Source organism: Lagenorhynchus albirostris, chromosome 2 (genome assembly GCF_949774975.1).
Source record: "Lagenorhynchus albirostris chromosome 2, mLagAlb1.1, whole genome shotgun sequence".
NCBI lineage: Eukaryota > Metazoa > Chordata > Mammalia > Artiodactyla > Delphinidae > Lagenorhynchus > Lagenorhynchus albirostris.
The window spans coordinates 77,408,319-77,529,431 of NC_083096.1; the positions used below are offsets into that span (position 1 = coordinate 77,408,319).

General features: G+C 42.9%; 4 protein-coding genes and 1 pseudogene across 15 annotated transcripts; 3 read left to right on the forward strand and 2 right to left on the reverse strand.

Annotated features, from left to right (window-relative positions):
• The first annotated feature begins 325 nt into the window (after positions 1-325).
• On the forward strand, positions 326-46,298 carry POGZ (pogo transposable element derived with ZNF domain). 6 transcript variants are annotated; one of them, XM_060138711.1, is made up of 19 exons: positions 326-563; positions 17,524-17,648; positions 18,633-18,791; positions 26,879-27,054; positions 28,215-28,323; positions 29,554-29,844; positions 29,925-30,143; positions 32,641-32,747; positions 33,442-33,779; positions 34,174-34,328; positions 38,775-38,875; positions 39,413-39,559; positions 42,604-42,738; positions 42,854-43,026; positions 43,185-43,325; positions 43,824-43,880; positions 44,085-44,197; positions 44,451-44,475; positions 44,611-46,298. In XM_060138711.1, exons 2-19 carry the CDS (start codon positions 17,525-17,527, stop codon positions 46,280-46,282), a joined length of 4,242 nt encoding a protein of 1,413 aa, XP_059994694.1. In that variant the 5' UTR covers positions 326-563; position 17,524; the 3' UTR covers positions 46,283-46,298. The 6 variants fall into 6 exon arrangements, with proteins under 6 accessions (XP_059994694.1, XP_059994700.1, XP_059994710.1 ...); XM_060138717.1 differs by having other exon boundaries at positions 29,952-30,143; XM_060138727.1 differs by lacking the exon at positions 43,824-43,880.
• A 3,379-nt stretch (positions 46,299-49,677) lies between these two features.
• On the reverse strand, positions 49,678-52,053 carry PSMB4 (proteasome 20S subunit beta 4). The gene is made up of 7 exons (XM_060142358.1): positions 51,901-52,053; positions 51,447-51,653; positions 51,040-51,186; positions 50,794-50,875; positions 50,276-50,392; positions 49,990-50,078; positions 49,678-49,796 (listed from the first exon to the last, which is right to left on the reverse strand). The coding sequence occupies exons 1-7, from the start codon at positions 52,023-52,025 to the stop codon at positions 49,784-49,786; spliced, it is 780 nt and encodes a 259-aa protein (XP_059998341.1). The 5' UTR covers positions 52,026-52,053; the 3' UTR covers positions 49,678-49,783.
• Positions 52,054-71,210: 19,157 nt separating this feature from the next.
• LOC132515980 (asparagine synthetase [glutamine-hydrolyzing]-like) lies at positions 71,211-72,993 on the reverse strand (annotated as a pseudogene).
• A 21,255-nt stretch (positions 72,994-94,248) lies between these two features.
• On the forward strand, positions 94,249-102,285 carry SELENBP1 (selenium binding protein 1). Its single transcript, XM_060138895.1, has 12 exons — positions 94,249-94,344; positions 96,863-96,919; positions 97,065-97,177; positions 97,466-97,651; positions 98,319-98,439; positions 99,670-99,852; positions 100,132-100,310; positions 100,770-100,848; positions 100,944-101,065; positions 101,319-101,411; positions 101,578-101,696; positions 101,896-102,285. The coding sequence occupies exons 1-12, from the start codon at positions 94,341-94,343 to the stop codon at positions 102,056-102,058; spliced, it is 1,419 nt and encodes a 472-aa protein (XP_059994878.1). The 5' UTR covers positions 94,249-94,340; the 3' UTR covers positions 102,059-102,285.
• Positions 102,286-106,943: 4,658 nt separating this feature from the next.
• RFX5 (regulatory factor X5) lies at positions 106,944-117,553 on the forward strand. Of its 7 annotated transcripts, none has more exons than XM_060138894.1 (11): positions 106,944-107,350; positions 108,215-108,343; positions 108,592-108,625; positions 109,045-109,127; positions 109,612-109,731; positions 109,918-110,037; positions 110,179-110,260; positions 110,565-110,766; positions 111,002-111,102; positions 111,256-111,360; positions 116,233-117,553. In XM_060138894.1, the coding sequence occupies exons 1-11, from the start codon at positions 107,217-107,219 to the stop codon at positions 116,233-116,235; spliced, it is 1,113 nt and encodes a 370-aa protein (XP_059994877.1). In that variant the 5' UTR covers positions 106,944-107,216; the 3' UTR covers positions 116,236-117,553. The 7 variants fall into 7 exon arrangements, with proteins under 7 accessions (XP_059994877.1, XP_059994876.1, XP_059994875.1 ...); XM_060138893.1 differs by lacking the exon at positions 116,233-117,553 and adding an exon at positions 115,775-116,226; XM_060138892.1 differs by lacking the exon at positions 116,233-117,553 and adding an exon at positions 112,706-113,391.
• Positions 117,554-121,113: the final 3,560 nt, after the last annotated feature.

Sequence of the window (121,113 nt, forward strand, 5' to 3'; positions counted from 1 at the left end):
CCATCTTTCTCACCAAAATTTAGATATTGCTTCTGGGCTAATTATTTTTCATTTCATTTTTTAAAATTTTTTATTTATTTATTTATTTATTTGCAGGCCCAGACAAACTTGACTAGAAAAGAAGCCCGGGCAGGGGTTAGGATGAGCACAGCACATGACGTGCCACGCGCTCCAACCAATTGAAAAACCACGAAAGGGGGAGGGCGGAAGTGACGAGCCGTATCCCTCCGCGGGGCGAGAGGGTCGGTGGGGGGAGTCGGCGTCTCTCTCCCCCGCGCCAGCTCCCGTACACGGAGCCGCATTCCTTGGCCCCCCCGCCCCCCTCCCTCGGGGCCCCCCCGCCCCCCTCGGGAAAAAAATCCACCCCAAATCACTCGAACCCGAGGGAGGTTTCCTTTCACCCTCGGGAGACGCGCTTTCAACGGTTCCCTCTTCTTCGTCTCCCCCCAAGCCCCCGTCCCCTCCCCTGCTCCCACCCCCTTCTCCCGGCGCCGGGTGCAAGGTCCCTTTAAGGCGACGGCGCCTTCCTCGGGTCAGACTACCGGCGGCGACGACCACGGGAGGTGAGTGAGCGAGCGAGCTTTCTCTCTCCCCACCCCCCTTCTCCCGGGGGTTCCGTTATCTTTTCGCTCGGCGAGGCGTTCCGAGGCGAGACAATGAGAGGGGGATGGGGCGGGAGCGCGAGGGGTGGGGGTGGGGGCCCGGTGGCGCGCGCCCCCGCCCCCCTCGAGTGGCGGCGCGGCCCGCGGCGGCGGGCGTGGGGTGCGGCGCGCGAGCGCGTGTGTGAGTGCGTGCGCCTTGGGAGCCGCGCGGCGGGCCGGGCAGGCCCTTGTCTGCCTGCCGGCCGCCCCCGGCGCCTGCAGCGGCGCGCGCGCGCGCACTCGCGGTCCACGGCCCCGCACACACCCGACGTCCACACGCACACCCGGCGCGAGGCGTCTCGGAGGAGTGGGCGGGCGCGGGCGCGGGCGGCGGCCCGCTGGGGAAGAGGCGGGGGCGCGGGCGGCGGCGAGACGGCGGGGCGCGGCGGGAGGGGAGGGCGAGGCCGCGCTGGGGAGGCGGGCGGGAGGGGCCGTGGGCCGACGTCCCCCGGGGGTGGGGATGGTGCTCGGCCGTCCCCGCGCCACCCCCGCCGGGGAACGAGTGGGGCGCTCTTTTTGAGCGCGAGGAGGAGAATGAGTGATTGCTTAGTCTCTCCCTTGTGTTATGTAATCCCCGCTCGGTCGTATAGTACACCCGAAGCCTTAGTGCACCGCGGTTTACAAAGTCTCCTCCCCCGGCTCTAAAATTTTGGGGTGGCGCCGTGATTTATAAAATGGGATGTGGCGGAAAAAGCTTTATTTTCGTATGGTTATATCCTGCCGCGGTGGGCGCCATGTTTATCCCAGGGACTATTTTCTCTAGATTCTTAGCACCTTCTGAAAAGGAGTGATGTTGATCCACCTGCTTTCTCTCCATTCTGCGAGTTTTCCTGATTTCCTCTTCTGTCAGACGCGGGATTCTCTCAAATTGTTAATAATACTGGATGTTTCTCTCATTGTCTTGGATATTTTCAGCTCAGAAAAAGGTAGAGCTGGAAAGAGTAAGTCGTTTAGCCCAGATCTCTTTTTCGAGATGGAAATTGAGATACAGGTGTCCTATCGGAACAGCCGTCGTTCTGTTGCAGACTGTGGCCCAGCCCTCTACACTCTTTTAGAGACCTCCCACCGCAGCTCAAAACGCCACAGAAGTACAATTTCACTTTCAAAGGAATTTTCCCATCTAGATGAAGGGAAACGGCGGGGCCGCGGGGGGGACTGCTTCTTGGCGAACGACATTGAATTTTGAGACCCCTTGCTTTTGGAACTGGGAATTGGACTTTGAACTACTTAGCACAATCGTTCTTAACTTCGGGGTGCATAAAAAGTACCTTGCAGATCGCTAAAAGCGCGGTTTGGGGGGGCCTCATCCCCAAGCTTTTTTGGATGGGATGGGGAGAGGGGTATCATCTCTACATTTTTAATCTGCAATCCTTCAGCTGAGACTGATTAGGGTAACCACCATATTGAGTTTTTGATCCAGCATAAAGGTGCGCAGACTATAATCTTCGAACAATTAAGTGGCAATCTATGCCCTTGATTTCCTTCCCCTTTCATATATTACGGTTATAACGTACCAGCTATGCTGATGTATCAAACTAAAGGAACTAACAGAATGAAGACTCTTGGGATGAACAGAATTTTGTTAGTTTCCACCCCCACCTTGAACCAGTGGCATAATCTAGAAAAGCAGTTCCCAGAATGTGGTCTGCTGACCCCTGGGAATCCCCTCAGGCCCATTCAGGAGAGCTTCGAGGTCATAACTTTTCAAAATAATACTGAGACACTGTTTATCTTTTTCACTGACATTTGCACTTATGATCCAAAAGCAACACTTGATAAAACTACTGCAGGAAACTCTATACTTACTTGAGAATGTCCTTGATGAAGCAGTAAAAATAATTAGTTTTATTAAATTTCAGCTCTTTAGTACATGTCTTTTTAATTTATAAGAGTCTATGACCAAATGGGAAGTGTGCTTGAAGCACTTAACACCGCCTGCTGAGGTAGATCTTTGTTATAAGGAAAGGCACTTGAGAGATTTAGTTGTGAGTTACTTGTTTCCTGGAACAGCATTTTTACTTGAACGACTGATAAACTACAGCTTTTGACACTTGAGTGTTTGTGGATGTTTTCTTGAAAAAAGTGTGAGCTTGTCACTTCAAGGAAAACGATAGTATTTGTTCCCAGTGATAAAAATTTGAGAGTGAAAATTAGAATTTTTAAAAAGTTGATACCTCAACCGTAACAACTTCCTAGTACTTGAAAGACTTTTCTTATAATGTCAGTTTTAATAACTATGTTTTTTTTTATATTGTATGATGAAATGTGTCAATAGTTGGAAGATAGGCATAATTCAGTAAGTCTGTATTTTCCAAATGACCATTGCATGAAGTCACCATGAGTAAGAAATCATTTCAAAATTTAAGGTACATCAATGGATTTTAACATAACATTGATAGGGTTTCAGGTTCCAAGATGCAGTTATCCTTTAAGAAACTATCATTTGTCTAGTTTTAGTACTATATCAATATAAAAACTATCTGAAAAGGTTTTTAGAATACTTTTCCCTTTTTCTATCTGTGTGACAGCAGATATTTGTTATATACTTAACCAGAACAACATAGAACCACAGACTGAATGCAGAAGCAGTTATGAGAATCAAACTCTTCTATTAACCTAGACATGAAAGATTTGCAAAAATGTAAAACAACGTTATTTCACTCTTTGGGGGAAAAATAGTAATTTTTAATTGAAAATGTTATTTAAGTTAACCTGTAATGGGTTTGTTTTTGAATATACTGATAAGTATTTACATTTTTTATGATTTAATTTCTAATGTAAATATCAAAAGGTAAAGTCCACATAAAAAAAAGCTCTTTGGGATCCTTAATAATTTTAAGAATGTAAAGGGGGTCCCAAGACCAAAAACTGGGTCTGTCCTGTCCTTCTCCTTAAATCATCCAAATCTGTCTCCCTATAGAAACTTCCGGAGAATTCAGAAATGTTGGAGTTAATAATGGAAGAGGCAATGACTTGGGGAAGAATTCCAGAACAAAAAAAGCTTAGTAAATATCCCAGCCAGGATTCAAACCAGCTGTAACCTAGGGCAAGTTACTTGAACTCTCTAAACTTCGTTTTGACCTTATCTGTAAAATGTATTACTTAGGGTATATAGTGAGAATTAATTGTGATAATGTAAAGTGCATAATGCCTGTTATTAGATCATAGTAAAATAAAATGTATTCCAGATAATGTTTCAGTCTTTATTCTCCATATATGTCTTTTTGTTGAAAGTGGAGATTTCTAATTTAAATTACAAACCCTAGAGCTGGTGGTGTCTTTGTCATAATATCAGTATGGTAAGACTTTGATAGATTCTTTGGCAATCTGGTTTGTGATAATAAGCCATATCCACAAAAACGTATTTTTACATGTAACTCCAGAGGAGAGGAGAAAGGACTAATGTTTTACTAGTATTTGGCAGAGTTAAATGAAATTGAGTAGAAATGGAATTTAGACAACATACAACTGTCAGTGAAGAAGAACTTTTCTTGGGAGAAGAACTGAATATTGTACCCTTTAAAAATAGGAAACTTAGGGCTTCCCTGGTGGCGCAGTGGTTGAGAGTCCGCCTGCCGATGCAGGGGACACGGGTTCGTGCCCCGGTCCAGGAGGATCCCACATGCCGCGGAGCGGCTGGGCCTGTGAGCCATGGCTGCTGAGCCTGTGCATCCGGAGCCTGTGCTCCGCAACCGGAGAGGCCACAACAGTGAGAGGCCCGCGTACCGCGGGAAAAAAAAAAAAAAGGAAACTTAACTGCTCACTTTAGTTGTTGTTTTAGTAAAGAACCCATAATGAATATAATTGGGTTCTTCTTGATAGGAGATTTGCTGCCAGATAAGTGGAAAGTATTTTATGTTTGAGAATATTAGACAGATTATTAAGACTATTTAAGAACCCATTGTGAATATTATATGTGAGGTTCTACAGCAGTTACTGTGAGGGACAAAATGGGCCATATGGAAGACTGGGTAAATAAATGCTTCTTATTACAAGTTTAACAATAATTAGTTTTATAGCCATACTAAGTATTCAGCCCTGTAGGTTTTCTGGAATTAATCCCTTTTAAAGTCAAAAATTGAAGTAACTTGAATACAGATTTTTTTGAGGATTATTATTGTTTATTTCTAACTCAGGAGCAAGAGAGTGGTATTCTTAAATTTGTTGTTTAAGACATTTTTTCTGTTCCAAATGTTCTTTTTATCTTGATTTATGTATGAGTGGGTATGCGCTAGCAGTGAATTGAAAATGTTAGATACTGAATTCTTCATTCCTGGAGTTTACTTTAGAGCTATAAAAGAACCAGACAAATTAAAGGAATTCAATGCTTCAAGAGCCAAATCTGTGTGGAGAGTTTTGGTAGAAAACATGTTTTCCTAATCTTATTTGAGGTGAAGATAGGTAGAGATTTCTGCCCATTAAATACTTCAGAGGTAGACTGACAGTTGCAACTGAGGGATTCTTTTTGCTGCTTTTAAATAAGATTGTATAAAGAGTCTCTTTGTATCTTGCTTTTCAGTTATGTAGGCTTTTACTGACTAGCTGATTTTATAGGACCTGAGTATAAGGTAGACTACCATATTTGCCAGCATTTAAGGTACAATTCAGTTCTCCCTAGAAAGGTATGTATCTGGTACACCCATATTATGGATGGAAAGATGAATGCCAAAGACTTAAAGACTGTGGGAATCACTAATAGTCCCGTGTGAGTTGCAGTGTTGAGTAAAACCTACTGAGTGCACGAAAATCACGTTACCAGTGTAATTACTGCTACAAAATACAGAAACCAGATAGGTTACCAAGATGTCAGATAATCATGATGCGTTGATTAATGGAAGACGGCAGTGTTCATCTCATCTTACAGTACCTCCTTGGTAACCTGTATAACTCAACTTCGATTTATTTTTTTCTAACATTTAATTGTGGTGCAACATCTTTAGAAATGTGTATATATAATCTATGTGAAAATTGCTCCTAGAAATGAGAACAAGTTAACAGAAAATTCAACCCATGAGGCTACCAGTTTGATTTAGTAAATGGCAAAAAGAAAATGGCAGAATATAGTAGAACAAAATATCACAACCAAGATATGAGTAGGTAGTTATTCCCCATTACTTTTTTTCTTTTCTTTTTTAAATTTCAGCTTTATTGAGGTGTAATTGACGTATAAAATTGTATGATGTTAAACTGTACATCATGGTGATTTCATATACATAAATATTGTGAAAGGATTCCCCCCCATTCAGTTAATTAACACATCCATCATCTCACATATTTATCTTGTGTGTATGTGAACATTCTACTCTTTTAGCAAATATCAATTATAGTGTTATCAACTATAGCCACCATATTTTATGTTAGATTCCCAGACCTTGTTCCTCTGATCCCCCCAACTTTTTATTTTAAGAAAATTTCATGCGTGTAAAAAAGGTGAAAGAATACTACAAGGAGTGTCTACAATGAACCCACCACCTAGACACAACGATTTTTTTTTCATAAATTTATCCATTTATTTATTTTTGGCTGCGTTGGGTCTTCATTGCTGCGTGCGGGCTTTCTCTAGTTGTGGTGAGCGGGGGCTACTCTTCACTGCGGAGCGGGGGAGTCTCTTGTTGCGGAGCACAGGCTCTAGGCGCACGGGCTTCAGTACTTAGGGCTCGTAGGCTCTAGAGCACAGGCTCAGTAGTTGTAGTACACAGGCTTAGTTGCTCCGCGGCATGTGGGATCTTTCCGGACCAGGGCTCGAGCCCACATCCCCTGGATTGGCAGGCGGATTCTTAACCACAGCGCCACCAGGGAAGTCCCGACACAACCATTTTTCATGTTGGCATATTTGATGTCTGTAAGAAAACGCCAAAATATATATTTGCTGAACCACCTGAAAGTCACAGTCATGATACTTCCACTGAACATTTCATGCATTTGCTAAGAATAAATACGTTCTCCTACATAACTCTAATACCACTATTATTTCTAAGAAAATTAAAAATAATTTCCAAATATTGTCTTGTATCTAGTCTATATTCAAATGTTCCGGTTCTCCCCAATATGTCATTTATAGCTTTTTTATGAACCAGAATCCAGTAAAGGTTTACATGTTGCATTTTGTTACATTGCTTTAGTTTCTTTCAGTCTGGTTTAGTCTTCTCACTCTGTGTGTGGGCATGCATGTATATATACATGTGTGTGTGAGATTGACATTTTTAAACTGTGTTAGTAGTTTTATAAAATATTCCATATTCTGCAGTTGTCTTATTTCCTTTTAAAATGTCCCACTTTTTGGATTTATCTCATTATTTCCTTGAGGTGCTACTTAACTTATTCCTCTACTGCTGTATTTCCTAAAAACTGGAAGTTAAATTTAAGTGCTTGGTTTGATTCAGGTTAAACATTATTGTCAATAGCTTTTGTTTGTTTACAAAAGAATAAGCCACAGACCAAACAGCTGATGACAGAGTTTGTATTATTGGCTAACATTTTTCTGTTTAAACTTATTACTGTCATAACTTTTGGCTTTGAGACATAGAGCTACTTCCATAATTTTAAGTTTAAGCATAACAATAGGACTTTGAGAAGGACCACAGAAATAAGTTTGCATCGTGTCATTTTGGTTCACTGCCCTCTGAGAAAATGATTGGAAAGTTGAAGAGGCAATAAGAGCTGATATATTTAGCAAAAGCAACCCACAGAGGAATAGTAAAGGGGTGAAAACCAGAAATTTTAGAAATGGAGATTTTGGGACTTTGGGAAATTATTTTCACCAAGATTATTTACCAGTTAATACTGATAGTAACCATAAATTTACAGAACTAACATCATAATGCTAAAGTTTTATAAGGAGAAATTACGTACCTAGGCAGGAACAAGTTTCACAGGTAGATCATTATAGGGTGAAACAAACTAGATGTATATGAGTTTTATAAAAATGTTTTTACTGTGTTAAGATGTAACCCTTTGAACAATTCATAGGGATCTTGTTCTCATCTTTTCTGTTGCAGAGAGGATAAATTATTTTAAAAAGAAATGAGAAAATTAACATAACATTGTAAGTCAACTATATTTCAATTTAAAAAAAAAGAAATGAGAGTTCTTTATGCATAGAACGTGGGATGATTTTTTTAAAAATTTTCCCCTTCAGAACATGGATTCAGTTTGATCAGGGTTTCTCAGTCTTGGCACTATTAACATTTTGTGCCAGATATGTCCCTGTCTGTCTCGTGCATTGTAGGATGTTTAGTAGCACCCCTGGCCACTTGCCACTAGATAGATGCCAGTAGCACCCTTCCCCAACCCCACCCCTAGTTATGACTACCAAAAATGTCTCTAGACATTGCCATATGTCTTCTGGGGGCAGATTATCCCTGTTTGAGTATTACTGAGTTGGATAAAAGCCACTGGCATATGTGGATTCCTTAATGATCTAGGTTTCCCTTTATATAACCTATGTACAGACTTTGAACACAGTTCCCTTCTGCAGATATGCTGCACAGCTTGGGTGCTTAGTATATGTTGGAGAACACTGGAATATGATGACATTTTTTAGCTCTATTGGAAATTTTATTGAAGCTAGAAATGAGCTCTTCATTTGTAAGGTATAGGTCTTTTGCTTTATCTCATCCCCCTCCCACCTCCCAGTTTGCTTGGAAAAGAACCTTATTAGCTGTGTGTTATGGGTAAAGTTTTTGTTAGGAGTAGTTGATAAATTTGATATTTTTGAGGTGATCTGTTTATATCTTGGCATTCAAGAAAAGACAGTCTTTAAAAAAATAGTTACTGGGGACTATATTCAATATTTTGTAATAACCTGTAAGGGAAAAGAATCTGAAAAAGAATATATATATATATTATACATATGTATATTACATCCATATATATTTTATATATATGTATGTATAACTGAATCACTTTACTGACACAACATTGTGAATCAGTTGTACTTCAGTTTAATAAATAAGAAAGACATGGTTCCTGCCCTCTCAAATATTTCAGTCTAGTAGTTAAGGGAAGAATGTTAAATTGAGTATCTTTTAGTTAAATATGAATGTTCCTGTTGTTTCAGAGTATCAGCTGAGGGCCCCAAACTAAGAGTCATAGGAGCTAAGCAACCCCACATTATAAAGTATGTTACGGTGACTTCCCTGCCAGTCCAGTGGTTAAGACTCCATGCTTCCAATGCAGGGGGCGTGGATTTGATCCCTGGTCAGGGAACTAAGATCTTGCATGCCCTGTGGCATGGCAATAAATAGATAGTAAGTTACAAGACCATCTCTGCAGGACTTGTAAATTGGGTAAGTCAGAAGCTACTTAGGCTAGTGTTTGGAAAATTCACCATTTCTTTGGAAGTTAAACATACACTTATCCTGTGGCCCAGAAATTCCTCTCCTAGTTATTTATCCAAAATAATGAAAACATATGCACATACAAAGACTTGTGCCCAAATGTTCATAGCAGGTTTATTCATAATAAATGAAAAATTGAAAACAACTGTCAACATGTGGATGGATAGTTTATCCATAAATGGAGCACTACTCAGTAATAAAAAATGAACAAACTACTGAAAAATGCAACAAAACATAGATGATTATGTTAAGGTAATGAAGGCAGCCTCAAAAAAAGTTACTTGCTAAAGGGCTTGGTTAAACTACATGCTGTGTCCTCTTTGTTAATCTTTGATCTTAAAAAAATTTTTTTTAACTATATGTAAATTCTGCATATAGAATTTATAGGGAAAGGTTGGAAAAAGAGTGGAAGTAATGAGAATTAGTTAGTAAAGTTTAAAAGATTGAAACATCTCCAGTAAGAATCTCAGGAGAAAATAGAAGTTTGTTTTAAGTTTCTAAGACAAGTCTTATTTGTAGATTTGGAATTTTTCTGCCAAATGACATAGAAGCGAAATTGAAGGTAGCTGACTAATAGTTGGGGGTTGATATGGAGATAATTTTATGTTTAAAATGAGCAGAGGGACATCCCTGTGGTCCAGTGGTTAAGAGTCCGCCTTCCAACGCATGGGACGTGGGTTCGATCCCTGGTCCGGGAACTAAGATCCCACATGCTGCAGAGCAGCTGAGCCTGTGTGCATCACAGCTAGAGAGTCCTTGTGCCTCAACTACTGAGCCCACACACTCTAGAGCCCTCACGCCGCAACTAGAGAGAAGCCCACGCGCTGCAACGAAAGATCCCGCGTGCTGCAACTAAGACCTGACGCAGCCAAATAATTTTTTTTTTTTTTTTAATGCGCAGAGAAGTCCCTAGCATCTAGACTGCGATCTTGGAATATCATTCCACACCAAAAGGAATCAGGGCTCCTTAGAGAAATGGCTGATTCTAGGTCTGGGGCAAGAATGTATGAGATGAGCCTGAAACTTACAGCCAGGATTTTATCAAACACAAGGGTTGTGTCAGAAGGACTCAGGAGCTAACTGAGAAGTTCCCAGTAGCCAAAATAGGACACTTTGAGTATCAATAAGGATAACTGCAGTGGATCAAAACATATCAAATATGTTTAAATTGATGTGTCATATGATGTGATATAATGATAGTTTAAGAACAAGCTTATTGGACTTCCCTGGTGGCGCAGTGGTTAAGAATCCGCCTGCCAATGCAGGGGACACGGGTTCGAGCCCTGGTCCAGGAGGATCCCACATGCCACGGAGCAACTAAGCCCGTCTGCCACAACTGCTGAGCCTGCGCTCTAGAGTCCACGAGCCACAACTACTGAGCCTGCGTGCCACAGCTACTGAAGCCTGTGCATCCAGAGCCTGTGCTCTGCAACAAGAGAAGCCACCGCAAGAAGTCCGTGCACCGCAACGAAGAGTAGCCCCGGCTCACCGCAACTAGAGAAAGCCTGCGTGCAGCAACAAAGACCCAACATAGCCAAAAATAAAATTAATTAATTAATTTTTTAAAAAAGAACAAGCTCATTGGTCACTTTGAGGAAGTGCTAGTAAAACAGATCATTATTTTGAAAACTGGTAAATAAAGGGAAAGAAGCAAGATGGAAAGAGTCGAGACTTTTACTGTATGAACTGCACCACTGGGTAACCAAATAGTAGATATGTTTTTTTTTTTTAAATCAAGGTGTTTCAGGTAATAAATGAAAAGGGAATGATAGATTTAGAATGACTAGATCAAGGCATTGAGCCTGGATAGAAGGATTCCTGTTGGAAGAAAATCCTGCTCTTGTGAGTAGTCTTGGGGGGAAAAAATGTTAAACCTGTATCTAATCATGTCTGTAGATCCAGCTATCAATTTCAGGATATACAGAGGCCAGAGGCATATATTAAATGCCATGTGTATGTAATCAACAATATCCAGACTGTAGAAATTGCAAGAGGTGACCTGGTTCTTCAACAGATAAATTACAAGGTGGGGGGAAAAAGATGAAGGAAGATCTATAAATTAAAAGAGACCTGGGTTTCCCTGGTGGTGCAGTGGTTGAGAGTCCACCTGCCGATGCAGGGAACACAGGTTCATGCCCCGGTCCGGGAAGATCCCACATGCCACGGAGCGGCTGGGCCCATGAGCCATGGCCACTGAGCCTGCGCATCTGGAGCCTGTGCTCCACAACGGGACAGGCCACAACAGTGAGAGGCCCGCGTACCGCAAAAAAAAAAAAAAAAAAGAGGCCTAAGAAACTTACCAAATAATCATAATATGTGGACCTTATTTGAATCTGAACCAAACAAACTTTAAGAAATATGGTATTTAGTTAAGACATCGAAGCAACCTAAATGTCTATCAACAGAGGAATGGGTAAAGAAGATGTGGTAAATATATACAATGGAATATTACTCAGCCATAAAAAAGAATGAAATAATGCCATTTGCAGCAACATGCATGGACCTAGAGATTATCATACTAAGTGAAGTAAGTCAGAGAAAGACAAATATGTGATATCACTTATTTGTGGAATCTAAAAAAGGATACAAATGAACTTACTTACAAAACAGAAGGGGACTCACAGACTTCAAGAACAAATTTATGGTTACCAAAGGGGAAAGGTAGGGGGAGGGATAAATTAGGAGTTTGGGATTAACATATACACACTACTATATATAAAACAGATAATCAACAAAGACCTACTATATAGCACAGGAAACTCTACTCAGTATTCTGTAATAACCTATATGGGAAAAGAATCTGAAAAAAAATGGATATATGAATATGTATAACTGAACCACTGCTGTACACCTGAAACTAACACAGTATTGTGTATTAGCTATATTCCAATATAAAATAAATTTTAAAAGAAATACGGCATTTGAGAGAATTTGAGATTTCAGTGTTGACTAGATATTTGATATTGAGACTATAAATCTTTTAGGCATATTAATGGTACTATGATTTATTTATTTATTTTAAAATTTGGCCATGCAGCTTGCGGGATCTCAGTTCCCCAACCAGGGATCAGACCCAGCCCCAGCAGTGAAAGCACTGCGTCCTAACCACTGGCTGACCAAGGAATTCTCTATGATTTTTCTTTTTTTTGGTACATGATCTTTTCAAGTCCTTATCTTTTAGAGCTACATAATAAAATATTTATAAATATGATATTAGAGATTAGTTTCAAAATAATATGAAGAAGAGAGGGCATAGATGAAACAAGATTGGTTGATAATTTTTGAAGCTGGGTGATGGATACATGTCTACTCTTTTTTTTTTTTTTTTTTTTGCGGTATGCGGGCCTCTCACTGTTGTGGCCTTTCCCGCGGCGGAGCACAGGTTCTGGACGCGCAGGCTCAGTGGCCATGGCTCACGGGCCCAGCCACTTCGCGGCATGCGGGATCTTCCCAGACCGGGGCACGAACCCGTGTCCCCTGCATCGGCAGGTGGACTCTCAACCACTGCGCCACCTGGGAATCCCCATGTCTGCTCTTGTATATAATTTTTTTTTTTTTGGCCCCAATCAAGGATCAAACCCAGGCCCCCTGAAGTGGAAGCATGGAGTCCTAACCACTGGACTGCCAGGGAATTCCCTACTCTTGTATATAATTAAAATTGATATCTCATTTTAGGAATAGCAGAAAAGGAATCACTACAGTCTTGATTTAGAGATTCATAGTTGTAATATGATGAAAGTTTGCCCCTTTACTTGGTTACAGTATATGATTCTCAAATTTACTACCTGTGCAAGTTTTCCTCTTGATGTAGCATGGTGTTCCCTATGTGCTGGCTTTTAATTTCTGGAATTCAGGTTTTTACCTGGCACTTTTTCAGAAGAAATGAAAATGTCCCAAAACTGAGTAAGGATTGAAGTTCAATGTAAGGTTTTTGGTTTTGTTATTTATTTATTTGGCTGCGTCTGGTCTTAGTTGCGGTTCATGGGATCTTTCCTTGTGGCCTGCAAGTTTCTCTCTAGTTGTGGTGTGCGGGCTCTGGAGTGTGCAGCCTCAGTAGTTGTGGTGCATGGGCTGTAGAGCATGAGGGCTTAGTAGTTGCAGCTGCGGGCTTAGTTGCCTTGTGGCATGTGGGATCTTAGTACCCTAACCAGGAATCGAGCCTGCGTCCCCTACATTGGAAGGTGGATTCTTTTTTTTTTTTAAATAAATTTATTTATTTTATTCATTTTATTTTTGGCTGTGTTGGGTCTTCGTTGCTGCGTGCAGGCTTTCTCTAGTTGCTGTGAGCAGGGGCTACTCTTCATTGCAGTGCATGGGCTCCTCATTGCGGTGGCTTCCTTGTTGCGGAGCACGGGCTTTAGGTACACGGACTTCAGTAGTTGTGGCACGTGGGCTCAGTAGTTGTGGCTCATGGGTTCTAGAGCGCAGGCTCAGTAGTTGAGGCGCACAGGCTTAGTTGATCCGCGGCATGTGGGATCTTCCTGGACCAGGACTCGAACCCGTGTCCCCTGCATTGGCAGGCGGATTCTTAACCACTGGACCACCAGGGAAGTCACTGTTTGTTTTTGCATGTGAGATGTATTCCAAGCCTATGAGTACATTTATCCTTTATAGCAAAATAATAGGGTAGAGAGGGGAAAATTCCAGATTTTTCTTCTTCTTGTGAGAAATTAAGTTGAAGGTTTGGTGTAGAAAGAAATTAAACATGAGTAGACTGATAGTTTGGGAAGATTTACCTATTTAGTAATTCCTGTCTTCTTTGATCAAATATAGTTGAAAGGTGGTTATAGGCCATGGATCACTTGGAATACCGCAGAGAAAGATGGTGTTCCTTGAGCATCTTGGTAGAGATATTAAATATAGCATTTCATTATATTAATGAAGATTCCTTTTTGATAGCTGGAAAACTACTGAAGGGTGCTAAATTTGCATTTTTTAATTTTAAAGTTTATAAGGAATTTAATTCAGGTTGATACCTCTATTGTGGTATGGCCCATCTTTTCAACAGAGTTAATTTTTTGACCCTGAGCTATAGGTGCTGAAATGAAAGGAATGATCACATTCTGAGATAGAAGAGGCTAGATCAGAAATAAGGACTGTTTGGAAAACTTGGTTTCAGTGTCTTTCAGAGATGTTTTGCTGTGAGTCATAAAATATGCTCAGTCAGCAGATTTATTATTTTCCGAGTTGTCAGACCTTGTTGGTTAACTGTCTTCTCCATTGTAAAAACCTTGAAAAAATATTTTCTAAGTGTAATTTTCTTTCCATTTTGAATCTTTTAATTTACATTGGTTGTCTTCGCAGAGCTTATATCTGAGGAGTTATTTTTCTTTCTCACTTGGTCAAAAGTAGTTAGGACATAAACATTCTTCTTTGCCATCGTTTCACATCTGCCTTTTCCACTCTGTTTCTTAGAATACCTTGTTCATGGTAGGAATAATATAATTTGACTACCGTCAGATGGAAGAATCTTTCATTATTTTTATTAGTCTTCATTGTTTGACGGGATAAAACGTGAACTCAGTCTTTTATGATACTATAAATAGTTGAGGTAAAAGACCAGCCTGTGGATGTGCTATTAAAATATCCATAAGCATGACATTGCAAACCACAATTTGCATTCAGATAGCTCTGCTTATTCCCAAGGAAAGTTTTCTACAGATTGCTCAGCGTATGTATGGAGAGTTTGCTTGCAGCTGGTCACAGCTAAAAGAAGGTCCTTGAAAACCGTCTGTAGAGGTTATCCACAGTTTATATTCATTTTGCTGGATGTTTGATAGTATGCATTAATTGTCTGTTGGCTGTGGGCTCTAAGAAAGTTACACAGCAAACAAAGAACAATAGTATAAAATTAAGCAGTTAGAAAAGAGTTGTTTAGAATGTTACCTCTTTCAGTGGAACTAGACTGGAAAATACAAAAGTGTGTTGTGTAGTCTTGACTCAAAGAATGCCTTTGATATGGATTTGGCTTCTTTTTAATTCGGTTTCTGGCTAGCATTGTCTTTTGTATATGTAAATTAAATACAAAACTAAGAAAATTTAAGTTGACACTTTAGAGCTTTTTCTTACCCTGCTCATACCTTCTTTCCTTTGTGGTTTTGGTTTGGGAACACAGAAATAATTAAAATAGAATATTAGAGACCAGTTAGAATCAAATGAAGCACTTTACCCATTAAAACTGTGGGCACATCTTCTTTATCCATTCATCCGATGATGGGCACTTAGGTTGTTTCCATCTCCGGGCTATTGTAAATAGAGCTGCAATGAACATTTTGGTACATGACTCTATTTGATTTATGGTTTTCTCAGGCTATATGCCCAGTAGTGGGATTGCTGGGTCATGTGGTAGTTCTTTTTGTAGTTTTTTAAGGAACCTCCATACTGTTCTCCATAGTGGCTGTACCAATTCACATTCCCACCAGCAGTACAGGAGTGTTCCCTTTTCTCCACACCCTCTCCAGCATTTATTGTTTCTGGATTTTTTGATGATGGCCATTCTGACTGATGTGAGATGATATCTCATTGTAGTTTTGATATACAATGGAATATTACTCAGCCATAAAAAGAAACGAAATTGAGCTATTTGTAATGAGGTGGATAGACCTAGAGTCTGTCATACAGAGTGAAGTAAGTCAGAAAGAGAAAGACAAATACCGTATGCTAACACATATATATGGAATTTAAGGGGAAAAAAATGTCATGAAGAACCTAGGGGTAAGACAGGAATAAAGACACAGACCTACTGGAGAACGGACTTGAGGATATGGGGAGGGGGAGGGGGAGCTGTGACAAAGCGAGAGAGAGGCATGGACATATATACACTACCAAACGTAAGGTAGATAGCTAGTGGGAAGCAGCCGCATAGCACAGGCATATCAGCTTGGTGCTTTGTGACCGCCTGGAGGAGTAGGATAGGGAGGGTGGGAGGGAGGGAGATGCAAGAGGGAAGAGATATGGGAACATATGTATATGTATAACTGATTCACTTTGTTATAAAGCAGAAACTAACACACCACTGTAAAGCAATTATACCCCAATAAAGATGTTAAAAAAAAACAAAAAAAAACTGGGCACTTGACTAGCCAACTTACTGCGGCATTGCTGGAATATTTTAAATTTTCAAGGGGACAACGCCATCTGTTGGGCATCTTGCAAAGTAATACTATCAAATTGTAGGGCCCTAACTATTTAAACACAAAGGTTAGGTTGGTTGTTTTGTTTTGGTTTTGCTTTCGGGGTGTGGTGAAAAAATTTCTGAGATACTAAGGGCACCGAGAGTCCTTGCCTTAAAAGTTTTGTTTGAACATTGAGCAGTAATGCTACTTCCATTCCAAGACAAAGAAATTGACTTTTAGTCAACTAATACTGGAGAGCAGCATAGTAATAATAACTCTTTATTTGTATTATAAAGATGAATGTAATTTAAGCAGTGTTTAAGCAGTGTTTTCAAATTAAAGCCTGACTCCCAAAATCATGGTGGAGTTTAAGGTAGTAGCAGGGTTGGAATTAGATTGTGACAAGTGAGGTTCTCACTTAAGTGCAAAAAAGCTCAGTAATCAAGATAAAATACTATTTTAATGTATCATTTTTATGCTATTATTTTTATTTTATTTACATTTAAATTTCACCAAACACAGAGCTCAAGTATATCCTGGCCCTTTGTTCAGATTCTTGAAATAAAGATAAATGGACAGACAGCTTTAAGGATGCAATGTATTTTACATTGCACAATATATTAAATGATTGGAGAAAATTTAGAGGGTGGTATAACTATATACCTTTATACATTTAGTAGCACAAATATAGGGACAAGCCATGCAATTGAGGAAAAACCCGTTAAGGACTGAACAGAGAGGTCTTGGTTGCTGACAGAATCTCCCCTTGACTTCAGAGACAAACTTGAGACAAACCAAGGAGTCTATCAGTATACAAAAACCACTGAGTTCAGAACAGTAACAACAGGATAGATATTAAGGAACTGGCTCTTGCCAATTAGGATTGTGGGGGCCAGTCTGAAGCAAGCAGGGTTGGCTGGAGGCTGGAAATGTTGCAGCTCAAGTCCAGAATCAGTAGAACAGCAGTCTAGAGACAGAATGGTTAGCGCTTTCTTCAAAAATTCCCGGTTTTCCAAACAAGTTCCTAGGGTACTTTCCTCAAACAGCAAATGTATCATTTTTGAAAGCTCAGTATTAATGCAAAAAATTTCATAATGAGCAAAATATCAATTTTAAATAAAGCAGGATCTGACCCTCCACTTGCATGATTCGCCTCACCCTAATCCCAGCCCTGGGTATTATAGATTAAATTTTCATAACCCTAATTATTAAATAATTTGCTGTGGACTCTTCCACATTAATTTTTTTTTTCAAGAATAAAAGTTATACTTCTGGAACCTTGGAAATGGGGGGAGGTTAGGGGAAATGGTAGAGGGAGCACAAGGGAATAGGTTACCAATAGATTCAGGAATCTGATTCCATATTTTATATAAAATTATTTCTCCCATTCTGAGGTCAATATCTTATTCAATCTTCTTTTTCTTGTAGCATGGCGGACACCGACCTCTTTATGGAATGTGAGGAGGAGGAGTTGGAGCCATGGCAGAAAATCAGTGATGTCATTGAGGATTCTGTAGTTGAGGATTATAATTCAGTGGATAAAACTACTACAGGTAACAAAAATTCTTTTGCTCTTAGATCATTGTTATATTGACTGAATTGAATGGCATTTTTGTTAAGAAAGTGCGAGGTGGAAGAAGACTTCAAGAATCCAGGGTTGCTTCACTGTGGCACTGGTGCTGCCTTTTTCCGCTGTGCTCTGGTCTGTAAGTGCTTTGATTTCCTTGTACATAAAGCTAAAAACACATTTAATAAATTGAAAACATTGAGAATTGGATTAACCAATGTTTATCAAACACATAAGCAATCCTCTGACCAAATGATGTATGAACAAGAATGCAAAGGTGTGTGTCAGTGCTCATTTATATACCCAGTCAAAAACAGGTTCCCATAGTCTTGGGGGATTTTTTGTTTGTTTTACTTGAACTTGGTTTCCTTTGTGAGCTGAGCAGAATTCGCTTCGTGTCTGCCTCCATGGACAGTTTACAAACTTAGGCTTGTTAGCTTCTCTTTCAAAAAGGTGATGTTGCAGGGTCAAATTCTAGATTGCCCTGAATTCAGAAACTGAGTGGTAGTTCTTTTCCCCTCTAAATTGTATCTGTTGCTCTTTTAATTTTTTTATCTTTCCTGCCTTGAGAACTGAAGATGGCATTGGTTTGGGCTGAAACAGGACAGTTCAGGGTCTTGTGGACGGCTTACTAATGCATGGTTATGAATACCAGTAGTGGAGATAATAAGCCTTTGAATTCTAGAGGTTTGCTTGTGCTATATAAGCAAAACAGTAAAATCCGGGTTCAGTGAGCTCATAATCTAACTTAATTTACCAGGAAATGTGAGGCTAAGAAGAAGGCATTGTGTCTAATTTGTGGTGTGAGGGACACATAGGAGAAATCAGATGAACAGTTGGATTTACGAATAAAGCAGGAAAGTTTTTGGCTATAGAGACCCACAGTAAGATGAAAAGGGAAGATTAGAACAGTATCCTTTAGTGTCATCTGTCCCTGTCTCCAAGTGACTGTGCCTCCCCTTCCCCACAGTTTCTGTGAGCCAGCAGCCTGTCTCGGCTCCAGTGCCCATCGCTGCCCATGCTTCTGTTGCTGGGCACCTCTCTACATCCACCACCGTTAGTAGCAGCGGGGCACAGAACAGCGACAGTACAAAGAAGACTCTTGTCACACTAATTGCCAACAACAATGGTAAGTGGGATTATTGGGAAATTCTTCCTGGGCTAGAGGGGTGAGAGACTAAAAAAGGTCTTAGGAACAGCTGTACCTGTTCAGTTTTAGGTACTGATGTGGTTCTGCTGGTGTTGGAGTGAGTTTAGTCCTGATTCTCTGTTACGGAAGTAAGTGGTGCTGTTCCTTCTGATTTAGTGCTGAATCGATGCTAGTGTTTCAAGTCAGAGGACAGCTGAGTCTTTTTGCTGATAATTTCTAGGAAAGAAAATGTAAACCCCAAATTCCTAACTATTAAAGAGATGTATGGGGGGCTTGTTTGATTGTTTATGTTTTTTAATTAGAAGAGCCCCACTAGTCTGCTAAGAATTCTCCGAGGGCAGCTTTGTTCCATATTTTCTTTGGCAGATTCATTTGGTTATTGGTTCCTGGGTATGAAAAATAGGATAGGGTTGTTGTCTACCTGAAGAAATGGTGAAAGAGAAGTGTTTTTTAGTGAGTTTATTGACTAGAGAAGTTATATAGTATTGGTTTCTGTTTCATTTCTGATGACTGTTTCTACATTCTGAAAGTGAGTTACTGGCAAGTTATGTCTCAAGATTCATGTGTAGAATAAGCACCTTCATAGAATCATTGCATTGCTATAAAGGACTTATTTAATTCCTTTAGCTTTATTAATACAAGAATAATATATGCATTGTAGAAAAAGTGGACAGTAAAAAAAAAACAAAACAATTTTTAACTGTAATCTCACTACCTGGAGATAACTGTTTGTAACTTACTCTGTACATATATGTACTTTTATGTACATTTATATGCTATGTGCAGTGATTCACTTTTTATAAAAATAGATCCATACAGATTGTACTTGCTTTTTTCCCTCAATATGTAGTGAATATCTTCTCATTTTAATAAATCTTTTTGTAACATTTTGATGACTATTTCCCGTTGTTTGGCTAACTGTTATTAGCAATAGGTTGTAAAGCTGTGTACTACTACTTTAAAGGGCTATTGTGAACATCTCTGTCTCTCTTGTCTCTCTTGTCTTTTCTCACATCCATAGTTCTGAGAATACATTTCTAAATGTCAAATTGTTGGATCAAAGGTTATCACAATTTTTAAGGATTTTGATCAATATTTTTCCTGGATTGGCCATCTAGAAATGTTGTATCCATTTACATTTCCATTAGAGGTGCACCTGGTGTTCTTAGTGTTGGATATAACCATTTACCTCCCTTATTGTTGGACATTTACTACAATCCCATTTTTTTGTGATTACAAACAGTGCTGCAGTGAACATTCTCAGACATTGTATCTGTGCCCACTGTGTAAGCATATCTGTAATGTAAAGTGAGATTGCTGGGTCAGGCATTTAAAATTTGTTAGCGTCAAATTGCCATAATAGATTGCTCTACATAAGTGGATACTGAAAAAATAAAAATTTTTAAATTTATTTATTTTGGCTGTGCTGGGTCTTTGTTGCAGCTCATAGGCTCTTCGGTGCAGTATGCGGGCTTAGTTGCAGTATGTGGGAAGTTGTGGTGCACGGGCTCCCTAGTTGCAACGCGCAGGCTCTAGAGCACGTGGGCTCAGTAGTTGCATTGTGCAGGCCTAGTTGCAGTATGTGGGATCTTAGTTCCCTGACCAGAGACTGAACCCAGGCCCCCTGCATTGGGAGCTCAGAGTCTTAACCACTGGACTACCAGGGAAGTCCCTGAAAAAATAATTTTTATCACATGAAAAATCCTTAGAATTTTTTTAAACCTATAGTGACCCTCATATATATAAAGATGAGGAACCTCTATCTAGAGATTTTCTCATTTTTACAGATGCAGAAACCAAGGCGTGGAGAGTCTAAATTATGTACTTAAGGTCAAATAGTAAGCGACTAAACTGGATTTGAATTATTTAGACTGCAAAACTTGTGGCCTTCCCACTGTATTATACTACTTTCCTATGTTTCTCTTAATATAAGCTGTCAAAGTGCTATTAGCCACCAGTTTAGCTGAATTTTTCTTTGATCCCAGCATTCCAAGGCCCATGATGAGCATCTCATGACACACTGATGTGACCTACTCTCTTTGAATGGACCCTTGATTCCTGTGGCCTGTGTACAAAAATTTTTTGAAATATGAAAATGGATTTTATTTACTTTAGAAAGCCCTAGTATTCAAATTAAAATGTTAACCTGTGTTCATGGTTTAAAAAAAAAGTGGGGGGCTTCCCTGGTGGCGCAGTGGTTGAGAGTCCGCCTGCCGATGCAGGGGACACGGGTTCGTGCCCCGGTCCGGGAAGATCCCACACGCCGCGAAGCAGCTAGGCTCGTGAGCCATGGCCGCTGAGCCTGCACGTCCAGAGCCTGTGCTCCACAATGGGAGAGGCCACAACAGTGAGAGACCCGCATACCGAAAAAAAAAAAAAAAAACTGGTAACCACAGTTACGTATGTCTTGTGTGTTCATCCAAAAATTCTTTCATGCTGGGAGTTCCCTGGTGGTCCAGTGGTTAGGACTCCGTGCTTTCACTGCCGAGGGCCTGGGTTCAATCCCTCGTTGGGGAACTAAGATCCTATAGGCCATGCAGTGTGGCCAAAAAAAAGGGGGGGCTCAAAACTTCTTTTATGCATAGATAAGCACACAATTGTGTGACTTTCTAAAATCAGATACTCTTGAAGTGCCAGCGTTATTCATTATAGCCCGGAATTGGAAACAACCTAAGATGTTGAATGAATAAGCAAAATGTGGGACTTCCCTGGTGGCGCAGTAGTTAAGAATCTGCCTGCCAATGCAGGGGACAAGGGTTTGATCCCTGGTCCGGGAAGATCCCACATGCCATGGAGCAACTAAGCCCGTACGCCACAACTACTGAGCCTGCGCTCTAGATCCCAAGAGCCACAACTGCTGAGCCTGAGTGCCAGAACTACTGAAGCCCGTGCACCCAGAGCCCGTGCTCTGCAACAAGAGAAGCCACCGCAATGAGAAACCCGCGCACTGCAACGAAGGGTAGCCCCCACTCGCCGCAACTAAAGAAAGCCCGCACGCAGCAATGAAGACCCAACACAGCCAAAAATAGATAGATAGATAGGTAGATAGATAGATATCAAAAAGGCCACATATATGACCCCATTGTTATGAAATGCCCATAATAGACAAATCTGTAGAGACAGAAAGTTAGATTGTTCGTTGCCAGGGCTGGGGGGAGGAGAATGGGGAATAACTGCTAATGGGTGTAAGGTTTCTTTTTGAGGTGCTGAAAATGTTCTGGAATTAAATAATGGTGATGATTGCACAAACCTTGTGAATACACTAAAAGCCTCTAAATTGTACACTTTAAATGGGTGATAAAATATGTATGGTATGTGAATTATATCTCAATAAGGCTTTTTTCTTTAACAGAGTGTTAGGAATAAAATTTTAGAACATTTTTACTATTTTTGCTGTTCTTTAGAATCCACCACTCAGCATTTAGAAATTATTCCTATAGTTCTGACTGATCATATGTTTGCATTGGAAAGGAACATTATGAAGTGAAATGAACCACTGCTTAATTCTGAGCTGTGAATGATATGAATTTAATGTTATACATTTTTTACTGTAATTATGATTTTCAATTCCTGTTTGGCCCATTTCAACTCCATTTAGCCCTCTTATCTCTGGGGTTTAAGGCTGTGTAAGTGAACTTAAAAGAATGAAGAAAAAAAATCAAGACCTTCAGATTTGTAAAACAAACAGAACATGTTGTGAGAGAAGCTGCTAAATCTTCTATTATTTAATCAGTTTATGGCTGAGGTACCTAGTTTATTGGAGAACAAACTTACAGGTAGGGGATTGGTCAGATAATTCTTTTAAAGGCTTTTTTTTTTTTTTTTTGTGGTACGCGGGCCTCTCACCGTTGTGGCCTCTCCCGTTGCGGAGCACAGGCTCCGGACGCGCAGGCTCAGCGGCCATGGCTCACATGCCCAGCCGCTCCGCATGTGGGATCTTCCCGGACTGGGGCACGAACCCGTGTCCCCTGCATCGGCAGGCGGACTCTCAACCACTGCGCCACCAGGGAAGCCCGTTTTTAAAGGCTTTTTTAAGTCTCAGGGTTCTAACTTCCTCTTTCATTCTCTGGAAATAGAACTTCATAAGACCTTTGAATTGTCAGAATTTCTTTTAGGAAAGACTTAATAAGAATGCAGAAATCATTAAAAACAACTCATTTGTTATAATTGGAATTATTATAATTCATTGGAATTATTATAATTCATTAGAATTATAAGAATGAATTTATAGAATACATTAAATAAATATTTACTGTGTGACTTTAATTTACCCAGTGTGACTTGCCGTATGCTGGTTTTTCCTTTCAATTGAATTGTAAACCTAGTCTAGGCTTAGAAACCTACTTTTTTGTTTGCACTTTATTTTTGGAAAGGTCCTAACAATCCACCAAAATTCAAACATGACCCTGAGGTCAGAGAGAATATTTGCAGAAAATGCTTGTGTTAGCATTCTTTATAGTAGTAGAGTATGTGTAGATTTCATGGGAACAAGGCCTGTCTTTTGAGACTTGCTAATGCTGGTTGATTTCACATAAATGCAAAAAATTTTCCATCCTTCCCTTCCTATATTTAGTTGAGATGTTGAGTCAGTGATTATCTTAAGAATTCTTAGGCTTAGATAAATAACAGATAATTTATTTTCTTTTACCCTAGCAGTTAAAATAGTGAATAGAAAATACATGTTTTTGCTTAGTCAATATTTTCAACCGTAAATTGCAGAGGAGTAAAAAAGAGATGGATGGGGAACCTATAGATTAAAAGAGATTGAAGAGGTATGTCATCAGTTATACTTTATGAACCCTTTTGTAACATAATTCAAACAAAAAAATGTAATTGTCAATTTGAATTCTAACTGGGTATTTGATATTAAAGAATTGTTCATTCATTCATTCATTGATTTATTGCCGCACAGTGCGGCATGTGGGATCTTAGTTCCCCCACCAGGGATGGAACCCGTGCCCCCTGCAGTGGAAGTGCAGAGTCCTAACCACTGGACTGCCAAGGAAGCTCCCAAGAATTGTTGTATATATTTAACTTTATTGAGGTATAATTGACAAATAAAATTGTAAGATATTTAATGTGTACATTGTGGTGATTTGGTATATGTATGCATTGTGCAAGGATTCCCACTATCTAGTTAATTAACACATCCATCACCACATATTTATCCTCTTTTGGGGGTAGGGATAGGGGGTAGTGAGAACATTTAAGTTCTGTTCTCTCAGCAAACTTCAATTATATCATACAGTATTATCCACTATAGTTACAGAATTATTATAATATTTTTTTAGGAGTGATAATGGTGTTGATATTTCCTCTTTTTTAAAGTCCTTTTAGAGATATATGCTGAAATATTTATAGATGAAGTGATATGATCTGAAGCTTGTATCAACATAATATGGGAGCTGGTAAGAGAATGGGAAGTATAGATGAAACAAGATTGACCTTAAGTTGATAATTATTGAAGCTGATATAGGTACATAGAGATTTATTATAGTGTTCTATTTTTATATGTATTTGAACATCTCCATAATAAAATACTTAAGTTAAAAATGTAGAGAGAGAGAGTCAATAAATTGCCAGTGTAATTAGCATAGCTAGAATTTGGAATTTTTTATCTGTCAGCATCTATAATTACTAGTCTGCTGGCCCAGTAACTATGAGGGTCTAGTCCACTGATGAACTCTCAGTTTCTGGGAGAACATGGGACAATTCAAGGTTGGCCCATTAATAGCCACCTGTATACCCACTTTGGTGGTCTAGCTCTGTAGCTAACTATAGTGACACCATTTGTCAAGTGGAACTTAAAGCTTCAGGGGAGTCCATCCCATTCTGGTGATTTGAGGTAAAAAAGTTGCAGTATTTTGCTTGAATCTTTGATTTAGGTATTGGGTTGGCCAAAAAGTTCCTTTGGTTTTAAAATAAAAATAAAAGACACATTTTTCATTTTCACCAAGAACATTATTGAACAACGTATTCACCATTTTGTTCCACTACCTTCTGCCATTTTTCAGGCAACTTCATAATTCCATCTTCCCAAAACTTTTTATCTTTTTGAGCAAAGAACTGTTCCAGGTACCTTTTACAGTCTTCCAGGGAATTGAAATTTTTTCCATTAAGAGAATTTTGTAAAGACTGAAATAAATGGAAATCCGAAGGTGCAATGTCTGGTGAATACAGTGGATGAATCACAACTCCCCAGCCAAGCTGTAACAGTTTTTGCCTGGTCATCAAAGAAACATGCAGTCTTGTGTTATCCTGATGGAAGACTATGCATTTTCTGTTGACTAATTCTGGACACTTTTTGTCGAGTGCTGCTTTCATTTGGTCTAATTGGGAGCAGTACTTGTTGGAATTAATCGTTTGGATTTCCAGAAGGAGCTCATAACAGAGGACTCCCTTCCAATCCCACCATATACACAACATCGCCTTCTTGGGATGAAGACCGGCCTTTGCTGTGGTTGGTGCTGGTTCATTTTGCTTGCCTCACGATCTCTTCCGTTCCACATTATTGTACACTATCCACTTTTCATCGCCCATCACAATTTTTCCGTTTTAAAAATGGAATATTTTTGTTGCATTTAAGTAGAGAATCGCATGCAGAAATAAGGTCAAGAATGTTTTTTTCACCTAACTTATGTGGAACCCAAACATCAAAGCGATTAACATAACCAAGCTGGTGCAAGTGATTTTCAGTGCTTGATTTAGATATTTGGAGTATGTCGGCTATCTCCCGCGTGATATAATGGTGATTGTTCTCAGCTAATGTCTGGATTTGATCGCCGTCAACTTCAACTGGGCTACCCAGCCGTGGAGCGTTGTCCAGCGAGAAATCTCCAGCACGAAACTTCACGAACCAATTTTGACAACGTTTGATCAGTCACGGCACCTTCTCCATACACTGCACAAATCTTTTTTTGCATATCAGCGTTTTTACCTTTCTTGAAATAATAAAGCATAATATTGCCAAAAATGTAAATTTTTTTCTTCCATCTTCAGTATTAAAATGGCTACACAAAAAGTCAACAATCTTGATAAGTTTTTTTTAAATGCACACTATGGCAGCTGTCCCAATACAATCTAACAAAATTGTTTTGAATGAAGTTAAAGACAACTAAGTGCTACTAGAGCCATCTTACAGAAAAAAAGAACGTGCTTTTTGGCAAAGCCAATGTTTTGGCTCTCTGAAATAGAATTTCTGTTTTGGAGTATTCTTTGTAAATCAGGAAACTTAGTGTAAATGATTTTTTAGCCAGTTGTAGCAAATACAGGACTTAAAAACATTACAAAATTACTTTTAACACACATGAAAAAGAATTTAAAATATTTCAAAAAAATTAGCCAGTTTTTTAATATTTATGATATTTGTTACTATTTATTAATGAATGAATCTTCTTAAGTCATATCAGTTTTACTTGGTGTTGATTAGTTTTGGCCAGGTCTTTTCTTTATCAGTTCTGATGACATAAAGAAGGTAGCCTGTCAGTCTCTGTGTTCCCATACCTATTAAAGACAATGGATGTTTAGAGAATCTGTTGCATTTCTGAGATTTGATGCGCTAGGAAGAGATCCCATTTTTTAGATTCTGTGTACTTGCTGAATTAATGTTTGTAGATGAATATTCCTCTTTTTAAAATATAAGGTGGATTAGCTAACAACAAATTACATTCTGATAAAATAGGTTTTTACCTAGTTAAAATGTGGGGAAGGAACTTATATCTTACTTTGTTTTGCTGATTTGGTATGGGGAGATTATTTGTGGTCACTTAAATCATCAGAGTCAAAGTGATAGCCATGTAGAAGTCTTACTGTGTGTGTTACGACATCCCTAGTTAAGATATATGGGGGAGATTTTAGTGAACTTTCCCTTTCTGTGTATTTTTCTGTTAGTTGTAGCTTTGGGTGAAGCTTAAATATTTGGTAAGTTTGCTGACATTAAACCTGAGGTGAGTGACAGTCTTGGATATCTTGATATATGGGAACACCATTTATCTAAGACCATTGTGTTGCTTATAATGGTGGGTTTATTTTCTCTTACATTGTTTTTTTTTTCCTCTTCCCTTTAGCTGGCAATTCTTTGGTCCAACAAGGTGGACAGCCGCTCATCCTAACCCAGAATCCAACCTCAGGTCTGGGTACAATGGTTACTCAACCAGTATTGAGGCCTGTCCAGGTCATGCAGAATGCCAATCATGTGACTAGTTCCCCTGTGGCCTCACAACCAATATTCATCACTACACAGGTAAATAGGACTCTGAATTCTACTGAATTCAGACATGGTAGAGGAGAGAAAGACTATGGGAACCTTTGAAGGCTATGACTTAAGTCTTTATCATCATTAGAAATGGTTCTAAGTCCTGTCTTTTGATTTGGCTTTCTCATTTGCTAGTTTTTAATTTGATACTGACTTTAGTAGAAAGCCCAACATAGTGTACAGCTGGGTAATCTCCTCTTTATACCCCTGGAGGGCTATTAAGTAATTTGATTGAGGTCTAGGCAGGAAAGAGTGGGAAGCTTGCATTAGGAAGCCTTAACACTTGGTCCTCAAGGGTTCTTACCCTTTGCTTGGGCTATTTTTCTTAAAATGGGGTGAGTTAGTTGACTTATGGAAATATACATGCAAGATTGGTGAAGTGCCGGCAGATCTTTGGAAGAGAAGGAAGATGACTTATTTGATATAAATGTGAATTGGAGTTGAAAGCCTAATGCTGGTATGGAATGTAAAGGCAAATGCTTTTTTCTGCCTTGTCTAACAAATTTCCCAGAGGTGTATGGCCTTTGAAGTGGACTTTGGGAACAGTTTCGTACAATTGTTTGTATGTTGAATCACTCCAGTGAATACTGTTAGTGTCATTTTTTTGCATTCTATGCCTTTAGCAATTGAGGGGCCAGTTTGTGGATGAGTTTTTTTTTGTTTTTTGTGGTTTTTTTGCGGTATGCGGGCCTCTCACTGTTGTGGCCTCTCCCGTTGAGGAGCACAGGCTCCGGATGCGCAGGCTCAGCGGCCATGGCTCACGGGCCTAGCTGCTCTGCGGCATGTGGGATCTTCCCGGACTGGGGCACGAACCCGTGTCCCCTGCATCGGCAGGCGGACTCTCAACCACTGCGCCACCAGGGAAGCCCCTGTGGATGAGCTTTTTAAGCTGAGGTTCTCTTAAGACAAGAAGTAGGTTTTCATTTTTGTTCATATGTACCAAAGCTCATTCTCCAGTTTTAATATTTGCCACTCACAAGTTTGCCAGAAGTCCAAAATTTCTCCATCTCAGTCATTTAAAAGCTCTAGTTCTAGAGAGAGAATCATTAGGTAAGGGTGTGGGCATTTTTTTGGATATAGGTCTTAATGCAGTCTCTGCTAGTGTTAGCTGATCTCCATGTTAAAGATCATTTTGCTTTTTAATGCAGGGATTTCCTGTAAGAAATGTCCGGCCTGTACAAAATGCAATGAATCAGGTTGGGATTGTGCTGAACGTACAGCAAGGCCAAACAGTTAGACCAATTACACTAGTCCCAGGTAAGGAAAAATGTCTACCCATTTGGAATAAACCAGCATCCAGAAGACTTGTTTTTGTTGTCTCAAAATATTCAAGGTCATTTAAAAAGTGTATTTAAGGGAAATCTAAAACTACAAAAATCATATTGGTTTAAGCCCCATTTTTAAAAAACTCTAACCTTTGGCCAGGGTGGTGGTTTTATTTTTTAACCTTTTACCACCCTTCATAAGGCAGTAAAACAGGGTTTATATAGTTATTTTTCTGTTTCTGCTGTTTTATTCAGCTATTAAGTTTGTTATCCTGAAGAACTATTATTAATGCAAACTCCCAAATTCTGTATTCCTTATAAGTCTACTCACTTACATGGTGGGATTATAAAATTATTTTGCTTTACTTTTATAGCATAGATTTGGAATATAAATTAAACAAATGGCATATCCTTTGAGGATAAATATTGACAATGGCTAGTTTTTTTTTTTTAAGAAACCAAATTGAAAGATAATTTTTAAAAATCTTGTAATTTTCCCCCAGTTCCATATTTAGTGTCTATAAGTTTACTACAATTCAGGCCAAAAAAGGGTATCTTAATTTAGTTGTAGTAAAGGTATCTCTGTAGCTTGTCTTCCTAAGTTTTTGTTGTTGTTCTCAGAGCCCATAGGGGTTTTTGGCCTTCAGTCTCATGAGCCTATCCTATCTAGTTCTGATATTTCTTAAATGTTTGTCAGTGAAATTGTCTATAGTTGAGCCAGGAGACTCACCTTTGGGACATCCTAGTAGAATGGCATAGTCTGTCTTCTATTTGAGTTTGTATAAGAGAATGAAAGACTCCTTTAGTATTCTGAGAAAGATCACTTTTTTCAGAGCCAGCTCTGCCCTTTGGCCTATATATACCCATACTGCTTCCCACTCTAGACCTATTATTCTCTTCCAATAACAGAGGTCAAGCTACTCATGATTGTATTCTTGGAATAGAAAAGGCAGTGTGGTAAGGTGTTCTGGGAGGAGTTGATGGGACTCTTCTTTCACTTTAATGTTTTCAGGGCTGATTACTAAGGCTAACTTGTTTTATCAGTTTGTGATACCTGTTGTCTTAGACATTAGAATCTATGCTTCCCTTGGGAACCTGACAGTCACCAATCAGTTTGGGGAGATAATCTTTTCCTATTCCAGTATTTCCAGTAAAGACATGGGGAATGTATTATAGGTGAGCTCGTTGACCAAGATTTGGTATTTTTGTCTCTCTTTTGAAGCCCCAGGTACCCAGTTTGTTAAGCCGACAGTTGGAGTCCCACAAGTGTTCTCTCAGATGACCCCTGTGAGGCCAGGCTCCACAATGCCTGTGCGGCCCACCACCAACACCTTCACCACCGTCATCCCAGCCACTCTCACCATTCGAAGCACCGTCCCACAGTCCCAGTCCCAGCAGACCAAGTCCACTCCCAGCACTTCTACCACTCCCACTGCCACACAGCCGACCTCATTGGGGCACCTTGCTGTTCAACCTCCAGGCCAGTCCAACCAGACTCAGAATCCCAAACTAGGTGAGGCTTGGGAAGAGGAGATGGCAGAGCTGGGATGGGTGGTGGGTGGAGAACAGATGATTATCACTTGGCCAACAAAGCTCCCTCCTTCCCCTCTCCACCTGCAGTGAGCATTGCCAGCTTTGTCACTGTGAAGCGACCTGGGGTTACAGGTGAAAATAGCAATGAAGTGGCCAAACTGGTGAATACCCTTAACACCATCCCTTCCCTGGGCCAGAGTCCTGGGCCAATGGTGGTATCCAACAACAGCTCTGCGCATGGCTCTCAGAGAACCAGCGGGCCTGAGTCTTCAATGAAAGGTACGATAACCAGAAAGACTCTGGGCAGCCAGTCATTCAAAAACATTAATAAAGTATTTGTTGTATCAGAACTCTATACTATGAAATAGAGAAATAAAATAAGGTATAGTTGCTATAGTGTGTTCTCACAGAAACTTTAATGCAGTAAAGAGGATCGCCACTTGTGAAAAGTGTAACTGAATCAGCCAGAAGGAGTTTTGTGTTAATTGTTCTTTGGAGATTAGTAAAATGGATTGGTTGATCAGAGATCAGTGGGATAATCAAAAGATAGTTCATGGAGGAGGTGGATTTCTGAACAAGATTTTATTTTAGTTTTTAATTTAATTTATTTATTTTTGGCCGCATTGGGTCTTCATTGCTGCACGCGGGCTTTCACTGGCTGCGGCGAGTGGGGGCTATCTTCATTGCGGTACACAGGCTTCTCACTGCAGTGGTTTCTCTTGTTGCGGAGCACGGGCTCTAGGCTCATGGGCTTCAGTAGTTGTGGCTTGCGGGCTCTAGAGCGCAGGCTCAGTAGTTGTGGCGCACAGGCTTAGTTGCTCTGCGGCATGTGGGATCTTCCCAGACCAGGGATCGAACCCATGTCCCCTGCATTGGCAGGCAGATTCTTAACCACTGCACCACCAGGGAAGTCCCTGAACAAGATTTTAAAGTTGATATTTAGTAGAGAGGTTTTCAGATGTAGAAGGATATGAGCATAAGGATTTTCAACGGTCTGGAGCAGGGCTTGACAGACTTTTTCTGTAAAGGACCAGATAGTAAATATTTTAGGTTTTATGTACAATATAGTCTCTGTCACAACTACTTAACTCTGCCATTGTGGTACAAAAGCAGCCACAGACAATATGTAAATAATTGAGCTTGACTCTACTCCACTAAAACTATTTATGAATTCTGAATTTTGAGTTTAATTTTCATGTGTCAGAAGATCATTTCTTTTGCTTTTATTTCAACCCTTTAAAAATACGAAAACCTTTAACAAATGGTGTTGAGAAAACTGGATATCCCCATGCAAAAAAAATGAAGTTGGGCCCTTTACCATACACCATATTACAAAAACTAACTCAGTGAACTAAAGACCTAAACAAAAGAACTAAAACCATAAAACTCTTAGAAGAAAGCATAGGGGAAAAGCTTTATGGCACTGGGTTTGGCAGTGCTTTCTTGCATATGATACCAAAAGCATAAGCAACAAAAGGAAAAATAAATAAATGGGACTACATCAAAATTTAAAACTTTACGACATCAAAGGGTTAGCGTTAGGGAGAATGAAAAGGCAACCCACTAAATGGGAGAAAATTTTTTAAGAGTACTTTAAATCATATATCTGATAAGGGCTTAATATCCAGAATATATAAAGAACTTCTACAGCTCAACCAACAACAAAAGAACAAACAATCCAATTAAAAAATGGGCCAAGGAGCTGAATAGAGATTTCTCGAGGTACACAGATGGCCATTAAACACCCAAAAAGATGCTAAACCTCACTCACTAATCATTACGGAAATGCACATCAAAATTACAATAAGATACCGCTTCACACCCATTAGGATAGCTCTTATCCAAAAAAACAGAAAATAATAAGTGTTGGTGAGGATGCAGAGAAATTGGAACCCTCGTACGTTGCGGGTGGGAATGTAAAATGGGGTGATGGTCCCTCAAAAAATGACACATGAAATTACCGTATGTTCCAGCATTCCACTTTGGAGTATATACCCAGAAGAATTGAAAACAGGGACCCAAACAGATATTTGTACCCCCATGTTCACAGCAACATTTCACAATAGCCTAAAGGTAGAAGCATCCCAGATGTCCATCAGCTGATGAATGGATAAACAAAATATGGTATATACATACAATGGTATATTGTTCAGCCTTAAAAAGGAAAGAAATTCTGACACATGCTGCAACACTGATTAACGACATTATGTTAAGTGAAATAAGCCAGATACAAGAGGACAAATACTCTATGAATCCACTTATATGAGGTACCTAGAGTAGTCAGACTCACAGAGACAAGAGAGAATGGCGATTGCTAGGGTCTAGGAGGAGGGGGCAATGGGGAATTATTTAATGGGTGTAGAGTTTCAAGTTTTGCAAGATGAAAAGAGTTTTGGAGATTGCACAAAAATGTGAATGTTCTTAACTGAACTGAACACTTAAAAATGGTTAAGAGGAAACGTTATGTTAAGTATCTGTTACCACAATTAAAGAAAATCTTATATAACCACCACCACAACAAAAAATGTAAAAGCTGTTCTTAGTTCATGAGGCAAACAGAAACTGGCAGCTGGCTGGATTTGGTCTACTAGCTGTGATTTGCTGACCCCTGGCCTACAGTTAGAAGAATGATAGAAGGAATGTGCCTCATAGCAGTTTCTCATGCTCGCTTACCAACCTTAATATACCCTTCAGGAAGTGTTTAACCTTTTTCCAAAAGGCCAGTAGTCTTTTTCCAGTATCATCTTATTAATCTTATTGATGTTCTCACTTCCAGTGACCTCTTCCATCCCAGTGTTTGACCTCCAGGATGGTGGACGGAAGATATGTCCACGGTGTAATGCTCAATTCCGTGTTACTGAAGCTTTGAGAGGTCACATGTGTGTAAGTGATCACCTGTGATGGAGATTCAGCTTAAATGGCTACCACTCACTGTATACCTCCTGTAGTGTAGTGTTGGGAGCTTGTGAAGCAAGGACTCTGAAATGGCTTGGAAGCTTTTTAAAGGGTTACTCTCTTTTGGCCTGTTTTAGAATGAACTCAGAAATGTGATAGGATATATTTAAAGACCCTCAAATAGGTCAGAACATATGCGACCTTAATTCCTTAGTTCATAGATTTTGAACTGCACAGGAAGACAGGCCAACTTGGCCTCAGTCCATTTTCTATTTATTGTGTCATTGGATGAATCAGGAGCTATTAACCAGTTTCTAATTCTAGTCTTTTCATTTTTTGGTATTAGTCCAGATGCAAAGGTTGAGACTTCTTCCTACCAGGGAGCTCAGAGCCAGGTTATGCTAGTGAGTGGTTAAAGGATCTAAGACAGGAAGAAGTACAAAGTATGGTGTTTGGAGTGGCATATGGCTGTAAATACACACACACACATACACACACACACACACACACACACACACGAAAAAGAGTGAAACCTGGAAGCATTTTAGAAAACTGCAGGGTGAAAGCTGGTTGAGAATACCTAGAACCAAACACTTACAGAGAAATGTTAGTGAAGTTGAGGAGTTAGCACATCTCAGCCCCCAGGAGAACCAGGATGATCAGATGTCTTCTTTCTTTATAGTACTGTTGCCCAGAAATGGTTGAATACCAGAAGAAAGGAAAGTCTCTGGATTCAGAACCCAGTGTCCCATCAGCAGCAAAGCCCCCATCCCCTGAGAAAACAACTCCTGTTGCTTCCACTCCCTCTTCTACACCTATTCCTGCTCTGTCACCACCTACCAAAGTACCAGAGCCAAATGAGAATGTGGGTGATGGCGTCCAGACCAAGCTCATTATGCTAGTAGATGACTTCTACTATGGACGGGATGGTGGCAAAGTAGCCCAGCTCACAAACTTCCCTAAGGTCGCCACATCTTTCCGATGCCCACATTGTACCAAAAGGCTAAAAAACAACATTCGGTGAGTGTTGAAGAGCCTTGGAGCTCACCTTGGACAAGTGAAGTCTGAAAGCTTCTTACATGTTTAAGTCTTTCTGTTTGGAGAATGGCCCTAATTATTATCCTTTCTTGCTAAGGATTATCATTAAATCAATAACTAGTACTATAGAAGGAGATATTGTGGTAATAAATAAAACATAACTTTGGGTAGAGTGAGACCAGTGCATCTCCTTCCCCAGAAAAGTTTCTAGATCTCTCTTAATTTCTGGGCTCAGAAGATGTCCCAAAAAGAGGAAGTTGGGTGGGAGGGTGGAGGGGGAAACATGTAATGTCTGTTCTGTGATTTCGCTGGTACATTTTTCCAAGGCTTCTGATTTTTTATGTTGTCTGTACTTTTCCTTTGTGCCGTGCTACAGATTTATGAACCATATGAAACATCATGTAGAACTTGATCAGCAGAACGGTGAGGTGGATGGTCATACTATCTGCCAGCACTGTTATCGTCAGTTTTCCACTCCCTTCCAGCTCCAGTGCCACTTGGAAAATGTTCATAGTCCCTATGAATCAACTAGTAAGTTTGGAAATTCTTAAACTCTAGGGGTATACTTCATTTTTCATTCAGTGAATGGCACTGGTGGGAGCCCATTATGTGTATTTATATGTGGATAACAGTGTCGAGGAAGTTCTTTGCATATTCGTAGTCAGTTTCTTACTTCACTTACCCTATTATCTTACAAGCCTGACTTCTATTCTGTTCAAGCATGAGTCGAGTTCAGTGCTTGATTCTAAATTAAGGGGCTTTCTTTCAGGACCACTGTAGAGAGGTATATGTAAAGAGTTTATTACCTAGATCCTTTTATAGAAGAAGCAGGCATCTGTATTTGGGTCTCCATTTTAGTTAGTACCCTCATAGGTTTTATGAAGGATAAAAGATAATGTTATAGAATACTTCACCATTAAGACAGTGCTTTCATGAGATATAAGATGAGTTGGAGTGTTAGCTACACTGTACATCTTACAGATGAGAAACACAGGCTGAATACAAGCCCAGAAACATTTAGTCATTTGCTTTAGAGCAAACACTTCTAATAAGGTGAAATTGTGAGGATTTGAGTCCAGTCTTCTAGAATATTTCTTTTGTCCTTTAAGGGATTTCTAGTTTGTTTTTTTTTTTTTTTTTTGGATTTCTAGTTTTGTTGAAGAGACAAAAATTATTTAACTATAGGAAAATGTGAGAACAAGACAATATATTTGCTGTAAACATATGCATTGTATGATACCAGTGATAGGTGAAATAGTTCAGAGAAGGGAAAAGATCCTTGTGGATTTCACAGAAAGTAATGCGTAAACTTTTAGGGTCTTTAAATACAAGAAGGATTTAGATGGATGGAAAGTAGTAAGAAAAGATTTTAGGTGATAGGAAACACATAAAGACAGAAATTTTTGCTGCAAATTAAAAATCTTGACAGATGGATTAAATGTTAAGGACATCTATTATTATATGATTTAACTGAAAAGACTCAAGGTGGAGTAAGCTTCAAGCCCAGAATGCGAGTCTTCTACTTTTCAACAGTTCTCTTGTCTCTGGCTCATAGCAGGATGGTTGCGTTAGTCTCAGGAATACAGGCGGATGTAAAATTTTGCAGATGAAGAAGAGACCGTATCTTCCTGTGTCTTTTCTAAGTCTGTTTCTTACAAGACAGAATTGTTTTCCCTTTATATCTCTTAGCCTTGGCCATATTGTCAAGGGAAATGGGATTGCCATGAGTGGCTCAGACTAGTGCTGGTCCACAGAAATATAATGAGTTACATATATAATTTTAAATTTTTAGTAGTCATTTGAAATAAAGATGTTTTAAAGGCGAAAGTAATTTTAATATTGTATTTTATTTAACTCAAAATAGCCAAAATAAAATCATCTCGGCATGTAATCAGAACTTTAAAATTAATGAAATATTTACCATTCTTTTTTTTTTCTTTTCTTTTTAAATCTGGTGTGTATTATTACACCACAGCAAATCTCAGTTTGGGCTCACCACATTTCATGTCTTCACTAGCCACATGTTACTGGTGGTTACCATATTAGACCGTGGAACTTTGGGCTAATCATTTGTGAGTAGAGTAGATACTGGAATCAAACATCAGAACACTACAGTATAGTGGCAGAGTAGCCAACTTGGTCTAGGTTAGGACCCAAAATTCTTCACTGTCAGTCATGGGAAGCCCAAATAACTCATCTGAATCCCCAGTGAAAACATCTACTTTTATACAGAATCAGGTGGGGTGTGTTTTTGTTATTCCACTTATATATGTACTGTACATAAAAAGATAAATTTTTCCTAATGGGAAACAGTGCAGCACCTCATCAGTCTTTTTCTCTTGGCTTACCACTCTTTTATCCTTGACTATTAATTTTTGAGTATCTTATGACTTAAAATTTACACTGATGAAAAACCTGAGAAATTGTTGATCCAAACAGGTAAATACCGTTTCTGTACTTTAGTATATATCAATCTTATTTTTGGATTCTTTTGTAATTCCCCTTTTTTTTTTAAATAACTCCCTTTTTTTTGCATCCATGGCAGATCCTTCATTGAAAGTAGCTTATTTTTTTTGTGTTAATATTTTGAGACCAATTGTTTTCTTTTTAGTTTTGAAAATTTCTTTTCCTTTTATTTTCTGAAGTGTTTTTAAACTAAATTATAGACATAATGATATTTCACTCTTAAATACTTCATTATGTATCTCTGAAAAGTAAGGACATTTTAAAATACATAGCCATAGTATGTTTGTCAAGACATAACAGAATTCATCGTAAATGTTTAATATTATGTATCTTCATTTTCAAGTTTCCTGAATTGTCTCCAAAACATCAATGGATTATTATATTTAATTATGATAACAGTATAATTTTTAATAGCATTATGTTTTTCTTCACACTTCTTTAAAGACAATAGACTAAGGAAGAGGTAGGGTTGAGGGAAGGATGCTTCAGGGTGATTAATTGTGTTCAGGTGTCAGGAGGGTTCTATGGAAAAAGACTGAGGAAAGGGAGAACCACTTGCTTGATAAAGTCATGGGATACGTGGAATGATGAGATCAGATGAGCCTTAGAAAAGGCATAAGGAATCTGTCCTTCCAAATTTGGAAAACAGGAAGCAAAAGCTGTAGTAGTTCATGCCTGTTTTCTCAAGGCAGGAGACTATGGTAGGTGTTAGGGAGATGAGAGTGATAGTGCTGGGAGGGACAGTGTTAGGTTGCCACTTTGGAAAATCAGTTAATTCTTCCTCTTAAATCTTTTTTGACATCAACTCCAATAGGTGTGAAAGGTTACTAGAGATCTCTTAAATCCACTAATGCCTTTGGTTCCTTTCTCACTGATTTTCTTTGTATGAGATAATATATATAAATCTTAGCATGGTGTTTATGCATTAAAAATTGCTTAATAAATGTTGTTATAGTTGATGTGTGAGACCTGTAAGAATAGAGCGGATGTATAGGTTGTAGGAAAAGCCTTTGAGGGTAAAAGAGATCGCCCAGGGAAAACATAGAGAATAAGAAAAGCCTGGACAGAAGGTTGGGAAACACCAATGCTTAAAAGTGTTCTAGAAAAGAAAAAAAGATTAACAAATTGAATTGAGAAGTAAGGGGGAAGAAAACAGGAGAAAATATTGTCATGCCACTAGTTACTGTTTCCCAAACATGACATGCAATACCATGCCTTTGCTCATGTTCTTCTCTCATCTCCTCTGTCTGGCAAACCACTCTTTCAAGGTTCAGCTCGTATATCAGCTTTTCCTCATTCTAGGCAGAATTTTTAATTTCTTTATCTTGTTCTTGTTCTTTATATTATCTTGTATCTAATGTACCTCTAGGAAGTGGTCCTAAATGGGTTGCAGACACCTTTGAGAATAAACACAAAACTTCCCAGAAAAATACACATTTTACTCTTTTGCAGATAATTTCAGGGGCTACCTGGATTCCCTGAGACCTCTTCCCTGGACCCCAGATTCAGACCCCTGGTTTTGTTTTTTATTTCAGCTTCACTCATTTGGGGGTATGGGACAGGGGTTGGACATTGTCCAATAAATAAGCGCTTAGAGCTTCAAATTTACAATTTTCATGTTTGCAAAAACTTGAAAATAATTTCAGTAATGGTAATAAAAATGCAAATAACTATCATTATTTTGCCTGTATAATTCAAAATATGTAACAAAACTTTTGCCAAAAATTTAGAACTGCAGCCTTATAAAAGCTTGATAAAATGGCTAATTTTAAAGTTTAATTATCTCAAATTAGTTAATACTGAAATAACACAGTAACTCATAAGTCAAGAAGTTCTGTTCATATTGTCAGTCTTTTAAGGACAAATCCTTCTTTGTCCTCATTTAGTAAACGTTCAATAAATGTTGAATTATTCATAGGAGATAATCGTTGTCTATCCTTGAGCAGAGGGATGAAGTAATGTAGTATTTTAAAAGAATTCATTTGGCAATGGTATATAAAGAATAGATACTGTATTGGAGAGATAAGGAGGTATTAGAAGCCAGCTGATCAGCAGTAGGAAATCATATGGGCTTCTACCAAGTTTCTGCCTGTGAGAATGCAGAAGTGACAATTCCTTGATGCATTTTGAAATAATGGTGACAGACACGGGTTTGGAGTCAGATAATGCCTAGGTTTTGAGTTCAGGAGGAGGTGGGATGTGAGAAGGGAAATGATGGGAAGCAGGAGGATGCTGAATTAAGTTAGAGTAGATGGTAGAATATTATGTTTCGTAAAGAGTTCAAAATCTAGAATGGAACTTTGGTAAAGAAGTCTGAGCTAGAGACAGAGGATAGTTTTAATCAGCAGCACAAATGTTGAGACAGAACCATTTTAAAGAAAGACTAGAAGAGACTTCATAATTTACTGACTATTGAACATGAAGATATAGGAGTCAGAGAAAAAGATTATGAGTCAGCAGGACTTTGGTCTTATTTTCAGGTGGATTTATTGATTATTTTTCTTCTTACAGCCAAGTGCAAGATCTGTGAGTGGGCGTTTGAGAGTGAGCCACTGTTTCTCCAGCATATGAAGGATACTCATAAGCCTGGAGAGATGCCTTATGTTTGCCAGGTATTGCCTTTTTCTCCAGGGAGATTTAGCCATTTTGCTCTCAGGCTAAATACAAAGAATCCACTAATGAACATTGCCCAGTACCTACTGCACACACTCAGTTTTAGGAACACTGAGGAAATACAGAAGAAATAGTGAACACGGGTTCTATTTTCAGGGTTTCCCATGCAGGAGAAAAACATAAAGGAATATCTGCATGTACCCAGCCGAGGAACCCAGTCTGGGAACATATATATACCTGTACTAAGGGAGTGTCTGTCTCCTGAATGTGCCCGTTGGAGATAGAAAAAAAACTCTACTCCTCTTTGTCAGAATATGGACTGTTCTCAGACTTTCCTGTCTTTCCCATTTTTATCTTATTTCACGGCTGAATTTATCACCAACATAGCCCTGCAATAAACGTCAGAAAAATAATCTGATTTCTATACATTTAGGAAAAATTTTTTTTCATATCTTAACATTTTTGTTGCTACCTCTTTTTTAAGGCCTCAGTTGTCCACTTCACTCTTAGCTTATTTTCCTTCTTATGTGACTCAGGTGTGTCAGTATCGCTCCTCACTCTACTCTGAGGTAGATGTCCATTTTCGGATGATCCATGAGGATACTCGGCACCTGCTCTGCCCTTATTGCTTGAAGGTCTTCAAAAATGGCAATGCATTCCAACAGCATTACATGAGGCACCAGGTACCAGGCACCAAGCAATTTCCGTGTTCTTATTTTTTAATTATGGATACAGGGGCCAGGACTGAGCTAAGCAAATAATTTTGGTAGAGAAGATACCATGTGTTTGAAAAATTTATTGAATTCCAGTGATGTGTGCCAGGCACTGGGCTAGATGCTAGAGATTTAGTGGTTAAACAGGACAATTAAACAGTACAATAAAGCAAGAAGAATGTTGTGTTAGGGGAAATACAAGATGTAAAAAAGAATGTACCTATTCTGGGAGCCTAGGAAGGCTTTTAGGAAAGGGGGTGTTCAAGACCTGAAGGATGAGTAAGGATGAGCCAGATGAAGTGGGATAGAAGGACAGAATGCTCTCAAAGACAGGGAAATTCAAGGAATTGAAGTTCAGTGTGGTTGGCGTGTGTAGGGTACAGGAGGAGGTTGGAAGTTAGGGAACAGATCATGGAGAATCTTGTAAGCCATATAAAAGGAATTTCAACTTTTATTATAATAAGTTGTTGGGAAGCCATTAAAGAGATTTTTAGTCCTGGAGTGATGTGTTCAAATTTGCTTTTAGTTATGATTGCACTGGCTGCTCTAAGGAGAATGAATTGAAGGAGGTTGAGACTAGAGTTAGGGAGACAAGCCAGAGGCTTTTTCAGTAGTTGAGATGAGAGATGATAGTGGCTACGGGCTTTTGAAATGAGGACAAAGAGGATAGAGTTGAGAGATATTGAGAAGATAAGTGATATCTATGATTTAGAAATGGATTTAGGTGAAGGTAGTGAGAGAGTAGTTAAGGATAGTGCCCAGGATTCTGTCTTCGGTAATTGGATGAATGGTGGGACTGTTTATTGAGATAGGAACACTGGAGAAAGTAATTTTTGAGGGGAGGATTATAAGTTTGGATATTCTTTTTTATTACTATTATTTTTTAAATTTTTGGCCATGCCATGTGGCACACGGGATCTTATTCGTTCCTGACCAGGGATCAGACCCACACTCCCTGCAATGGAAGCATGGAGTCTTAACCACTGGACCACCAGGGAAGTCCCAAGTTTGGATATTCTTGACTTAGCAGTATCTATGGACATCAAGTATAACTGACTATTAAATAGGTAGTTGGATATACAGGTCTGAGGCCTGGGAGAAAAACCTGGATTGTGAAAGGTACTTAGGAATCATCATTATATAAATAAGTGGATTTTAAACTTGTAAGTGCTATGCTGCACCCCCATCCCCCACCCCCCAAATTGAGAATAAGGTGAAGGCTTAGGACCATTGAAGTCTCTATCCACAAGGCCAGGACCATAGTCCTGGAAGGAAAACAAGAAGAGTCTTGGTGTCAAGGAAGCTGAGGGGACAAAAGTATTTTGAAGAAAAGAGTGTGGTCAAGTGTTGCAGGAAGGTACGAACAAGGTAGAAACTTTAGAGGCCAGCATTTAATTTAGCCGTTTTGTTGGTTAGCAAGGTGAAAGTCAGATTTCAGTGGGACAGATGATGAGAGGTAAGGAAATGGAGACAACTTATTTAAAGAAATTTGTTTATGAAAAAAATTAATTAATTAAAAAATAAATTTGTTAGGGCTTCCCCTGTGGCACAGTGGTTGAGAATCCACCTGCCAATGCAGGGGACACGGGTTTGAGCCGTGGTCCGGGAAGATCCCACATGCCGTGGAGCAACTAAGCCCATGAGCCACAACTACTGAGCTCGAGTGCTGTAACTACTGAAGCCGCCCGCATGCCTAGAGCCCGTGCTCCACAATAAGAGAAGCCACCACAATGAGAAGCCTGCGCACCACAACGAAGAGTAGCCCCCGCTCGCCACAATTAGAGAAAGCCCGTGCACAGCAATGAAGACCCAACACAGCCAAAAAAATAAATAAAATAAAAAATAAAAATAAGTAAATTTGTTTATGAAGGGGAGGACCAAGGGTGGTAGATCCAGGAAAAGAGGTAGCAAGGGAGAATTTGTTGTTGCTTTTGTGTTTTGTTTTTAAGATGGAATAGGTATGCCTTTGTTTTAAAATACTGCAGGAAAGGAGCCACTGGAGGAGAAGAGTGAAGGTACATAGGGAACAGAAGAGAGAACAAGATGGGTGGGTGTACCTGTGCATAACATCCACATGTGTGCACACGTGCCCTCACTCTTACTTGTAAGCAGGCACTTCTTAGGCTCACACTAGTGACTGCTGATAATCCACCACTAATGCATTTCCATATAGTAGCGTGGAAATTATCACCTGTGACTCAGCTGAGGTTACAGAGAGAGCCTTGCTATCCTAGGGAAGAAAATCATAGACATGTTGTATTTCAATACTGGGCAGATTGAATCCTCAAAATGGCCTTGGAGGGAGGCATATCTGTATGCATTGATGTGTTAAGAGGAAAAAAACAGCACTGTGTAGAAAGGACTATCATTTTTGTTAAAGAAAGAGAAAGGAAAACAGGTGGTGATTGGAGATGTATGTGTTTGCTATATGGTTATATGCATAGACTATCTGTGAAAGAATACCCAAGAAACTTGGTAACAAGTTGTTTCTATGGAGAGGGACTGAGGGTTGGAGTTGAAGGCAAGCTTACCACATGAAGGAGTACAGAATAAAAGTATGATTTTTTTTTTACCACGTACATATTTATTGTATTTTTTAAAAAATCAGTATATCCAGAAGTAGTAGCACTGTCCATCCACACTGTAAAGATAAAGTAGTAGGGGCAAGTGAAGCGTAAGCCACTCAGCCAAATTGTTAAAGCAAGTCAGCGGGAGGTGGTTTGAGGACCTAGTTATTCTGACTTTGAGTCTGCCTTTCTCTGGGAGCATGGGAGGTGATGATTCTCACCACCCAATAATAGGTTTGTAACTTTACTTCAAAATAAATAAAGTTATATAAAAAGATAAAAAAATACTAGGTTTGGTGTTAGATTGTGTATTTCTCTTTTTTCCTCTGTTAAATTACCAACAGAAGGGTGGGAAGAATACGATTGGCAATGATGTACCTTCTCCTCAGGGAAGAACATTCATTGGGAACCTTTAAAGGATTCTGTCTCTTTTTATTCCCCCTTCAGAAGAGGAATGTATATCATTGCAACAAATGCCGGCTGCAGTTTCTCTTTGCCAAGGACAAAATTGAACACAAGCTTCAGCACCATAAAACCTTCCGTAAACCCAAGCAGCTGGAAGGTTTGAAACCAGGCACCAAGGTAAAGGGTTTGTTGACATTCCCTTTACAGATCCAAGAAGGGGAGGAATAGAGATTTTCCGTGTTCTGAGGTTTAACGTGGGTAGTGTCTAATTATCCCTTCCCTTGACTCACAGGTGACAATCCGGGCTTCCCGAGGGCAGCCACGCACTGTTCCTGTACCCTCCAGTGATGTCCCTCCCAGCACCTTGCAGGAGGCAGCACCACTGGCCTCCTCAGCGGACCCTCTGCCCGTCTTCCTTTATCCCCCTGTCCAGCGCAACGTCCAGAAGAGAGCTGTTAGGAAAATGTCAGTGCCTTCTTCTGGAGGCTGGGGGCCGGGTGGGCACAGTTATTCCTGATAGCTAGTGTAATCTGGTAGCCTTTTAGGTAGTATCTGTTGTCTAAATCGCCTACAATTTAGGAACCCCTGAGGCAGTAATAAGAATTTTCCTTGTTTCTTGACAGGAGTGTCATGGGCCGGCAGACATGTCTGGAGTGCAGCTTTGAGATCCCAGATTTCCCTAACCATTTCCCTACTTATGTTCACTGCTCTCTATGTCGCTATAGTACCTGCTGTTCTCGAGCTTATGCCAACCACATGATCAAGTAAGTCAGGATTAAACCAATGTTCCTATCTGGGATTTCAGGTTCTCCAGAACTCAGTGCATTCCCTCCCCTGCTTCTGGGGTTTCCTTCTTCAACTTTTAGAGCTGTTTGCCCACCTGTCCTAGCAGGTAAGAGGCCAGACCCAGCTTCATTTGGCTTTGATGGTCTGTGCTCTGATTTTGTAGGACCTTGCTACCCAAAACGTGGTCCAAGGACCAGCAGCACTCATTTGGAGCGTCTTAGAAATGTAGCATCTGACCCTGGTCACCACCACGCCACCCCCAACCAGAATGTGCCTTTTAATAGATTTCCCCCCACCCCCATGATTCGTTTGCATATTAATAGGAAATATTAATGTGATAGGAAAACAGGCTTGGGTTGAGGTTAGGATTGAGTGAAGAGGCATATCTTTTGTTGGGGCATTGTCAGTCGCTGGTGCTCTCTAGTTTAGCAAGCAGAACCACGTAACTCATACCACTTTTTGTTTGTCTTCCTCAGCAATCATGTTCCACGGAAGAGCCCCAAGTATTTGGCTTTGTTTAAAAATTCTGTGAGGTAACAAAAAACTTATTGATGGTCTGTTAATTTATCAAGTTTTTACATTAAATCCCTTTTAATATTTTGGGGGGTGGATATATGAATTAATTTGACAGAGAGGAGAAAGGAGGGACACTCTTTTTCTTTATTAAGCCTCAAAGCTTAACTCTCTCTAGTGTCACTGCTACATTTGTCTTATATACTCTTGACTCTCTTTCTTAGTGGAATCAAGCTGGCCTGCACTTCATGTACCTTTGTTACTTCTGTTGGAGATGCCATGGCTAAGCATTTGGTATTCAACCCCTCTCACAGATCCAGTAGCATCCTGCCACGGGGTAAGTAGGAGAGATGGGGATTAGGGAAAAAAGCTAAGGATACAGGTCATACCATGAGTCTGGTGCATCTCTACCTGGCCTGACCCATTCACTGTTTAGATACACTTCACCAAATTGGAAGCATTCTAACCTGAAATTTATATAAGACTGGGAAGACAGTAGGTTTGCTTTTTTGATTGAAATCTAAAGAACTCTTTGGAGGGTTTGTTTCTTCACTGAGCTAACACTTTTTTATTGTCTTTATTTCCCATAGGACTCACTTGGATATCTCACTCAAGGTAACAGAAACTCGCTTGATGGTTTAATTTCTATTTTATAGTATGTTTGGTCTTCATTATTACTACTACTACTATTATTATTTCATTTTTCTAGTTTAACTGAGCTTTTTCCTCCTCTCGTTGCTAACCTTTTAGGCATGGCCAGACTCGTGACCGAGTGCACGACCGGAACTTGAAGAATTTGTACCCTCCTCCTTCCTTCCCCTCTATTAAAGCTGCCACTGTGAAATCTGCGGGGGCCACCCCAGCTGAGCCTGAAGAGCTACCAGCTCCCATGGCCCAGGCACTCCCGTCACCAGCCTCAACTGCAACCCCACCACCAACCCCCACTCATCCCCAGCCTTTAGCCCTTCCACCCTTGGCTACGGAGGGGGCAGAATGTCTGAATGTCGATGACCAGGATGAAGGGAGCCCAGTCACCCAGGAGCCTGAGCCAGCATCAGGGGGTGGTAGTAGCAGTGTGATTGGCAAGAAGGAGCAGCTTTCTGTGAAGAAGCTTCGAGTGGTACTGTTTGCCCTGTGCTGCAATACGGAACAGGCAGCTGAACACTTCCGAAACCCCCAACGACGCATCCGGCGTTGGCTTCGGCGCTTCCAGGCCTCACAGGGGGAGAATCTGGAGGGCAAATATCTGAGCTTAGAGGCAGAAGAGAAACTGGCTGAGTGGGTGCTGACCCAACGTGAGCAACAGCTACCTGTAAATGAGGAGACCTTGTTCCAGAAGGCCACCAAAATAGGACGTTCTTTGGAGGGGGGGTTTAAGATCTCTTATGAGTGGGCTGTGCGTTTCATGCTACGTCACCACCTGACTCCCCACGCTCGGCGAGCTGTGGCCCACACTCTACCTAAGGATGTGGCAGAGAATGCAGGACTCTTCATTGAATTTGTACAACGGCAGATTCACAACCAGGACTTACCCTTGTCTATGATTGTGGCTATTGATGAGATCTCCTTGTTCCTGGATACGGAGGTACTGAGCAGTGACGACCGAAAGGAAAATGCCCTGCAGACAGTGGGCACAGGGGAGCCTTGGTGTGATGTGGTGCTGGCCATTCTGGCAGATGGCACTGTCCTCCCTACCCTGGTTTTCTACCGAGGACAGATGGATCAGCCTGCTAATGTGCCAGACTCTATCTTGCTCGAGGCGAAGGAGAGTGGCTACAGTGACGATGAGATCATGGAGCTGTGGTCAACCCGAGTGTGGCAGAAGCACACAGCTTGCCAGCACAGCAAAGGCATGCTTGTGATGGACTGTCATCGCACTCACCTGTCAGAAGAGGTGCTGGCCATGCTTAGTGCCTCTAGCACTTTGCCTGCAGTTGTCCCAGCAGGCTGTAGCTCCAAAATCCAGCCATTAGATGTATGCATCAAACGAACTGTCAAGAACTTCCTGCACAAAAAGTGGAAGGAGCAGGCTCGGGAAATGGCAGATAGTGCGTGTGATTCTGATGTCCTGCTTCAACTGCTTCTGGTCTGGCTGGCTGAGGTGCTTGGTGTCATTGGGGACTGTCCAGAGCTAGTTCAGCGGTCCTTCCTTGTGGCCAGCGTTCTGCCTGGCCCTGATGGCAACATTAACTCACCTACAAGAAATGCTGACATGCAGGAGGAGCTAATTGCCTCCCTAGAGGAGCAACTGAAGCTGAGTGGGGAACAGTCTGAGGAGGCCTCAGCTTCCACTCCCCGACCCAGGTCATCTCCTGAAGAGACAGTTGAGCCTGAAAGCCTTCACCAGCTCTTTGAGGGTGAAAGTGAGACCGAGTCCTTCTATGGCTTTGAAGAAGCTGACCTAGATCTGATGGAGATTTAAGTGTTGGGGTCATGAGGGGGTGTGGAGTGGGGGTGGGAAAGTGTTAGGGAGGGTAGAGGTAAAGGGGGGTATACCAGGTGGGGGTATTTGGGTTATATTTTTTAATTTTATGCCACCACTCCCCCCTGATGTTGACTTATACATCCTTGTGGATTTGTGGATTATTAGGAAAACCAATAGTGATCACGTCTGAGCCGATGAGCTGGTCCTGGCCCTGTTGGTCATTCACTTCTGCTAAAAACAGGTTTTTGTGACTTTTTTTTAAATTTAAATCACTGTGCTTGGTATTTTTCTGACAAAATCAAGAAAAAGGAAAAAAAAAATCTTTCGTGGGCGAATGTTAAATCTTTTGTTTCCCCTTTTACCTCAACTGTATCATAGTACATCTGGGTTTTGTTTGTTTTACTGTGTGGCCAGTGTCTTTGGGCATGATGCTATCCAACCATTGTCAATGTGAGAACATTTCTGAAGATGGGAAAGACAAAAATTGTAGCTCACAAACTGGTTTATTATATATATATATGGATAAAAAAGTTTTTTCATTGTGGTCTTAACACTTTTATATAAAAATGAAAATGGAAAAAAAATCCCACTGAACTCTCTCTTCCTTCTCCTTTCTTTCCTTCCCTCTCCAGAGATGTTGGTTTCTACAGCAACTCTAAATATAAAATTGTGGCTTTAAAAATGCATGAAACCACCTTTAATCGTCCAGAATGATGAGTAGATTTTTTCCCTCACCACCCTCCCTCCGACAAAAACACAACAAAACCAATATTCTTTGCACCTGTGATCCTTGGCCCCCTTCCCCATTCTCACACCGTCACTCTGGACAAAGGATCATACATGGGTCATTAGCAAGCAAGAGGTACTGAGGTGATCACACAGAACCTTAGGGTGGAAGCCATTCCCAGTGTATGGGTCTTCATCCTGCAATCCATGGGGGCAGTCCCTGCTTTGTTGAACTTCCTCCTGTTAAGTGGACAGCATACCTGTTCAAGGGATCACATGTCCGCCAGCCAGCAGCTAATTGTGCAAGAAGTTGTATTGAACTTTAAAAAGACCACTTGTTGAAATTCTGCTTATCCTGTGGCTTTCCCCTATTTCTCTTAATGCTTAGAGAAGAATCTGACATGAAGAAACACATAGGGGTGTGCACAAAGAAAAAGACATGAATCTTTATTTTTCACTGCCAGCTTCAAGGAAAGAAAATTTTTTCTACAATTTGCATGAGGGATTTTTTTTTTAATTGTATGTACTCAATGGCTATAAACTGAAACGTACTGTAACACACAGAGAAAAGGAGCAAAAATCCAGGTCCACCTTTCCCACAACTATACTATACTTCTGTCCATCCTGAGGCTTTCTGCAACGTTTCCCTCCTGTGAGCCAAGGAGGCAACCTGCACAGGCTTGTAAATGGTTCATCTTTAAAATGTACATAAGTGGAACATTTAAAAAAAAATGAGGGGAAATGGATTTATAAACAATGTGGTTTTTTTCTAGGTTACCCTATTTGAGCAGGCTTTCACAGACTGGGAGATGCTCAAGATGTGATGGGCCTGGTGGTACAGGTGTGACATTTGTTACCACCTGTTTCTCCTCATCCGTTTTTTTTTTGTGTTTTTTAACTCCCAGCACACTATAATATAGTGAACTGGAGTATTCCCCTCCATAAACAGCTTGGCCAGCTTTGTGAACCCATGGCATCTGAAAACTGAACTGAGGATCCACCTGGGCTTCTCTTCCCCAGCTTTTTGCCTGATGCCATTTTGACAGAATATGGACTTTTGAGTCAAAACTTTGCCTTTCAGAAAGTTCAAGAACTATGGTCAACGCTATCTGCAGTGACTTAATCCTTCTCTTTGGTAGTCTCCGCAGCAGCCCCAGATTTAGCAGAGCTGGGTTCCTGGCCTCTGCACACTGTATGACTTTCTCAATGGGTAATTTTTTTAAGGCCATAATACCAACAGTGGATCAGCTGGGTTTTGGCCAGGAAGTTACCTTTGTGGATTCTGCCCGCATGGCTTCGTAGTATAGGAAGTTTTTTTTGTTTTGTTTTTTATAATTCAGTTTAATCAATAAACAAGTATTTATTGACTACTTTGTGTTGAGACTGAATGTGTGGAAGATTCAAATTGAAAGCTGACAGTTTTCTTTGGCTTGAATTTACTAGTTGTAATCATGGGTAATACAAGTGGAGGGGTTTTAATTTCTCTCTCAGCTCTCACCTCACTGAATTTCTATACAGGCATACCTTGGAGATACTGTGGGTTGGGGTCCAGACCACTGCAGTGAAGCAACTATCATAGCAAAGCGAGTCACAGTCTTTTTGGTTTTCCAGTGCATGTAAGTTTATACTATAGTATATTAAATGTGCAATAACACTATGTATGTCTAAAAAATGATATACCTTAATTTAAAAATACTTTATTGCCAAAAATGCTGACCACCCTGAGCCTTCAGCAAGTTGTCATCTTTTTTTGCAGTAGTAACGTCAAAGATCACTGATCACCACATCAAATAAAATAATGAAAAAGTTTGAAATATTGCAAGAATCACCAAATGTGACATAGACACAAAGTAAGCAAATGCTACTGGAAAAATGGCACCAAGACTTTCTCAATGCAGGGTGGACACAGACCTTCAGTTTGTAAAACAACACTGCAGTATCTGCAAAGCATAAAAAACAAGATATGCCTGTAATAGTTTTGGGGTTTACTGCCTATACTAGTTTCTCAAAAAGAGGTTTAGAGAGGATATGCATCAGAATCACCCAGGGTGTTTTTTAAAATTCGGGTTTAACGCCATCCTGGTGATGGAACTGGCTAATAACCCCAACTGATTTGACTCACCACTACACCTAGGACTTAGTGAACACAATACTTGTAAGAGGTCTTCTGACAGTGCTAGAAATTAGTAGAAGACTTAGCTTAAATGTCGAAATTACTTAGTATTCCCCATGAAGGGTGAGGAGGTTGGACGGGTGTGGGATCAAGGCTGTTAGTTCCAGTTTGGGAGTAACCTTATACAGCTCTACGAGATGTTACATTTCCATCTTTGAAATGATGTTTTAACTAAAATCACATATAGAGCCAACATTAACCAGAAAGTCTGTATTTTAGACTAGTGCATGGGTGAAAACATTGAAGAAAAATGTTAAAAGCTAATTATGTTACCACACAAAGATTAAGTCTGTCTTCTGTACAAAGCAGCCTTCCGTACAGACCCAGATGAAGACAGTAATGGGTCTTTGGTATTATCATGCAGACCGTTCTATATATATGCTACCAGAACCAAGAACCAAAGGGTTCTCTGACCAGGGAGGGAGATGGCACACAGCAGTACTTAGCAGTTTCACTCTTGGTGTGACCTAGTAAAACAGTACAACCACTCAGCAAGTGTTTCAAAGGATTTATTTTACAAAAGAATAGTACCTTTGAACCAGCCAAGTTCAAAGTTAGAAGAAGGGTATAACTTCAGTTCTGGATAATGCCTCTGTATTTCACTCAAAGCCACTAAAAAGGAAGAGATCATAATAAAATGGTGAAGCCATAGAGTGAGGAATCAATTCGTAAAAGCAGCTCTATCCTCAGCCCAAACCCTTGCCACCCAGAGAATTTTTTGGTTGAGACCTCCGGAAAAACAAAGCTTACTGCAACCAAGGGATCTCCCAACTATCTCTTCTACTGTAATTTTAATTTCAATCACCTGATCATGTGGGCAATATCCCAGCTGGTCTCTGCAGACAGGGGTCCCTCTATTTCAACACCTTTTTCAGTTACAGTGGCGATTTGAAACTGAAAGAAAGCAGAGATCTCAATGAAAATGCCAACCCTTATGTGAAAGAAGTCCCTGGTCAAAGGTCAAGTGGAGGGTCTTTCCCAAAGGTGAAAACAGGAGACAGAAATGGGGCACTCTGCTTCAAAGTTTAGAGACTCGGGGATTGCAAAGCCTGCCAATTAGCTCCGCATCACTTATTATTCACACTTCTCACCCGGTTATAAGAACGGGCATCTCGATAGTACAGCACTCGCATGCAGCGTTCCACTAGCTCTTGGGCCTCAGTCTGGCTCAGCACTGGCTTCTTCTCCAGAACTTCTCGCAGCAGAGGCTAGGGATATCGGGGGTGGGGGTGGGGGGGAACATGGGAGATATCACGAGCTGAATACCAGGCGATTTGTCGCAAATCCACAGTGTGAAAAGAATCATAAATGAGTGAAAAGGCGACATTCCACCTACTGCCTCAGCAAAATGAACTCTGCTTGCTTGTGCTAAGACCCACTTGAAGGGGAAATTCTAGGGTGTCCTCTCTTAGCACATGTATACTGACTCCCTCCAGGACATACCCCACCGTGTCATTATGGCCTCTGGACCAAAAAGAAAACCATCCGCCCAGCAGTACAGATCCTAGCCTGTTCCTCATGTCAGAATTTCAAGGGTAGAACAAGCAGACAACCACTAACCCCCCCTGCCTTCTGTCTTCTATCCCTCATCCCTCAATTGGCTACTTACCTGAGCCAAGTATGCACCATAACCGGTGGCCACCGAAGGGGCTTCATAGGCTACACCAAGCATGTCCACGTAACCCAGGAAGCTAACAGGACACAATAGGTCATCTTAGGTTTCTGTATCTTAGCTGTAGGAAGGGACCATGGGGTCTGAGGTAGAAGTGGGAGTCACTCAGGGGGAAGAGACAGACATACACGGGCACTACAGATTGGGTAGTCAAGGAAATGAGTTATTTGTATTCAAGTCAACCTCTCTCCATCAGCATAGCCTCCAATGACCATGGTGTTCCACAGGGGGTTCATCTTGGAGCGCCGGCTGTACGTAGCCCTGGTCAGCCATGAATGAATAGCTTTAGGGCTATAGCTGTGTCCATCTCCCAACAGCTCCTCATCGATCCTTAAAAAGAATTGGTTGTGAAAAAAGGGAGAGAACGGAAGTCGGGGTTTCCATCCACCCCCAAAAGATGTTACCACAATCTTCCCCATTTAAACTAAAATAAACTACTTATTTGCAAACATTCTCAAATCTTCCACGCCAAGTCTCCCTGTCCTCTGCTGCAGCTTCAAGTTTCTCCACCCTAGAACTTCTTGAGGGGATAAAAAACAGTGTATTCCCCTCCCCACTTGAAAACTACTCCTATTCTCGAGATGACTTACACCATTTGGCCGAGAACTTGCTTCAAATATTGGAAATCAGCGTAGTCTCCGGAAGCACCCAGCATGGTGCTGTTGTTGACTCGCATAATGCGAGAGATGTTGCGGAAACGAGCCAAGGAGCCGTAGGAGCCCAGCATGTCTGCTGCAATCACCACTCCGCCCTCAAACTTGACGCCCAGGACCGAGGTCCCGGTCACCATGGGGTTCCTGGAGAGAGAGGGTGGTCTGGAGAGGAGCGGCGCGGGGGGAGAGCCTGAGCCCGCTTCCCGCGTTGTGGGTTCCGCCTCTGACTTTCAACGGCTCCTTTCATTCTCCGGGACCCTCCTCCCCGAGCTCCCCCGCCGTTAGCGCGCCCCGGGGTGCCCCCTTCGCCTTCCCCGGCTCCCAGAACCTGCCGGCCGCACCAGGCCCCACGGTCCCTCCCCCTGCGCAGGCTAAGGCGCCGAGAGCTTACTGGGTGCGCGTAATCGGACCCCCGTAGAGCGCGGACGCCGGATCCACAGAGGAACCGGGAGTGGGCGGGATGCGGTAAAACTGCCCAGGGGCCGGTCCGCACCGCGACTCCAAAAGCGCTTCCATCTTAGTCACGGTAGCACGGGAAACGAAAGCGTTGGCGCCGACGGAAGCGGAAGTGATCCTTCAGTGCCACACCTTTCTTCTTCCTGCAAGCTACTTCCAGCTGCCATGTTGATAGGGTCAGTGCCGACCGTACCAGTGTCCCGGGTGGCGACCAAAACCCAGAGATGTGGAGTTGCCAGACGTCGTATCACATCGCGGTAGAGTCTGGACTAGAACAGTATTCTGACGCACAAATTCAAGGAAGGGGTGGGTGGTGTGGGAGATGGGTATGGGTCGTGGGTGGATGGGAGGGCGGGGCACTTCAAGACGCTGACGCTGAGCGAGGAAGCAGAAATTCTCTTTTCCTTTTTGGATCCTTATGAAAAACAAAAAACCCACACGAAACTAACAGTGAACCCAGGATCATGTGACATATTCGACCCATTTTATATATAAGAAACCGAGACTTGTGTAGTGATTTACCCGATTACACAGCAAGTAGTAGAAGATCTGAGTCTTCAAACTCAATTAAAATAGGAATCATACAGTTGCGCGTACCTTGGGGTGTATGATATCTCAGATGGATCACTCACTCTGTAGGACCTTGTACAAATCTCTGAAAGTTTCCTAATTGTCAAAGGCTCTTACCTGCCTCTTAAACATCAGAAAAATTCCATTGACTGTGGGAGTGTAACTAAATTACAGGCATTCCCTTCTCAATGTGGTTCTGTAGCAAGGGCTGGAAGCAGTGTCTAGAATCAAACACTAAACCTAAAACCACTACTTTGCCACAACTCCCTTCACAACTAGATTCAAAATTTTTCACTCAGCAGGAAACCAAATCAGTTTTGTTTTTTAAAATTCCCTGAGTTAATTTGAACCAAAGCAATGCAAAAAATTTTAGCCTAATTGAAATAAAATATTTTATTAGGTCATGAAACCTTGGAAAGGGAAGGGTCAAGATCTTGTGTCAGAGGCACCCAAATGATGCTCTTTGTATCACCTTTGGGACTTGAAAACTAGATAGTAGATTTTTTCTTCAAAGTAATAGCCACGTTCTCGCAAACCCCATATTCCAGGTGACTCTTGGACCTCTCTGAGGCTTACCTGGACAAATAGCAGGTGTCGTTTGTGATGACAAAAGGCTTACTGGGATTCCTCCAAAACTGCTTGAATACTTCACTTTCATAGCTACCAGAGTCCTCTTCATATGAACTTTAAAGCAATTAGCCATCAATTAATTGGCTATATCCTTGTTTAGAAGTGGCCTGAGGTGGCTTGCTGGTTTCTGGTCTCACTCCTTTCAAGGTCCCTAGATTAAGGCTCTGGTAGGGCCAGTACCAGTTCCAGAGATCAGGCAGGTGGTCAAATTCCACAGAGTCTAAAAGAAGAAAAGTGAAAGGATCTAGAATCATTCAGCCTGGGAGTAGGATGACAGGGAAAGCAAACCACTAACATTTGATGATACAATATTCAGAGGAAGGTGACCAGCATGTCTTTTGTGCTAAGATGAAAACAAGACATAAGTTAAACTGAAGGGGAAACTTAAAGGGAAACTTATAAGAAGTTTCTTCTCTTTTTAAAGCATTTTTAAGTTTGCCCAGTTTTCTATGGTTGGCTATTACTTCGAGTTTAATTAGTATTTAGCTCTCACCAGTGTTCGAGCTTTTAAGTCAATAATCATCAGATTGGTTTTGTATCATGTCAGGGTATCTCTGGTTATGGGGAATGTCTTGAAATTCTCAGAAAAGAATAACACTAGACTAAATTGGAATTAATAATCACCATCATCACCACCTCACAAACATTTTCACTGCTCCATATTTTAGAAGTGGTATTTGAAACTTCAACTCCAAAAGAGTTAAGGATCATTTTTGACCTGCTCAGGGCCTGGCTCCAGGGGGCTGTAACAGAAATATGAGAAAGAAAATGTGTCTAGCTTGTCCATGGCTGCACTACCCTGTGGGTATGCCCTGAGGATTTTTGTAATTTTACATCCTCTGTAATTCAGTTCTGCAATATCTCTCTTGCAGGATGTGTCACACTTGTCTAAAGACTGACTTGCTAAAGCAAAAGTTCCACAAAAGCAGAAACAGATTGTCTTTCAACAGTATCCCTTGATGCACAGAAGATTCAGATTCAGATGTGGTCCTGTTTATCTTTTTTTGTTGCCCATACTTTTGATATCATATCCATACTTTTGATGTCATATCCAAGAAATCATTACCAAATGCAATGTTAAGAAGCGTTTCCACTATGTTTTCCTCTAAGAGTTTTGTACTTTTAGTCCTTATGTTTAGATCTCTTAGCCATTTTGAGTTAAATTTTGTCTATGGTGTAAGGTAAGTGTCTAACTTCATTCTTATACACATAGGTATCCAGTTTTCTCAACATCGTTTGTTGAAAAGACTGTCTTTTCCTCATTGAATGGTCTTGGCACCCTTGTTGAAATCATTGATCATATGTGAGGGTTTATTTCTGGGTTCTCTATTTTATTCCACATAGTCTATATGTCTGTCTTTATGACAGCACCACACTGTTTTGATTACTGTAGCTTTGTAGTAAGTTTTGAAATCAGACTGTACAAGACATTATTCTTCTTTTTCAAGATTGTTTTGGTAAAGATATCTTTAAATTTTATATTTTATGGCATTTTTTTCCTTTTGGTATAGAATTCTAGGTGGACAGTTATTTTCTTTTGGAACTTTAAATATGTTATTTCATTTTCTTCTGGCTTCCATTGTTTTTGTTGAGAAGTCATCTGTTAGTCATACTGTTGTTTCTTTGAAGATAATGGGGCTTTTTTCTTCTGACTTCTTTTAAGATACCCAACAGTGTCTCTGATGTTCAACAGTGTTACTAGGATATGCCTAGCCATGGTTTTATTTGTACCTATCCTGCTTGAGTTTGCTGAGCTTCTTGAATCTGTGGTTTGATATCTTTCATCAGTTTTGGAAAATTCTCAGCCATTATCTCTTTAAATATTGCTTTTTCCCAATATTCTCTCCTCTTTTTTAAGATTCCAGTTAAACATGTGCTAGATATTTGAGCATGTCTCCTATGCTTCTTACTTTCTTTTTGTTTTCCATTCTTTTTTATCTCTGTGTTTCAGTTTGGATGTTTTCTACTGACCTATCTTCCAGTTCTCTAATTCTGTGCCCAATCTGCTGTTAAACCCTTACATTTCAGATTTTGGCTTTTTGTTTGTTTTTCAGTTCTAGAATGTCCATTTGAGTTTTTTGGGGTTTTTTTTGTGGTATGCGGGCCTCTCACTGTTGTGGCCTCTCCCGTTGTGGAGCACAGGCTCTGGACATGCAGGCTTAGCGGCCATGGCTCACGGGCCCAGCCGCTCCGCAGCATGTGGGATCTTCCTGGACCAGGGCACGAACCCATGTCTCCTGCATCAGCAGGCAGACTGTCAACCACTGTGCCACCAGGGAAGCCCCATTTGAGTTTTCTATAGATTCCAATTTTCTGTTAAAATTCATTTTCATTTATATGTCCATAATTTTTGCTATTTTCTTTAACATGTTAATCATTGTTATTTTTAAATTCTTGTATGCTAATTTTAGTATCTGGATCATCTATGAGTCTTTTTATATTTTTTTTCTTTTCATTTTGGTCATATTTTTTTTTCTCTTTACAAGTCTCATGCTTTTTTATTGTTTGCCAGAAATTATGAATAACTACAGAAGGCTCCATATCATGTTCTCTTCCACCAGAGAGGGTTCTCACTTTTTCCTATTAGGCAGATAGGGTGAGGGACTGATTCACCTCAATCCAGTCAAGGATTAGGCTGTCTCAGGGTTGGGTTGCTGTTTCAGTCTGGTTCATCCATATTCTTCAGGCATGTTCCTCACAATCTTTTGACTGAAAGCTGGGCAGGTATTCATCTCCTTAGCTCTGAAGTGCTGAAGAAGATTGAGCCAGCTCTGCAGGCTCCTGTTCCAGGGAGTCTCAAAATCTGGCAAATATCTTGAGGAGGAGACCAGTTGAGTAGTTGAGGCTCTTCTCCTTTCCCTGCCTCAGCAGGTCTTCACTTCCTAATCAATAATGCCAGACTGTGGGAGGTTCATTGTGCCTTTTAGAAGCTTTTAACCCAACTCTCCAGCCTCATGAACATTCCAGGAGTTCCGCAAATTTTCCATAGATAAAACTAGCCATCATTAGAGGCCCTTTAAAATTTTAACTCGTCATTCCAGCATTGCATGACCATCAAAGTCTTTGGTGATTTCTTTTCCCCAAGCAGAGGCATTCTGTCTAGGTTAGGCCTTATCTTCAGCCTGTGCTCAGCTCACTTCAGAAACAGAATTTTACTTGATCTAGTCCTCATTCCTTTGACATCCCCTTGTTGCCTTTAAAAAACATGGTTTTTGTAGTTTTTCTAGCTTCTTATTGCAGGAGGAAGACTGACCTGCCATGACCTACAGCTTACCTGTATTGGTTTATTGGTGTATTGGTATATTGGTTTCCTGTGGATGCTATAGCAAATAACCACAATCTTAGTGGCTTAAAACAACAGAAATGTATTCTCTCACAATTCTAGAGGCCAGAATCTGAAAGCAAGGCAACATCAGGGCCACACTCCCTCTGGAGGGTCTGGAGGGGGATTCATTCCTTGCCTCTTCTAGCTTCTGGCATTATTTGGTGTTCTTTGGCATGTGGGTACATAACTCCAATCTCTCTCCATCTTCTTCTCACCTTCTCCTCTTGGTCAAATCCCCCTCTGCTTTTCTCTTATAAGGACACTGTGGTTACATTTAGGGCCCACCCACGTAATGCATTATAGTCTCTTCATTTAAAGATCCTTAGTTTAATCACATCTGGAGGAGAAAAAAAAAACCCTTTTTCCAAATAAAAACCTTTTTTCTTATTTTTCAAAAAAGGTAACATTCACAGGTTCCAGGGATTAGGCTGTGGATATATCTTGAGAAGCCATTATCAGCCTACCACATCTGGAATCAGAAGTCCATGATTTGTTTTTTTTTTACCTTTATAACTGAAAAATAAAACACACATATAGAAAATCACACAAAACAAATACATGACTTGAATTACTTTAAGGCCAACACCCTTGAAACTACCATCTAAATCAAGAAATGGAACTTCTCCAGCTAGCCCAGTTCCAATCACAATTGTTTCCCTCTTCTAGAAAATAGCCACTATCCTGACTTTTATGATAATTATCCCCTTGGATTTCTTTATAGTTTCATCATCCAAGTGTGCTTCCCTGAACACTATACTTCAGATTTCCCATTTATTTGATTTTATATGTATTTTGAGTTTTTTAATCTACAGATTTCCTCCTCTAGCCCTTTCTTTCCATAACAGTGTATCTGTTAAAGACCCCAGGATGTTTGATCTGTATACCCTGCTTTCTGCCCACAGTCTGGGTTTTGCTGATTGCATACTAATAGTTTAGTTCAACATGTTCTTCAGTCCTCTGCAGTTCCTGCACGTGGACAGCTCAATCCAGAGGTCTGTTCAGACTCAGGTTTGATGCCTTTGGCAAGACGGTAAGTGGTGGTGTGTTTTTTCACCAGGAGGCCCATTGTGTCTGGTTGTCTCTTTTTCTTGTGATGTTAGCAATTGCTTCTGTTCAGTTAATTCATTTGGTATTGCACAATAATGATATTCTAATTCTATAACTTTGTTTTCATTCCTTAACGTGAATATTTCCATAAGGGGACACTTTTCTCATCTACTTTTTTGGTTACCCAGTGTTAAGCTCATATAAGAAATGTCAGATAAATGCTTTATTCTTTCTCTTTAAAGACTTTTAAAATGATTTTGCCCCATCATTATCTAAATGTGACCAGTTAGCATTTTTTGTATTTTTATGAACTCATAGATTTAAACATTCATTCTGATGCTCAAATTATTCCAGATTTGGCCAGTGAGAGCCTTTTCAAACTGGCTTCTAACAACATTGTAAATCAACTATACTCCAATAAAAATCAATTTTAAAGAAAACTGGCTTCTGGGTCCTTTTAACATGTCCCCATCATTATTTGAGCACATCGTTACTTTTTGGCAAAACAGGATGTTCCAGGCTCATACTTTCTCTGCACCAGCCCTGGAATCAGTCATTTCTCCAAAGGGCCTTGATTCCTTTTAGTAGAAACTGGTATTTATTCCTTTTTTTGGTTTTTTGTTTGTTTGTTTGTTTTTGGCCGAGCAGCTTGTGGGATTTTAGTTCCCCAACCAGGAATCGAACTCGGGCCCTTGGCAGTGAGAGCACAGAGTTCTAACTGCTGGACTGCCGGGGAATTCCTGAGACTGGTATTTAGAAACCAAGATTTAGTCCCTAGGTGAGCTCATTACTGAGATATTGCTGTCCCCAATACTTCTCAGTGGAGAGAGCTATGCACATACATTTACATCAATATTTATTTCTATATCTATCTACTTATTAGTAGATAGTAGATAACTTATTAGTTATCTATCTATCCACTGAAAACTACAACTTTACACCAGTATCTCCAATTTCAATTCAACACTACTGGACATAACATATTCTAACTTTCTCCCTTTCCATATTTGTTATTCCCTTTTCTGAAAGTGAAAGTGAGAAACCTGGCTCCCATTATCCTCTCTATATATGTAAATCAATTCCCTTATGCATAACCAATCTCCCATCACTGCCACCAACTCCATCCCTTCACCAATGCCCTCCTCACTCTGCTCCAGCTCCAACATCCTACTGCACCATCCCCTCATGAAGATTTTCTCTGTACCCGACTCAGGCTCCCATACCTTACTATGGACCATCTCTCCAAGTACACACCCCCTTTATCCTACTGTGGCTCCAACAACCTACATCAGGTCACTGTCGCTGCCACCTCCCTGCTTAGACGTCTTCCTCACATCTCATGCTGGGCCACTGTGGCTCTGCACCATTTTCTGCTTCACACCTTTGCCTCCCTTGCTTGGTCCCACTTAATGGCTTTGGACTAAATTGTTCACAAAAGGAAGGGTTAGAGGAAAAGGAAAACATACAGATATATTTATTCTTAGTTCTACAAGTTATACATATATTTATATCTCTATCTATCTATCTCTGGCTTACCACCAATCCTTATGTTGATGTTGCTCTAATCATTTTGTTTGTAAAGTTTTTTTCTAGATCCTTCAGGGAGGGCTCATGGAATCTACATTCTCTTAATTATTGAATACTGGTAACAGTTGTGTATGCCCTTCAAACTTCCAAGTCAATTTTTTAAAAATTTTATTTTATTATTATTTTTTAATACAGCAGGTTCTTATTAGTTATCTGTTTTATACATATTAGTGTATACATGTCAATCCCAATATCCCAATTCATCCCACCCCAACACCCCCACCACCCCTGGCTTTACCCCCTTGGTGTCCATACATTTGGTCTCTACATCTGTGTCTCCATTTCTGCCTTGCAAACCGGTTCATCTGTACCATTTTTTCTAGATTCCACATATATGCGTTAATATACGATATTTGTTTTTCTCTTTCTGACTTAACTTCAGTCTCTGTGACAGTCTCTAGGTCCATCCATGTCTCTACAAATGACCCAATTTCTTTCCTTTTTTGGCTGAGTAACATTCCATTGTATATATGTACCACATCTCCTTTATCCATTCGTCTGTCGATGGGCATTTAGGTTGCTTGCATGATCTGGCTATTGTAAATAGTGCTGCAATGAACATTGGAGTGCATGTGTCTTTTTGAATTATGGTTTTCTCTGGGTACATACCCAGTAGTGGGATTGCTGGGTCATATGGTAATTCTATTTTTAGTTTTTTAAGGAACCTCCATAGTGGCTGTATCAATTTACATTCCCACCAACGGTGCAAGAGGATTCCCTTTTCTCTGCACCCCAAGTCAATTTTGCTGGGTATAAAACCCTTAGCCTTGGGACTTCCCTGGCTGTCCAGTGGTTAAGACTCCATGCTTCCACTGCAGGGGGCACAGGTTCAATCCATGGTCAGGAGGTCCCTCATGCCTTGTGGTGTGGCCAAAAAACAAACAAAAAAAAACCCTTAGCTTACATTTTTTTGCCTTAAGTATATCTTAGTTATGTTACCCTAATTTCTCTGACATAAACTGTTCCTGTCAAACAGTCTAATGACAATATAATTTTCCCCCTTTTCTAGGTCACTTGCTCTTTTTGCCTACATGATGAAATAATAATTTTTTCCTTAAAGTTCAATAATTTTACTAGAACAGGACTATGTTGGTCATTCTGAGTTGATAATCTTATATATGCAGTGTGTTATTTCAATATGTAGTGGTTTAATTTTTTTTCCTTGATTTTAGCTTTTAGTATGTATTCTCTATATCCCTTCATTTATTTTCAACTTAAAAAAATTTTACTTTCTGTTTCTCTTAAGGCATTATCTATTATATTTACTTAGTCTTATATTCCTTTTAATTTAGTCTTCATTTCTGAAGAGATTTTTTTCCTTTCTTAAAAATATTTATTTTGGGCTGCGTCATGTCTTAGTTGTGGTGTTCAGGCTCTTCATACGGCACACGGGCTTCTTGGGCTTCTATCTAGTTGTGGTGCACAGGCTCAGTAGTTGCAGCGTGCAGGCTTAGTTGCTCCACGGCATGTGGGATCTTACTTACCCAACCAGAGATTGAACCCGCATCCCCTGCATTGGAAGGGGGATTCTAAACTACTGGACCACCAGGGAAGTCCCAGATTTTTTCTTTTATTTCCAGTTCTTTCCCGAGTTTAGTCACCTAATAGCTGCATTTTCAAATTCTGACTTCTGTTGTTCTTTTATTTCTTACATTATTTTCACAGTATCTTTCAGCTCATTTTGAAATGGTGGATTACGGTCTGTTTTGCTCGTGGACATGACTGTCTGGCGTGATTTCATTGTCAGTAGAGATGTTATTCTGCTTCTTATTCTCTTTATTTTTGTAAAAACTGTGTGGGATTTGCCCTCGATCCTTTGACCCTCTTTTCTTTTGGAAACATTTGTTTTCCTGAACTTTTAGGAGGCAAGGTTCAGGATAGCTTTTCTAACTTCACAGAGCTCCCTCTGCTGTTCTTTTTGTGTAATTTTCAAAAACATGACCAGTTGCTCTCTCAAGATTTCCTAGCTTTGTTCTTTTCCACTTTCATCCAGAGCTTCCTTCTCTTCGTGTGGCTCTGTTGTCCTGTTTTAATTAATTTTTATTCTACTTCCATCATTTTCTCCTCAGTGTGGAACCCTGTTCTAGCAGGAGCCTTGCTGGTCAGTTGGAGAGTTCCTGGGACTTAGACTACTCCAGCCTCTTCAGACCTTACCATGGACTCCTTGCATGTGTCAGCTATTGGACTGGGCAAAGCCCTGCTCTGTTTGAACTGCTGTTTTCAAATTACCCTGTTGTCCTTTCCTGTGAATATCTGTTGGCTTTTTTGGGGTCTGCTGTTCTCAGGTGTGTCAGAGGCCCCAGTGTTTCACTCTACTCTCTCCCACACAAATGCTGACACCACGCCGGTCTTTTAACTGTTGGTGGTTTGTCCCCACTCACTTGTTTTTGGATTCATGGGGATACCTTGTCATGTCATTTTGTAATTGTTGGAAATGCTGTTGATGGGATTTTGGCTTTGCTGTCTAGTTGTTCTGTTTTTATGAGAGAATTGGGTGAGATTCAAAAACTATGTAATCATCGTTGTTCCAGAATCCTGTACTTTGTTTTTATGATGTACAAATACAGAAAAGTGTACAGTAGAAAACAAACTCACCCATTAGTGAATTTTAGTGTACGTAAGTTATACATCAATAAAGTTGATTTTAGATGTTAAAAACAAAATTTAAGGGCTTCCCTGGTGGTGCAGTGGTTGAGAGTCCGCCTGCCGATGCAGGGGACACGGGTTCGTGCCCCGGTCCGGGAAGATCCCACATGCCACGGAGTGGCTGGGTGGAAATACATGGAAATACATCTACCAAATTGCTAACATTGTTTACCTGGGGCCAGTGGAGAAGGAGATTATTAATTTTGGAAAGACATATTTGTATCATTTGACATTTACTTTATCTTTGAAGAAAAAATATTTCCCTAAAATGAACTATTATTAAACTACCCTTTAACATTTTTTGTAAAGCTGATTTCATGGTGCCAAACTCTTTTAGCTTTTGCTTATCTGTAAAACTTGAGCTTGCCTTCAAATCTGAATGAAAGCCTTTGGGTAGTGTATTCTTGGTTGTAGGTTTTTTCCTTTTCATCATAATTATATCATGCCCCTCCCTTCTGGCCTGCAGAGTTTCTGCTGAAAAGTCAGCTGATAGCCTTATGGGATTTCCCTTGTATATAACTTGTTGTTTTTCCCTTACTGTTTTTTTAAATTAATTAATTTATTATTTTTATTTGTTAAAATATATTTATTTATTTGGGGGCTGCATTGGGTCTTCGTTGCTGTGCGCAGGCTTTCTCTAACTGCGGCGAGCAGGAGCTACTCTTCATTGCAGTGTGCAGGCTTCTCATTGCTCTGGCTTCTCTGTTGCAGAGCACGGGCTATAGGTGCGTGGGCTTCAGTAGTTGTGGCTCACAGGCTCTAGAGCACAAGCTCAGTAGTTGTGACGCACAGGCTTAGTTGCTCCACGGCATGTGGGATCTTCCTGGACCAGGGCTCGAACCCGTGTCCCCTGCATTGGCAGGCGGATTCGTAACCACTGCACCACCAGGGAAGTCCTCCTGTGCTGTTTTTAATATTCCTTCTTTATCTTTAATTTTGGCTATTTTAATTACAGTGTGTCTTGGTGTGGTCCTCTTTGGGTTGATCTTATTTGGGATTCTCTGTGCTTCCTGGACCTGGATGTCTGTTTCCTTTCCCAAGTTAGGGAAGTTTTCAGCTATTATGTCTTCAGATATGTTCCCTGTACGTTTCTCTCTCTCTTCTCCTTCTGGGACTTTTATAATGTGAATGTTAGTATGCTTGATGTTTTCCCAGAGGTCTCTTAAACTGTCTTCATTTTTGAAAATTCTGTTTTCTTTTTTTCTGATCAGCTTGAATGATTTCCACTACTCCAGTTTGCTGATCTGTTCCTCTGTATCATTTAATCTACCATTGATTCCTTATAGTGTTATTTTTTATTTCAGTTATTGTATTCTTCAGCTCTGTTTGGTTCTTCTTTATATCTTCTAACTCTTTGTTAAAAACTTCTAACTTCTCACTCTGTTCATCCATTCTTCTCCTGAGTTCTTTGAGAATCTTTATGAGTATTGCCTTAAACTCTTTATTGGTAGATTGCTTATCTCCACTTAACTTAGTTTTTCTTCTGGCGTTTCTTCTTATTCCTTCATTTGGAACATATTCCATTGTTGCCTCATGTTGCCTAACTTGCTGTTTTTATTTCTATGTGTTTGGTAGGTTGTTTATGTTTCCCAATCTTGAAGAAGTGACCTTATGTAGGAAATCTCCTTTGGGGCCCAGCAGCACACTCCACTCTGGTCACCAGAGCTATATGCTTTAGGGTTGCTCTCTACATGTGCTGCGTGGGTCCTTCTGTTGTGTCTGGCTGACTACTTTGGGTGCATTGGTAGACATGGCTGGTCCCTGGTCTGGTTGGTTGCCAGGCCCTGCCTTGTGTGGAGGCTGCCAACTGATGGTGGTTGGGGCCGGGTCCTGGCTGTAGCTGGCTACGTGGCCAGGGGAATCCCAGTCCTGGTGCCAGCCCACAGGTGGGTGGAACCAGGTCCTGGTGTGATTGGCTACAGGCCCAGGGGTTTCAGAGCTAGTGTCAGACTGCTGATGCGCTGGACCGTAGCCTGGAGGGAGGTTCAGGGACTGTTGTCAGCCTGCTGGTGGGAAGGGCCAATTCCTGACATGGCTGGCTACAGGGTCTGGAGTGACCTGGAGCTGGTGATGGCCTGCTGGTGGGTGAGGCCAGGTTCCAGGGCTGGGTCTGATGGCTAACTGCAAGGGGCCCAGGGCTAATGCAGGTACACTAATGGGAAGGTCTGGGTCCTGGGCCCCCTGATATGTGGGGCCATGTCCCCAGGCAGCTGGGGACTCAGGGGGTCCTAGCGCAACTAGCCTGCTGGTGAGTGGGACTGTGTCCTCATTCAGCTAACTGCTTGGCCTGGGACATCCCAGGATGGGTGCCAACTGGCTGGTGGGCAGGGCCAGGGCCGGCACTAATAAGGTGGAGGGAAGATTCTAAAATGGTCCTTACCACCACCAGTGTCCTTGTGGTGGGATGCACTCCCAAAACCAGCTGCTGCCAGCATCTATGTCCCCAGGGTGAATTTCAGTTGCATCCTGCCTCTCTGGGAGGCTCTCTGAGATCAGCAAGTGGGTCTGACCCTCTCAAATCACTGCTTCTACCCTGGGTCTCGGAGTATGTGAGATTTTGTGTGTGCCCTTTAAGAGTGGGGTCTATTTCCTACATCCCTCTGGCTCTCCCAAAAGCAAGCCCTGCTGGTCTTCAAAGCCAAATGTTCTGAGGACTTGTCTTCCTGATGCAGGACCCCCTGGCCTGGGGAGTCCGACGTGCGGCCTGGACCCCTTGCTTCTTAGGGAAAACCTCTGCAATTATAATTATCCTCCTGTTTGTGGGTTGCCCACCCAGGGGTATGGGCCTTGACTATACCCCCATCTCCACCTCTCTACCCCTCCTGTCTCTTTGTGGTTCCTTCCTTATATTTTTAGCTGTAGAAGATCTTTTCTGCTAGTCCTGAGGTCACTTTCATGGATAGTTGCTCTGTAAATGTTGCAGTTTTGATGTGCTTGTGGTAGGAGGTGAGCTCAGGGTCTTCGTACTCTGCCATCCTGGCCACATCCCCCATTGGGGTTCTTAATGGAAACTAATCAGTTGAGAAGGATTGACATTTTTATGTTAAATTTTCCCTTCTAGAAATACAGTTTACCTTTCCGTAGGCATTTCTTGATCTTTAAAGTAAGATTTCATCTTTTTCCTTATATAGACCATGGACTTTAAGTTTAATACTTTTTACTAATTTTGTCAACATTAATTCACTATATCAATAAAATAAGGGAGAGAACCCATAAGATTGTATCAATAGATACCCCCAAAGTAGCACTGTGTGAAAATCAGCCGCCATTCCTAATAAAACTCTATGCAAAATAGGAATAGAAATAGAAATCGTAAACATAACAGTGTCTATTTGCCAAAAACCAGCAACAAACACATTAACTGCTGAAGTATTCAAATTAAGAACTAGACCAGGGGACTTCCCTGGCAGTCCAGTGGTTAAGATTCCATACTTCTACTGCAGGGGGCGCCGGTTTAATCCCTGGTCTGGGAACTAAGATCCCAAATGCTGCAGGGCGTGGCAAAAAAAAAAAAAGAACTAAAGAGGGAAGTCTACTGTTAGCATAAATATTCAACGTTAATTTGAAGATTTTACCTGATTTATTTATTCATTCAACAAATGTTTATTGAGTGTTTGCTATGAACTGTTTTAGGCAAACAGTCTATAGAGTAGTGAATAAAATTCTTGCCTTTGTGGAGCTTATAGCTGAAGCAATGAGACAATAAAGTGGAAAGAGTGGCATAAATATTTGAAAATAAGAGATAAAATTATTTATACTTTCAAATATGATTGTACTTCTAGAAATCCTAATCAATTAAAAACTATAAAAATTTATAAGAGAATTTAATAAAGTGACTGATAAAAATAAAGGTATACAAGCTTTTGAGAGTAGCAATGACCAGTGAAATAGACATGATTAAAATATCCCACTTATTGAAGTATTTTTTATTCATACTCAATAGATTCACTGTATTTAAGAGTCCTAAATTTAAAAGAGCAAGCAGATGTTCACAACACATGCTCTCCCCAAACCACCCGGCCTGACCCATCCCATTCAGAGCACCCCTCATGCTGTGAAAGCTCATCTCCTGGAGTGCCCAGAAGAAAAGCCAACTATTTGCACATCCAGTTCTATTGCCTCTGTTCTTTGTGTTGGGGGGCCCATAGCTTGTGTATTAAATTAAGACTATGCAGACTATGACCTGCTGAATGAAGAGGCACAAGTCACCCACATAGGTTAACAGGTAGCTCCTTCAGCATCTGTGCTCACAGTTTGGGGAAGTAAAACCCTGGGGTCGTTTTGATTGAAGGCATGGTCTCAGTCCACTCACACAAAGGGAGTCGCAAGACATTACTTACAGTTCCCAGAAACGGACGGGCGGGGGGACAGGGGCATGCGCAATGAAACAGGGAAAGGTCAGTTCTCTGTCCCACATCACAAACAAGCAAGACAGAGAGCAAGGTAGCAAACAAGGGGCAGAGGTCACCAACTTTGTGGGCTTCAACTCTAAGGGGTTATTTTAAAAGATTCCCACCAACTAGAGTAATGAAAATAAAAACAAAAATAAACAAATAGGACCTAATTAAACTTAAAAGCTTTTGCACAGCAAAGGAAACCATAAACAAAATGAAAAGACAACCCACAGAATGGGAGAAAATATTTGCAAATGAAGCAACCAGCAAGAGATTAATCTCCAAAATATACAAACAGCTCATGCAGCTTAACATCAAAAAAACAAACAACCCAATCAAAAAATGGGCAGAAGATCTAAATAGACATTTCTCCAATGAAAACACAGATGGCCAAGAGGCACATGAAAAGATGCTCAACATCACTAATTATCAGAGAAATGCAAATCCAAACTGACTGGTATCACCTCACACCAGTCAGAATGGCCATTGCCAAAAAATCTGCAAACAATGAATGCTGGAGAGTGTGTGGAGAAAAGAGTGCCCTCCTACACTGTTGGTTGGAAGGTAAATTGGTACAGCCACTATAGAGAACAGTGTGGAGGTTCCTTAAAAAACTAAAAATAGAGCTACCATATGATCCAGCAATCCCACTCCTGGGCATATATCCGGAGAAAACCATAATTCAAAAAGATGTATGTGCCCCAATGTTCATTGCAGCATTATTTACAATAGCCAGAACATGGAAGCCACTTAAATGTCCATCGATGGAGGAATGGATAAAGAAGATGTGGTATATATATATATATATATATATATATATACAGTGGAATATTACTCAGCCACAAAAAGGAAAGAAATAATGCCATTTGCAGCGACATGGATGGACCTAGAGATTGTCATACAGAGTGAAGTAAGTCTGACAGAGAAAGACAAATATCATATGATATCACTTATATGTGGAATCTAAAAAAATGGTACAAATGAACCTATTTACAAAATATAGTAACAGATGTAGAAAATAAACTTACGGTTACCAAGGGGGTAAAGGGTGGGGGAGGGATAAATTGGGAGATTGGGATTGACATATACACACTACTATATATAAAATAGATAACTACAGCAATAAGAACATACTGTTTAGCACAGGGAACTCTACTCAATACTCTGAAATGACCTATATGGGAATAGAATCTAAAAGAGTGGATATATGTATATGTATAACTGATTCAGTTTGCTGTACAGCAGAAACTAACACAGCATTGTAAATCAACTATACCCCAATAAAAATTAATTTAAAAGAATAAAAAACTGAAAAATAAAAATAAAAGGTTTGGGACTTCCCTGGTGGCACAGTTGTTAGGAATCCGCCTGCCAATGCAGGGGACACGGGTTTAAGCCCTGGCCCAGGAAGATCCCACATGCCGTGGAGCAGCTAAGCCCGTGCGCCACAACTACCGAGCCTGCACTCTAAAGCCCATGAGCCACAATTACTGAGCCCGTGTGCCACAACTACTGAAGCCCGCCCACCTAGAGCCTGTGCTCCACAACAAGAGAAGCCACCGCAATGAGAAGCCCGCACACCGCAACGAAGAATAGCCTCATAAATAAAACAGAGGGAGAGAGGGAGGGAGGAAGGAAAAAGAAAAGAATAGGAATTGAGAAAGAAGAAAAAATTGTGGAGAGGCAAAATGATTGCCTATATAGAAAATCAAAGAGAGTAAATGGACATGCTCTTAAAATGTAATGAAATATAGAATGCCATTCAGAAGAGCATAAAAATATTGAGGAATAGAATTATTATGAGAACTAAATGAAAATTAAAGTAAAACATAAATCCAGACAAAATGGTATAATGAGAGGCCTATAAGGAAATATTTATAGACAAAAGATTTTTTCAGTATATAAATCTCTGAGTTTGTTACCTTTTGTCAAAAGTTAAAGATAAAAATATCCTTTCTCGGGCTTCCCTGGTGGCACAGTGGTTGAGAGTCCGCGTGCCGATGCAGGGGACACGGGGTCGTGCCCCGGTCCGGGAAGATCCCACATGCCGCAGAGCGGCTGGGCCCGTGAGCCACGGCCGCTGAGCCTGCGCAACCGGAACCTGTGCTCCGCAACGGGAGAGGCCACAACAAACAAACAAACAAACAAACAAATATATATATATATCCTTTCTCCAAATCCCAGCCAGCAATAGCTGTAATAGCTCTTTTACAATTTTTGCGTCTCTGACAAGGTGGAGTGTGATATCTCATTGTTACTTTAAATTGCATTTCCTGGACTAATGGTGAATTTAAGCATCTTTTCATTATTTCTTGGCAGAAAATTTTCTCCTCTCTGCATTGTTTATTCATATTGTTTGTTCATTCTTATATTGAATTAATTTATAAGAGCTTTTGATATATTATGGATATTAATCCATTGTCTGCTTGGAGTATTCTTTCTTTCTTTCTGGCCACGCCGTGTGGCTTGCAGGATCTTAGTTCCCAACCATGGATTGAACCCGGCCCTGACAGTGAAACCGCTGAGTCCTAACCACTGGACTGCCAGGGAATTCCCTGTTTATCCTTTCTTTAGGATCATTTTATCCAATTAAAAAAGAAACAAAACACCAGGACTTCCCTGGTGGCGCAGTGGTTAAGAATCCGCCTGCCAATGCAGGGGAAACAGGTTCGAGCCCTGGTCCGGGAATATCCCACATGCTGCGGAGCAACTAAGCCCGTGTGCCACAACTACTGAAGCCCATGCGCCTAGAGCCTGTGCTCTGCAACAAGAAGCCACAGCAATGAGAAGCCTGCACACCACAACAAAGAGTAGCCCCCACTCGCCGCAACTAGAGAAAGCCCACACAGCAATGAAGACCCAACGCAGCCAAAAATAAATAAATAAATGATTTTAAAAAAACTTTAAAAAAGCCCACCAAATCATATTGGGATTCTAATTGAATCTAATTGAAATTACATTAAATATATACATTAATTTTGGGAGAATATTTTATGATAGTAAATAAATTCCTAAAACATGATTCAAACCGGTAAAGGAAATGATTAATAAATTTGATATCAAAATTTAAAAAAAATTTATGACCCAAGATACTATTACAAAGTAAAATATAAGTGACAGGGAAACAAATACACTCTAATTCGGAACACGTTTACATATCAATAGGAAAAACATAACCAATCCTAAGAAAATGAGGAAATAATATAAATAACAATGTATAGGAAAGACATCCAAATGATAAATTAAAATATAAAAGATCCTCACTTAACAAAACACAAGTTAAAATATGGAGATACTATTTTTTCACCAGTAAGATTATCAGAAATGAATTATTTGGCAATATCAACTGTTGGAGAAGGTATGGGGGAAGGTACTTTTATAGACTGCTGATGGGAGTGTACGTTGAAGCAGGCACTTTGAAAACAACTTGATAGCATCTAATAAAACTGAAAACTATACATGCTAACTGACTGTATGACCTATAGACAATCACACATATGCACAAGGAAACAGATTCAAGGATGTTTATTGAAGCATTATTTGTAATAGCAAAGAATTGGAAACCATCTAAATGCCCATCAAAGGGGAAATGAATAAATTAAATACAATGTATTTATTACAAATAAACACTACAAGGTGGCTAAAGAGAAAGAACCTAACATATAACACATTGTTGTGTGAAAAGGGCAAACCACAGAATGATATGAATGATGTGATACCATTTGTGTTAATTTAAACACACGAAATACACTAGGCATGTATATATAATGGGCTAATGGGCTCATGATGGCGGTTGAAAGTGACTGTTACATAATCTTATTTATAATGACACTCCAGGGCAAAATTCAAGGAATATCTGAAAAATGTCCAAGCAATAAAAGATTTGGAAATTCCCTGGTGGTCCAGTGGTTAGGACTCCATGCTTCCACTGCAGGGGGCAAGGGTTCAATCCCTGGTGGGGAATTAAGATCGCACAAGCCACGTGGCACAGTCAAACACAAAAACAAACAAACAAAAAAGATCAAGAAAATCTGCCAATCAAAATGGAATTAAAGCAGAAAGTATGCTTTGCTGGAGTGAGGGGAATAACTTGGTCCCTGGAGAGGAAAATAGAGTTAGAAGAAGTTATAATGAGATTTTTGCTTTACTGTAATTTTTAAAAAAGAATATGTATAATTATTGCTTCTGTAATTAATTTTTAAGGTGTACATAAGACTTTTGGTTTTAAGATGGTAAAGCAAGAATGTCTTATCCTAAAAATCTTAGAATTTGGAGGCAACGGCTACCTTGAAAGTCTGGGCTGAGATGGACATGCTGAAAATTCTGATTTAAATATAAACAGGATCACCAGGGATCACTAGATATTTGAGGAAAGACTCCAACATGAAAGAGAAAGAAACCCCCTCCTCAATCAAACAGAAAAATATATCTCACCATTCCTACGTATATATACTCAAGAGAAATGAAAACATATGTCCATAGGAAAACTAGTTCACAGATGTTCATAGTAGCATTATTCATAATCTCTAAAAAGTGGAAACAACCCATATGTCAATCAACTGATGAAAGGATAAACAAAATGTGGTATAGCCAAACAATGGAATATTATTTGGCCATGAAATATAACGAAGTACTAATGCATGCTACAATGTGGATGGACCTTGAAATCATCATGCAAAGTGAAATAATCCAGACAAAGAAGGCCACATATTATATGGTTCCATTTATATAAAATGTCCAGAAAAAACAAATCTATAGATGAGTGGTTGCCTAGGGCTGGGGGTGGAGAATGGAAAGTGGCTGCTAATGAATATCATTTTCTTTTTGAGATTATGAAAATATTCTAAAATTAAATTGTGTTGATGATTGCATCACCTGTGAATATACTAAAAACCACTGAACTGTACACTTTCTTTCTTTCAGATTTAAGGCTTTTATTTTTTCACACCCACGCAAGCCTGGGCAGTTGACCCATCCTGCCCCCAAGCCCCCTACCCTTCATAATGAGAAGAAATATTTACTTTCACTCCACAGCTCAGGGAGTACCTAAGCTTTGGCAGCGGCCTTGTAATGGGTCAGAGTGCGGGCGGAAGGGTCAGTGGTGCTAGTCTACCTGGGCATCCAGTAATGAGGCAGCCAGTCGGCGCACCTCGGATAGTGGCATTCAAAGATCTGATGGTAGTAATAGGCTTCTTTCGTTTTGGGAGTACTGACGGGAAATTTTGGGCTGCGCTTGCCATCGCTGCATCATCAACCTGATGGTCAATGTATTCCTGTTAAATCCTAAACCAGGAATTCTTAACTGAGGTTATTCCATCACTGAAGGCTTCTTTTTGTCACCAGAGGATCTCTTTAGGTATCAGACTGGAGTCCTCAAACGTCTCTCTCAGGAGATGTTTTTCTATCCCGTTCTTGGGGATTCCCATATCTGGTGGCAGAGACAAGTAATAGGAAGAAAATCGATGATCCAGGAAGCGGACTCTCAGTTCAAGGCCATGGGCAGCAGTAGTTCGATCTGCTCAGAGAACATCAAACAAATAGAGTTCCTTCAGAAGCCGCTCACTCTCCTCCTCGGCCTTCTCAGGGGAAGGAGCCTTGTGAAAATATATGTAACCCTGTGTAAGTTCATCTGAACCTTCTCCAGAGAAGATCACCACGCTATCCGTGTTCTTCGGAATGTACTTTGAAATTAAGTACCTACTGAAGCATGGACTGTTGTAATACCATAATATCAAGGAAATAGCAAGGAAATGTAGTATTTCCTTGATGTAATATCAAGGAAAATAGGACTTCATCCAGGACCTGAATGCCTTCCTCAGAGTTAAAGAGGACTTCATGGTGTTCGCTCGCAATGATTTGCCACCTTTCTAGCAGCTAGTAAATCGGGACTGTCTTCCATGCCAATCGCAAATGTCTGGAGAGGATACTGTACTTGGGCCTCTTTTAGCTGCTTCAACAGGATGGCAGCAACCAAACTGGAAACCAAGCCACCTGATAAAAGGCAGCCAATCCTTCTGTCCATTATCAAACGTTTCTTAATGGCATTGTCAAAAAGGATTCGTAGGTTGTTCTTCACAGTTTCTATCTCAAAACCTGGGAAGAGTTTCTCCACGCTGTCACACAGGGCATGCAGAGGCTCATCGCTACAGCGATGATATTTAACCATTTCCACTGATGCTACTTTGCCATTTGGCTTTAAATCCAAAACTTCATAGTGTCCTGGGAGAAAAAGCTCCACTTTTTTAAAAGGAGTCATAGAGTGCTTCAAGGTAATGAGACCTTTAGCTTCTGAACACATGGCCAAAAGTCCATCTTCTGTCCCGGCTTTAAACAAAGGTCTGACTCCATAGGTATCTCTGCCCAAGAACACTTTCTTATTGACAGTATCCAGTAAAATAAATGCAAATACCCCATCCGACATACAAACTGTTTGCTCAATTCCTCATTTGTCATAAAGATGAAAGATTATCTCACCATCCACTTTGGTCTGGTATTCAAATTCAAAATGGTGTTGCAGCTCCTTGTGGTTGTAGATTTCACTGTTGTAACAGAGCCACAAGTAAGGATATTACTTCACTCAAATTGGCTGCATTCCAAACAGCTGGTCAACCACCACAAACCGGTGAAATCCAAAGCAGCAGTTGGTGTATCCACTGACATTCTCAAAAAGAAATGCATCTAGACCTCTGTGTGCAATCTTCATAGCACTCAGACACTGAACAGAAAGGCAGTCGTCGCTGCCAAAGAGGGCCCAAATGCCACACATGGTGCAATGGAGCTACGGGCTCTCTCCAAGTGACTTATTCAAATACGATCACAGAAATTCTGGGCTCCATTGGGGTGGGCGGGTGTGAGGTGAGCAGGCTGCGACTTGCGGGCTCTGTACACTTTAAATGGATTAATTTTATGGTATGTGAATTACATCTCAATAAAGCTGTTTTATAAAGTCATCTAAAAGGAAGCAAAGATTTTGGAGAGCAAAGGGGAAAACTTCAGCCCTCCTCCTTTCTTTTTTTTTTTTTTAACATCTTTATTGGAGTATAATTGCTTTACAATGGTGGGCTAGTTTCTGCTTTATAACAAAGTGAATCAGTTATACATATACATATGTTCCCATATCTCTTCCCTCTTGCGTCTCCCTCCCTCCCACCCTCCCAATCCCACCCCTCTAGGTGGTCACAAAGCACCAAGATGATCTCCCTGTGCTATGCGGCTGCTTCCCACTAGCTATTTTACGTTTGGTAATGTATATATGTCCATGCCACTCTCTCGCTTTGTCACAGCTTACCCTACCCCCTCCCCATATCCTCAAGTCCATTCTCCAGTAGGTCTGTGTCTTTATTCCTGTCTTACCCCTAGGTTCTTCATGACATTTTTATCCCTTAAATTCCATATATATGTGTTAGCATACAGTATTTGTCTTTCTCTTTCTGACTTACTTCACTCTGTATGACAGACTCTAGGTCCATCCACCTCATTACAAATAGCTCAATTTCGTTTCTTTTCATGGCTGAGTAATATTCCATTGTATATATGTGCCACATCTTCTTTATCCATTCATCTGATGATGGACACTTAGATTGTTTCCATCTCCTGGCTATTGTAAATAGAGCTGCAATGAACATTTTGGTACATGACTATTTTTGAATTATGGTTTTCTCAGGGTATATGTCCAGTAGTGGGATTGCTGGGTCATATGGTAGTTCTATTTGTAGTTTTTTAAAGAACCTCCATACTGTTCTCCATAGTGGCTGTACCAATTCACATTCCCACCAGCAGTGCAAGAGGGTTCCCTTTTCTCCACACCCTCTCCAGCATTTATTGTTTCTAGATATTTGATGATGGCCATTCTGACTGGTGTGTGATGATATCTCATTGTAGTTTTGATTTGCATTTCTCTAATGATTAATGATGTTGAGCATTCTTTCATGTGTTTGTTGGCAGTCTGTATATCTTCTTTGGAGAAATGTCTATTTAGGTCTTCTGCCCATTTTTGGATTGGGTTGTTTGTTTTTTTGTTACTGAGCTGCATGAGCTGCTTGTAAATTTTGGAGATTAATCCTTTGTCAGTTGCTTCATTTGCAAATATTTTCTCCCATTCTGAGGGTTGTCTTTTTGTCTTGTTTATGGTTTCCTTTGCTGTACAAAAGTTTTGAAGTTTCATTAGGTCCCATTTGTTTATTTTTGTTTTTATTTCCATTTCTCTAGGAGGTGGGTCAAAAAGGATCTTGCTGTGATTTATGTCATAGAGTGTTCTGCCTATGTTTTCCTCTAAGAGTTTGATAGTTTCTGGCCTTATATTTAGGGCTTTAATCCATTTTGAGCTTATTTTTGTGTATGGTGTTAGGGAGTGTTCTAATCTCATACTTTTACATGTACCTGTCCAGTTTTCCCAACACCACTTATTGAAGAGGCTGTCCTTTCTCCACTGTACATTCCTGCCTCCTTTATCAAAGATAAGGTGACCATATGTGCGTGGGTTTATCTCTGGGATTTCTATCCTGGTCCACTGATCTTTCTGTTTTTGTGCCAGTACCATACTGTCTTGATTACTGTAGCTTTGTAGTATAGTCTGAAGTCAGGGAGCCTGATTCCTCCAGCTCCGTTTTTCGTTCTCAAGATTGCTTTGGCTATTCGGGGTCTTTTGTGTTTCCATACAAATTGTGAAATTTTTTGTTCTAGTTCTGTGAAAAATGCCAGTGGTAGTTTGATAGGGATTGCATTGAATCTGTAGATTGCTTTGGGTAGTAGAGTCATTTTCACAATGTTGATTCTTCCAATCCAAGAACATGGTATATCTCTCCATCTATTTGTATCATCTTTAATTTCTTTCATCAGTGTCTTATAATTTTCTGCATACAGGTCTTTTGTCTCCCTAGGTAGGTTTATTCCTAGATATTTTATTCTTTTTGTTGCAGTGGTAAATGGGAGTGTTTTCTTGATTTCACTTTCAGATTTTTCATCATTAGTGTATAGGAATGCCAGAGATTTCTGTGCATTAATTTTGTATCCTGCTACTTTACCAAATTCATTGATTAGTTCTCGTAGTTTTCTGGTAGTTTTAGGATTCTCTATATATAGTATCATGTCATCTGCAAACAGTGACAGCTTTACTTCTTTTCTGACTTGGATTCCTTTTATTTCCTTTTCTTCTCTGATTGCTGTGGCTAAAACTTCCAAAACTATGTTGAATAAGAGTGGTGAGAGTGGGCAACCTTGTCTTGTTCCTGATCTTAGTGGAAATGCTTTCAGTTTTTCACCATTGAGGATGATGTTGGCTGTGGGTTTGTCATATATGGCCTTTATTGTGTTGAGGAAATTTCCCTCTATGCCTACTTTCTGCAGGGTTTTTATCATAAATGGGTGCTGAATTTTGTCGAAAGCTTTCTCTGCATCTATTGAGATGATCATATGGTTTTTCTCCTTCAATTTGTTAATATGGTGTATCACGTTGATTGATTTGCGTATATTGAAGAATCCTTGAATTCCTGGAATAAACCCCACTTGATCATGGTGTATGATCCTTTTAATGTGCTGTTGGCTTCTGTTTGCTAGTATTTTGTTGAGGATTTTTGCATCTATGTTCATCAGTGATATTGGCCTGTAGTTTTCTTTCCTTGTGACATCCTTGTCTGGTTTTGGTAACAGGGTGATGGTGGCCTCGTAGAAGTTTGAGAGTGTTCCTCCCTCTGTTATATTTTGGAAGAGTTTGAGAAGGATAGATGTTAGCTCTTCTCTAAATGTTTGATAGACTTCACCTGTGAAGCCATCTGGTCCTGGGTTTTTGTTTGTTGGAAGATTTTTAATCACAGTTTCAATTTCATTACTTGTGAATGGTCTGTTCATATTTTCTGTTTCTTCCTGGTTCAGTCTTGGGAGGCTATACCTTTCTAAGAGTTTTCCATTTCTTCCAGGTTGTCCATTTTATTGGCATAGAGTTGATTGTAGTAGTTTCTTAGGATGCTTTGTATTTCTGCGGAGTCTGTTGTAACTTCTCCTTTTTCATTTCTAATTTTATTGATTTGAGTCCTCTCCCTCTTTTTTTGATGAGTCTGACTAATGGTTTATCAATTTTGTTTATCTTCTCAAAGAAACAGCTTTTAGTTTTATTGATCTTTGCTATTGTTTTCTTTGTTTCTATTTCATTTATTTCTGCTCTGATCTTTATGATTTCTTTCCTTCTGCTAACTTTGGGTTTTGTTTGTTCTTCTCTCTCTAGTTCCTTTAGGCATAAGGTTAGATTGTTTACCTGAGATTTTTCTTGTCTCTTGAGGTAGGCTTGTATAGCTATAAACTTCCCTCTTAGAACTGCTTTTGCTGCATCCCATAGGTTTTGGATCGTCGTGTTTTCATTGTCACTTGTCTCTAGGTATTTTTTGATTTCCTCTTTGATTTCTTCAGTGATCTCTTGGTTGTTTAGTAACGTATTATTTAGCCTCAATGTGTTTGTGTTTTTTACGTTTTTTTCCCTGTAATTCATTTATTATCTCATAGCATTGTGGTCAGAAAAGCTGCTTGATATGATTTCAATTTTCTTAAATTTACTGAGGCTTGATTTGTGACCCAAGATGGATCTATCCTGGAGAATGTTCCATGTGCACTTGAGAAGAAAGTGTAATCTGCTGTTTTTGGATGGAATATCCTATAAATATCAATTAAATCTATCTGGTCTATTGTGTCATTTAAGCTTCTGTTTCCTTATTTATTTTCATTTTGGAGGATCTCTCCATTGGTGTAAGTGAGGTGTTGAAGTCCTCCACTATTATTGTGTTACTGTCGATTTCCTCTTTTAGAGCTGTTAGCAATTGCTCTATGTATTGAGGTGCTCCTATGTTGGGTGCATATATATTTATAATTGTTATATCTTCTTGGATTGATCCCTTGATCATTTTGTAGTGTCCTTCCTTGTCTCTTGTAACAGTCTTTATTTTAAAGTCTATTTTATCTGATATGAGTATAGCTACTCCAGCTTTCTTTTGATTTCCATTTGCATGGAATATCTTTTTCCATCCCCTCACTTTCAGTCTGTATGTGTCCCTACGTCTGAAGTGGGTCTCTTGTAGACAGCATATATATGGGTCTTGTTTTTGTACCCATTCAGAAAGCCTGTGTCTTTTGGTTGGAGTATTTTCTTCTCTTGTGTTTCCCACTTCGAGAAGTTCCTTTAACATTTGTTGTAGAGCTGGTTTGGTGGTGCTGAATTCTCTTAGCTTTTGCTTGTCTGTTTGATTTCTCCATCGAATCTAAATGAGATCCTTGCCGGGTAGAGTAATCTTGGTTGTAGGTTCTTCCCTTCCATCACTTAAGTATATCATGCCACTCCCTTCTGGCTTATAGAGTTTCTGCTGAGAAATCAGCTGTTAACCTTATGGGAGTTCCCTTGTATATTATTTTCCATTTTTCCTTTGCTGCTTTCAATAATTTTTCTTTGTCTTTAATTTCTGCCAATTTGATTACATGCCAATGCGTCTTGGTGTGTTTCTCCTTGGGTTTATCCTGTATGGGACTCACTGCGCTTCCTGGACTTGGGTGGCTATTTCCTTTCCCATGTTAAGGAAGTTTTCGACTATAATCTCTTCAAATATTTTCTCTGGTCCTTTCTCTCTCTGTTCTCCTTCTATGACCCCTATAATGCGAATGTTGTTGCATTTAATGTTGTCCCAGAGGTCTCTTAGGCTGTCTTCATTTCTTTTCATTCTTTTTTCTTTATTCTGTTCCGTAGCAGTGAATTCCACCATTCTTTCTACCAGATCACTTATCTGTTCTTCTGCCTCAGTTATTCTGCTATTGATTCCTTCTAGTGTAGTTTTCATTTCAGTTATTGTATTGTTTATCTCTGTTTGTTTTTTCTTTAATTCTTCTAGGTCTTTGTTAAACATTTCTTGCATCTTCTCAATCTTTGCCTCCTTTCTTTTTCCGAGGTCCTGGATCATCTTCACTATCATTATTCTGAATTCTTTTTCTGGAAGGTTTCCTATCTCCACTTCATTTAGTTGTTTTTCTGGGCTTTTATCTTGTTCCTTCATCTGGTACATAGCCCTCTACCTTTTCATCTTGTCTGTCTTTCTGTGAATGTGGTTTTTGTTCCACGGGCTGCAGGATTGTAGTTCTTCTTGCTTCTGCTGTCTGCCCTCTGGTGGATGAGGCTGTCTAAGAGGCTTGTGTAAGTTTCCTGACGGGAGGGACTGGTGGTGTGTAGAGCTGACTGTTGCTCTGGTGGGCAGAGCTCACCAGAGCTCTGATCTGCCTGACTGTTGATGGGTGGGGCTGGGTTCCCTCCCTGTTGGTTGTTTTGCCTGAGGCAACCCAACACTGGAGTCTACCTGGGCTCTTTGGTGGGGCTAATGACAGACTCTGGGAAGGCTCAAGCCAAGGAGTACTTCCCAGGACTTCTGCTGCCGGTGTCCTTGGCCCCACGGTGTCAGCTCTGTATTTCTTAAAAGTCTCTTGTTTGCATCCCTTAGAGCATCCTGTCACTTTCAAGATCACCGTCCCACTTAACTTTCTCTGCCTTTCTGGATCTCCCAGAGAGTACCTGCAGGTCCCCGAGTTGTAGCTAGTAGTGTTTCGGAACCTCAGGGAATACAGCCTTTCCCTGGGGGCCGCTGAAGAGCCCCTCTGCTGAGAGTACCACAGGTCTTCCTGGGACACCTCCATCCTCTCTACACAGCCATCTGTAAGCTTGGCCCAGGAGAACGCGTAGGGAACTTGCGGGTCTCAGCCGGCAGTGCAAGGCAAGTCCACATCCTCCAAACAGGCCACCTTCACCTCCCGGGCAGGGGGCACCATGCTGCAGGCGCAGCTCAGGAGCAGGAGCTGGAGGCCGCGCGCCATGGCTGAGGGCTGCCCGCCCGGGACCGTGGTGCGTGCCTCCACTTGTAGCTGTGCCCCACCGGCGCTTCTTTGTGCTTTTATTTTGGCTGTACGCGGGCCTCTCACCGCCGCAGCCCCTCCCGCCGTGGAGCACGGGATCCCCCCAGACCGGGGCACGAACCCGCGTCCCCCGCATCGGCAGGCGGACCCCCAACCACTGCGCCACCAGGGAAGCCCTCTTTGTGCTTTTGATTTGCATTTCCCTGGTGATGAGTGATGCTGAGCACCTTTTCATGTGCCTGTTGGCCATCTGTATGTCTTCTTTGGAAAAATGTCTATTCAGATTCTTTGCCCACTTATTAATGAGATTGTTTGGGTTTTTGCAGTTAAGTTGTATGAGCTCTTTATAAATTTTGGACATGAACCTCTTATCAGATAGACGATTTACAAGTATCTTCTCCCATTCCGTAGGTTACCTTTTCATTTTGATGGTTTCTTTCTCTGTGCAATAGTTCATTTCTTCTTACTGCTGCAATCTACCATGGTGTGGATGCACCACAGTTTATTCAATCACATACTGCCGAACATCTGGATTGTTTCTGACTAGTTTTTGGCTATTACAGATAAAACTGGTATAAACATTCCTGTACTGTTCTCATTTTCACAACTGAGCCTGAGGCTGTCACTAGTATTTATGACTTTCCTCTGTTGCTTCTCATTCCTTTGTCTTAACAATAGCTAACATTTATAGAGTGTTTACTACATGCCAGACCCTGTTCTATGTGTTTTATAAGTGTTAATTCTCAAAATAACCGTTTGAGATATGAACTATTATTATCCCCATGTTACAGGTGTGGAAACTAAAGTAGACACAGGTACACAGCCAGCATGTGTTAGCACTCAGATTTAAATCCATGTAGTCTGGTACCCGAGCTCAGGCTCTAAACCACTATGTTATACAGGCAGGACTTAAGATGGTTGGGTTCTTTTCTCATGGAGTGACTTAAACCTTCACTCCTGGAGGATAACTAGCTGTTATCTTGCTTCTGCTGGTTTAGTCTTCTGTTAACTTTAACCATTGGACATGATGGTATATGATATCCCTGGGGTGCCGCTGGGTTGCACACATCCTCCTCTCTGACCCTGCTGTGTAACAGTAACCTTATTTTCCCTAAATCATCAGTATCAATCATCCCAGCTAACGTCTTATTCCCCTTCTTTGCCTGTTTACTCAATGGCTTAAAAAGCCCCAAATGACCAGGTTTCTGTCTCACGTTCCAGTGCAATGGGCCTATTGGTGTCTCCTCTTTGTGGAAGCAAACCTCCTTGGGATACCAAACCTTTAAACCAGCAAAGCCCAGAGTCATGGGGCTACACGCAAAAATGTTGTGGGTTATTAGGTGTAGTAGTTAGAGGCCCCACTCCCACCTCTATCTCCCTCTTCCTGGGGCCACCATGTATCCTGGCTAAGAAAGAAATGGTACCATAGAATTGCTGCTGGTTCAGAGCATACACTGCACTCCACTCTGGGGTCAGCACTCCATTCTCAGAGGGTTTTGCCATAACTCAGTCTCTACAAAGCCAACTCCTTCTGAGGGATGGAGTACATAAGACTCATGACTCCCATGGGCCTTCCAGGGTAAAGAACATGGACTCTGGAGCCAAACTGTTTGGATTCATATATTGGCCTCACCACTCACTTACCTACTGTGACTTTGAGCCATTTATAAAACTTCTCTGTAACTCAGTTTCCTTATCTGTAAAATGGAGATAATAATGGTATTTAGCTTAATATGGTTTCTGTGAAGATTAGATGAGCTAATGAAATGGAGGAGGACACTATGGTCCTTCCCCACCATGTCCTCCGCCTGCCTCTTGTCTGTGGAAAATCTTTAGCCAAAGAATAAGTTTAATCAGAGAAGTGAGAAAATGCAGAAGCAAAGAAAAGCAGTCAAACAGGACAAAACAATAATAGTTTAGTCTGTAAGCAAAGTCAAGGACCTTTAGTTCCTTCTCAAAGGCTGTAGATAACATTCAGAGCCATATCCTGTGAGCTGTCTTTTAGATACTGAAACCCCCAGCAGGTGGAAGAAGTTAACTACATGATGACCAGACTGTAGCCTTGACATAAGATGCCACAGTTCCAAGAATTGGCCTCAAGGAAATGGGAACAAACCAACCCTGGAATTGAAGATTAACTGTACTTAAGACAATCTAGGGACTTCCCTGGTGGTCCAGTGGGTAAAAACTCCACTCTCCCAATGCAGGGAGCCCGGGTTCGATCCCTGGTCCGGGAACTAGATCCTGCATGCATGCTGCAACGAAGATCCCACATGCTGTAACTAAGACCAGGCACAGCCACAACAATAAATAATAAATATATTTTTTTAAATCAAGACGACGCTGGTCAGACCACCGCATGACCAATTTCAAGACGACTGTCAGAGCTGACTGTGCTGTTTCTGCATGTAGCCCCTCCCTACATCTATAAAAGCTCTTGCCCACTGATTGTCAGTGGGGGTGGGGGGGAGGGGAGGGGAGGGGAGGGGAGGGGGAGGGGGAATCCGCCCTACCCCCCCACCGCCCCCGGTTGCCAGCTTCCAAAATAAAGCAAACTTTCCTTTCCACCAACTTGCCTCTTTATGGACTTTTGAGCACTGAGCAACTGGACCCCGCTTTTGGTTACACTAATACTTGCAGAGCACTTCACGTGCTAGACACTGGCAACACTCTTTCACTGTACAGTGAGATCTTGGTCAGAAGCCACACGTGTGGGGAGCCACGATAGCGTATGAGGCATCTGGAATGTCCACAGATGGTAGGGGGTGGGCAGATGTATGGGAGTAGGGAAAATAAATCCAAGGCTTAAAATGCATAATTGCCTTCTAGAGAGAACAAATTTCTGCCCCTTCCTTGTTGGAGGAGAGCTAACATAAGCACCCTTCATCAAGTAGGTGGGCTGAATTGGTAGCTTTTGTGGGCCAAGCTGACCTTCAGCAGTAGCCCCCACTAGGTCTGACTTGGTAAGGGGCGGTCCATCCTGTGAAGGCCACATACAGCCTGTGTCCTTGCCACCACAGCTGTTTGGTTCATAGAATGTCTCAGGGAGAAACAGAATGACGCCCATAAAGCGGGTTCACCTTACCCATCTGACCACCAGGAGCAGCCTCTAGGGAGACGACCTTGTGGTGAGTGGCTCTACTAGACACAAATGTTCTTGTGTTCTGGGGCCCTCCTAAGAGGTCCATTCACAAGACTTCTTCCCAAACCTCTTTTCCCCAACCCTCTGATTTTGTTCCATCTACGTTTGTCCACCCAGCCAAATCACTGACCTTGCACATGAATCAGTATAGATCCTCTGTGTCTTCTCCCAAAAGAGCCAATGATGTATTCTACTTGAAATTTTACCCATTGGAGGATTTTCTTTCTCCATTAACTTCCAGGATCATCTCTCAGAAGGGCTTTACTATTTTTTTTCAATGAAGAGGCATTTGTTAATTATGTACAATTTAAGAAAAAGACCACTGAGTCTCTAGATTTGAAAGTAAATATCTTATAAAATTCCAGGGAATTCCTTGGCGGTCGGTGGTTGTCTCCGCACTTCCACTGCCGGGGATCCGGGTCCCATCCTTAGTCGGGGAAATAAGATCCCGCAAGCCACGTGGCTCAGCCAAAATAAATAAATGAATAAATAAATAAATAAAGCTCCATCCAAAAAAAAATTCCATGCTAAAAACTTCTGCTTTCCTAAGGGTTAAAACATTTTTAAATTGTGGTAAAAAACCTATAACATTAAATTTACTGTCTTAACCATTTTTAAATGTACAGTTCAATAGTGCTAAGTATATTCACGTTGTTGTGCAATAGATCTCTAGAACTTTTTCTCAGAAGCGCTTTGTTACCGCAATAATAACAGGAACACTTAGTGCATGGACTATTCAAAGAGTTTTACATACATTAAGTTATTTAATTTTTAAACCAACCTACGAGGTTAGGTATTTTTATTATCTCTCTTTTAGAGATAAGGAAACAGATGTTCAGAGGGATTAAAACACTTGCCCAGGGCTTCCCTGGTGGCGCAGTGGTTGAGAGTCCACCTGCCGATGCAGGGGACGCGGGTTCGCGCCCACGTCCGGGAGGATCCCACATGCCGCGGAGCAGCTGGGTCCGTGAGCTATGGCCGCTGAGCCTGCGCGTCCGGAGCCTGTGCTCCGCAACAGGAGAGGCCACAACTGTGAGAAGCCCGCGTACCGCAAAAAAACAAAACAAAAAAAAACACTTGCCCAAATTCATATAGCTAGGAACTAGTGGAACCAGAATTCAAATACAGGCAGTCTGGTTCTAGAATTCTTGCTATTAATCTTTTTTTTTTTAACTGTGGTGGGTTTTTTTAACCATTTTTAAAAATTGAAGTATAGTTAATTTACAATGTTGTGTTAGTTTCAGGTATACAACAAAGTGATTCAGTTTTACATATAAATAAATATATATATATATTCTTTTTCAGATTCTTTTCCATTATAGGTTATTACAAGATATTGAATACAGTTCCCTGTGCTCTACAGTAGTACCTTGTTTATCTATTTAGAATTCTTGCTGTTAATCTCTTAATAATAAGCCACTTCTGGCTGGTGATGGTGTATGGTGCAGAGCCAGTCTCCTGCAATCCAAGTTGGAATTTTTTTTGTAATATTTATTTATTTATTTGTCTGTGTTGGGTCATAGTTGTGGCACACAGCATCTTCGTTGTGGCACGTGGGCTTCTCTCTAGTTGTGGCGCTCGGGCTCTAGAGCCACGGGCTCAGTAGTTGCGGCGCACGGGCTTAGTTGCCCCGCAGCATGTGGGATCTTAGTTCCCCGACCAGGGATTGAACCCGTGTCCCCTGCATCGGAAGGCAGATTCTTAACCACTGGACCACCAGGGAGGTCCCCTGGAATTATTTTTTTGTTTCCAGTGTCTTCATGCCTAACTTCTCATGAAGCCACTGGAGTGGACTGAGGGAGGAGAGGTTATTTAGCAAGATATGGCAAGCTAGAAGGCACACCAGGGCATTCTGTGGCTCCTTTCTGCCTTTAGGATACTATCAGGCTCCAGCCAGCTCTATTTGAAGACGAGGAGCACCAGGGCTTGTGAGACCTTGGGCTGGCTGGGTGGATCAGATAATCCTCAGTTCATAAGGGGCTTGGCCCTATGTTTGGTTTCTACTGAGATCCAGAAACTCACAAGAAGCTATTTATCAAGAGAAGAACTGTTACTTGCTGAAGTTGGCTGGACCTCACCACCGCTTTGGGCCACCCTGGGGACTCTCCTTCTGGGACTTGCTTGCCACAGTCTCTAAGATCACCCCAGTATGTCAAGCACCACTGGATCCCCTGAGTCATAAGGCCCCAGTGACAGATGTGCCTGAACTGCAGCCAGGAGCAGCCGGAGAGCTTTCCTCGTCTGAGACCCCATTCTCAGAACGCAGCTTCTACCTCTCAAATTTCAAGTGCAGCCCTGGCTCCACCAGCATCATGGGACCCTAGGAGCTTCTGTAGCATGCTACCTACCCAAACACTTGCGTGCCCCCCTGCATCAACCAAAGCCCACTCCCCACTGTCCCTATTTCTCTGTGTCATGGTCCTCCTTCGGCACAGCTGGCTGTCCAAGACCGAGTCACATGCTTGCTACCAGCTGCAAGGGGACCTGGGACAGTGAGTATCTGGCCTTTTGGTTCCTGAAGTGGTTGGTGGGTTCTGTCTCCCACCAAACTTAAAAAGAGATGTATGTGCTGGCCAGACCCAAACAATAAAACACAAAAACAACCTATCCCAAGGAGCTGTGAAGATTATATGATTTACTACATTATTATAGCGTAGGAGTCACAGGCACAGAGTCTAACGCCAACTGCCTGGGTTCACTTCCTGGGCTCTGCCGCTCACTAGCTGTATGACTTTGTCAAGTTACTTCCCTTTGGTATATGTAACTCCCTTATCTGTCAAGTGGACATGAGAGTGCTCATTTCACAGGGCTGTTATGAGGATTAAACACACAGAGCAGGGCTTCTCTGGTGGCACAGTGGTTAAGAATCCACCTGCCAATGCAGGGGACACGGGTTCAAGCCCTGGTCCGGGAAGATCCCACATGCCGGGGAGCAACTGAGTCCCTGAGCCACAACTACTGAAGCCCGTGCACCTAGAGCCGGTGCTCGGCAACAAAGAGAAGCTACCTCAGTGAGAAGCCTGCACACAGCAACGAAGACCCAATGCAGCCCAAAATAAATAAATTTTTAAAAATAAATAAATAAAACACACACAGAGCATGTAAAGAGCTTAGAGAAGTACCTGGCACAGGTAAGCTTTTATATGAGACGTGTGGTTCACGTCTCTTTGTTTGTCTTTAAGTCCTTAAAACAGCACCAAGGGCTTATTAAGCATTTAATAAGTGATGGCTGTTGTTGTTATTATCATTATTACCTGTGTCTTGCCTACTTGTCCAGGTATGTCTCTAGACTACATCCTGAAAGTGGAATTCCTAGGTAAAATGGTACACACAGTTTAACTTTTGATAGGTAGTGACAAATTGCATTTTGTTAATCAGGCACCAGCTGGTACTCTCACCAATCCTGAATGAGCATGCCCTTTTCCTCCTGTCTCACCAATACTGGATTTTAACTTTTAAAAGTTTTGCTCTTCTAATAAGAAACTGTGTTATTGTATTCTTTCATTATTTCAATTTTTAAATTATGTATGTATTTCAAGCTTACTATAAAACTTTTAAAACTCCATAACTGGCAGTCCAGTGGTTAAGACTTGGCACTTTCACTGCCAAGGGTGCAGGTTCAATCCCTGGTCGGGAAACTAAGACCCCACAAGCTGTGTGATGCAGCCAAATAAAAAAAATTTTAATTAAAAAAATAAAAATAGGGACTTCTTTGGTGGCACAGTGGTTGAGAATCCGCCTGCCAGTGCTGGGGACTGGAGTTCAAGCCCTGGTTCGGGAAGATGCCACATGCCGCGGAGCAACTAAGCCCGCGAACCACAACTACTGAGCCCACGTGCCACAACTACTGAAGCCCGCACGCCTAAAGCCCGTGCTCCGCAACAAGAGAAGCCACCGCAATGAGAAGCCCATGCACCACAATGAAGAGTGGCCCCCACTCGCCACAACTAGAGAAAGCCTGCACACAGAAATGAAGACCCAATGCAGCCAAAAATAAATAAATAAATATATAAATTTATTTTAAAAAATTAAAAAACGTAATTGATATATAATGTAAAAATAAAAATTGCTCCCTATAATCCAATTCCTCAGAGGTAACCACTGTCAGTTACATTTGGTATGTTTGGTATAATAAAGGATGATTTATCTCTACAAATCCTTTTTTATGAACATATAAATACACATAGATATAACTTAAACATATATAATTTAAACTAGTTTAATATAAATTAAATTAATTTAAACAATTAATTAAATGGTTTAATTTAATATATAGTTTTAATTAAATAAGATTATACTATTTTTTGTTTTTTACCCCTTGACCATATTCCTTGGATATCCTTCCATATCAGTATATACAAAACTGTACATTATGACTGCTTGGTGTTCCATATTATTGATGTTACATAACGTATTTAACCATTTCCCCTACTGATTGTTTCCAACTTCTTGCTATTACAAACAATGTTGCAATGAACATTCTATTCACATATTTGTGTCCTTGTCTATATTGCATACTTGTCTTTCCACAGAGCAGATCATTAAAATGGATTTCCCTGTAAAATGTTGCTAGGTATTGCTAAATTGCCTTCTTAAAATGTTTACCATTTTATACTCTTGCCAATAAAATATAAGCATGACCTTTTCCCCACACTCCTTCCAACCTGAATATTATCAGCCTTTTTATTTTTGAAAGTCATGTCATATTGTGGTTTTAACAAGCATTTCTCTGATTACTAATGAGATTGGGTAACTCTTCTTATGTTTATAAAGCCATTTATCTTTCATTTTCATATTCTTGGCACATTTTTCTGTTGCACTGTCTTTTTCCAATTGATTTGTTGGAGATTTTGGATCTTGAGAGCAATCATTGTTTTTCAGTTTAAACTTTGCCTTTTAAACTTTGGTTGACTTTTGACAAGCTGAGACAGGAACTCTCACAGTATTCATTTCCCAAATAGCAATTATTAGTATTTCTACACATGCCTGTGACCCTGGGGAGATCCTAGTGGAAACAGCAGGTTAGATATGGTGTATAGAAGACAGAGAATCCAGGATATGCATGGAGACTTTTTCCCGGGCCTCCCTCTGATTCCAAGTAGAACTGAGGACATCTCTTCAAACCTTGGGACTCCTGTCTTTCTGGGGCACTGGGAGAAGTATCCCCTACTTTCTTCCCAGTCAGCTTCTTGGTGCCGAGGTGAGAAAGCAGAGGCCCTGGGCTCCCAAGGGAAGGAGAGGATTTGTTCCTGCCTGCCCTGAGTCTTTGTAGAGAAACTGTGACTCAGGTATATGACTCCAGGGACCAAAGGTCCTACCAGCCTCAAACGGAAGGGCTTTTATTTTCCTTTGGATATTTTATTTACAGTACTGTAACGTGTCCAAAATGAAGGCTTGATTAGGGGAGTTGATGGCTTAATTTGGGCCATTAACCAAGAATGATGCAATTGTTTCTTCCCAGGCTCTTAACTGAAAGGGTGCAAGCCAAGTGGGTCTCTGTAAAGGTGGAGATGATTGCATTAAAGCAATGGCTTTATGGCTCTTGTCTCAGCTCTTCTGGAGCCAGTCCTGGCATGGGAGGAAGGCTGTAGGGGAGGGCGGAGTGTGATGGCAAACTTTCACCTGTGTCCCTATAACCGACATTACCTTTTCTAGACTACATAACTGGTTTTCAAACCCACTTCACCTTTTCTTCTTGTAGATTAGATGTATTACAAGACACATAATATCTGTTCTAGTCAGACTCTTCATTTAAACAGAAAATCAAGTCTTCAGTAGGCAGAGGTTAAAGAGATTAGGTTATAGAGATTTAAGAGATTTATATTTTTAAGCATTTTTAAAATTTATTTTATTTATTTATTTTTGGCTGCGTTGGGTCTTCATTGCTGCATGGGGGCTTTCTCTAGTTGCGGCGAGCGGGCGCTACTCTTTGTTGTGGTGCACGGGCTTCTCATTGCGGTGGCTTCTCTTGTTGCAGAGCACAGGCTCTAGGCTCGCGGGCTTCAGTAGTTGTGGCACATGGGCTCAGTAGTTGTGGTGCATGGACTTAGTTGCTCCGCAGCGTGTGGGATCTTCCCGGACCAGGCTCGAACCTGTGTCCCCTGCATTGGCAGGCGGATTCTCAACCACTGTGCCACCCAGGAAGCCCCTAAGAGATTTATTGAGAAAGTCAACGGACAGTTATGGACCGTCTAGATCTTGATGCAAATAAACTGTAAAATGAAAACTTACGAGACAATGGGGGAAATTTGAACACTGATTTAATATTTGGTAATAGTAAAGGTGTATTAATTTGTTTACCTGTGATTATGGTATTGTGGTTTTTAAAAAGAATTCTTATCTTGAAGGGATGCATACTGAAATATTAATTCAAGAAATAATATAATGTCTAGAGTTTGCTGCAAAAAAAATCCAAGGTAGGGCTTCCCTGGTGGCGCAGTGGTTGAGAGTCCACCTGCCGATGCGGGGGACACAGGTTCGTGCCCCGGTCTGGGAAGATCCCACATGCCGCAGAGCGGCTGGGCCCGTGAGCCATGGCCACTGAGCCTGCGCGTCCGGAGCCTGTGCTCTGCAACGGGAGAGGCCACAACAGTGAGAGGCCCACGTACCGCAAAAAAAAAAAAAAAAAAAAAAAAAAAAAAAAAAAAAATCCAAGGTAGAGGGAGGCTTGGAGGTATAGTCAAAACAAGATGGGTTATGAGCTGATCTTTATTGAAGGTGTATGGTGTACCTGTGGGTTCGTTATACTATTCACTCTACTTTTGTATTTATTGAAATTTTCCGGAATGAGAGAGAGAGAGGAGATCTCTCTATCTCACTTTCTATTCTTGTCTTCTCTCTCAAGAGATAGGGATAAAATAGTTAAGGTAAAAGTTGCTTTTAAAGCACTTTCTTTCCCCTCTTTAGCATCTCCCTTGCTCTTGCCGGTAGACCAGTAGCCACTCCTCAGCACTGCCCACTGCGGAGGCATGCATCTGACCACACTGCTAAAATCCTAGCGGCTTAACACCCCAGGGGTAATCCCTGCAGCTCAGAGGTGAGAAGAGGCCATCACATAACAGAAAGACATAAACTGCTGGTGGTGAAGTTTCAGGCATCATCAGCAGGCCAGAAGGGAGGATATTTCTGAGTGGATTCGAGGTGGGGAGGAAGCTCTCTCAAATTATACCCTTTGTGGAAAGCCCTGGCAGAGGGCATTGTTGTTTTTTCTTTATTTCTCTTCTCTGAGCTTCGTTGCTGCTCTGAGCAACAGGCTCTGAATTCAGCATTGTTCAGAGATGGGGAGGTGCTGTGAGATGAGCGTGGGCAGCTGGATGAATTAGTAAAACTTTGTTTCCTTAAGGTGAGATGAAGAAAAAAGCTACTTGCCTCTCCAGGTGTGCTGTGGGCCGTGCCTGAGCCACTTGCTTGCTAGAGTGCAGTGCCCAGCCTGGCACCAGTGACGCCTGGTAACTGGTTCTCAGTAAACGCTACTCTCTTCCTCTGAGGGCATGGAGTTGGTCTATTAAAACAAGGAGAAATGAGCAGGCCAGGGCTCAGAAATCCTGAGCAGGCCCAAACTTCAACTTGTCCAGCCAGTTCTGCTTCAGGCCGCCGCAGGCTGCTACCTTATGTGCTACAGGCATTTTCGTATACGTTTGTGTGTTCCTGGGTTCTTAGTTTGTTTATGTTGTTCGTTTGCACACAAACCTGTACCTGTATATACCAGACAACCCTTTCGAATGTTGTACTCTCGGTCACCCTTGCATTATCTTCCTTCCTTCTTAGCACTTATATGAAATAATCTTATTTATTTATACATTTACTTGATTATTGGCTGTCTCCCTTAGAATGTCATCTCTTTGATGGCAGAAACTTTGTCTTGTTCACCACTTTGTCTACCAAAACAGGGCTCCAGAAATGTTTGTGGAGATTGAATGAATGAATGACCATGCACATGTGTGTCTTCAAAGGAGAGGGCAGAGAGGTTGGTGGGACAGCTGCTGGGTGAAGGACCCAGGGCCAGTCCTTCTCCCTAGCATGGGCTCCCACTGTGGCCCTGACTGCACTGCACTGATCTTCCATCCTGTTTTCTTTTCTTCCTCTCTTCCTTCCTTCTTTCTTTCCTTCCTTCCTTTCTTTCTTTCCCTCTCTCTCTCTCTTTCTCTCTCAATATATATATGTTTTGTTTTGTTTTAATACCTTTATTTGGGGTTTGGTTACAAAAGTAATATATGCTTTTTTTTTTTTTTTTTTTGGCCATACCACACAACTTGTGGGATCTTAGTTCCCTGACCAGGGCTTGAACCCCGGGCCACTGCAGTGAAAGCGCAGAGTCCTAACCACTGGACCACCAGGGAATTCCCCATGCTTTTTATCTTTTAAAATCCAGAAGCATATAAAGAAAAAATGGAAAATCATCACCTTCCTTCCATTGCGTCTCTCCAGAGGTAACCACGGCTGTTACTTAGATGTATATGCTCCCAGTCTTTCCCAGAGCACGGGGGGGGTCTCCACCATTCCCCCTACCAAGACCGCACAGCTCCAAGCTGTAGACATCTGCTTCCTCACTCCTCTCCCCCTTTCCGAGAAAAAGTCTCTCTGTTCTGAGGTTTCCAAGAAACAAAACATCAGAGCTTTCCACATTCCTTCTGTTCTTCTGCACCCCACCCTCCTCCTCCTGAAACCAAACGAAGCAAAACAAAACACAAAAACGCCAAGGATTGATTAGAAAAACTGTGAGCTCCAGAGTCAGGCGGACCTGGGTGGAAATCCTGCTCTGCCATCTGTCAGAAGCCTTGGCCCTCTCTGAGCCTCAGTTTCTTCGTGAGTGAAAGGAGGGTGCTTTACTTACAAGACTGGGTGGTGTCAAGGGTTAAACTGGGTGCTGCAGGCAAGGGCTAGTGCACGGGAGGTGGTTTCACAAGTTAATTTTCCTTTCTCCCCATTATCACTCTGGAGCGGACTTACTGCTTCCCTGTCATTTTTGTTTTGCTAGAGATGAAGAACACCAAGTTTTTTTTTCTTTCTCTCTTTCTTTTTTTTTTTTTTTTTTAACACATCAAGTTATTCTTAGAGACTCTGACTTCATCATCTCCTCTACTTTCCCTTCGCTGGGTTTAGTCCTTCCCTCACTTCCCCATTTCCCCATCAGTGATTTCAGGGCCTGTTTAAAGAGGCTGAGGGTGGAAGAAAAGGAGGGAACCGTAAGCGCCCTGCGCCCTCCCTGTGCAGCTGAGGCTCCAGAACCCACCGTGGCCTTGAGAACCCATTTCCTGTTTGTGGAGGCCCAGCCAAAGTTCAGGCAGCAGTTACATAATCGCCTGGCTGCCCAACTGTCAACTCGATAACCTATCCCCTCTAATATTTACTGTGCTTCTCTAGGGCTTGAAAGGAGCAGAAGGAACGTGGGCCACACCCACCCCGCCAGCCTTCCCAAGCACCTTGCTTCAGGCTGGGGGATGCCCGGTGTCGGGGCGCCGTGCAGGGCCTCCCTGGTTAGCAGATCTGAGCTGAAGTCCAACTCGCCCAACTCTAGTTGGCCTCCGGTTAGGGAAAGGCAGCCCTGAAATTCCTGAGAAGCAGCATTAGGGATGCTCAGGAGATCCCATGCTGATGGGGGTACCATTCACGGTGGAAGCCCAAGCCCTGTTCATGTCAAAAGAAGCAAGTATACCATGGGCGCTTCTCAGTCATCAGCCTGAACCCTGACCCTGGACTCCCTCCACCTGCAGCCTGGATTGGGACAGCTTTCCCCAAGCACCCTGCAGGCTCTGGAGTAAGAATTCTGGAAGAAAGCCACAGCAGGAGGTTAGGGGTGCCAAAGAGGAGCCGCAGAGGCCTGCCAGATCAGAGCCACAGGGCATGAAAGAACTTGCAGTCGGTGACAGAGTCTGCAACAGCTCTGAAATAACAACTTCTTTGGACTTAAGAACTTTTTTTAAAATTTTTTTTAATTTTATTTATTTTTGGCTGCATTGGGTCTTCGTTGCTGCGCGCAGGCTTTCTCTAGTTGTGTCGATGCGCTTCTCATTGCGCTGGCCTCTCCTGCCGCGGAGCATGGGCTCCAGGCGCGCAGGCTTCAGCAGCTGTGGTGCATAGGCTCAGTAGCTGTGGCCTGCGGGCCCCAGAGCGCAGGCTCAGCAGCTGTAGCGCCCGGGCTTAGTTGCTCTGCAGCATGTGGGATCTTCCCGGACCAGGGATCGAACCCGTGTCCCCCGCATTGGCAGGCGGATTCCCAACCGCTGCACCACCAGGGAAGCCCTGGACTTAAGAACTTTTGATAAGACGGTGGGGATGGGGTTTCTTTCTCTTTCAGATCTTGCATGTTGGGCTACCTGAAGCCAAAAAGCAGAAGAGTAGAGAGGAGGTAGGTGATGGAGACCTCAGGAGGAGGAGGGCCAGAGGGATTAGGTAGGGTGATTGGAGACAGGCAAAGAACCAGTCCTCAGGGGCCACCCCTGTGGGGCAGCTGTACCCACGAGGCTCACTCTGATAGCTGCCTGGCTGACAGTAAAATGGCTAGGGTGTAGAAGAAGGAAAGAGCCAGGAGGGGTTGAGTGACACTGGGGATGAGGGGATAAGGGAGGACCCCTGCCCTGGGCAGCCACAGGGCATCTTCCTTTGTGGGCAAATGATCCCTCATCCATGGGAAACAGGAGGACAGAAACCCATCACACTGAAGCCCAGGTTTGCTCTCCTACCCTCCACTCTGGTTTGGAAACCTCGTGGCTCTTTTCTACAGGTGATCTCATGCCCAAAGTTTGTTCCTTTCACTATCCAATAAAAAACTCCACCCCAGAGCTTTCATCCGAGGAGATGAAAGTGGCTTCTGTGGACCAGAGCCAGCAGGCTCCTAGAAGAGTGGGGCAGGGGTTACCCTGGTCAGGTGGCCAACTTTGAGGAAAGAGGGGACCCTCGGCTTCAAGATGGAGAGCAATTTGTGTGGGTCCCCTTGTCCAGCTCTCTAAACCCTCGCTCCCTGGATGACGGCAGCCCCAGAGAAAGTTAAAGGGATCAGGCCTCAACCCTGCCTCAGCTCTTCAGCAAGTAGCTGTCATTTGCCTGAGAGGCTGGGACACTATATGAGCAGGCTCAGCAGTCATGGAATCCTCCAGGTGGAGGACTCTCTCCTGGATAGATGGAGAACCTGAGTTTTATGGCTTGTCAGGGTCAGCTAGGGACAGCGGCATCAGGCTGGGCTACCCTTGGGCCCTGCTACCCTGCCCTGGGGAGCTATTGAGGCACCAGGCTGGGAGAAGAGGGGGAGGCATTGCACTTTCACCTTCTGAGGTTTATAAGGGTAGTAGAGGGTAATAATGGCACTGCCAACTTTCCTTCCACTTCAAAGCTCAAAAGGATGGGTCTGGAGAAAGTGGAACCTGGACACACGACCCTGCCCTGGCAGGAAGACATGGGTGAGCAGTCCTTGGGGAACATGGTTGTCTGGAATAAGAAAGCAGTCTTAGGAGAAGGCTGACCCTGGCTGTGGTTGCAGGAGCAAATGGGCCCACAGCCCTCGGTGCCCCTAAATGCCAAGAGACAGGTCCAAGTACAGAGATGAGCATTTAGAGACCCAGGAACTTGGCACATACACGCTCACGCAAACACACACACACACACACACACAGGCACACATGCACATGCCCTCACAGGCATAAATATTCTGGCAGGCACGCACTCAGGAACACACCGACATGCACAGGCACACATACATACACAAGCACAGGTTTTTACACACAAGCACCCTCACACAGGCACACAGACACAGATACATGCATGAAAGTACACACGCAGGAAACACCCAGGTACACAGGAGCAAGCACACACAAACGCACATGCCCAGGCACCCACTCCACTAAAGAGGAACGTGCGCAGGCACAGCATATATCTGCACATGCACAGGCACCTGCGCACACACACTTGTACACACATACAAGCACACAGCCAGTAACTCAAACACAACCGCCCAGGCCATTTGAGAGCGCCCTGCCCAGGAGCTATCAATCATCCACTCCGGGCGGCGGCCGGGCCCTCCCCCTTCCCCGCCCACCCCCAGTTGGTGGTATAAATTCCGTCCCTTTGCCCCTTCCCCGCATAGCCTGCCTCGGACACCAGCACAGCCCTCCGTCTCTGCGCACTCCTGGCAGACCCGTCGGGAGCAAAGCGCACCAGCAAGCAGCATGGGTAAGGAGGGGGGCTTCTGACAACCGTCGCTGACCACCAATGGCCCGACCCGCAGAAAGTGACAGAAAACTTGGAGGGGGAGCTGGTTAGGAGAGAGAGCGCCAGGCTCCGCTCCACCGGCCCCGCCCCACCCCCACCCCTGCATTTCCCAGCTTAGCCGAAGTGCTGGAGGCGTCTGGGAAGGAAGGCAGAGGGACTGCTGGGAAGGGTGACTTTGGGCTCCCCCCGACCCCGCCGCTCCCCAGCTGCAGCCTGCGGCCAGGGAGCCTTTCTGCAGCTGAGAAAATAAGGATAGGTGTACTTAGGAGGAGCTCTATCTCTCTGTCTGTTACCATAGGAGACAAACAACCCTGATTTCAGCCCTAAGCCAACTTCTTACTGCAGGGAGTAGGGAAACCAGGCCTCTGTGACCAGGTTGCTCTTTAGCTACCCTGCCCCACCAATCACTTTGGGAGGGAAATCAGGGAGCCCCCCTCTCTCGCGGTGGGAGAGGGGCTGTTTCAGTGCGTCCCACCCTCTCAGTCCGCCAAGTCCTCCAACTCCTCCATCCATGGACTCCTGGATGTCAGGCTGAGGAAGAGTCTGCGTCCGGCTGGGAGTACTGAGGCCCTTGCCCCCTGTGGATCTGGGTCTTTTCTGGCAGAATGCCCAACAAACCAGCCTGGCCTTGGGAAAACCCAATGAGCTTTCCCTGGGCTCATCTCAAACCCAAAGGTGTTCAGAGATCTTGCTTGAGATGCTTAAGACAGGGGGAATGTTCCCCCCGAAAGAGGACTGATGCTCAGTGGGGCCCGAGTGGCACGCAGGGCCTGACCCTGACTCTCAGAAATGCTGTGCGGGATGCGGCAGTTAGGGTCTGGGACGGGGAGATGGTGCTGAGGGGCAGTACCTCCTTCACACGCCTCTTTCATACCTTTACTTCTCTCTCAGTCTCTGGTTTTGCAGATTTTGCATCTCTGTCTTGATGTCTCGGAGTTTTGAATCTCCTTCCCCTCCGCCTCACCTCCTGTACCAAACCCTGACACAGCTTGGTCGTATAGCAGAACAAGTCTCCTTAATTCCTTTGGACTGGACCTCACCGTGTCCCATCCCAGCCCCAGCCCTCTCTCTGGGCACCAGGCACTGCCTGGGATTTCTGGCACAGCGCTACCCATATTTATACAACACCTCTCACTTAATAAAAGTACTTCTGAATATTTTGTCTTATTTGGCCTTCATAGCCACTTAGAGAAGAAGGTAAGATATTATTACCCCTTTTAGGTGAACAAAGGGGAGAAAATGGAGAGAGTAGATGTCACACCTGGACCTTGACGCCACGCTTCTGGACTCAAAAATGCTGTTGCTGCCTCTCAGCCTCCTAAGTCACTTGGCTGCTGCAAGTAGGGGGACCTGGCTCCCTGGCTGAGTGCCTGAGCCCAGACACCAGTGGAGGCTCGATTCTGGGCCAGTAGCCGGACTGGCCATGGGACCAGGCAGGGAGGCAGTGTCAAGTCCTGTGAACTCCACTCCAGGATTTCTTTTGGCCTACAGCTCCCTCTGTTTATTCCTCAGCCTTTCCTCCTGGTTAGGCCCCAAATCCTGATGCTTAACGCCTGGTGGCAGCCCTCCTTCTCAGCGACTGACTTTGGTTCCTGACTTTGGTCCCGTACATCCACGTACTGGCTTCTCTTGCCAGACTTCAGGGGACAAGGAGGGCCACTTCCTACAGCTCTGGTGGGTGGGCCTCTGAGCTTTCCAGGGTTGGGCCAAACAACTTGCTTTACAGATAAAGTAAGTGGATGGGGCCCACCCAGGGGTAGAAACTGGTCTAAGGACGTTCAGTTAGTATCCGTCCTGCAGCCTTGAACTTCAGCCTCCTCTCCCTTACCAGACCCTTGGTTATATAACCCAGGCTCTGGCCAGCAGCCTGGGGTCAGGACCCAGAGGGGAGGGAAGCAGGAAGTGTTCCAGCTCCTGGTTTAGATACCTTTCAGTGAAAGGAGCTGAACGGGCACCACCGTCACTCCCTGATGGCTATTCCTCAAGAACAGCCAGGGTTTACGGGCTCCTACCGGGCAAGTACAGAGCTGCACCCTTGACGGCAGCTTCTTGTTTCTTTCTCATAAAAGCCCATTGTGGTCTTCTTATTACCTTCTTTTTACAGATGATGTGGAAACTGAGGCCAGGGGGGGTTAGGTGATTTGCCTAAGCTCCCGTGGCTAGTCAGTGACCAGCTGGGATTGGGGCCCAAGTCAATGTCATAACCACTGCACCACACCACCTCCCCTGCACTCACCCTTCTCCTGCCTCCCCTGGGTCCTGCTCAAGGGTCTGTGCACCTTCAGGTCATAGCTCTGCAGCTCTTCCCGCCATCCCCACACACTCATCAGGGTTTTGAGGGTCTGGAGGGGACCTGAGACAGTGCCCCTGCCTTGGCCACTGGCAGCCGGGGGTTTGGGGGGCTCGGGTTGCAGCATGTGAGGAAGGAGCCTTCATCCTCCAGAGCGCGGTGCAGCCATATGCCCCATTGTTTCCACAGCTACGAAATGCGGGAAGTGTGGACCTGGCTACCCTTCACCTCTGGAGGCCATGAAAGGTAAGTGTGGGAAGACTGAGAGCCAGCACCCCCAGGAGTAGGCAAGCCAGTGCCTCCTACCGATTCCACTGCTGACACACACCCTGCCTTGCCCCGGCCCTCGTCCCCACCCTGCCCACCCCACCACCTGCTTTCTACCCTCTAGGTCCCAGGGAGGAGATTGTCTACCTGCCCTGTATCTACCGAAACACGAACACTGAGGCCCCGGATTATCTGGCCACTGTGGACGTTGACCCCAAGTCTCCCCAGTACTGCCAGGTGAGGTGGGGCTTGGGCACCAGAGGACCCTCAGACCCCTCCTCTAGCCCTGGCCCTGGCAGTGCCCTTTCCCTGCTCCATCTTTCTTCACCCTCCCTGGGTATGGTTGTTCAGGCTGTTCACTGCACAAGGGCACCGCCCCCCCCCCCACCCATGGGCGAGGGCAGTGCTGAAAATGAAGTCTGTGCTGTGCTACCGGGATGAAATGGATCCAGAGGGCCCCTTCTCCGTAAGCGCGCAGAAGCGTGGTCTGGGTGAGCACCACCCCTGCCCGCTCTCCTATCCTAGGTCATCCACCGGCTGCCCATGCCCCACCTGAAGGACGAGCTGCATCATTCAGGATGGAACACCTGCAGCAGCTGCTTCGGGGACAGCACCAAGTCGCGCACCAAGCTGCTGCTGCCCAGTCTCATCTCCTCCCGAATTTATGTGGTGGATGTGGGCACCGAGCCCCGTGCTCCGAGACTGCACAAGGCACGTCTTCTGCCCTAGCCGGCTCTGGGCCCCTAATGTGCCCGCCACCCAGGGCAGCCTGTGGTCAAGGAAGCCGCCCCTAAAGCAGCTCCCTCCAGCTCTTGTGCAGGGTTGGGGCTCAACAGCAGCGAGTGGGGCTAGACTTTGGAGGAGAGTTACCAGGTGTGCTGGGTCATCATCACCCAGGGGCACCACAGGGGAGGAAGGAGGCTCTCGTTTTTCACTCCGAGCTGGAGAAGGAGCCATTTCTGCCCCAGCCAGTTAGGAGCCCAGGGCTTTCCTTAGGCGGGAGCCTCTGATCCTTCCTTTCAACACTTTGTTGAGTGCCTTCTTTGTGCCAGGCACTCACTGCTGGACGCTGGTGATACAAAGCTGACACTGGCGTCCTCCCAGCTTGGGAGGAGCTTATGGTCTCAAAGGGCTGTGAGTGCCCTCAAGACAGGCAGGGTGAGAGAAGTCCATGTTTTCTGCTGGGGAGTTATCAGTCTCTGTGACGCCCCTGCTGCTCTGCAGACTCAGTCTTTGCCATATTCCTGCAGGGAAAATTGTGTCTATGTTTCAGAGGAAAAGAGGGTAGGGTCAGTAGATAGAAGTGTGGGAGGAGAGGAGTGAGGAATGGGGACTCCTGGCCCTGTAAGATTCTGATGCCATTCCTTACCCTTTCCAGGTTGTTGAGCCCAAGGACATCCATGCCAAGTGTGACCTGGGCTACCTCCACACCACCCACTGCCTGGCCAGTGGGGACGTGATGATCAGTTCCTTGGGAGACCCCAAGGGCAATGGCAAAGGTACCTGCCAGCATTGTAGGCACATCTGTGAGGGAAGCAGATCCCAAACCGAGGGAGGGATGGAATGACCTTCCAGGGAGAACCAGAGGGCAGGGTCTCATCCAATATTTAAACTATAGTCAAGTAACTTCAGTTGTTGCAATTATTTTTATGAAGGTGAACCTTAAATGACGAATTCACGTACAAGTTATAGTCAGAACTGTCTGCCGTGGGAGACGTGAGCAAGTACAGACATGGCCCCAGAAAACACGTGCATTTAATATCGGCCTTCGTGAGTTCATGAGCAAATCTCACAGTCCTTGAGATCCTTAATTGTCACAGCCACTTTCTCATTTATGGTATGATCAGAGCTTTCACATAAAATGTCTACTATGTGCCAGACGCAACCTATGAGATAGATGCTACTGTGATCCCTGTGTTACAGATTAGGAAGCTGGGGCACAGACTGGCTAAGTAATTTACCCAAAGTCAGCCAGCTGTTAAGTCACAGAGCTGGAGCTCAAACCCAGCAGCGTGGCTCCAGAATCTGTGTCCTAATCACCATGCTGTGCTGCTTCTCTCCCGGCCTTACGTATTTCACCAGAGCTCCCCATCCAAGGGCTTGGAGTGAAGTATCAGTTAAGGTCATCCAGTTAAGGTGACTGCATTAGACTCTATTTAAGTGCTTTTTCCAGGAGATGGGATGCATGACATTCCTAGATTTAAGAGCACTTAGGAGTAGACATCTGTTTACATTTGCAAAGAAGTGGCAAGGTGTCATGACATATTCAGCTGGGGAAAAACATAGTGGGCATTCATGTGGAATTACAGATAAATATAATTTTCTCTCTAAAAACAAAATGGAGTGAGTGAGCAGAATGGAGTCTAGACTCTGGCAGGAACTCTACCCTGAAAGTAGGAGGCTAGGCAAAGGAAGCACAGGGTATAGAGTCCCAGAAGGTCTTGGCTCAAGGGAGGAAAAATTTACCCTGTGGTCTGGGAGAGGGATGAACTTGATGGGAGGTAGGGGTACCGGAGTAAGTCCCCACTTCTTACCCGGCCCTCTGGGTGGGACCCTTTGGACAGGTATCCAAATTCACCTCCTGCATTTAAGGATCAGGCAAACTCAGTGGGAGGAGGGGCACCAGGCAATGGGCTTGGAGCCTCTGGGACAGGCCTTGGGGGTGAGGGCTGGGTGCGGGTCGCACCTCCACCAACTCTACCTACCACCCTACTTCCTTCCCTGCTCAGGGGGTTTTGTGCTGCTGGATGGAGAGACATTTGAGGTGAAGGGCACGTGGGAGCGGCCTGGAGGTGCCGCGCCTATGGGCTATGACTTCTGGTACCAGCCTCGACACAATGTCATGGTCAGCACTGAATGGGCAGCTCCCAACGTCTTACGAGATGGCTTCAACCCCGCTGATGTTGAGGCGGGTGAGAATCCCCCACTCCCCGTGGGCTGGCAGGAGCCTGGTCACACGAACCCCTGCTCTCTATTCCAAACCCCTACTCTCCAGCCCTCTTGCTTCCCTCTTGTGGACCCCAGACTCTTGCGGTGATGATACAGGGTGTGCTGAGTGCTCTGACTACTCAAGTGTCCTTCTGATAATCCAGCCCATCTTTCAACCTTCTCCCCTGTGCTGTGCCCCAGCCTTGGCCCATGCCCTCCCGCCCTGATCCTGATTCCATCTTCCGGCTGCATCCCCACCCCAGGGCTGTATGGGAACCACTTACATGTGTGGGACTGGCAGCGCCATGAGATGGTGCAGACCCTGACTCTACAGGACGGCCTCATCCCCCTGGAGGTCCGCTTCCTGCACAACCCGGCCGCTGATCAGGGCTTCGTGGGCTGTGCCCTCAGCTCCAACATCCAGCGCTTCTATAAGAATGAGGTGACGTGCACTCTAGCCCTCTCCTCCTGGCAGTCCTGTCAGCACTCTGCCCAGCTTCCATAGCCATGACGCTCCCTTCTCCCTAGGAGTGACCCAGGCCTCCTCTGCCTGGCTCCACCAACCCAGACTTCCCAGGAATAAAAAACAAGGCCACCTGCCCTGCCTGCCTCCTCTCAGTCCTAGGCTAATTTCTCCCTAAGCCCTAACTGGCTATATTTATTTATTCATTCATTCAAAAAATATTTAGTGAGTCAGGCACTGTGTTAGGTGCTGGGAATACAGTGGTGAAGCAGACATGATCCCTGCCTCAAGGGGTTTGCATGGGGGTTAGACCCTAGTGGCAAGAAGGCCCTGCATCTACTCTCTCCCTGTAGACAGTATGCCTTGGGGAGACCCAGATCTGACACTCATTGCCCAGCTCTGACAGGCTCACCTCTCTGCCTCTTGACTCCAACGCAGGGAGGTACTTGGTCAGTGGAGAAGGTGATCCAGGTGCCCCCCAAGAAAGTGAAGGGCTGGATGCTGCCTGAAATGCCAGGTGAGTGCTCAGGAGAGTGTGGGAATCGGAAGGTTGATTCTCAGGCTGGGGAACAAGAATCTTAAGGTGCCTCTGAACTGCAACCCCCCACCCAGGCCTGATCACTGACATCCTGCTGTCCCTGGATGACCGCTTCCTCTACTTCAGCAACTGGCTGCATGGGGATCTGCGGCAGTATGACATCTCTGACCCGCAGAGGCCCCGCCTCACGGGACAGGTGGGTCCTAGCAGGATGGAGAGGAAAGGAGGGAGGAGGTAGAAGTCTGGGCATGAGGTGGAGGGTATGAACTGGCTGGGGCATGATAAGGGAGGTGCAGGAAAAGCAAAGATGGGGGCTGAGGGATGGTTCAGGCCGGGACCACGGGAAATCGTGGCTAGACGCGGGTAACGTGAGGGAGTGGGGCTCTCTTCCTGCAATGTCCTAACCTCCCACCACTGTCCTCCTTTATGCTGTGCACCTCCCCACCCAGCTCTTCCTCGGGGGCAGCATTGTTAAGGGAGGCCCCGTGCAGGTGCTGGAGGACCAGGAGCTAAAATCCCAGCCAGAGCCCCTGGTGGTCAAGGTGAGGATCTCTCCGCGTGCTCGTGGGCCCCTGAGATCTGTGCTGGAGAAGTATGGGGGAGGGGGCTGGGCAGCGGCTGAGCATGTCCTTGGGGTTTGGGTGGTGCCACTGATTCCCGCCTAGGATCTGTATGTAACCCTGGGGTCTGACCCCTGGTTTTCCCAAGGGGAAACAAGTGGCCGGAGGCCCTCAGATGATCCAGCTTAGCCTGGATGGGAAGCGTCTGTACATCACCACGTCGCTGTACAGTGCCTGGGACAAGCAGTTTTACCCTGATCTCATCAGGTAAGAAGTGGACAGCCTGGGCTCCCCTCCCAGCCCTCCCCTCCCAGAGGGGTTTGGCTTTCTGAAGACTCCTTGGCTCTGCTTCCAGACTCTGCGGCCTCCTCAGGAACCCCTCTCCCTGCCCTCACACTTACCTAATTCTTGGGGGAAGGGGACGGGCCCCCTCTGACCTCTTTCTTCTCCCTCCTGTTTCTACCAGGGAAGGCTCTGTGATGTTGCAGATCGATGTAGACACAGTAAAGGGAGGGCTGAAGTTGAACCCCAACTTCCTGGTAGACTTTGGGAAGGAGCCCCTCGGCCCAGCCCTGGCCCATGAGCTCCGCTACCCTGGGGGCGACTGCAGCTCTGACATCTGGCTCTGAAGTCCACTCCTTCTATAGCCCCACTCCACACCCTGCGCCCTCACTTCTGGAGGGACCCGGCTTCGCTCTGCTCTCTCAGTCCCCGACCCTTGGCAGCTTGTCCTCCCAAAGCCAAACTCAGGCTGTTGAAACGAATTGAGCCGTGTCTCTAGCTACCCACCACTGCTGCGAGCTGCTCACTGAGCTCTTGGAAATTATTTCACTAAGAAATAAACTGGTGAAACTTTTCCTGAGATCCCCTTGTCTTTGGGGGCACCGGGCCTATGACTCCTCCTCTGCCGACCCCCTGTATCTTGCACGGGAAAGTCCTGAAGAGGACCAGGGTGTGGGATGGTTATGATGACTGGTTCATACCGGTGATCACAGCACGATGCTAAGGGCGCCAGAATCTCACCTTTATGGCCAGACAGAACCTGAAGATTATGGAGGTGGTCGTCACAAGGAAAGCTGACAGGAAGGAAGCTGTCAATCAGTGTTCCTAAACTTTTTTTTTGTTTTTTAATTCGTGCTTTCTTTGAATGAACCTAAAATCTCACCCACCACCCCCAGGAGAATGTAATGTGCCCCCTCACACACAGGAGATACCTTAGACCCCTGACGTAGATGATGCCATCAGTTGAACACACTGTTCTGAGGAGGTTAGGTGTGTCACCTCCTACCGGGAAGACAGGAACACGATGGGGCAGGAGGGCTGGGAACATCAAGGTAACCAACCCAACACACTAGGCCCTGGCATTCTTGTTTCCTCACCTGGACAGTGTTTTAGAACCTTGCCCAAATCAGAGATGCCTCCTTTCTCTGCAGTAAGTCTTTAGTTGTTTATAAGAGGAATGGGATGGAAGTTTCAGGAACCTAAGAGACAGCAGCCAAGCAGTAATTCTAAGATAATTTTTTTAAATTTTTATTTATTTATTTTTGGCTGCGTTGGGTCTTCGTCGCTGCACGCGGGCTTTCTCTAGTCGCGGTGAGCAGGGGCTACTCTTCGCTGCCATGCGCAGGCTTCTCATTGCGGTGGCTTCTCTTGTTTCGGAGCGTGGGCTCTAGGCGCACGGGCTCCAGTAGTTGTGGCATGTGGGCTCAGTAGTTGTGGCTCGCGGGCCTTAGAGCACAGGCTCCATAGTTGTGGAGCACGGGCTTAGTTGCTCCATGGCATGTGGGATCTTCCCGGACCAGGGCTTGAACCCATGTCCCCTGCATTGGCAGGCAGATTCTTAACCACTGCCCCACCAGGGAAGCCCCCAAGCAGTAATTCTATTGACTTCTATTGACTCTCTACCCAAGACAGTACCAAGTAACATTCAGGTATTAATCTACATTCTTTTCAGTCTTCCGCAAAGGTGTCTTTGTTTTAAACACTGGAGTAGTCTAAGACCCCCGAGATGGCCAGGCCTCCCCCAAGAATGTATTACACTTTCTTTCCCTTTGAGGTCTTTAAACATGCTCCCTGAAACATCTACCTCAACTCGAGTCCAATTCCCTCCTGCTGCCTTACCTGCCATCTGGGCCAGGTTGCCATTTCCCTGGGAAAGCCCTTCTTCCCTGACAGCTCCAGGTTAGGGGCCTCCTGCACGTTACCTCAGCGTGAACATATGTCACATTATATTGAAAATCCCGGCTTCCTCCCAATACCCAGCTTGGATAGTAGCACATAGTGTGCCTTAATGAATAAGTGACTATAAAAGATGATTAAATTACAGGGAGCCTTGGGATTTACTGGGTCTTAACAGAAGTCTATCCTAGGTTTCTACCCTGTCCTTTTCAATAACCAAACTTCTTCAGAAAGAATTTGCCTTGGGACAAGTAAATAGTTGATGAGGAAACGTCCTTTACAAAATTTCAGCTAGTAGACAGGAATGCATGGTCCTGGTGAGTCACCACGCCAGCACCCCAGGTGGTTAGGCCCCGGGGATCCGGCCCTGTGTGGAGGGGTAGGCATTAGCTCCCCCAATGTGTGAGAGCCTGTGGGAGCTGGATTCCATGTTCTGTCATTCCCCGGGACATCAACCACTGCCCCTAAATCGATGCCCACAACCCCAAAGCCCCCCCAACCTGACGCAAACACAAAACGAAAAAAACAACCAACCAAACAAACAACAAAGAATTTCAGCTAGTAAATTCAGAAGGAGTGACAGAATTTGGATAGTACCAATTTGTAACCTCTAATGACAATTGGATCCAGGCAATGATCATCAGTGGCTGCTAAAACCATTCAATGAAAGACTGAAATGGTGCTTCATAATGGATAGATCAGGCGACCAAACCTGAATACACTATTCAATCTTTACGTCACGAAAAGAGTTCCTCCTGTGACGCAATAGGAAGTACACAGCACCACCTATGAAGTATTCTTGCCAAAAAGCCAAAATTAATCTGATGAAGCCTGCAGAGCTCACAATCAGTTTACAGGAAATACAGGAGACAGAAGAACAAGTTTTAAAATCCTAAAAACACTATAAAGGTGAAATCATAAAAATGCAGAATGTGGGAAATTCTATAGAGCAAATGACCGGTTTCCTCAACAAATAAATTGAGAGAGAGAGAGAGAGCGTATAGATTAGAAAGATTTAAGAAACATCAACCAAAACCAAATGCAATGCAATGTGTGGACCTTGCTGATACTGATTTGAACATATTGACAGAAGAGTAGCCCCCACTCGTCGCAACTAGAGAAAGCCCATGCACAGCAACAAAGACCCAATGCAGTCAAAAACAAATAAATAAATAAATTTTAAAAATATGTATTAGTAGGCAATGTATAATAGCACCTAAGAACAAATTCTGAATCCAGGCAGCCCAGTTCAGATCCTAACTCCATCACTAACTGTGTAAACTTGGGCAAATTATTAATCTCTCAATGCCTCAGTCTCCTTATCTGTAAAATGGGGATAATCTATCAGATGATTATCCTATCTGATAGAGTTGCTACAAGATAAAAATGTAACATATGCGAGGCCCTTAGAACAATCCTCAGCACATGTTAAGCTCTATATAAATATTTGCTGTTATGATGATGCTTATCAGGCAATTTTTATTGTTACTTCTCAGGGCAAGGACCATTGTACGTTATTCAGCTTTGTATCCCCAGCTCTTAGCATAACACCTGGTGTAAATGAATAGTCAGTTGCCTGTTTTTCCCATCTCTAACCTCCCCAGCCTCCCCACTCAACCTCACCTTTCTACAGTGCTGTCAAAATAATCTCCCTTACATAGCTATGATACTTTTTCTCCCTTTGCTAAAGCTTCCACTTATTCTCTGCCACCTGCAAATTCCTAAGCCAGCATAATTTACCCCAAATTCTTTTTCCAGTTAAAGTGCTCTATATTCCCCTTCATACCAAACAGTGGTGTTTGGGGTATCTTTCCATCAGTCTATACCCATATTTGTATCTGAGCACCTGCAAATCTACGCAGTCTAGAGCAGTGTTCAAGAGAATGGGCTCTGGGACTTCCCTCGTGGTGCAGCTGTTAAGAATCCACCTGCCAATGCAGGGGACACGGGTTCAAGCCCTGGTCCGGGAAGATCCCACATCCCACGGAACAACTAAGCCCGTGTGCCACAACTACTGAGCCTGCGCTCTAGAGCCCACGAGCCACAATTACTGAGCCCACGTGCTGCAATTACTGAAGCCCGTGCCCCTAAAGCCCGTGCTCTGCAACAAGAGAAGCCACCACAATAAGAAGCCTGCGCACCACAACAAAGAGTAGCCCCCGCTCAATGCAACTAGAGAAAGCCCGCGCACAGCAGCTCGCAGCAAAGAAGACCCAACGCAGCCAAAAATAAATAAATAAAGTAAATAAATTTATTTTAAAAAAAGAGAGAGAGAATGGGCTCCGAAGGCAGACTGTCTGACTTTGGATCCTGATTCCAGCACTAATTAACAGTGTAACTGTGGACAAGTCCCTTCACCTCTCCAAATCTGTTTCCTTGTCTATAAAATGGAGGCAATAATAGTTCCTACTTCAAACCGAGGTGTTTAGCATTTGGTCTGGTATCTGGCACACAGTTAACAAATAAATTTTAGCTGTTATTAGAAAACCTTCCTGCCAGTATATCCTTATTTCCCCAACTCTGCGATCCTCTGGGTTCCCCCGCTACCCACAGAAGCTGGTAGTAGGGAAATGGAAGCTGCAAAGGGCGATGGTCATGAAATCAGGCAACACTGCTGTCCTCTTTACAAAAGCACAATGACGATGAGACTGGAGAACTATAAGTCAGGACTATAAATATACTGATAGTTTTGGGTGTAACATATCTGCTGTGCAAAACAAAATACTGTACTCCATTCAAAGGGTGGTTACCCTTGAGTCTGTGACCTCTGAAATTAGATGCACCGCGTGGTCTGTTCCTGCATTTTTCATGGCAGAGGGTTCATTGCTTTCATCTGATTCATGACCTTAAAAAGCCTTAACTAAGAGAGTGAAGAACCCTTGACCTTTCAGTACAATGTTCTCTGAGGAGAAAAAATTCATGTGGGCATCCAGCACCCCCCTGGGGAAGTTAGTCAGAATTCCAGTGTTCACTGACTGCAGAACTTTGGGGATGCAAAGGCATTAGCAACTCTTTGGAAGGAGATAAAGTACACTCGGGAAACCTAGGAACACTACGGGCACTTTAGCTTAACGTGGTACAGCTACTGAGGTTTGGCGACCTCCATCAATGAGGAATGTGAGCTTGTGTTTGCAGGTTTCTTGTGAGTGTCTTCATGCGTGTTGGCTGGTGAGGGCTGGGGGGAATGGTTCAACTTGCTTTTCATCAAAAGGGGATAATGTGAGCTTACAGCGAACTTCCATCACTACTACCTATAATTTTCTAGTTATTTTATCATCCATTGAATCTTTTCTTCCTGTAGCTCTGACGACCGAAGGCAAAACTGAAACACGGAAGGAGAAAGCAAAAGCAAAGAAAGCTCCAGAAGGAGGCGAGCACCCGGTCTTTCGTCCTGCGGTCCCTTTAAGAGAAGAACCTCTTGGGACCGGCAGTCCCAACCGACCCCAGTTTTAACCGAAACCTAACCCGGACTTCCCCCTCTTGACTCAAATAAGACCAACTTTGGATTTTCCCTCCCCTATTGACCAATCAGATTCTGTTACCAGGCAGACTTTAGCTGCCGCCGGTGCGAGCCCGGCGCCTTCTGTCTCCGGGTGGCAGCAACAACCAATGGTAGAACAGGCCGTCCGAGTATCTAGGCAGATCGGGGCTGTTCCAGCCATTCAGAAAAAAGAAAATAAAGCAACGCACGAGCCCGCTGGGCCAGGACCGTGGGGCTGGGCTGGAGTGAAGGTGGCTGCGAGGTAGTTTCTCTTTCTCCCTTACCTTTATTGTTGCTTGTGTTGGAAGGCGACTATTCAAAGGTAGGGAGGGCGCAATATGAGTTGGGAGGAGAGCAGAAAAAGATTTTGGCTGTATTTTCAACTGCTTCTTCACCCATGTGCACGTGCCCCGAATCTGGGACCCCATTCCCCCAACCGGGTTTCCTACGCCCAGCCCAGGAGTTCCGCTACCCTGAACCCCTCACTTTGCAGCAACGCGGGATTGAATGGAGGGGGAAGGGAGGGAGGTGGGGGCGCGCATCAGGATGGGATGTTGAGGGAGATGACGTAGGGGCCGGCGACGTGGGGAGGGGGAGCTGCGGGGGAAGCCGTGGCGAGATTAAGTAATGAGAACTTGGGCCCAGTTTTTTCCAAGCCTGGAAGGGCAGAAAATGTTCGTATCCTTTCTGACCTCCCAGGCAAATTCAGTGGTGAGGAGCATATTAGAGAATTAAACAACTTTGTCTTGTGGTTGTTATTGTTGTTTTTGAGGGGAAGGAGGGCAGTATGGGGTCAGAGGCAGAAATGAAATTTTCTTTCTAACGTGGATTCCCAGTCGCCCCTATCTCTTCCTTTACAGTTTTCCACATTTAGGAGACTGCAGAAAGGTGGGGCAGATAGAATGGAGATGGCAAAGATCTCTGGGTATATATGGCCCTGGAGAAGTAATGGAATAATTTCTAATTTTTGGAGAAGGCGAGTTTTAGAAAAAGACCACTGGGGAAATTTGGAGGCTTTCTTTCTGTTTTTCTATCTTCCTGGGTAGAGAGATGAGGAGTGCCCTGGGGCCTTGGGGCGGGGTGGGGGGGAGTTAAATCTTCTTGTCCTGTCTTCTCCCAACTCCAGCCCTCATGCCGGGATGGCAGAAGATGAACCTGATGCTAAGAGCCCAAAGACTGGGGGAAGGGCCCCCTCAGGTAGTGCTGAGGCAGGGGAACCCACCACCCTCCTTCAGAGGCTCCGAGGTACCATTTCGTAAGTACTCATCACCACCTCTAAACCTCGTTCCGGACCTGGGGATAGATCCCTGTAGCACTTCACTTCCTCTGTAGATGATCTCCCCCTCCCAAGCAAGTGCATCTGACCAGGGGAGATTCTTCATCATGGTAGCAGTACTTGAGCACCTGCTAGGCTTTTCAGACCTCGTCCTCTCCCTGGCAGTCAGACATAGGGATGGGGAAAAATCTTGTGTATGACCTCCAGCTTTCTCCTCTTCTCCACAGCAAGGCCGTGCAGAACAAAGTAGAGGGAATCCTGGTGAGTATTCTGGGGAAGAGGGCAACAGGGAGACAGAATTGGTGGGAGATGAGGATGGTGAGGATATGGGTAAGAAAGGTTTATGCGAGTCAGTGTTGTCTACCCTGTCAGAAGATAATTGGCCTTGCAACTTGCTATCACTTTGACCTGGAGCATCTCACTTCACCTCTGTGACCTCTTGTGTAGAAGCCCAATAGAAATAAAATCAGAGGTGGTCCCCTCCGCTCCCCTTCTCACCTTGGTAGCCCCTAAGGGCTCCTCAGGGCAGAGTGAACGCACAGCCTCAAATCATTTCTAAGGTCCTTTGTCAGCCTGCCAGTCACTACATCAGCTGAACTTTTTAGTGAGGATCAGAGGGTCCTACCTTGGGTCCTTCTTGGCCTTATTATTTCTCCTGCCTCTGTTCCTCCCTACCTCAGCAAGATGTACAGAAATTCTCAGACAACGACAAGCTGTATCTCTACCTTCAGCTCCCCTCAGGGCCCAGTACTGGAGACAAAAGGTAGGTTTGGTGCTAGAATTTTAGATATCAGAGGTTCTGATTCTTTTTTTTTTTTTTTTTGCGGTACGCGAGCCTCTCACTGTTGCGGCCTCTCCCGTTGCGGAGCACAGGCTCCGGACGCGCAGGCTCAGCGGCCATGGCTCACGGGCCCAGCCGCTCTGCGGCATGTGGGATCTTCCCGGACCGGGGCACGAACCCGTGTCCCCTGCATCTGCAGGCGGACTCTCAACCACTGCGCCACCAGGGAAGCCCAGAGGTTCTGATTCTTAAAGAAAGGCTCCCTAAAAAGGGGCAGGGTGAATAGGAATCCTCATAACAGTATCCTTAGTGGGGAAGAAAAATCCCTCACCTGCCTTGGTTTACCAGGGAAAGGTGGATTCTGGATGAACTGATTCAGTCCAGCACTACTGAGGTGATAATCTGGATAGAACCAGGGCAACTGTTGGGATGTTAGTAATACTTGTCTCTTTTACTTCTCTTGCAGCTCAGAGCCAAGTACACTCAGCAATGAGGAGTACATGTATGCTTATAGGTGGATCCGCAACCACCTAGAAGAGCATACTGACACCTGCCTGCCAAAACAAAGTGTTTATGATGCCTATCGGTGGGTGGATGGGGGGTGGGTGGGATGGTGGGCACAGGACTACCCCCTCATCCCTGAAGAGCTCCCTGCCTTGATAGAGCCTGACTTCTTAAAGGGTTTCCCAACCTTCATCCCCAGGGACCCTCTGAACCCACTCCCAAACCTCCTTCTCTGAGTATCTTCCCACTCTGTCCCCCACGCACTCAGGAAGTACTGTGAGAGTCTCGCCTGTTGCCGCCCACTCAGCACAGCCAACTTTGGCAAAATCATCAGAGAGATCTTCCCTGACATCAAAGCCCGAAGGCTTGGTGGCCGGGGCCAGTCCAAGTATCCTTGACTGGAGAGGTTGTGCTAGAGGACCTGGGGAGGAAAACTTAGTATGTGAAGGGACAGGACTGGAAACAGCCCAACCTTTCTAAGGGGCTTGGAGACCCCCATGTGTTGGTTGCCCCTTAACTTAAACGTCAGATATTGTTACAGTGGCATACGAAGGAAGACCTTGGTGTCTATGCCGCCCTTGCCCGGACTTGACCTAAAGGGCTCTGAGAGTGTAAGTAACAACCCTCCAACTGCACTCTTCTCTCCAAGGTAGAAGTCAGAGGACTTTGGGAGATGTTTTGAGGCCTGACACAGCCTAGGTCATTCTGCACACAGTTTCTGGGTATATAGGACATGCCCTTCTGCCTACCCTACAGCTGAGGCAGAGGAGGGAGAGAATTTGTGGGTTTCTGGGATGGGTTGATAGAGGCTACTCCCATCCCTAGTCTGGTCTTACTTATGGTCAACACTGTGTCTGAGAGGGGTGGAGGGTCCTTTGTTCGGAGTGTGATTGGGCGTGTCCTTCCCCACTGCAGCCAGAAATGGGCCCAGAAGTAACCCCAGCACCTCGAGATGAACTGGTTGAAGCAGCCTGTGCCTTGACCTGTGACTGGGCAGAGCGAATCCTGAAACGGTCCTTCAGTTCCATCGTTGAGGTCGCCCGCTTCCTGCTACAGCAGCATCTCATCTCTGCCCGATCTGCACACGCCAATGTGCTCAAGGCTATGGGGCTTGCTGGTGAGTGGACCCCCTCTTATGTTCTGAGAAACCCTCAGCCACTTTCAACCTCAAAGGCCCTCCCACATCCTAGGATAGAGACACCTTGGATTTGCCTTCTATTCCTAGAGAGCCTTCTAGGACATACCTTAGACCACCTTCTTTCCCCTGCCTCTACCAGTCAGTCAATCAGAATCGCCTCCCTCCTCCATTCTGTTTCCTCCTCACCTTGTTACCTTTTCTGGCACCTCTGCAGAAGAGGATGAACATGCCCCTCGGGAACGGTCATCTAAATCCAAGAATGGTGTAGAGAATCTGGAGGGCGGAGCCCATAAGAGACCAGAGAGACAGGCCCAGGTGAGGAAGTTGATGCCCTTGACCTGGCTCCCCTGGGTTGGGGGTTTAGTATATCCTTCACCCAGTGGGTCCAGTACTTTCTCACCTCCTGTGTCTGTACTTCCTCCGCTGTCCAGTCTTCCCACTTTTTGTGTTCTTCTCTTTACTTTTTAGCCTCCTAAGGAGCTGGACCCCCGGGCTGGGGCTGGCCTCCCAGCACGCGGAGAGCGAAAGAAGAGTGTAGTGGAGAGCCCAGCGCCAGCAGCCAATAACCCACAGGTTAATGCCCTAGTGGCCCGGCTGCCTCTGCTTCTCCCTCGGGCCCCTCGCTCGCTTATTCCACCAATCCGAGTCTCTCCACCCGTCCTGGCCCCCAAGCTTTCTTCAAGCACTCTGAAAATGGCTACACTGCCTCTGCCCCCTAGAGCTGGGGGACCCCAAGCAGCTGTGCCCATCATTAACATGATCTTACCAACTGTTCCTGCTTTGCCTGGACCTGGACCTGGGCCTGGGCCTGGGCAAGCTCCACCTGGGGGGCTCACTCAGCCGAGGGGCACAGAGAACAGGGAAGTGGGCATAGGTGGTGACCCGGGACCCCATGACAAGGGTGTGAAGAGGACAGCTGAAGTACCTGTGAGTGAGGCCTGTGGGCAGGACCCACCAGCTAAAGCAACGAAGCAGGATATAGAGGATACAGGAAGTGATGCCAAAAGAAAACGGGGGCGCCCTCGAAAAAAATCAGGTGGAAGTAGGGAAAGGAATTCTACCCCTGACAAGTCAGCAGCTGCTGTGGACTCTGCCCAGTCCTCAAGGTTACCACTGGAGACGTGGGCCTCTGGAGGGCAAGGCAACTCAGCTGGAGGGTCAGAGAGGCCAGGGTCAATGGGAGAGGCTGAGAAGGAGATGCTTGCCCAAGGTCAGGCGGATGGTGCTGTTTCCAGAGGAGGAAGGGGCCCCAGTTCCCGGCATGCCAAAGAAGCAGAAGATAAAATTCCTCCTGTCACCCCGAAAGTGAGTGTCATCAAGGGCAGTAGAAGCCAAAAGGAGGCTCTTCATTTGGTCAAGGGAGAGGTAGACACTGCAGCACAGGGTAATAAAGACTTAAAGGGGCATGTGCTTCAAAGCTCCTTACCCCATGAGTGAAAAGACCCCAAAGCAACACCCCCATGATAGGTATGTGGGGAAGAGTGCTACGTTAACTCTACCTGTCTGCCTAGTAGAGGCCCTTCTTTGCACTTGCTTCTCACTTGGCTCTTCATTCTCTTCTGTATAGACAGCTGAGGCACCCTGTCTTGCATAGTGCCTGGTTCTTGCCTCTTACCTTTCCAGCTCAATACCCTTGGCTTTAGAGTCACTAATAAATCTGTACTGACCATCTTACCTGGATCCCTGTGCTATCCTGTGGAAATACAGGGATGGAGTATGATGAATGTATAGGTTAGGCATCTTTCCATTTTAAATCATAGAAAACCTAACTCAAACTGGCTTAAAAATAAAAATGTATTGGCTCATGTGACTGGAAAGTCCAGAGGTAGTGCTGGCTCCAGGTAAAGCTGATCCAGTGGCTCAGTATGTCTCTAAATACGTGGTTGATTTTCTTCCCCTACTGTTCTACCTTCTGTAGGATCAAGCCTGGTCCACCTCATGGCTGCCAGCACTCCTAGGATTACACGTTTTCCTCATTTATGTCCAGCCAGAAAGAGAGGGCATCTTTGTGCCAGGAATCGTAGCAAAAGCCCTAAGATTCACTCTGGTTAGGCCAGCCTGGGTCACGTGCCTGCCCCTAACCAATCACTGTGGCCAGGAGTTTGGTAAATGCTAGTTTGCTTATTTATTCTACATCATGGACTGTACCTTTTGAAAAATGGGCAGGATCAGCCTCCTTAGAATCACATAGATCCCTAAATGGAAACTGGGAGTGGGGAGTTCCTGGGGAGACAGCTGACACCTAGCCACTGCTATGAAGTACCTGTGGTTTTAGCTTGCTAGGCTGAGACCAGCTATACCTGCTTCCTCTTTTCCAAATAGTCTTGCATTTTCCTTACTGCAGCTATAATCTCTTTCCTCTTGTTCCAGTCTCAGAAGGAATGAGAGGGAAATCATTCTTCTTTAGGGACTATCTCTTTAGTCTCGTTTAGATGACAGTCCCCTTTCTTTACATCTCAGAGATGGATATCCTTCCTTTTCCTGTTTCCAAATTTTAGGTTTCTCCTCATTCCTGCTTCCCTGTCCCCCACCCTACTGCCTCTTTCACCATGTAGAGTGAAAGATTTACTCCCTAGTCGTTTTATTAAATTCATTCTGTATCCACCAGGTGTCAGTCTCTTGTCATGTACGTGTCAGGACTTAGCCAGGATTGTGGGGCTTAGGCTATGTGTATGGAAGGGGGTAGCTGCACATATCAGGGAGCACCAGTAGGAAGGGAATCCAGGTATGTATTTGGAAAAAGCAGTAAACCAGCTGAAATTACTTGAGGACCTACTGTGTCTTCTGCATAGGGTAGCTTCTGTCAGGGATTCTCAGTTTTCTTTCAGGGAGCCTTCATTCATTTGTTCATTTATTTCCACAATTGCAGATTTTTAAAAATTATAATATGTAATGTTTGATATCTATAAAGAATATATTTAAAATGGATAAATTATGAAGCATAATAATTAAATGACCCATCACCCAATTTGTACATTAAAACATTAGAAATACCATTGAATTTCTTGTGTTCTTACCCTGTCCTATCCTTCTGCTTCTCCCTAGAGGTAACCACTATCCTTAATTTCGTGTTTATTAATTACCTGCCATATATATATATATATATATATATATATATCTTTCCATATATGTATATATTCTTTAAAAATGTATTGTTCAGTTTTGCTTTTTAGCTTTACAAAATTTTATTCCCTAATACTCCCCTGTGGTTTGCTTGTTTATTTCACTTAACATTATTTCTAAGATTCATCCATGTTGTTGTAGATAGCTGTTATTTGTTCATTTTTATCCATGTAATATTTCAAGTGCATAAACCACAATTTACCCATCCACCTATCAGTGGACATTTGGGTTGTTCCCAGTTTTTTGCTGTTACAAATGATGCTGCTACTAACATTCTTGTACAGGTTAGTGCCTTTGTCTTTATTTTTATTTATTTATTTATTTATTTTTTGGCCATGTTGGGTCTTCATTGCTGCGTGCAGGCTTCCTCTAGTTGTGGTGAGCAGGGGCTACTCTTCGTTGCAGTGCACAGGCTTCTCATTGCGGTGGCGTTGAGGAGCATGGGCTCTAGGCACGCGGGCTTCAGTAGTTGTGGCACACGGCCTCAGTAGTTGTGGCTCACGGGCTCTAGAGCACAGTCTCAGTAGTTGTGGCGCACGGGCTTAGTTGCTCCGTGGCAAGTGGGATCTTCCTGGACCAGGGGTCAAACCTGTGTCCCCTGCATTGGCAGGCAGATTCTTAACCACTGTGCCACCAGGGAAGTCCCAGTGCCTTTGTTTTTAGTAAGATTTCTAAGATGGTTCCTTTGGTCTGTACACCCTCTGAGTTGGAGACTGTTCCCTCTTGTCTCATTCTCTAGAAGGGTTTACATCAGATTGAAATGAACTGTCCCTTGAAATTTTGATAAAACTTACTTGGTAAGCCCTCTGAACCTGGCATTTCTTTGTGGGAAATATTTTAACTATTGATTTAATTTCTTTAATAATTATAGGCTATTTGGGCTTTCTATTTCTTCTTGAGTCAATTTAGGTAAAATGTTTTTCTAGAATTTTGAGCGTTTTATGTCATTTTTTTTTAATGAAATTTATTCCATGTTCCTTTTTGCCTCTGCTCCCTGGGTAGTTGTGTCCTCCTTTTCATTTCTTCTGTTTACTTGCATCTTCTTTTTTCCCCCCTTGGCCAGCTACACCAGACATTTATTTTACTTGTCTGATTTTAGCTGCCACTTTGGGCTTTGTTGATCCTCTGCCTTATATATTTGTTTTCCACTTCATTAATTATGAATCTTATCTATAGTATTTCCTTCTGCTTTCTTTAGATTTAATGTTAGGTTCTTTTACAACATCTTAATTTTAATCTTAATTTTTATCTAATTAATTTTCAAGCTGTCTTTTTTCTATTATAAATTTTGAAAGACCCACTTCCCTATATTCTCCAAATTTTTCTGTTTAAAGTATTTAAATTATTACTTAGTTCTAAGAATATTTAAATTACCTTTATGACTTTTTTGATTCATGATTTAGAAAAGTTTTATAAATTTCCAAAATCTGGATATTTAAAATTTTATCTTTTTGATACTGATTTTCAGTTTAATCACTTGTGCTTAGAAAATGTGGTCTCTATGATACCAATTCTTTGACGTTTGTTGGGAGTGTTATTTTATATTCTGTAACTTATCTTGGATGTCTAAATCTGTTGTTTTGTTTTCTGCTGACTCCTGCCCATGGCAGTTTATTTCCTTGTATATTTTGTATTTTAGTATTTTGAGGTCCTATTTTGAGCTCTTAATCTTAGATTAAGATTCCTTAATCTAAGGGAATCCAGTAGGCCTAAATTGGGTGTACTTTCCTCCAGAGAGGATATGCATTTGTTTCTGCCAGGAGACAAAGGGTGCTCCTTACCTGGGACTGTGTTAGCCCCTTCAAGAGTCCCAATTTGGGCTTCCCTGGTGGTGCAGTGGTTAAGAATTTGCCTGCCAATGCAGGGGACACGGGTTTGAGCCCTGGTCCGGGAAGATCCCACATGCTGCGGAACAACTAAGCCCGCAAGCCACAACTACTGAGCCTGCATGCCACAGCTACTGAAGCCCGCGCGCCTAGAGCCCGAGCTCCACAACAAGAGAAGCTATAAGAAGCCTGCACACCACAACGAAGAGTAGCCCCTACTTGCCGCAACTACAGAAAGCCCACACGCAGCAACGGAGACCCAACGCAGCCAAAAATAAAATAAAATAAAATAAAATCTATCTTTAAAAAAGAAAAAAGGGTCCCCATTTAATTCAGGAGTCCCAGGTTTTCTCCCCTGCTTTGGCCAGGTCCAGGGCTTAGCCTCTGTTCACAATAATGATACTGGCATTTGTCCCCAGGGCAAGCCAGCTTCTCCTACTGCACGTTACTCATCCTTCATAAGGTTTCAGCTCAATGTTATTTTTCCTTCCTCTAGTGATCTCTTCTACTTTCTGATGAGGACAGCGATGTGCTAAACATTATGTTTGCTGGAATTTATCCAGGATCCAGTTGTATTCTAATGGGAGAGCCCTTTTTCTTCTCCGTGCTGCCAGAAGTAGGAGTCCATTACTGTGGTTTTGACATTTCCCTTCTTGTTTTTTAAGACCTAGGCACTTGTTGGAAGCTAGTTGACTTAGGCACTGTCTTCAAGTCAATAGTGATCATAGCACAGTGTGAGTTATGTTAGCAGTAAGCACAGAGAGCTATGAGAGCCCAGAGGAATAGCATATAGATCAGAAATGACTTCCTAGTAAAGGTGGGTAGGACAAGTCTAATTCATAAAGCAAGGACAGAACAACAGAAGACATGGTAAAAAGAACTAAACCATGATCCTCATTCTGCTGCATAAGAGGTGTAAATTCAAAGAGATTGAGTAATTTGGGAAGCCTTCATGGAAAAGGTAGGCTTGAGTTAAGCCTTTAAGGTAAGTAGAGCTTAAATAGATAAAAAAGAGGAGGGCATTCCAGGAAAAGCACGGGTTTGGGGATAAGGGACGTGAGCAAAGACATGGCAGTACAACCCAGTAAAGACACCTGGCAGAAGGGATGTGTGTGAACAAGAGTGAGAAACTGGAAGAAGAACACACAACCATTGAATTAATGGTTGAAAGTTACCCATTGATTGAATGAATGAATGAATGAAAGGTATGAAGTTTGCATTAGAGGATGGAGGAACTGAAGTCAAATAGAACCAGCCAGGCAGCTGTTGCCATTATCCACGTGGGTGGAGATGAGGGACTGGACCAGGCTGCTGACATGTTAGAGATCATAGGCGTATGGAAAAATAAACCACTGGTGCTAGAATAGATAGAAGCATCCAAGGAAATACTGCCCTCACCATGACTGGGTTTGGGGATGTAGCCATTCACTTTGGGAGTCAAGACCACTGGGTGATTTTGAGATTATATGAATATTAGGGGGCTTTTAAGTAGCCTATTTTAAATCTTTACCCTATTTTAAAAATCTAACATGAAACAAGTTAAACTGTAGTTCAAGCAATCTTCAGTTTATTAGATGAAGTGTTAAACTAAGGTTTGGGGGACTGCCTACTGCTTCCTCCCTACCATTCCCTATTCTCTCCCCAATACCCTGTTCCCCACTCCCATTGTTGTCTTTTTTCATTTTAGCCGTATCGTAAATTGTTAGAGGTAATTTATAGTTTACTAAAATTTGAAATAATCTTTTGCTATTAAACCAAGTCAAACTCAATATGTTTAGTCTATGGCCTCAAATAAATGAATTTATTGTTTATTTTTGTGGGTAACAATCAATTTTCTTAATAAAATCAAAGCAAATACCACATGCTAAATGGAGGAATTAATGTCATTATATATTTGTCTAAGTATTTTGTCTCATGTTGTGGTTCATCAGTAGGCCTAAGTCCTTTGTCTAGGATCATCCTGGCTGGCTGCACCCTATGAGGTAAAGCTAATCTGAACATATATATATATATATATATATATATATATATATATATATAAATGCAGTATTTTTTAACATTTTTATTGGGGTATAATTGCTTTACAATGGTGTGCTAGCTTCCGCTTTACAACAAAGTGAATCAGCTATACATATACACATGTTCCCATATCTCTTCCCTCTTGCGTCTCCCTCCTTCCCACCCTGCAGTATTTCTTAAGAAATATTCATGAAGAAGCATTTGCTTACTGGAAAGAGCATGAATTCAGTTCAAAGCTTTACCAGTTTCCATATGATTTTGAACACTTAGTCCAGTTTTTTCAAACAGGAATCAAAAATAGATCGCAACTCATTAGTGGGTTGTGAAACTGATTTAGCAGGGTGCAAAACAGTGTTTTTAAAAAGTGAAATAGAATAGAAAATATCAACATGCATTGACTATAGTAAGGGTAAGTATTGTTTCATGAAACCTTTATTTCAGTGAAGACGTGTATGTGCTCTTCAGTGGTCCTGATTATAAAATCTATTTCTTACTGTGGGTTGAAGTAAAACAGTTTCAAAAAACAATGACTTAACCATTCTGAAGCTCAGTCTCCATAAAATAAAATCTCTTTCACAGGGTTGTAAGGAATAAATGAGGTAACGTTTGTATTCATACACAGTAGGAGCCTACAAGCAATAACTGCTAGTAGCTTCTTTTTCTTTTCTCTGAAAAAAAGCCCATAATATCTATGGTTCGGGAGAAAAATTACTCTTTATAATTTCTTTAACCATAGGGGTGTTTAAAATATAACTGGAGCTGTATTATGACCTGGGTCCTCTAGTTTTACCAACTTTTGATGAAGAAGCCAACTTCTTTCCCCAGTTTGATGACATTTAAATAAATAAATGACATTACTTGACGCTGTTGGTACTTTCCTGCTCTCACACCCCAAGGTGCCACATGCGTACATGCTTTTGCACCAAAGTAAGAGGCTTCACGTGCATACAGGACAGTATGGGGTTCCTATAGAGTCGCCATGTACATGGGTCATCCATGTACAACCATCTATACCTGTAGCAGCTCCCTGGGACCTAAGATAGAGGTAAGTGGTGTTTTTTTCTATCGAAAGAGAATCTAAAAAATAGTTTCAGTGTGGTGAGAATATTATAAATGTTATGCTTTTAAATTAAATATGGGAAACAGAATAGCATTCAGTTTTATAATCTGACAAGGAGACAGGAGAAAAGAAAAGCAAACAGGAAGGGAAGGGAATAATTTAGTCAAAACATTTGTAAATATTTTATTAATTCATTTAAGAAAGATACTATTTTCCCAGAACAACTACGACAACAAACAATCAGACAATTGGCCCTGTTCTGCATTTTTGGAAATCTAATGCTTGACTGGATTCTCGTATCTGCTTCTGCATTCAATCTGTTGCTGTATCAACAAACATAAACATTTTTTCCTGTGGTAGAGACTAAGGATACAGCTAGGATACAAAGATAAATCCTCTCCTGCCTTGAGGAGCTCAGACTAGAGGAGGTTGGAGACCCAGAAATAGAGGGAAACAAAGAAAATTCCAAAAGAAGGCAGAAAGACAAAGTCATAAAGAGATGCACAGAAATTTACACATAAGAGCCCTTAGAGCTATGAACACAGAAAACTTGAAACAAAATCTTCTACCTAATAATACTGTGTGAGTGTGTGTATATGGGGTGGTGGTGGGTCTCAGTTAATAAAGGACTTATAACTGCTGTAGCTACAAAAAGTTCCTACTTAGTTTGAACAGAGATGTTACTGGAAAATAAAAAACTTCCTACTATAAAAAGTAAGCTTGTCACATCTCTTTTTACAGTGTTTCAAAAAGCCGTCTTACAGCCTTTGGGATCCCTATCCCTTGAGGGGATGGATGTGTGACATTTTAAACTCTAGGGTAAACCAGGGTCATCACCTCTCCATACTTGCCAGACAGCCGACTGGGAGCTGGCCAAGAGCTGCTTGGCCTGACAGATGGACTGGTGATTCCCCACGCCAGACGAGCGGTGACAAATTTAAACTATCTTTGGCACTCTTGGCCTCTTTCTCTGCTCATCTTTCCTTACTGTACTCCTGATTTAACCTAGCTTATCAACTTGCCCTCCCATGATATGAGCAAATTCCCTTCAGGATGCTCTCTCCTCTTTTTTCTTTGGCTGGATCACTTCTAGCAACTCTTCTTTGAGCTGGCTCACAGTATTTCTGAGAAACCTTTCACTCATTCATTCATTCATCATATGCAGAGTGGCCTTCTGTATTAATTAACAATATGTTCCTTCAGCAATCAGGTACCCCATTTGTTCTACTTTTGTACATACTGCACGTTTTACATAGGTATTTTCAAGCTATTAATCTTTATTCTGCCTCCCGAACACTGAAGCAGTGATCCTCTTTCGTTTTGTCATGTATCCTATATTACTGTCCCAATAATAGTAATATAGTACTATGTATAGTAGTAACCTGTACTCTCTTTTAATCCTCACAAAATCCTGTAAAGTGTTAATATTCTCGGATCCACTTTGCAGACACAGAAACGGAGGTTCACAGAGGTTAAATCAGTCATTCCAAATCAAACAGCCTTTAAGTGGCAGGGAAGGTGGCATCCAGGATCTGGGCTCAAACAACTAGCCCCAATGTAGAATATTAAGTAAGGCCCTGTGAGGGTTGGGACAGAGGTTCTGACGTAAAGGGTTCCTAGTCAATAAAGCTATCTGATAAATACACAAAAGCAACACCAGAAGTCCATTTGCGGGGCGTATTTTTTATTTGTTTAGTTTTATATGGTTTTGTTTCGTTTGGAAGGAGTGATTATGCCCTCCAAGCTTTTTTCATTTCACTCACCTCTCCCGACCTGGCCCTGTCCAGCCCCTCCCTGGCTGGATCGAGGTCCGGAGGCTGGAGGCCGAAGGCTGCCCAGGCAGGTGGTGACCTCGGAGGCAGAACCGCCACCTCGAGTCGCGCCGCTAACGGCGAAAGACTGACGCTTTTGGACCGCGCCATTCCCCCCAAGCGATAAGGGGCGTAATCTTGGCATCGTCCTTAAAGATGAGTAGGAAAAGGATAGTGAAGGTGACTATTTTCCCCGCCTGCCCTTTGTCTTTCTGCTGTCCAGCTGGATCCCCAGCGTCCATCCCCTGACCTGATTTACTTAAGGAAGTCGTGTGGAATAACGGAGGGGGAAAGCCATTGATTGCAATTACGGTAACTCGGTTGCTAAGCCGAACGGGCTCATTTACATATAATTTGCATGTTCCTGTGCTTTCTGAAGTACGCGATAAGTCTGCACTCCTCTAACAGGGCACCCACGCCCGCCTGCCACACTGCCGCTCTCTGCTCTAGCCCGGGAGCCCCTTCCCCTTATCCAGCAAATTTTACT

Excerpts from the sequence above, each read along its gene's own strand:
- POGZ (XM_060138711.1), top strand. The coding sequence starts at position 17,525 with ATGGCGGACACCGACCTCTTTATGGAATGTGAGGAGGAGGAGTTGGAG. Across the intron at positions 39,560-42,603 it reads AGCATTACATGAGGCACCAG|AAGAGGAATGTATATCATTG; the intron begins GTACCAGGCACC and ends TTCCCCCTTCAG. Across the intron at positions 42,739-42,853 it reads GTTTGAAACCAGGCACCAAG|GTGACAATCCGGGCTTCCCG; the intron begins GTAAAGGGTTTG and ends CTTGACTCACAG.
- PSMB4 (XM_060142358.1), bottom strand. The coding sequence starts at position 52,025 with ATGGAAGCGCTTTTGGAGTCGCGGTGCGGACCGGCCCCTGGGCAGTTT. Across the intron at positions 51,187-51,446 it reads CAAGTTCTCGGCCAAATGGT|GATCGATGAGGAGCTGTTGG; the intron begins GTAAGTCATCTC and ends ATTCTTTTTAAG. Across the intron at positions 50,079-50,275 it reads ATGCCCGTTCTTATAACCGG|TTTCAAATCGCCACTGTAAC; the intron begins GTGAGAAGTGTG and ends GCTTTCTTTCAG.
- SELENBP1 (XM_060138895.1), top strand. Across the intron at positions 99,853-100,131 it reads CCCCGCTGATGTTGAGGCGG|GGCTGTATGGGAACCACTTA; the intron begins GTGAGAATCCCC and ends TCCCCACCCCAG. Across the intron at positions 100,311-100,769 it reads AGCGCTTCTATAAGAATGAG|GGAGGTACTTGGTCAGTGGA; the intron begins GTGACGTGCACT and ends ACTCCAACGCAG.
- RFX5 (XM_060138885.1), top strand. The coding sequence starts at position 107,217 with ATGGTAGAACAGGCCGTCCGAGTATCTAGGCAGATCGGGGCTGTTCCA. Across the intron at positions 109,128-109,611 it reads CCCAGTACTGGAGACAAAAG|CTCAGAGCCAAGTACACTCA; the intron begins GTAGGTTTGGTG and ends CTTCTCTTGCAG. Across the intron at positions 110,767-111,001 it reads CAAGGCTATGGGGCTTGCTG|AAGAGGATGAACATGCCCCT; the intron begins GTGAGTGGACCC and ends GCACCTCTGCAG.